General features: G+C 39.2%; 4 protein-coding genes and 1 long non-coding RNA gene across 6 annotated transcripts in view; all 5 read left to right on the top strand.

The window, feature by feature from the left end:
• Positions 1 to 35,122, top strand: part of LOC124169208 (chymotrypsin BII-like) — a 59,406-nt gene extending 24,284 nt beyond the window's left edge. Inside the window, exons 1-7 of one of the 2 annotated variants that reach the window (XM_046547725.1) lie at positions 9,924 to 9,996; positions 16,281 to 16,341; positions 18,595 to 18,751; positions 24,112 to 24,278; positions 25,184 to 25,273; positions 30,092 to 30,231; positions 34,878 to 35,122. In XM_046547725.1, coding sequence (XP_046403681.1) covers positions 9,946 to 9,996; positions 16,281 to 16,341; positions 18,595 to 18,751; positions 24,112 to 24,278; positions 25,184 to 25,273; positions 30,092 to 30,231; positions 34,878 to 35,051 — 840 coding nt within the window. In that variant the 5' untranslated portion in view covers positions 9,924 to 9,945 and the 3' untranslated portion in view covers positions 35,052 to 35,122. Of the gene's footprint in view, positions 1 to 9,923; positions 9,997 to 16,280; positions 16,342 to 18,594; positions 18,752 to 24,111; positions 24,279 to 25,183; positions 25,274 to 30,091; positions 30,232 to 34,877 lie in introns of those variants that run through there. The other variant, XM_046547726.1, reaches the window with a different exon arrangement.
• Positions 35,123 to 47,271: 12,149 nt separating this feature from the next.
• On the top strand, positions 47,272 to 52,881 carry LOC124169209. The gene is made up of 3 exons (XR_006867052.1): positions 47,272 to 47,357; positions 49,055 to 49,191; positions 51,939 to 52,881. It is a non-coding gene; the product is annotated as an uncharacterized LOC124169209 (long non-coding RNA).
• A 5,170-nt stretch (positions 52,882 to 58,051) lies between these two features.
• On the top strand, positions 58,052 to 79,833 carry LOC124168670 (chymotrypsin BII-like). The gene is made up of 7 exons (XM_046546935.1): positions 58,052 to 58,150; positions 61,338 to 61,410; positions 64,662 to 64,818; positions 66,513 to 66,679; positions 66,834 to 66,923; positions 73,269 to 73,408; positions 79,592 to 79,833. Exons 1-7 carry the CDS (start codon positions 58,052 to 58,054, stop codon positions 79,760 to 79,762), a joined length of 897 nt encoding a protein of 298 aa, XP_046402891.1. The 3' UTR covers positions 79,763 to 79,833.
• Positions 79,834 to 89,747: 9,914 nt separating this feature from the next.
• LOC124169201 (chymotrypsin BII-like) lies at positions 89,748 to 112,479 on the top strand. The gene is made up of 7 exons (XM_046547717.1): positions 89,748 to 89,813; positions 93,031 to 93,103; positions 95,470 to 95,626; positions 97,320 to 97,486; positions 97,641 to 97,730; positions 105,888 to 106,027; positions 112,238 to 112,479. Exons 1-7 carry the CDS (start codon positions 89,763 to 89,765, stop codon positions 112,406 to 112,408), a joined length of 849 nt encoding a protein of 282 aa, XP_046403673.1. The 5' UTR covers positions 89,748 to 89,762; the 3' UTR covers positions 112,409 to 112,479.
• An 11,545-nt stretch (positions 112,480 to 124,024) lies between these two features.
• Positions 124,025 to 139,407, top strand: LOC124169207 (brachyurin-like). The gene is made up of 7 exons (XM_046547723.1): positions 124,025 to 124,127; positions 128,819 to 128,891; positions 129,364 to 129,520; positions 131,171 to 131,337; positions 132,313 to 132,405; positions 137,447 to 137,586; positions 139,065 to 139,407. The coding sequence occupies exons 1-7, from the start codon at positions 124,077 to 124,079 to the stop codon at positions 139,224 to 139,226; spliced, it is 843 nt and encodes a 280-aa protein (XP_046403679.1). The 5' UTR covers positions 124,025 to 124,076; the 3' UTR covers positions 139,227 to 139,407.
• Positions 139,408 to 144,179: the final 4,772 nt, after the last annotated feature.

Here is a 144,179-nt window from a genome sequence, read left to right as displayed (position 1 = left end):
CAGAGAAGTGCCAGGGAAGTTGCTACGGTACTCGGACGGGAAGTCGTCCTTCGCTGGGCATTCAGCTGTCTCCAGCCAATAGAACGCCAACTTTTACCTAAATTATTACTCATGAACTTGCCTTTGCCGTGAATAGTGTAATAATTATATAGCCGTCCAGTTAATTGGCGTATTTGAATCACATAAAATAAATTACAAGAGTGAATCTTTAGCGATGGGAACTGAAACCAACTACTATCGGCGCAAAAAAGGTAGAACGTCGAACTTAAGCATTTTTATAAAATTCTGCCGAGGCTCCATAGTGTTGTGTCATATATACTATGTTATACTATGAGTCTCACTTGTCAGAGTTACTGAGCAAGGCATATCTTCTCAGGATATTTTGTTTCTCTCTACTAACACTCCGAAGTCATTTACCCATTTGGCTACACAAATTAGAAAAGAATTTGTTAGTTGTCTTCTCTTTAGGACAGACATATGTTTATGCTTTACCATCTACAGTATGTTTTGCGGAAGACGCACGCGATAGCATCAGTTCCTAACTTCACCTCGCACGAGTGGTTCCGTACTTTCCAGGGGGGGTTGAATTCAAATTAGCGAGTGTTTTCCGTGTGGGTTTAATAAAGCCAGGTTTCATTTTCATTGGTTTTACTTTTATCCGTCTTCGGACCAAGGCCCTTCCGAAGAAAAAAGTGAGTACTTTAAAAGATTGTCTGAAAATAATTTAATATGAAGAAAAGCATCTGGGAATGATGAGCGTGAATATTGGAGAACGTCTCGGGCTGTCAGCAAGCACATGACGGTAGGGGTGGCGTTAAAGCGAGCTACCTGGTGAAAACAATAAGTGGGATGAAGCCGAGGCTCAGGTGGGCGTGCCGCTGACGATTAACGCAACATTGTTCACGCTTTACACATTGCCTAGATTACATGAAAAATATATTATTAGACAGGAAAATTACAAATAATTGCCGATTTTAGGCCTATGTGATCCATCTCACAACCAATCACGGCGCCAGCAAAAGCGTTTGTTTTAGGCATTAAAGAACATTACTCTCGTGAATACGTGTACTGGAAATGGCGTTTCATGGATAAGAATTTATACATCAGAGAGAGATCAATAATAGCAGGGTGAATATCGAGTGGAGAGCAAACATTTTTAGCGAGGTTGCGTGTTCCTCTAGGATATTTAAAAGAGAATCAACAATATGATCTAAGTGCCTCGATGAAATACTAGTATTCCTGTAATTGGTTGAAATCTTGTTATGAATCCTATAACGAATATCACAATTACTCGCCAAATTCCTAGGTTTCCTGGGACAAAGGCAACCTAGCCAAACATTCCCGCATCGATCGTTTTCACGCATTCATCGTTTTTTTCGTCCATTCCCCTGAAAAACGATAGTTCGAGGTTCCACTGTATTTTATTTATCTAAATCACCATTGTGCTCAATATTCAAATCTTATCAATAAAAAAATCAGGGTAAATAAAAGAGGAAAAATATAAAACAAGAAAACATACAGTTGTCCTCAAGATTTCAAACAAGCAGAGCATTTACATTTATGTACATCATTCACAGTAGGAGCTAATTTTGATTGATGACTAAAAATATTTTATCGTGACACCACTTGAACACAATAACATTGTCGAATGTTTCACCATAGTAAACATTTTTTAAAAAGAGAGAGATTAAAGAGAAACCGATCTCAAGCAAATATAGGATATTAAAAAAATATATAAGGAAATTCAGGCATTATTTTTATAAAATTGTCACAACTAACTAGACAAAATAAACTTGCATTGGCTCTCGGAATTTTAAAGGAATTTTTGAGTAATCATTAATTTTTATTACATTCACTAACAAAAAGGGTAAAATAGTGTTTTATCAAAATAAAATTCCTCTGATTCTTTCGCTAGAAAAGTTAATGACGATGCACTTGAAATCAAAGCAAAGAATTCCTTTAAAACAATTCCCAAGTTGATGATTGAAAAACACAAGTACATTTAAAAGTATTTCCCGCATAACTTTCAATGCTTTTGGGAATCGTAAGAGCTATTTAGCACAAAATATTAAACTAACTGACCCGGCGTACTTCGTACAGCCTAACAATCAATGAACTTACAGTTCAGTTACACCATTTATAAACCAAGAGCGGCTGAGCTATTTTAATCATATTTGATTTATTACAATAAAAGAAGGATACAATTTCAACAAAACCACCTAAATGAGTATCAAAATTGCTTGTCAAAAAGACATTTTCTTTATTGAATCTACATAGGGTGAATCTGAGCACGTTTACGCGGATTATTTTCAATGAATTTCTAACGTTTTAATTGAAGAAATTTTGGGAATTGTGGTTTTATAAAGCAGTTAATGAAATAAAAATTACACGCATTTAGTTGTTAGCTATTTGTGTTATTAACCGTAAAAAATGTTTTTAGGCCTAAGTATGTTGCGTAAACTTGGCCCGTTCACGGGGCAGGTTAACTAAACGATAGACCGACGCTTTACTTATGCACAAAATCGTGTAAGAAAAGCCCCTAGGAAGCAGCATTCGTTTCAAATGACTTTAGGCGCGCCAGTTATTGTATCTCAGTTTGGAAAAAATGCACTGCGTAAACGTTTTGCATGCGTAAACGGACCACGGTGTGCCCTACACATTCGGGTTTAATGCCTTGCGTCAAGCATCTTCTGATAAACAACAGTTTTTGTTTTATTATCAGGCGTAAGATAAAACGGATAAAGCTAAAGAAATATAGCGAAGAAAAGCTGTGACGCAGCGAGGAGGGTTTTTGGGGATAAAACCTCCCCAAGAGCTCAGAGAACTTTTTATAAAACATTTTGTTACCAATATTAGGGGGACGGATGAGTGACAAAGGAAACATATTTAACTATTCACACGGCCGCAAAACGCACCATTTTGAACCATTTATCCTAAAAAATGCCTGAGGGAGGGCCCTCACACTTCTCTCTTACCTTGGCGGGTTTTCTGTACCCTACAGACCCCCAGTATTAGCTGCGCCTAAAACCCCCCTATCCTCAATTCCCAACTGCGCCCTTGAGGCGAAGGAAGAAATACAGCGGATGGTTTACCGACTCGTAAACATACCACATATAATTGACCATGAGAAAATCATGGGTTTTCATTAACACATGAGTACAAACATCATAAAAACTGAAAGACTGGCCTTGCGATTTGTAAATCGTTATCACGAATGCAACACGAATTGGAAATTGAATACGCTTAAGCTCAAAAGGGCATATAACTTAGGATTATGGAATCTTCGGAATGACAACTTCCTCATCTTTGAGTTTTCCTTTGAGCAAAGTCGCGTGAATCATATTCATTTTCAATTTTTCTAATCACCAAACGCGTTCCACTGGATAGTTTTTGTTGGTTTAGGTTTCGAAAGATCATTAACAAAGAACCTACATTTAGCTGTAAACCGTGCCTTGGTAAGCCAGGTACATCCAAGGGCTTTAAATATTTATGAGCTCACCTTCCGATGAGACTAATTTGCAAAAATTACGAGGAAGTGATATGAAACTGCTCGATTCCTAGTCAGGAACACGGACATTACCGATTGTCAACAATTGCTCGGATATTTGTTTACAAACACTTACGAAGTTCAGCTATTAAAATGGTAGAAACAAAACAAATAATTTAATTTGTACTTTTGACCGACTTATCAATTGTTGCTGTGAATTGAATGAATGATGAATTGATAAAATTCTTTAGCGAACTTTTCCTATTTTTAATGTTCTATATGTTATCCGGGACTGAGACGAGACCAAAGAACCTAATAGCATTAAAATCGGAGCAGCCGTTTTCGAGTTATAAGTGTTTTAACTAACACGATTTTTGACTTTCTATTGCATATATATAGATACTGAATGTAACGTCATAACTAGAAGTGGTGTAATTAAAACTTAGATTTAAAAAATCATTTTGTAATGTCCACTCGGAAATGAGATTTGCTCAGAAATAAGCCTAGTAATTATATTAATTACGGCAATTGAAGGTAAATATAGCAATACCGTCACAAAAATGATACCCATTAGGAATGACTTGTTAATGAGTCCATCCGTAGCTTTTCAGTGGAAAATATCATTCATAATTACGTTAGGAGAAAACTAGGAATAAATAATACACACCTTATTATTTTTGGTAGGTGTAAAATCCTTTCTTCTTATTGCATGCAGCCACTTTCTGTGTAGCTCAGAGTCTTTCGGAAAGCTGAACACTTGCACTTTTGGTCCACTCCGATAATTGCCCTTGCATCCAGGCACGACGCAAGCATTAGGCATTTTATCGTAGAATATTGGTTTATAAGATGAATAAAATAATCCACAAACCAATATCGTCACTATAATTATGCAAAAACTCCACCAACACAACCAAACACACACGTTTTCTGCCTGTGGGCGTCTCAACAAACCAAACAAACTCGCAATGGCGTGGTAGCAACGATAGCACTTCCGTACGTGACGTCATCACAATTTGAGAGGCTAGTGAACAGGCCTTGTATTCTAGGTGGCTATGGCTAAACTCAAGGTCGAAACAAAATCGGAGTCAAAACTAGTTCGGGTCGAAACTAAAATAAACCTCCGGGAAGAAACGGAACACAGATAATGCTTTTTATCACCGTAGGGACCACGTGCTCCACCTTCAAACAGTTAAGTTTCGACCGACACACCGAGTACGAAGTATGGTTAAATAAAGTGGAGTTTCGCCCGACCGCCTTTAGATGCATGGGGCACCTCTCCACTCCTGCTGCGCAGAACAGTATTCATTCGCAACATGAAGAAGCTAATTCTGTCTTGAAATTGGTCGAAACTATTTCCTCTTTTCCCCCACTAAACTTCTGGGATCGAAACTTAACTATTAGCAGAGGGGTTTCATTCCCGGAAGTAAGTTTCGGGAACTTTTGATTTTTTAAATGGCCGACAGATATATTTAAATTTCCGAGCTGTAGAAAAGTACGTGAATGTCAAAGTTAGGTATGCTATACGAAAAAAAATATTTCCAAACTTTGCATGTAAGAAAATGTTTATATTGCTTCCGTTACTTAAAGTAAACCACAACAACGAAAATTGCCATTTTGGTAGTGTGTATTGCCGCGGTGCAATAAAGTGTTAAATTTAAATATCCTATGGTACTTCGGACGGAATACCATCATGTTGCCCTTCGCCGATGACGCGGCAGTAGTACCAACATCACGGCAATCAATCTTTCGGATGGTTGACTCCATAATCATAGACTTCAAGGTGTTACGTAGCAGCTACCTTCATCGAAGTGCACAAGGCACTACTCGCCGGACTAAAGAGGCATATGGCATACATTCAGAAAACAAATTCCGATTCATCAATGTCCTCCAATTTACTGGTTTAGTCAGATTTGAATATAATTTACATCAGGTTCGAAGATTTTCGCGGCGTTTATCAGATGATCTCTGCATTCTCTTCGGGTTATCACCGCGTTCGTTGGGTTTTGGCGACAACAATAGTTTCGCTGGCATTGCAGTCAGTGACTTCAGGTCAACCTGCAATGTCAGCGAAACGGTTGTCGCTAAAACCCAACGGACGCGGGGAAAACCCGAAGAGAATGCAGAGGTCATAATTTACATCATACTGGGGTTCTCAGTAGAAATTGTTTCAATAATCCTTCACTAAAATTTGTGGACATAATAAAATTTTCCGAATTCAACCGGGTGTGTCAGCAAGAAACTAAAGAGGTTTCAATACCCTTTGTGGCAGCGAAGCGTTAAAAAAGAGAAATCTCGAGCCTCTAAATGTGTTGTCACCCACCGCGCAAGAAAAAGGGCTCCCAGAAATCGCCACTCGCGTTGCCTACAGACAAATTCATCCGATTTTCACGGGAAAATAAGGTATAATTAATAGGTGCCAACCAAAATTTATTTACATGATGATGTGATTTATTAAATTCGTTACTCTCCAATCAAGTTCCTTGAAATGACAAACATTAAAATGCAAAATATTGGAAAAAATTGGATCCAATTGCACTAATCTACGCGCCGTGGACGTTTTTGAAAACCGATTAAAATGCGACCGAAGTGGCAACAGGAAAAAACTTTCTCTGGAATGGAATGGGGGCTTCCTGTATACAGTCCCCCAGCATATAGCATAAGATCAGAAAATATTTCCGATTCATCAATGTCCTCCAATTTCCTGGGTTAGACAGATTTGAATATAATAATTTACATCATACGGGGATGTTGCGTAGAAATGGAGTCCTTCACTTAAATTTGTAAAAACAATAAAAATTTCCAAATAGCAGCTCCTGCAGACTTTATTTTAAAACCAACGAATATGAGAGTGAGTAAATAAGATAAGGTCAACAACTAAAAAAGAATTATCAAAGTAAATATCACCATCATCATCAGTGGTCGACAATTCTAGGATTGTAATGAAACACTGACTTGCTGTAATGAAACACTGACAATCCTAGGATTGGTTTGACGTATCTCCTCTCAATTTCTGTCGGCTAATCTTTTCACACCTGTGTATTTATTCTCTTTCACATCCTTCTTTACGTGTTTCGCGCAGCGTTCGCTTGAAGGCTGCGCGTTTCATCAAAAACCTGCAACGGGATACAGACAGCGCTAAGCAGATGTTAAGTGAATTACGCTGGGAGCCGCTGGAGACTCGGAGGCTGCGCGCTAGGCTTAGATTGCTTGAACAATTGAGAATGGATATCTTTAAGAGCAACACGGAGAACATGATGTTAGAGCCACACTATATTTCCAGGCCCGACAGAAGCGATAGATTAAGAGAGATGTTTTGCCGAACGGATAGATAAGCGAAATCGTTTTCCCCCCAAACCATAAAGGACTTCAGTAAATGCTAGTCATAATTTCCTAAGAGCACTTCCTTTTTATTTGTAAACGGCTGGTGTTCTGACACCCTCTGCCACTCGCCTTTTAGGCGGCTTGCAGGGTATTATGTAGATGTAGATATGTTACATTCGATGTCCTCCTTTTCCGTTCTTGCCATCCAATTGTTCCTCGACGATTGTATTCATCAGGCCATCATTTCTCGAGATGTGGCCTATGAGGTTGTTCCGTCCTCTTGTTAAGGCTTTCACGAGGCTTCTCTTCCCTCCTACTCTTCTTAGGACTTCCTCATTACTAACTCAGTCGATCCATTTGATCCTCTACATTCTTCTGTAGCACCACATTTCGAAGGCCTCTATCCTTGCTTTCTCCGCTGCGGTTATTGTCCATGCCTCACTTCCTTATAGGAGACTCCAGATGTAGGTTCTTATAAATTGTTTCTTTACTTCCAGATTTAAGTTTCCCGCTGTAAAGGCCGTATCACACTAGCGACTGCGACTGGCGATGCGACCGCGATTTCGGCTGCGGCTGCGACTGCACCCCATCACACATTGCAGACGACGCCACGATCGCGCATGCGCACGTATGAACGTTTCTGCTTGTGGCATGTTTGTTTGCGAAAGCCCAAAGAATAGATAGAGAGCAGCAATTGTTGAAAATGTTCCTAAAATATGTTAAAACGTACTTCATTTTCATTCACCTGTGTACTCGGGTGCAATATCCAATATACTGGGCTTCCATCTTCACTTTAAAAATCCGAAATTATCTCAGCGTTATCTTATAACCTTCTTTAACTTCCCTCGCTACGGTAACCAAAACAAGCAAACACGTCTGCCGCAAGCGCGAGATTGAATGGAGCTCTCTGATTGGCTGCGACTGCAGTCGCTAGTGTGTTACGGCCTTAAGAAGGTCTCTCTTTTGGTGGAATGATCTCTTCGCTTGGCCATTCTCCTTACGATCGTTATCCTCCAGTATCGCAAGTTTCTTTTACATCTCGATTTGCCGCCGACATATAGCAATAACTTGTCATAACAAATTCCATCAATCTTTGGTGTCCTGAAAAGGCTGGTGTCCTAACACCCCCCGCCACACGCCTTTTAGGCAGCTTACGGAGTATTATGTAGATGTAGATGAATTTCAGGTGTACTATTCGAACAAGCGGCAACGTTACCATCCATTTTTCTCGTAACTAAAACATACGAAGTGAAACGCTTGTACTTCATCATCCCGATGTCGCATTATTAATATCCCAAGTAATAATCGTGGCACAATAGCAATAGGAAAACTTGCCCAAGAATAACAAACAAAATAAAGTGATGATGAGGGGCTAAATACACCATCAAAACAAATTTTACAGCATGCGCTCAGCGTATTTCCCAACTCCCTACGGTTGTTTAGGCACCTATGACGTCACGCCTGGCCTCGGCAACGCTCGGGTGTCTTCGCGCAGTGGTCGGCTCAGAGAAATATTTCTCGGTTTTAAGGTCAATTTTATTATTTCTTTTGATGATGAATGGAGAAACTTTAGGCATTTTTGTGAGCTAATGTATCCATTTTACTTATTCAAAATATCTAATTTATTTCTTACTTCTCTCGTCGCTAGTGACCCTGCTTGCCAAATAATAGAATTCGTCCACCTCTACCAGTGTATGCTTCCCCATTTTAATGTTAGCCTTGGCTGTTCCTCTTCCGCTGCATGAAATGCATAACGAAACATAAAAATTAATTTTGTGGCGATTGGTTGCAGAGTTGGAAGTCTCTTCACTTCTAGAAGCAATAGGTCTTTGTGAGCTGCTAATTTATCTAAGAATTCTTTTAATAAAAGTAACCTTTATCTAAGTCCTCTTCATTTCATTATTATGTAGTGTCTGTATTTTTGGGCTGAAGATCTTCCGTAGCATTAATATTTTTGAATTATTTCTAAATATAAAAATGGGAAATAGCATATTAACTCGTTATAACTGCTTCTGGGAGAAATTAGACTTCAAGGCTTCTAATTTAAAGCTGTAAAATTTTATACGCTTTCATAGTTATTATGGTAGATAAATATTTCGCCACTTAACTTAAGAGCACGAAAGAACAACTTGTTTGAATATTTCCTGAATAGAGCTGGAAAAGTATACATTTTTGATGTTAATTAGATGCAACATTGGGTTATAATGGGTTCATCTACATCTACATAATACCATGCTATCCACCCCTGGGATGCTTTAGGGGGTGATCAATTTCCAGCATGCAGCATGCAAGAGAATATCCACATGCACACTACAGTGTCCAAAAAACATTACGCATACCAAAATATTATACTACCACTTTCATTCAAAAGGCAAAACTTGACCACTATCGATTAAGGTTTTCTTCCAATAAAGCTAGAACACAAAAAACATGGTTTTGGAAATAATAATAAAATTTAGAAACATGCATTAAGGTTAGAAGGCTACAATACAAGCCATCTAATCTTTTTGTGAGTTCTAACACTGCCGTTATAGTCCTTTATTGATCGTGGAAAAAAGGCATTCTGAATATGCCTGTTCTACAGTATATCTCTCTTTTTTTATTTATATGATCTGAAGCCTAGTAAGGGTTATGAACGTTTACTTTTCATTGGCAGAATGGAAGAAAGATTTGTGTCTTTTCCAGAATTGAGCTACTGGAATAAGCCTCACTGAATATTTATCATTACATGTCACACATTAATTCATTTGAAGATAATCTTGATTGAAATGATAATTATTTTTCACGCTGATGCCAATTGATAATCCCATAAACTAAGCCATATTGATAATAATATGAACCTTGGATAAGATTACGGACGAGGAAAAATCATCAATTGAGACAAGATTGGAACCACCTATTGAATCTTACGCAAGAATCTTTAATCTTCCCAATTTGACACCTTATTGTTCCCGTGCCACATGAAAATCGACTCTTTGGATTGGATATCAATTATTAACACCTGATAAGTTTTAGGCAATCACCAGATCCTTCGTAAATGATCTTCGTGGATTTTTTATCACCTCATTCCGCATATATAAGCGCTGCCTGAAGAATTTCGGATAGACTTTCCGAAGCCACTACAGAACATCGTTGACATGAAGCTATTGCTTGCATCTTTGGCCTTCGCAGCTTTTGTCTGCACGCAGGTAAAATATTAATTTTATTAAAAATATATATCAATAGTTATTGATAATTATAACATCTCTTGACTTAAAATCACCGGTGGTAAAAAAAATTCTAAGATCGGCTTGACGCAACTCTCTACGGAATACTCTCGTCAGCTAGTATTTTTTCTCCTACGTATTTCTTCTCTTTCACATCTCTATTTACCAGTTCCATATATATTATTCGCAGTTTACCTATTTCATTCTTGCAATCTACTTGTCCTTCGCGGGTAAAATATGGATTTAATTAAATAGATATTTGATGGTGCTAATAGTAAGATTATCACTAAACACCACCCGTATTGATTTGATACTCGTCACTGGTGAGCCTTCCTAAGATTGGTTTGAGGCAGCACTCCAATTAATTCACCTTTTAGCTTATCTTTTCAGATCTACGTATTAATTCTCTTGCACATCCTTCTTTGCCCGTTCCATGTATTTCATTCGAGGTCTTCCTTTTCCGTTCTTCCCCTCCACTTGTCCCTCGACGATTGTCTTCATCAGGCCATCTTGCCTCAACATATGACCTGTAAGGTTGTTCCGTCTTCTTATCAAGGTTTTCACGAGGCTTCTCTTCTACCCTACCCGTCTAAGGCCTTACTTATTATTTCTTTCTCGGTCAGCATGGATTAGATGACTGATTGTGAGTTAAAAAATTATTTTTTCCTAAATTTCAAAAATAAATATATCTTCTTAATTAGAATATAAGTTAACAACTACCGCGTTGATTTGATAATCTTCACTGGTTAACAAACCTAAGTTTGATTTGACGCAGTTCTTTGATCAATTCTCCTGTCAGCTAATCTTTTCACGCTACGTATTTCCTCTCCTTCACGTCTCCTTCTTTAAGAGTTCCATATTTGAGTATAATTCGCGGTTTTCATCTTCCATTCTTGCCATACGTATATCCTTCGACGATTTCCTTCATCAGAACATCGTGCATCAAGATATGGCCGTTATGGCTGTTTCATCGTCTTATCAAGATTTTCACGAGGCTTCCCTTCTCTCCAATTCTTCTAAGAACGCTGTTATAACTTGCTCAGACGATAATCTTTTTGGAAATTAGTATATTTTTCCTAGTTTGGTCTGTCTTATAATCACATATATTAACCATTATTTATTATTTTAACCTGGGATTAGATTACTGATTGATCATCATCATTCTTCTTTGGTATCATATTTCGAAAGCCTCTACCCTTAATTTTTCCAGTGCCGTCATTGCCCATGCCTCACTTCCATAGAGAAGCACATTTCGAATTTAAGTTCTGATAATTTATTTCCTTAATTTCACGCTATACGTGGAAATATATTGGACTGAATTTTACGCCAATTACAACCAACCACGCAACTTAAAACATTATTATCACGCAGCTTTTTCGCATTACTTCAGTTCTGGTCCTATCTGTTTCATCAAGACAATGATATATAGAAACGAAAAACTGAATCAGCAATAGTATTTTGCTGTTGTTTTCAGAAAATTTCTGAATGATTTTTTTCTCCTGTCATGTAATGATAACTGCTGTTAATCTTGACGAATCCAGAGATGGGGTAAACATACTATCCATATTGGATTTAGTTCTTCTCTTGCTCCATAAATAACTACTAGACACAATATAAAAGTATATAATGATCTAATTAATCTTTAATTATACACGTCGTTGTTTCTCTCTGACTGATCGTTTCCATCCGGTAACTAATCAACAACGGTTAACCCTTGAAAAGCATTTTGCTTTTTTCTTCTAATTTAAATTAGCAATCGAATAATTCATTAAATTCAACCATGCAGCAGACTCAGCGTCTGAGGTTGGGAATACCACATCGTATTACCACATAGTCCTGAAGAAATTAGGATTCGTCAAGTGTATTGTGGGAAGATTTTCGGGTATTTTGAGAAAGTAAAAGAAAGGTGCTATTTCGCTCTCGTCCGACCGCACCTTGAATATGTAGCGAGCGTATGGGATCCGGTGCAGAAGACTTAATCCGCGAACTGAATAAAATACAAAGGAAGGCTGCGCGTTTCGTCAAAAACTGCTACGGACGTACAGACAGCGTTACCCAGATGTAAAGCGAATTAGGCTGGGAGCCGTTGGATACTCGGAGGCTGCGCGCTAGGCTTAGATTGCTTGAACAATTGAGAATGGATATATTTAAGAGCGACACGGAGAACGCAATAATAGAGCCACACTATATTTCCAGGTCCGATAGAAGCGATAAATTAAGGGAGATGTTTTGCCGAACGGATAGATATGGGAATTCGTTTTTCCCCCGAACCATAAAGGACTTTAACAAACGCTAGTCCCAACCTCGTTAGAGCCCTTCATTTTTTTAAAAGTTGTAAACGGCTGGTATCCTAACACCCCCTGCCACACGCCTTTTAGGCGGCTTGCGGGGTATGATGTAGGTGTATTGTAGAGCATTAACCTCTTCCACTTCAACATATGTCCTTAATATCGTGCTCCCAAACTCTATTAATTTTTCTATGATTCTTTTTTAATAGGGTGATTTCCTACTATTTTTTTATTGCCTAAATCGAAATATTATTACTCCTGGAGTACGTATTTCACGCTTTCAGATTTTTAAAATACGATATCTATTTTTCGCCATTGAATGAAAAGTGAAAATTTTCAAGCGCGCGAAAACGCGACGCGTAAGTATGAATGCCGGGAAATCTCTCCGTGTGACGTATTTCTGGTTCCCGCTGCCACCCTTTGAGGTGACCTTGAGGCGAGTTGAGCGCTGATACGACGCAGGCTGCTAGCGGGTAGCTGAGTACCCTGCTGGCTGGTAGCGCTTGGCTGAAATAAGGATTATTAATACCTTATCAAATGAAGAAAACTTTCCGACCTTAGCCAGTTTTAATAAGTGATTATTAAGACATGTTTCCCTGAACTCTGCGCTTCATGCATGCATTGGTAACCTCAGACGATGTATAACTCCTATCTTCTCGTATAGAAACTTGGTCCCTGTGACGTCACGTGGAGTGGCATCGCATGGGCGCCAATGTGGCCCTTTTAAAATGAGGATAAAAATGGGCCATTGCCGTTCGTCTAAACCGGTATTTCTAAAACCATATAATTTGTGTATTATGAATACACTAATGGTGGGTAACGAATCGCAATCAATGCCTTTCGTTTTCTTTGATGAAGGAAACTACCCTATTGATAGGTAGATAAGGAAATTACATTTGTTATTTTATAATCAATGTAGAGTAGTGAAAGAAAAAGTTATTCTTATCCCATAGTTCAAGGTATCTAGTTAACTATATCGAGAACACAGCTATCGATACTGGTATTAAGCCTTTGAGTGCCAACAGATTTTCTAGGTACTAAGCTGAAAGTGCCGACGCATTTTTACTGATTTTGCAGTAGGTTAGGAAAAAAATTATGTCTCAAAAACAACTAAAGATATATATTAAAAAACTTTAAGAAATCTTTATTATATGTGATTTCACCTTTTTAATGTATTACCTGACGAATTTTTGGTAATATGAGTTAATTTTTATAATTAAAAGAAAGTAGTTCATGTTAAAATAAAATGAATATTAAAAATTGTATGATCAGTTAATTATCAGCTCTAAGGGTGACATTGTATGACATTGCGTGAAATTTATTATCCTGGAAAAAATTTGAATTTAGACGAATCGATGGTTCTTTGGAGATGACGCCTAATTTTGAGGCAATATATAAAAAGTAAAAGGCATAAGTATGTATTGAAGAAAGGGATAAGTATGGATGTTGACTGAACCTTCAGGATTAGTTTTAAACTTTTGTGTCTATACTGGGGCACAAGGCAAGATCATTGGTGGTCGTGGTCATTCAGAAAAAGTAGTTAAACTTTTGCTAGAAAAATATCTCAATTCCGGGCACACAGTCTATATGGACAATTTTTTTTACAATTCAGCAGGCTTGTGTAAAGAACTTTTACAAATGAAAATTTATGTCACAGGGACAATTAAAGGAAATAGGAAAAATAACCCTCTTGACGTGGTAAATAAACGCCGGCCTCGGTGGCGGCGGGGTAAAGTCCTCGCCTGCCAAACCGAAGGTCGCGGGTTCGAGTCTCGCCTGGGTAGGTTGCCCCTATCCAGGGCATGGTTGTGTGTGATAGTTGTTGTTTCATGTTATACCCTCCGATGTAAAAGGCCTTGTGAGATGTTTTCGGGGCGATGGAAATAAATAAATAAATAAATAAAATAAATAAAAAAAACTGAAGAAAGGAGAATAATTCTTCATGAATTCTGAAGAGGGCATATGCTTATCGAAATGGCGTGACCGTAGAGAAATATTACTAATATCTTCATAGCATAATGCAGATTTTGTGACTTTCAAAACAAGAAGAGGTAAATTATGCCAATAGCCAAATATTGTAGATTTTTATAATCAATTCATGGGAGGAATTGCATGACATTGCATGAGGAGCGCGATAGTGCTTCTGGCACTTTTTGCGTGAGATAGGAGGAGCGGGATAGGAGGGCACTCTTAAGGGTTAAATTGTTTTATTACTTCCAATTTAGAGTGACAGTGGGAGGAATGATGTATAAATCGGTCAGGTTCGCGGATGATCAGGCGCTGATTAGGCAGTCAGCGAGGGGACTGCAGGCTCTAGTGGATGCGTTAGGCGAGCGGCGCGAGGAGTATGGGATGAGGATTAATCACAAGAAGACCACGGTAATACGGTTTTATAAAGCATCGCGAATGTGAGACTCAAGATAAAAGTAGGTGGAGAAAAACTTGAGAAGGTAGGGCAATTTATCTGTTTGGACAGCACAATAGAGGAAAACGGACACAGTAGCAAGGACACGAGGAAGCGAATTGCACTAGCAAAGGAGGCGTTCATGAACAGGAAGGAGCTTCTGAGAGGATCGTTGTGTAAGAGTTTAAAGAAAAGGTTGGTGAAGAGTTTGATTTGGAGTGTAGCTCTCTACGGTGCGGAAACGTGGACACTGAGGAAAGAAGACGAGAGAAGATTGGAGGCATTCGAGATGTGGGTATGGAGAAGAATGGAGAGGGTGAAATGGACGGAGAGGAAAAGGAACGACGAAGTGCTGGATATGGTTGGCGAGGAGAGGCAGCTTTTAGATGAGATACGGAGGAGACAGAAGGTTTGGATGGAGTTAGTGCTTAGCGGTGAGGGGATGTTGAAAATGGTGTTGGAGGGTAGAATGTTGGGGAAACGAGGGAGGGGAAGGAAAAGAATAGGATTTTTAGATAGATTGAAAGAGAGTAGGCCTTACAGTGAATTAAAGAAGGCAGTGCTGGAAGGAAAGGGAGGCTCCCAGATCACCTCTTTAGTACTCAATGGAAACCTACCTTAATCGGTAGAATACTGTTATAATAAATGTAGAAATATTTCATGAAATATGAGTTATTTATGCATGTAATGGATTTTTTAATGTAGATAGGCTTTCAAATTATTTATACTGTTCCCTTAAATAGTGTTAAAATTATGAATATCCGACGAGGAGCTACATTCCCAATGCGCGATTTGGCATCAGAAGTTCATTACGAGCTAGACTCGTCATTTCAGGGCAAGGGGTTAAGTAATAGTCCATAAAATTGATGTTAGGTTTCCGGGTTAATTCCACGTCGACTCATTTTTGAAGGAAAAGATCGTCACCCATCTGATATTCATGAAGGAATTTACGAAGTATCGTGTTCCTATGGTCAATCATACATCGGGCACACATCTAGATCCATCAAATGCAGAATTAATTAACCTCGTAAGGGAACCGAAAAGAAAAATTTTCGCCTTTCTGCTTTTGCGGAGCATGCGTGGTCGTTATCTGGGCACGTCATACGATTCCAAGACTCAAAAATCATCGCCAGGGAAAATAAACATTTGGTTGGAATGAATTACTTTGCTTTTCTACACAACACACTTTATTGCCGACTAGTTTCGGTTACACTGTACCATTTTCAAGACTAGTGTTTGAAATTGGTACAGTGTAACCGAAAATAGTCGGCAATAAAGTGTGTGTTGTGTAGAAAAGCAAAGTAATTTCATTCCAACCATATAATGGAATTCTACAAAGTAAAGGCCTCAACAATTCAGTGCATCAAAATAAATATTTCCCTCGGCTGATAAGGGAGGCGAAAGAAATAGCGGATCATGAAGAGAACCTCAATAGGAAGGATGGCTATCCTTTAGTTTCATCATTCAAACGTAAACCAAATAATCACCACGAAGCCTCCGTAATAATTTTAGTCCACAAAATTAAATGATAGTTTGAATGAATATATTAACATGACGCTTCTTTCCTCTAACAGGCAAACGGCTTTCTAACTCCAACACTACACAATCTTGGCAAGATTAGGGGCTTGAAAAACGGTGAGTTGTACATAAATATTGTATGTATATTTGGAAATAATATCACTTTATGTATAAAAAAATTACTTATCATATATTATGCATCGGAAACTATCTTTGGAAAATATCAAAAACAAATCCCAAATTACCAAAATGAAGTGACTTAAGAAAATGATTGGCTAAATGTCGTTAGAGTCCTTTTAAACGGTGGTCAGCATTGGCGCACCTGCGTGGACTTTTAAAGCTCTTGAAATTGCGAAATGAATCGCATCGATACCTTTTATAATAATATTAATAAACAATATTAAAGCGATTGTTCAATTTAAAATGGCGACTTTATACGCAAAATAAAGGCGTCGTTAAGAAAATGACAGCAAAAGGACATATAAACGAATACCTTGACACTTTGACCCAATTTTAGGCGTTGCAACTATTTTTTTTTTTATCCTGAAGTAGGATTTTAAGAATATTTATGAATTTAATCATGGTAAAAAGCTTCTTTTCAGCCTTCTACGACTCCATCTGACAAAAAGCAGCACATTTTTGGAGACCTCTCAGCCAGCAGTTATGAAATTATCCCGTGCTGTAGATCATGTTCTGTAAATTACTTTAAAACTTTCCATTGCCATAAATCGTAAGTTAGTCAGTCATCTTCAACGTTTATATTAATATATATTTATTTTCGTCACATCTTTCCACGCTGTTTACCTTTCCATGATAGTTTTCAAATATATTTGCGACTGGTCCAGTCGTGCAAGTTCGGCTTTTTCAGTTTATGAAAACGAATAAAATTGCCAAAAATCTTCTTCCCACTTGGCAATACGGCTAACTTTTTCACGAAGCGTACACCATAGAGGTCTGAAAGCGACTGACAAGTGAGTTTCTTGGGAGTTTCCCGTAGGGACGGCTCCACCTATCGCATTTTCATTGGCTAACAAGAGGTCACGTCCCCCCCTCTCTCACCCAAAAAAAAAACCATGGCCTGCCTTATAGTCGAAAAGATATTTGAAATTAACTCTATTGACCCTTTTTATCCCAGAGATTTTTCCGTAGGAAATCAACTTGAGGATTTAGAAAACTTGAAAATTTTGGACTGGAACATAATTATCGTGGCAGCTAAATATTTCTTCATCACAATTTACACTACAAAATAATGCGTCGCACAGTGGTCGGAAATCGAAAAACGCCGGACAAAATCCGAAATGGACTTTTTTGAGGTAGACAATTGAAATTTGGGACAAATACGGAGAAATAGTTGCTGATTTTGAAAAAGCAAGTCATTTTTATTAATTCTCAGCCGTTACGGAGTTACGGAGTTACGGAGTCTTAAACATGACGAAATTTCGAAAAACACGCCATTTATCATTTTTCTTCGAAAATGTAAAAAGTTACGCAGATGGTAGAGCAGTGGATGGATTTTCATGAAATTTTTAACATGTTCATCTGTCATTATAGTTTCTTGCCTGTACTTTGCATAAGTTTCAGACATTTTAGTTGGTATTTGTGTGCTGTAATGTATCAAAATGGCGGAAGCTTTTTTCAAGAAAAATTTCACTTAAAGCAGTCATTATCTTTTTTATTAGAAATATGTATGTCGAGATATTTTGTAATAATACTAATAAAACATATTTTGAACGTTTTTCTGCAAAAGGTTTTGGAAAAAGTTTGCGGCCCTGAGGGAAAATTCGAATTTTCGACTGCGTGTGATGGTTGAAGTTGTTTGCACCTAAATTCCTCAAATTTGCCTTTTTCAAGCAAAAAAAACTTTTGTGGATTTCCTAAGGTTCTATATCGAAGATATTTTGAAAGCAGTATTGGTCATTAGGTCATCAAATGGCGGACATTTGGCTAGGCAAAAGTTAACATAAAGTAGTCATTATCTGTGGTTTTGGAAAACTGTATATCATGATTTTATGTCAGGGTATTAAGTAAACATAATGTTAAAGTACTCTGCAAAAATCTGCGGGAAAAATTTGCGAACCTGAGAAAAAATTCCAATTTTCGATCGCTTTTCGCGGCCCTGCTCGGCTCAGCTCTATTTCCTAAATAGAGCAGAAAATGTATACATTTTTGAGGCTGACTAGAAGCAGCATTGGGTTATAATGGGTTAATGTAATTTCCTTATAGGCGCTTCACCGATATTACGTAATCGTACTGAAAAATCGATCTTTAAAAGTTGTTGCGATTGAAATTACTTAATTATGCAAGAATTTCGGTTTCTTCATCCTTCTATTTCTCAATATTGTTCATATAATTTTTATTTTGTACCAATAGGGAGCAGAGTCATCAGACCGAAAATAAGTGGGGGCATAGAGGCTAAACCGGGAGAATACCCATTCCAGGCAGGGTTGGTCATGGATAATGCGTATTTCTGCGGAGCAACAATTATAAACGAATCTTTCGTAATAACTTCAGCAAGCTGTGCAAATCTGTGAGTAAACATTCTTTAAAATTTTAATTGCTCACTACAGAGGATAAATAGAACATAACTAAGTAGGAATGTAAATTATTGATGTTTAAAGCGGTTGAAAACGCACGATTTTAAAACTACATAAAACTTGAGCCAATCGCCCAGTTATCCCTGTTGACGGATGCTCTGGATAGCCCATGGCTTCGAATATCTTGCCTCCATTTGCCACTGCCCTTGTCCAGAACATCAGGCAACAGGGCACACTCGCGGCCAATGGAAGCGATTTTCTAAAAAGGAATTGATAAGTGGCAATCATTAAAATTCCGTCGGCATTTTTAACATATTTTATATTAAAACATTTAGCTGCATATTTCGTTTATATTGTCTTCTTCATCGTAAAATATTAATAAGAATCCTTTACCATACTGTTAGTAGCAGTGGTAGCAGCCTAAGCTATCTTCGCCGTATTCACAGTCGCAGTGATTTCAAGTGTTTGGTGATCTAGTCAGCGGCAGTGATCGATTGCTAGTCTTCACAGGTGTAAAAGATGAATTAGACTTCCTTTATAATACTTTTGGTTGTTGGTAGCAGTGGGGGCAGCCGAAGCCATCTCCACCGTATTCACAATCGCAGTGATTTCGAGTATTTAGTGATTTAGTCAGCGGCAATGATCGGCTACTCGTCTTCAATCACAGGTAGTGATATATCGCTAATCACTTGGTAGCAGCATGTGCTATCTTCACCGAATTCAGTGATCCAGACAAAGTGACCTCGAGAAGTAAGTCACCGACAGAGCCGGACATAACTTAATAATACATACTTATATTAAAACAATCACTAAGACAGTTGGTTAGTAGTTTAAGAACCTGTTTTCTATTAAGTGTATGTAAGGTGATTTGAAATAGACTTGCTGACATCAGAGTATCAGGAAAATATAGTGTTTTAAAATTTATACGCCTATGTCAATCAAATAAATTTCTGTGAACAGGTATCAGAGCTACTTTAGTTGCGGTGATTCAATCACAGTTAGCCATATATATGTCTCATCACTATTAATTTGTAATTTTGGTACCTATTGGCATGTTATCAAGGGTTAAAATTTCGTGACATAATGTTTCTCCACCCAGTAGAGGCATTAGGTATTTTTCTTTTCAACTGGATTGGATGGTCCCAAATATACGAATACCAAGTACGTGCAGGGTGCGCCAAAGAAACTTACTCATTTGAAAGGTCAAAAAAAAACATAAGTACTTCAGTTATTGTTTTAATTTTTTTTATTAGAGAAAACAATATCCCAATTTTTTTTCATGGAGTCTTGAAAATGACATCGGATAAATGGCGATCCCCATTGCGCATACACTGATGAAGTCGATTTTTAAAATTCGTATCCATTCTTTGCAGCATGTCAATCGGTATGTTGACAATGGCGTCGCGAAATTCGTTCTTGAGGTGCGCTATGGTCCGTGGTCGATCGACATAAACTAGGGATTTCAAATAACCCCATATCTCTCAGAGGCGATCTCCAATGGCCGGCACACTCTCCAGATTTGACTCCATGCGATTTCTTTTTATGAGGTTATTTGAAATACCTGGTTTATGTCGATCGACCACGAACCATAGCACACCTCAAGAACAACATTCGCGAGGCCATTGCCAACATACCGATTGATATGCTGCAAAGAGTGGATACGAATTTAGAAAAACGACTTCATCAGTGTATGCGCAATGGGGGTCGCCATTTATCCGATGTCATTTTCAAGACTGCACAAAAAAAAATTGGGATATAGTTTTCTCCAATTAAAAAAAAATTAAAACAATAACTAAAGTACTTTTTTTTTGAACTTTCAAATAATTAAGTTTCTCTGGCGCACCCTGTACATATTCTATTGAAATGATTCCAATCATCGACTCACTCTAACCTTCGAAAGACCAACCATAGAGCGTCATTACCCCCACCCCCCTTCGCTTCCTTCCTTGTGGCAAAGAAAGCGCTCATCGCTCATGTAATAGGGTAGTTTCCTTCATCAAAGAAAACGAAAGGCATTGATTGCGATTCGTTACCCACCATTAGTGTATTCATAATACACAAATTATTTGGTTTTTAAAATACCGGTTTAGACGAATGGCCAGGGTCAAATTTTATCCTCATTTGAAAGAGGCAAGATTGCCGCCCATGCGATGCCACTCCACGTGACGTCACAGGGACCTAGTTTCTACACGAGAGGATAGGAGTTATACATCGTCTGAGGTTACCAATGTATGCATATGGCACAGAGCTCAGGGAAACGTGTCTTAATAATCACCTATTAAAACTGGCTAAGGTCGGAAAGGTTTCTTCGTTTGATAAGGTATTAACCCATTAATCCCCAGCGTTGCGTAAACGCAACATTATAGAATCGTAATTATTAGAAAAAACCTTTGCGTCAGGATATTTTTTTCTCTGGTTTTCTGATTTCCTGAAATACCTTTTGTTCTTATTCAGTTATTTTTGGAAAAATTTTCATCAAAATAGTAATTTTTATTTTACTTCGAAATTTGCCTATTTCGAAGAGTTGAAGTACTACATATTGTAAATCATTTTTTACAAAGATTTATTGAGTAATATTACTATAGGTAATGTTTTCTCTAAGTTTGAAGTTTCTTTATTCATCATGTTTATATTTGTCACAAACTTCCGTCGTTACTGGCAAAAATATGGTTGTTGTAAATAATGTTGCGTTTACGCAACGATGGGAATTCTCTGGTAGACCAGAGGGCTTTTCTCAAAGCATAACGAAACTCGTCAGTATGTCTTTTAATCGACAACTTAGTCTTTTTGAGGCAGTTTAGCTGCATTTTTGGCAAAGGTTGTGAGTTTGCAAACCAAAAGGTGAATGGCATCTTGAATTCCAAAATGGCCATCGGTACGAATTTTACATTGAACACTGGTACTTCGTGGGGTCAAACTTGCGCGCACACGTGGAACCGATACAGGGCAATGTCACTCTCGTGTCGTTGAGTGTAAGGATATCTTAGTAGACGTTAAATTCAGCTTCAGATGCATTCAGTTTCAGAGATGGTAGAGAATGAGAGGGTGAGAAACGTATTAGTTGAAGCAGGATTGTTATGGAAGGTGGAGTGTTCCTCTATTCACTCATTCTAATTTTCTCCGTGCAATCCTGAGTTACCTAGTTTTTCTTTTATCGCTTAGGTGATGTAAGGCTAATAATCTAGCTTCAGTTGGATTCGTATCAGTTAGATAGTCCTCTGAAATGCATCTTTATCTCTCACCCGGTAATCATACCAATAATACCGCAGTAGTTTTTGCTCGGCGTTTTGCAAAATGATTCATCCAGGGGTTTCATTCAGATTTAAATGTGAAGAAAATTTTACCCGTTATTTCTACGCCTCAGACGTATAAATAGAAGAACCGTCAAGAAGGTACCTGAAGAATATAAATTAACAGGAGAGGTGATGTCTAATATTTTCTAAGCTTTGGAACTACAATGGGGATTACATCTTCGCAGTATTTCAAATATGGATGATTGCTGTAGGCAATTCACGGCAAATCACAGTTTACTCGAGTAGTATCTAAAGAAAAATCGTCCAGTTAACGCGCGCGCCCAGGCAAAAGATGCAGAGAACAAAAGGTTCATCTAAATGTGAAAAAATAGAATCTACATCCGTAGTAGTCCCGAATTTCTGCGTGAAAAAAGTAATAGAAACGCTTATTACTCAGTATGGAGGCCATTCACCAATCTGTCACTTATTTCTCAGTCGAAAATTACTTGAAATAATTTTGAGCTACTCAAATGACTACGATGAGGAGATAAATAACCATGCAGGTACTCAGAGTAAGGCAGATTAAAAAAATATAATTGGAATCCTAATGTTGTCAGGGTATCATATATTACTGCGCACTAAGTTGTACTGGACAAGCTAAGAGGAGATGTCTGTCGCAATTGTGTGGCAATGTATGACGCGGATTCGGTTTGATGAATTACCTAAATAAATATCGACAGCTCTCCGATAATTCTCAACTACACAAAGTGATAAATTTTTGGAAGTCGGATCTATTCTCAACAGACTAAACGAAAATTCCATTCAGTTAGGAATTTTCCAAACAAATGGTTCCATATTTCAGGTGGCACACAGCTAAAATGTTATTCGTTGGGAATAATTCAGAGTAGGTTATACATTGTAGTGTCTGGTCTCTTCTACAGGCTATTTTTATCAATATTTGCCAAATGGAGAGGCGGAACTTGAAAGTGTTATTTCGTGAAAGGTGTTCACGAAGATTCCCGAGGAAAATCGAAATGTCATCAACGATTACAATCAGGGAATGGGAGGGGTAGATTTACTCGATAATTATGTTGCATGTTACCATATCCAGATTTAGAGCAAAAAAATTCTATTTCGAAAAGGGGTTGATAGTCCAAAGATGATTCCGTGGTGATTTTACGCCAAAGTCACGGGCAAAGGAATTCCTTTGTTAGAATTTCGGTCTGAGATCGTACAATTTTACTGATGCAAGTAGTCGTTTCCAATACAATGCTGATTAATATGCTGACGTGGCATAAAAATCGGTGCCCGCTGGCGGGACACCTTAGGAAAAATGACATACCAAGAGATGCCCGTGAAGGGAGAATTGGGCATTTCATCCGCAAGCATACTTATAACTCCTGGCAAAGATGTCGAGTGTGCAAATCAAAGATAAGTTATGTTGTGAAAAGTGCTACGTTTAATTCCACGCTGAATATTATTGAGCATTACATCAGAAAAGACGATGAAAAATAAAATACGCAACCTAAGTTTTAAAAAGTGATTTTTTGTTTTTATTTACCGGGGATTTCCCAGCGTTGCGTAAACGCAACATTATGTAAATCATATATTATGATGAATATAATATTTTTTTCTGAAAATTAATCTTAATTAGGCCAAAATAAACCGTAAAATACGAAATAACTGGAGTTTAAAGCCCTATGTGCAGTCTGGGGAATAATGGGTTAATAATCCTTATTTAAGCAGAGCGCTACCCGACAGCAAGGTACTCAGCTACCCCGCAGCATCCTGCGTCCTATCAGCGCTCAGAGCCTCGCCCAAGGTCACCTCACAAGGCGGGAGGGGGAAGCAGAAATGCGTGCACGGACTTCTTCCCATCATTCCTACTTACGCGTCGCGTTTTCGCGCGCTTGAAAATTTTCACTTTTCATTTAATCGCGAAAAATAGATATCGTCACTAAAAAATCTAAAAGCGTGAAATATGTACTCCATGAGTAATAATCTTTCGATTTAGGCAATAAAAAAATAATAGGAAACCACCCTATTGCCTCTAATAATTTTAACAAGGCTTTTGTTTTGGCTTCCTCTCCTCTCATATGCTTATGCATTTTCTTTTCCAGCGGAAAAACATACCAGGTTTTCGTGGGTGACACTAGACTGGGGAAGGCTGCAAGCCCGAGGCAAAGTCTAATTTCAAATGACGCCATTATTCACGAGAACTTTGACCCGAAAACATATATCAATGACATTGCGCTGATTCGTCTTCCGTATCCCCTGACTTTTGACCGTAAGTTTGAATATACATAAATTGAAGCATAACTAATAATGAGTTAAGGCCGTTTTACACGGGGCACGGAATGGGGAACATGCACAATTTTTAAAAGTACTATAATAATAGGATCCCTACCTAAGATGTACTCGCCGAAAATCTGTTGGATGAATAATGTTTTTAGCTGAGTTATGAGTCTTTAAAATTTAATCTTCACCGGCTGCTTGAAAACACGATGTCATCGGAGCGTGACGTCACGGTACGGTATTCACTGATGACAGACTGAGGAAGTGGATAGAAAATCGGTCTCTGTTGGGACTCAAAAGTAAATTGGCGAAAATAATTGCTATTTTTACTTCGATATCTTTCAACCAAAGCTCTACCGCTCTACTCTCTCGGCGAAGTGAATGTTGTACCGTCCGATGACGTCAGAAGGCGTTTTGGGTCACATGACTTCAATCGATATTCGAGCACTTTTAATTAGCATTTAATGACGTTATTAGAATAATAGGAGAGTTTTGGCTTACATATTCGGACTTGTGAGAAAATTGTCTATTCAGTGAGACTTACTAGCATAATGAACAAATGTCATGCATGTTCCCCATTGCGCAGGTTAGAGCTGCATAAATTTCGAAAATGGCGTGGCATTGCGCGAATGCATGAACGAAATTAGAACAAGGACTATTTTGCCGTCTCGCATCCACGCATTCTCGCATGTGTTCTAGCAACTCACCGCTTTACACGACGCAATTTTGATTGCGCCTTCGCACGTACTTCAGATTGCGCAATTACGTGTACCGCGTAAAACGGCCTTTACTCCATATGCTTTCTAAATATTAAAAGGGCTGTTTATAATTATATTCATGTTGGTTTTTAATTCTAGAAAACTGTTCCAAAGCATCAAACTTTGTTTTAATTTTCAGATAATATTAAGAAAATGAGCCTTGCCCCAAATGATGATGGTTTTGCAAGTACTTCGGGAACTATAAGTGGTTGGGGTAGCACTTATGATGGTAAGTAGTACATGCCCCTCTAAAACTCTTGGAAATATAGTTGTTCAGAAGTAATATTAGAGTGCATTGATTTCTGTCTTGCATCGGCAGCATACCCGTGTAAGTTACTACAATAGATGTATTCCGGAAAAATATAGTTTTTAGGTGAACAAGTGGGCACTTACACAATCAGCGGTTGAAGGGAACGGTGGTTTGGATTGGAGAGGGCAGAGTTCATCTCCAACTGAGCCACAGGTGTGGCCATATCCTTTCTCTGGCCCACCAGCCGTTTTCATTTGGCAGTTTAGCTTCTTTTTCGCAGTATTACATACCATTTTTGGATGTAGTACGTCTGCGTGTTTAATATTTAACTCGACGTTTCGTATGCCATGGATATAATGATCCAGTTATCCCGTACGTACGGGATGATGAATATAATTTAAGCCATGTCTGGAAGAGATAACTTTCAAAAATTTTAACAACATTATTCCAATACTGTCTCCCGTTTTAATAGTTGACGTTGTAAAGATTTATTTTATTTTTATTTACTTTTTTTTTAAATTATTTACATCTTCAGTTTCTTGACGACGTTCCCAGCAGGAAGAATGAAATGCCGCGTCGAGTTAAATATTAAGCACGTGCACCCGAAATGGAATGTAAAAGCAAGGGGGCAACATACCCATAAGGATAATGAGTATAGGTTTTGATACATCAGTGCCATCTATGCCAGTGGTCCAAGGCTGCCGCGAAGTTTGAATGCACATCTCGGCGCCCGTTTCACTTTCTTTACGCGTCACGTTAGGGCGTGCTATTCAGGCTTAATAATGCTACTGCAATTGCGAGAAACTTAAAAGCAATGAATGTATGAAAATCTTCCTGCGGAACTTCCCCAGGTTACTAAAACAGTAACCATAATACAAGATTAATGTACAAAGTCAACTGGCGATCTGGTAGTTGGTAAGATTAATGATCTCGGAAACTTACTTCAGTGGACATTGGTATTTATTGATACAATAACTGGAAAAAGAAATACAGCAATAACAATTTAAATACGACAAACTAGAGATGAAATCTGTGGAAGTTAACAATTCTACTAGCATATGAGATGCACAAGCAACAAATATAAATAACAACAGTACATTGCAATGAGATATGAGCAGCATTTGCGTAATAGGAGACAGATTCCATTACTTAAGCAATAACTCCACTCTTATAGACAAAGAGCCCAATGTTCATTGAGGTAGATATATCTTGCAACAGCTCTGGGACAGGGTAAATAATCCTGGTCCTGAAACTATAGACATTAACACCACTTCAACAGAAATAAGCATGCAAGTTTGGATATCATTTCATGGAAGGTAATTATTTAATCATGAACGGAGAAGGACATCATTTTGTAGGAAGTAGTTCATGATGAGTACCCATTAAGATAACATATCTTGGCAGCGGAGTCTTACAATGATTGGTTCTTAGGTGTTAATATCGATCACTTATACGAAAGAAAGTATTCCAAAAGTATGCAACGAGAAAAGTGATGCATATTTATACCATCGTAGTTGAAATTAATTTCTTAATGCAAAATGAAAGAGATAGTTGTAAGAAATGTAAACACTGTAGAAACACTTTTTGAATTATGTTCAACTGATGGCAATAAAACAGTTGAAAGGATATAGTTGAAATGGCAAATTAAATACATAACCAACAAAATGGGTGCTTTCCATTCATGCGACAAACGCGTCGACTTGTGTCGACTCACGGAAACTGTTTATAACTTTCCAATGCCTGCACACAATCGTTTGTTGACTTGTGTCACAATAGAATGGAACACGAGAACCGCGACGCAGTCGACTTGTGTCGACGAATGGGAAACACCCAATGATTAGCGTTAAACAAACCAAAGCATAGCAGCAGTGATTAATTTGAACTCTAGAAAAACTGTAAATACAATGAAAAACATATCGAAATATGAGGAATACAGGGAACCATGAAATTTTGATAACATGAGAAAAGGTTAGCTAATCACAGGTTGAAAAACAAATGGAATAATGAAGGAAACAAAGAATTACTCACATTTTCACCACCAAATACATTTCATACCCATGCAATTTAGCAATAACCAAGATCAATGAGACTCATATCCTTCATCGAGCACATTCCAACATCGTAAGGGACACTGTAAGCAATAAAACAGTCTGAAGATAACACTAATAACTATCAGTAAGCCTCAATACCACCTTTGTTTACAGCGGGATTCAATATGGCAGCCCCCAGTTCATTACTGCCCAGAAAAACAGGCTACACCAGCGCCTCTATGTTGGGTTGGCCGTTGGACCACTGGTGCCAAAACAAAAGAGGTTTTCCATACGATATATCACAGTTTTGTCGCTCCCTTGGTAATAGTGCAACACTCTAATCGCTGCGGAAACCTTCAAACCAAAATTTCTTTTTGCAGATTTTATTTGGTAATGTACGATGGCTTTCCCTGGGATTTGAACCCTACACCCTTTGATCAGCAAGCAATCGCTATACCCACTAGACCACCACGCTAACGGATGAATGAATGAGTCGTAAAAATTGCACCCAGCAAATGAAATGGAGCTACAAAGCTTTCGCCAAATCAGTTTTGGCTCTTGTGCTGAGCAGCTTCAGCCATAGAAAGCGTATGCAAGACACCCACAATTTTGTGGTACCAATGAGGGACCGCGTACGACGTGGGATATGAGAAAGCTCTAGTATCAACTAGATCTTCTGCTGTAAGAATTTGCCGCAACCATTGTTCCTCAGTTCCTCAGAGAGAGAGAGAGACGCACAATATCAATAGATTTTTCAGCGTGTGATAACGATTTGCGGCCGGTGGTTTTATTATAAAGTCGCCAGTGGCGTTACTATGGGGTGGGGATAAGGGGATAGAGTCTCCTCCAAGGCTTCATAGAACTTTAAAAATTATTTTAAATTTTATCTATTTTTGTCATGCAATAACTGCATCTGCTTAAATTGAAATTTTTAGTGTCAAAATGATGCAAAATGTTTTTTCCAGGCATTTCATTTTTCAAAAATTTTCCCGGACCCCGTTGCCTGGGGGTGGAGGGTGGCCATCTCCGGCTTCACACCCCCCCACATCCCTAGTTACGTTACTGAAGGCCGCTAATTTCGTTGGCAAAACGATCGTCCAGGTTTCCCACGACGTAATCGCATTTAGTCTTGTCCGATGAGAAGTTTGCTAGAGAAAATTTTTTTCCGACCTCGGCAGATACTGCAGGTTGAGCTGGCCAAAAAGGGGGCAGTTTCGGAGTGACGCGGTAGATGGCAGCTGTGTTGACGTTGGAGGACAAGGTCCGTAAAGGACCGACCTTGTCGGGGGATAAGGGCAGCGGAGAGCCCTGCTGCGATGAGAGCGTTGTTTGATGTTGCATATTGGAGTTTAATAAATGCTAGTCCTAAATTCGCTAGAGATTTTCCTTTCTATGCGTGAATAGGTGGTGTGCTAACACCCCCTGCAACTTGCCCTTTAGGCGGCTGGCGAGGTTGTACGCAGATGCAGCGTTAGATATGGTGGATTAGCCCTAGAGTGGTGACGCCCGGTCTCACAGACCGAAGATTCTTCAACATAAAAATGAATAAAAGTTGAAAAAAAGTGTATGTAATGAAAATGTGAAATAAATATTCAAAATTAGCAATACAATTTCATGTTATGAAGCCAATTCAAGGTAATTTAACTCAATTAATCTTCCAAACAGCATAAGAGACCACATCGGTCCAGGAGACCGACGTCACCACTCGTGAACCAATAATTCACGTCACCACTCTAGGGTAAAAGACTTAAGTAGCTGCTGAAAGGAAAGTCTATTTCTACTTCTGAATACAGACTGAAATCGGTAGCAGACATGGGTGTCTTTAGCGTGGAGCTAAGTGAGGTCGGAATGGGGTTGCTTGGGTAAGACCAGCCTCGCGGGCATGAGATTTCGAGTAAGTCACCGAAAGTGACTGCAACTCTTCAGTAAAGGAGATTCAATGGCAGTTAGCGATATATACCTCACCACTAGTTCTCAAGTATCTATGGGATCCTCCGTAAGGAAGTGACCCGATATTTCAAAGAAAAGATATTTACGCAATATTGTTGCATTGTAATCGTTCACTAAATATATAGATCAATCACCACTGCCAAGATTTTTAAACGAACGTTGAGAACAAAAATCAATCGCAATTTTCCACCTTCATCACTATCATGTGAAGTACATAAAAAATTGCAATTTTACTTGCGTACACATCATCATGTCGTACTTGAGTGGTTACATATTATAACATTGTCTCATACATTCCCAAGGTATTATTTTCAGAATATTATTGGCTAATCAAGATACTGAGGGTTTTCTAAACACTTTCGGCTTTGATATGAGATGTTGCCTTCTTTAGTTAATTGCTAAATATATTGTAACCGGTTCCGTTTGCCCGATTACATTTGGACGTGGGAGATGGGAGTGCGATGGTAAAGGAAGGCCATTTTTTTGTTAGAGATATGTTCGTCTGTATGTGTGAGTGAGTGTAAGAGGGTTTGAGTGTGTGATATGAGTCATTTGCTTTAAAGTCCTTAACCCTCCTCGCCCGAGGTGCATGGGATATCCCCGCTACAAATCTGTCCTCCCCTTTTGCCCTCCAATTGCTCTTTCTCTGAATGTGCCCCGAAGGCTGGTCGCCGATCACCCGATTAATTAAGGGAAGACAGGCGACACGACATCACGAGGGGTTACATCATATAATCTATGATTTTCCATAAAAATGACCATTGTGTCGTTCTGGTTGGATTCTGTCCATTTAATTAGACACTCAATTTTTTTGTAGAAGGTGATTTGTCGCCCACACTTCGCCACACTGACGTTACAATCATATCAAATGAAGACTGCAGAGCTGTCTACGGGGATGGGATTGCCGACTCTATGATTTGCACTGTGCCACAAAATAATAAGGAGGGAGTTTGCGGAGTAAGTACTTAACTAGGTTGTAACTACCTAAGCTTTTAGGAAAAAGAAAATTTTGGAGACTGAATGAAATATCAAGTTTTTTTGTTTAGAAACAGGGCATCACTATTGAATAAGTAAATGGAATAAAGACATTAGAGAAACAATAAGGTTTTCCGGTGAAAAAATATACACTTCCTCCCTCATGATTCAACGCAACGATAGTTTGGAATGGAGAGGTCAGAGTTCACCTTTGAAAAGTTATAGTCTCATTTCAAAATGATGAAGGGATTTTCTAGAATTGGATTAGGGCATTAAATTCTAAGACTAGTATTAAACTGTGCCGCAAAAACTTAGGATTTATTTTTACTATGGAATTTTTATATGAATATATTTGTGCTACGGAGTATTTTCATTGTGCTATTATTAAAAACAACAGAGGTACTTATAGGTATTTATCAACTCAGCACTCTTGGGATTTTCGGATGATGATTCTCCTCGGGTTCCAAATAGCCAAGGTTCTTGTTCCCTTGAAAAACCTCCTTTGTTGAGGCAGCAAATCCCATTACGAGACCGTGTTCTTTATTTCCTTCGGAGGAAGATCTTCGGTGTGACCTGTTTCGGCGCAGGGTTGTCCGTATTTGTCCCAGGGTCGGACAGGGAATTCTGATATCCGTCGCAGCTCAGGAAACTTTGATTCCGTGACCCCATTGAAAACTTTCGGCGTACATCCGAGACAAAGGCAACCCGAAGCGATTTTTTCTCTGCTACTGCCAGGATATGATGAGCAGATTTGCTAGCTAAACCAATCCATGCTGGTGCAGCGTTTGAAATGATGGGCCCAATTATGGCCTTATGGAAATGCACTCTTCCGTGTTGCGGGAAATTCTCGTAGCCAAGCATTGATGATATCTAAAGCCTCCGTACTCCCACGATGGCTGCATTTCGGCGGGCGTGATGCTTCACGGTGAGTCTGCGAACCAGATGGACTCCAAGATATTCCACCGCTTCTTTCCAGAGGAATTCCGTACACCCAACGACGAGGTCGCCGGGTTCCTTCCGTTCTCTGGAGAAAACGATGGCCTGTGTCTTCTTCTCATTTACGCCAATGCGCCACTTGGCGTACCAGTCCACCAGTTGGTTGGTGGCTTGCTGGAGGTACGTAACTGCCATTTGTTGGTTCGCCGATCTTGCCAGGAGTGCCGCATCATCCGCGAACAAAGCTGCCACCATGTTGGTCCCGAGGTTTCCTTGGATATCTGCGGTGAAGATATTAAATAGCGTCGGGGAGAGTAAGCTGCCCTGGGGAACTCCTGCTCGGATCCGCCGTGATGTGGATGTCTCCGTTCTCCATGCAAGTCCTGATGAGGAAGCCGGCAAGCGAAGATTCGCAGGAGCCATCTCTGATGTCCGAAGCAGTGTAGCTTCCACAAAAGACCTTAGTGCCACACCTTGTCGAACGCCATGCTAATGTCGAAAAAGGCTCCAACCGTATAACAGTAACGATTAAAACATTCCACGACGAAATTCAGAATGCGAGCGACTTCGTGGGTCGTAGAGGGCTCGCTGCGAAAGCCAAGCTGTTGCGGCGGCAGGATGTTGAGCACGTCCGTTGTCTCCAATAGGCTCTCCAGGATAACGCGCTCGAAAGGCTTCTCCATTGTATTCAGCAGTGAGGTCGGCCGGAAGTTCTCTCGCATAGTCAGCGGTATCCCCGGTTTCGGCTTGCAGATGGACTGCGACAGATGGACTAAGCACGCGAGCTCTTGTCCGCAGAGCAGGGAAGTAACCAATTGACAGGCATGCCTTAACAATAAAAAAAATAATTGCCATTGATTTTCGCATTGTCTTTAGAGCAGCATTGGTTACTCCGTCTGGTCCGGATCTTTCCTGGCCTTTGTCCTTTTCACTACCCTGAGAAGGGAAGCGGTGGTGACTTTAGGCAAGGATCCATCTGATGGTGGAGTCGACTGTTCCCCGGGCTGCAACCATTGTTATTCCACCACGAGCTCCCTCAGTGGATTCGGGATCCCTACTGCTGGTGGTGAGGGTGAGAAGATGTCTTCCAGGTAGTCAGCCATCGCCTCCGCCTTGTCCACTGTAGAGCTGATGAGTCCCGTTGGCGTCCTTCTTCCGCGTTTTCGATTATCAGGGCCTTTGCCATCCTCCGGAATGAGCCATTTTCTAGGTCCAATGAGGCGATTTTTCTATCCCATGACTGCTGACGGAAGTCTGTGATGAGGCTTCAGACGAGGTGTTGAGCCAACGCCTTGTCCTCAGCATTTTTCGATCATTGATATCTTCGTCGAAGACGGTTTTTCTTCCTGATAGCAGCCGTGATCTCCGATGGGAGGGCGAGGTTCAAGCTTGGACCGTCTTCGAAGGCATCGACTTGTGGAAAGCCTCAGAGACGACGTTTTTTTTTTGTGGGAAACGGTGTTTTCGATCTCATCTGCGTTCTCAGTGCTGCGGGTCTGATGTTGTCCTGGATCCTACTATAAGCACACGATTTAATTCCACTCTCCGTTGTAGTATATGGAATGTCGATGAATTCCGTGAGTCAATGTCTAAGAGGTGCAGTAGTCGTCGTGATGAGTTAACAGGTTGAGCAGGGGGTAGATTGTGTAACTTTACGTAAGAACGTTAAGATCCGGTTCCCGTGGAGCTTTCATCAACTGCTCCATAACAGTTGAAGGAGCGATTGTGTAACGTTACGCTTGAATATTTTCCGGCTCTTGATCGAAAGTATCTCTGCGTCAACTAATCACTTGACGTTACGACCATCGCCAATCGTTCGCAGGTGAGGTTTGTGATTTAACTGAAATGTTTATAACATTTCATGGGCTCGCTTGTTGTCCCTTACTGGAGTAACGGGAATTTTGCACTCACTTTTATGTATTTATCGGAGAGTTATAGTTTTAATGACATGAATTAGCAGTGCAAAATGAAATTAATAAGTACAATTTGTTAGTGATGGTTTACTTTGATACAAAAATGAGGAAGTTTACATTTTCTTCGCTATGTTATGTGTGTGAAATTGAAATTATCCTTTTTGCAAGCTTGATTTAAACGTGTATAGCTGCGCTATATTATCTTTGCAAAATTATATTTTGCACAAGGTTTCATTTAATCCGGAAAGCCGGGTGGGTATTTACAAGTAAAATGATTTAATTACACACTCATTTAGAGTTTATTATAACTTCTCAATGATGTCGTAAATTAAGAAGAATTATATGTTTTTACGTTCTTCAATTAATGTCTCTGATTCGATATGGTTTCCTCAAAAAGGCAGAATGTCCGAACTGATATTCGGGTGTTTGAGACGAGAGGAGATATCAATGATGACTATTAATATTTGCATTTTCTTTCAAGTTATGGGTGAAAGGTTTGTGATGACGAGAATGTTTTTGATAGAGAATATTAAGGCACTCATTTCATAAGTTACATGGTTTGTTTTAACTGTTTACCTGACGACTATTATTAAAACATTTCTTACTAATTGACACTCGTGAGTTTTAATTCCTGGCAAACACTCAATGTGTGGCAGCACTGCTCCTTCTTGCGGACATACAAAGGCGAAGATGGGAGCCAATCAGTATCGAATATTCGTTCATAAATTTGATCAAAATAAATTTCCAAAATAAAAAATGATACAAGTTATCATTTAACGAAATGCAAAAGTAAGAAAACGGACAGTTACTGCGACATTTTAATATAATAAGCGTAATCTCTGTGAAAACTACTTATCCCAAATATCAGCTACGCTCCAACAGAAAGGAAAGTATTTAATATCGAATCGAAAAAGATTGCTTCGTAGGCAAACTTGAATACTTTCAATAATAAAAACTTATATTGGCCAATTGCCACTGAAACCAATATTATCAACTTAGTTTCGCTTTTCAAAACAAACACAGCCACTCTGTCTTATTGCGCATGCGCACAAGGAAAAAAATCGCGAAACGTATTCCCAATTCCAAATAACTATGACAACATCCTAAATTTCGATAGCTTGTTGACGATCTTCCATATAGAATCGCACCTACGGCTAACGTTTGCATATTCTTGGGAGCTCATTCGAGTGTGAACGGATCTCTAACTAGCTATCGAAAGGTAGACAAGGTACACAATCGGCCCCCAGGTAGGCAGAATTCGTACAGATACACTAGGGATTAGCCGAAGATCTCCAAATCCGGATTTATATCCGAAGATGAGTCTTCGCTATCCTTCTCCTCTAATTCCAGTGCTGATCAGAATTTCAGTGCTCAAGTCTGCTTTTATTATGGTAGTTTTTACGAGTTTTAATGCCCTTAAAACTTAGCACTTATTTTCACTATAGAATATTTAACATGTGTCTATTTGTGCTACGGAATATTTAAATTGTGCTACTTTAATGGCAGTTTAGGAACTTTAAAGATGAAAAACCACATAAATGGCATAGACAGAAGTTAACATGTTACCAATCGATTAATAGTGTATTGCTCCTCTTGAACAAATATTCTCAGTACTCTGGAATTCTTGTTTTTCTATATTATAGGCATTCTTATGGTACATCAGCGAAGTTTGCAGTGAAATTTGAAAGTATAGTCCCGTATATAGCCAACAAAGGCAAAAATTCGCCATCTACCGACTTTGAATTAATGATTTGATGATATGTCTCGTTTATTATTCAGGGCGACTATGGTGGACCACTTATAGCGATATACCAAGTTGACTCCTGTACGTGGTGGCAGTTTGCCCTGGCAGGAATATCCTCTTTCACGAGCAACAAAGGTTGCGGCATTGGACCTGATGGATATACTAGAGTGTACCACTTCGTTGATTGGATAAACTCTCACATAGAATAGAGCCATTGCGAAATTGAGAAGTGTGTGTATAATGTTAGCGCATAAAATAAACAAAAATATGTTCTTTTTAATGTTTTTATTACTTTTCTGAATAATCCACTCTCAAACTCAGGCACACCTAAACTCGAATTCAACATGAATCAAAGAAGAGCGTCATTACATAATGAGTTGTTCATATTCTCTATCAAGAGATCAAAACTATTGAAAAGTTAAATCCAATTTGGCGGGATAAAAACCAGGAATCCTTCTTCAAATTATTATATGTGTTACGCAGAATGAAAGGTTTTCATTGTTTAACATGTCATACTCGCTTGCTAATTGTCTAGGCACAGAGTAGGGATATGCAGAGAGTGTTGTGAATGTATTATGAACTTCACGTACTTTCGTTATTCTTTTGTATAGTGGTGTGGGCGTGTTACCGCCAAACATGTGCTTCCAGTCTGTCTCGTGATCTTGAATAAAACCCATCATGGAACAAGAAAAGTTTTCTCTGCTGCCCATTATTTAACAGGTTATGGGCCCAGACTATTCAAGATAACGCTAAAATTGTGTTTATAAAATATGGCGACATCAGGAATTTTGCAGTTTCCGCAATTGTCAGACGACAATTTTTCCAATTGGAAATTTAGAGTGGAAGTGCTGCTCGAAGAAAAAGGGGTCCAGGACGTATTAATTGACAGTGGTAAAAGCTATGAAGACCTATCGGAGACAGAGAAGAAAAGTTTTCAGACTAAAGACGCGAAGGCTAGGTCGACAATAATTCAGTGCTTGACAGATTGTCATTAGAATACGTGAAAGATTCGAAGTCGGCCAGAGAAATGATGACGTCTTTAAAAGGTATCTTTGAGAGGAAAAGTATATTTTCTAGACTATATGTTAGAAGGAAATTGTTATCGTTAAAGTGCGGCAATGAAAACTTGCAAGAACATTTTATGAAGTTTGATAGTTTGATACGTGAACTAGAGTCAACAGGAACTATCATGGAAGACAGCGACAAAGTGTGTCATTTGTTACTTACAATGCCCGGGAAATATGAGGCTGTTATAACAGCATTAGAGACAATCTCATCGTCAATTTCACTTGAGTTCGTCAAAGGAAGACTATTTGACGCAGAATTAAAATTTAAAAACTGTCAGTTGGAACCGGAAAACAAAGTGACTGTTCTTTTGGTGCATTCTCGTATCAAAACAGAGGATGTTTCGAGTGTGGAGATCCGCATCATCACAAATCCCGGTGTCCCAATTTGAGAATCCAGCAATCCAACTTCCGAAGAAGAAGACGCGGAGGTAGGCGGTACGTCGACAGAAACTCAGGAGGCTACTACCGCGGAGCTCATGGTTATAATCATCATGCGAGTGCTAATGTGACCACACAAGATGACGAAACAACATTCGTCGCCCATACTGTGGGTCTGTTAGCTGGTGAACATGACAATGATCTTAAGTTTGTTTTGGATTCAGGAGCGACAGAGCACCTTGTACGAGAGACATTGCTCCCACTTATGGCAAATATTGAAAATTTATCACGTCCCGTGCGAATTCAAATTGCAAACGGTGACAAACTTACAGCAGAAAAGCGAGGTAAACTACGTGTGAGGACCAGTGAGGGTTTTACAGTAAATTTAACAGCCTTAATAGTTAAAAACCTTTCTCTAAATATTCTATCAGTGAGAAAAATCAGTAACACAGGAAATGATGTTGTTTTTAAAAAGGACAGAGCAGTGATACATGATAAAACAGGGTTCAATATGGAATGTAATCTAATAGAAAATTTGTATCTGGCCAATTTCATCTAGTGCAAAGAGGAAAACTGTGAAATGTCAATTAAAGTGAAAGACTTATGGCATAAAAGACTAGGCCATATTAATAGAAGAGGCCTTAACATGATGAATCTACCATACAGTGAGGAAGTATGCAGTCCGTGTATGAGAGAAAAAGCAACTAGACTACCATTTAAGCCAGTACAGCATCCAAGATCTAGCAGAATTGGTGAACTGCTTCACAGCGATGTAGGAGGACCTGTGAATCCACCAACAGCCAATGGTGAGAGATTCTACCAGACAGTTATGGATGACTTTTCTCAATTTTGTGTAGTGTTTCTACTAAAATCCAAGTCAGAAGCTTCTCAAAATTTAATGAACTTTATACGGCAGCTGGAGACTGTACGAGGTAAATACGTGAACAAAATAAGATGTGATAATGGAGGCGAGTATACTTCAAATGAACTGAAAGATTTTTGCACGAAAAAAGGAATCAGGTTAGAGTACACTCTACATTACTCTCCTCAAATGAATGGCAAAGCTGAAAGGTTGAACCGCACCCTCCAAGACAAAGTAAGGACCCTTCTAGCAGAAACAAACCTTCCAAAAACACTATGGGGAGAAGCAATTAGGTATGCTGCATATCAACTTAACCGATCACCAACTAATGCACTTAATGGACAAATTCCAGCTAAAATATATCTTGGCAGACTAGATATTGAAAAATTGAGAATATTTGGGTCCAAGGCATGGGCATACAAGCTACCCAAATGTGATAAATTAGAAACTCGAGCAAGAGAAGTCAGAATGGTTGGGTATCATCCATGTGGCTATAGATTGTGGGATCCTGTGACAAATGAAATAGTCGTTTCTAGGGATGTGCGCTTTAATGAAAGCAATATATTTTTCAAAGGTCAAGAAAAGGAAAATGAGAGCACAATATGTGAAGACAAAAGTCATGAAAAGGAGCAATCTGTGAAATCTGAAATTGAAGATAAGGAAGAGGAAAATTTGTATCGAGAAAAGGAAAGAAGACAAATTCGTAAACCCAAGAGATTTGAAGATTATGAACTTTATACTACTTACTGCCTTTGTGCACATGATCCCAAGACTTATGACGAAGCAGTTGAAATGGGACAAGAATGGCGAGATGCCATTCACAACGAGTTGGACGCACATGAGAAATACAACACTTGGACACCAGCTGTATTACCAAAAGGGAAGACAATAATAGATACCAGATGGGTATTTAAAACTAAAGCTGATGGAGTAAAGAAAGCCAGACTAGTAGCCAGAGGTTTTCAGGAGGAAGAGTCATATAATGTGTATTCACCAGTTGCTAGGATGCCCACCATTAGAATGATGTTAGCAAAAGCTGTTCAAGAGAAGTGGAGCATCAAACAGCTTGATGTACCCACAGCATTTTTGAATGGGGAACTAAATGTAGAAGTTTACATAAAACCTCCACAGGGTGTGTCAACAAATGTAGAGGTTTTCAAATTAAACAAAGCTTTGTATGGTCTTCGTGAAGCTCCTAAGTGTTGGAACCAACGTTTTGATGACTTTGCTGTGTCTAATGGTTTAGATCGTTCCAGGAATGATTTCTGTCTGTACACAGGAAAAGACATTTGGCTTTTAATATTTGTAGATGATATTTTAGTAGCAGGAAAATATAAGAAAGTTGTTGAGAGACTGAAGAAAGAGTTTAATGCAAAAGACTTAGGGGTGCCCAGACATTTTTTGGGGACCGTGCTAGTATGTGAAGGTGACACTATTTCCATTTCTCAGGAGAGCTTTATAGAAAAGATACTGGGAAGATTTAGGATGGAGGATTGCAAAGGGGCCAATACTCCAATGGAACCTCATTTCCAAATAGATTCATCAGAAGAAATTGTAGATGTTCCCTATAGAGAGCTCATAGGTAGTCTTATGTATATCTCTATGATTAGTAGACCAGATATAACATATGCAACTTCATACTTGAGCAGATTTCTAGATAGACCTACTAACCAACTGTGGAAAGCAGGCAAGAGAGTTTTACGCTATCTCAAGATGACTAAGGAGCTAGCTTTAACATATACGAGAAACAGTGCTTTGGAAGAGATAAATGCCTACGCAGATGCAGATTGGGCAGCTGATAAGAGTGATCGCAAAAGTGTCAGTGGATCAGCTATATTCTACGGTGGTAAACTGATCCAGTGGACATCCAAAAAGCAGCAGACAGTCGCCCTCTCTACAGCTGAGGCAGAGTACATCGCAGCAGCCAGCACAGCCTCGGAGATGATATATGTACGAGGAGTAGCTTCAGATCTCAGTCGAGGAAGGGAAGTACCAGCCCACTTGCTTGTAGACAATCAGAGTGCTATTTCATTAATTGAAAGTTACGAGAACAGCAAACGTTCTAAACATGTAGACATTAAAGCACATTTTATTAAAGATCTTGTTTCAAAAAAGGTGATAAATATAAAATATATACCAACTGATGACAATGTTGCAGACATTTTTACTAAACCATTGTCATTAGGAAAATTAAGTATTCTAAGAAATTGTTTATGTTTATATTGAAAGGACTTAATCATTTTTGAGTGCATGTATGTCATTTTGAAGGATTAATGAGTGTATAATTATTTTTGAAAGAGACAATTGATTATAATTTTGTTTTGTGAAAGTGAACTTTAGTTAAATGACCAGTTACAATTTCAAGTCAAAGTGTTTAGAGTATTTTTCAATGTTTTATTTTGGTGACTTGAAATTGAGTGGGGGTGTTGTGAATGTATTATGAACTTCACGTACCTACTTTCGTTATTCTTTTGTATAGTGGTGTGGGCGTGTTACCGCCAAACATGTGCTTCCAGTCTGTCTCGTGATCTTGAATAAAACCCATCATGGAACAAGAAAAGTTTTCTCTGCTGCCCATTATTTAACAGAGAGAACAAAACGGCTGAAGGCGGTAATCAGCTCATTGCGCATTTCACCATATTCTAAATAAGGAAACGTGGCTTGAGTTGCTCTTTGGTTGCTATCGTTGCTATCATTCGCGCTTGGCTTGGAGTGTTGTCGTACAATTTTTTTTTCATATTCCTCCACTCTTCAATGCTTTCACGTAGTGTGCTAGTGTTTTTAAGAAACGTGAAAAATGAAAGAAGTGGTAAAAGTCGAGAAGAAAAGGTTTTGCGTGGTGTTCAGCGATTAACTGCATAAACAATGCGGGAATGACGGAAGCAAAGTTGAGTTTTTCAGTTTCCCTAAAGACCCTGTGAGGTAAGTAATTTCCTATTTTTTCTGAGTTACATTGCTGATCGAAGAAACTAAACTTATATTCGAGTATTATTTTGCATGCGAAATGAAACTTGCGAAAAAGTTTATTAAGAACTTGTGGTGTTGGCGCAGGTCCAAGGAATGGGTGATTCGATGTCGTCGGTCGGATCTAGAAAACAAGACTCAGTTATTTACATAATAACTGCCGGATTTGTGCGTGCGATTTGGCATTCCTTGCTCTACCTTTATTAGTAAAGAAATAATTAGGCTACTTTGGATTTTAAACATTATTTTTTCGGTTGATGGTAAGTCGTTAGCACTATTTGGTTTGAATTTACAGCATAATTTTACTCATTTTCAATATGGCCGCCGTGCGCATTTTTCATCACAGAGAAATCCTCGAGTCGAGAGTCTCGCACAGCTATACCGTCCGTTGACAGCTACCAATGCTTCGGAGCACCACCAAGCGGTCCGTTACGCTACGGAGCGCTACAGGTTAGGCAGTGACGTCACGGCAAACGTCATACACCCGTTTCCCGCCTCGCTCCAGACCAGCTCTAAACGCTCCCCTGAAAACTTGGGTCAGTGGAGGAGCGAGTCAATTTTTGGCGGAAATTCGAGAGGAATGCACTGAGGCAATGGAGAGTTTACTCACGTTGCAGATGTTGGACGCTGAATGTGAACGCCTTTCTCCTATAAAAGTGACTACGAAGTAACGGAGTAGACGCACTTAGTAAATAGATGTAAATTTAATTGTGATTTAAATAAATACATAGCAAGGACTATCTATCTGCAAACATTCTCGTATCTCCCCCAAAATGAACTCAAATGTCTCTGGAAGCAGCCTTTACATACAAAAGGCAACAAAAAATTATTAGAAGGGGCATGTAATATAAGAAAGGATTGTAAGAACATATATCGACAAATCAACTCATGCCATAAATTAAAATCTGAAGAAAAATAGGATATACATGAAATGGATTAATGTTTTTTAATAGTCGTTAGCCATTATAGGTTAATATTTTTCAACTGAGAAAACGGTAGAGTACCTACTTTTTCCTTTACTAGGGTAATGAGTTTCATTTAGGAGGGTTGGTGTGAGAAATATGGTCCAAAGTTTCTTCCTTTACTTTGTGGAACCTCGATATTGGAAAATAAAATTCATTTAAATGATATTCGAACATATTTATCAACATTCAATGATCATAATCACCTCAATTCGCAATTAAAACCATATCTTCGATTTCATAATCCCAGTTTGCCAGCCCTCGTTCATTTCCGCCATCTTGACTTCGCTCCTGACCGGTCCGAAAAGAAATTCTCGTAGCGAACGTAGCGCCTATGGACCGGTGCTCCGGAGCACTTCCGTCTGTAGCGTCTGGTAGCGAAAGTAGCATTCATAGGACCGCACCCCTAGTCGTGATACGTGCTCCGTATCACGGCTTGGATGGGACCACGTCAATTGAAGTGCTCCGCGCTGGATGTGTTAAATTTAGAGCACGGCAGAACGCCTTGTTTAAATATTTCCTGAAAAGAGCTGGAAAAATGTACATTTTTGATGTTAATTAGATGCAACATTGGGTTATAATGGGTTCATTTACATCTACATAATACCATGCTAGCCATCTATGGGGTGATTTAGGGGGGTGATCAATCATCAGCATACAGCATGCAAGAGAATATCCACATGCACACTACACAACCAAAAAACATTACGCATACCAAAATATTAAGGCAAAACTTGACCACTATTAATTAAGGTTTTCTGCCAATAAAGCTAGAATACACTAAACAGGGTGTAGGAAATGATAATAAAATTCAGAAACATCCATTAAGGTTAGAAGGCTACAGTACAAGTCATATAAACTATTTGTGAGTTCTAACACTGCCGTTATAGTCCTTTATTGATCGTGGAAAAAAGGCATTCTGAATCTGCCTGTTCTACAGTATATCTCTCTTTTTTATTTATATGATCTGAAGCCTAGTAAGGGTTATGAACGTTAACTTTTCATTGGCAGAATGGAAGAAAGATTTGTGTCTATTCCAGAATTGAGCTACTGAAATAAGCCTCACTGAATATTTATCATTACATGTCACACATTAATTCATTTGAAGATAATCTTGATTGAAATGATAATTATTTTTCACGCTGATGCCAATTGATTATCCCATAAATTAAGCCACACTGATAATAATTTGAATATTGGATAAGATTACGGATGAGGAAAAATCATCAATTGAGACAAAATTGGTACCAACTATTGAATCTTATGCAAGAATCTTAAATCTTCCCAATTTGACACCTTATTTTTCCCCTGCCACATGAAAATAGACTCTTCGGATTGGAGATCAATTACAAGTCCAACAATAAGAGTTTTGACTCCAGACAAGTTTTAGGCAGTCACCAGATCCTTCGTAAAAGATCTTCGTGGATTTTTTTATCACCTCATTCCGCATATATAGGCGCTGCCTGAGGAATTTCGGATAGACTTCCCGAAGCGACTACTGAGCATCGTTGACATGAAGCTATTGCTCGCTTCTTTGGTCCTCGCTGCTTTTGTCTGCACGCAGGTAAAATAAACATTTTATTACACGTATATTTAATTTAGCTCACAATTAGAAAATCACTTGACTTTATAATCACCGCTCTTTAGCAATCCTAAGATTGGTTTGACACAGCTGGCAAATGAATTCTCTCCTCAGCTAATCTTTTCACTCTTACGTATTTCTTCTCTTTCACATCTTTCTTTATCAATTACATGTATATTATTCGTAGTTTCCCTATTTCACTCTTGCCATCTAATTGTCCTTTGCAGGTATATGCCACATTTAAGTACATTACGTTGTACAAAGTTAATAAAGTTTTTCAAACAAAAATTAAGCATGAATAGCATTAATAAGCATTTAAATCTCAACTGATGTCGAAAAAAAGAGTAAACATATAATTTTCAGCTGCATGCGGCTAAGAAGATGTTGACTCCAACAGGAAGAGATGCTGGAAGAGACGGCGTGTTCTAGGCGTCCTTCTAGTGTTAAAGGAACCTAGTGCGGGCGAGTTTCAGATGTCGACAGGGAGCTCGTTCCGTAAATAAGCCGTAAAGACTTGGAAAGATTACTGACTGGTCTCAGGACGAAACTGAGGGGTGTTGATGCGTCATGTCACAATTCGCTGAGGGCGCTCAGTGTGATGAGTGCTGAAGTGATTGGCCAGATAGGGGTGTCCATCCCCTGCAAGAATCTTGTACAGCAGGCAGCAGCGCATGTATTCGCGACGACTCTGAGGAGTGAGCCAGTTCAGCCGTTCCCTGTAGGGCGACATTCTTTCATCGCGGCCCAGCACGAAAATATAGCGTACGCCCCAATTATGCAGGCGTTTTAGGCGCAGGTCTTGCTCATTTGAGAGGGATCAGAGAGGCAGGGAAGTGAAGAAGTGTCTGAATTTTCGTCAGGGTTAATGAACACTTTTGTTACCAGCCTTCCGGTTTTGGTGCAGTCTTAAGGTCAATGTGTCGTCATGACACACGGACCAATGATTGCGCTTCGGATATACGTATGCAGATAAATGCGTGGACAGTGCCTACGCTTGACTGACCTTTAAAACATGATAGACATATCGATTTTTCTTCAGTCTGTCAATCGTAGTTTTACAATCAAGTTTGAGAGATTTTTTGAGGTTTTTATGAAGAAATTCACGACTTTTTCCTGTTTTTTTTTCACGGTTGACGAAATGCACAACCTAAGCCGCGTTTACACTTGTGTTTGAAGCACGTGTTTGAAAAAAAATTGCAAACATCTAAAAAAAAAGCGCGCATTAGTAGACGAAACATTTCGCTGTTGTAAACAGTTTTCCAGTGTTTGGAACTAAAAATTGTGGTTCCACCTGAAATCGGTAAAGATCAAAGGGCGTTGCAAACTTTTGTTTGAAACGCTTGGTTCGGTAACTATGTCCCCCACTATCACTCCGCGCTTCCACCTCCATTATCACTCACGGGATCACTCGTCGCGCCATTTTGTTATCAGGGTGGTGATCAAGGTCGAAAGCGTTTCAAACATTTTCATGAAACATGGAAATAAAAACCAAGAAACAAAAATTTCAAACTTCTGTAAGAAACAACTGTTTCAAACGGTGGTTTCTTACAGAAGTTTGAAGCATTTTGTTCGAAACTCCGGTGTAAACGCGGATTTATTCACTGTTTTAAGATTTTAACGGTGGAGTGGTAGCCCTGTTCTATGCTTAAATTTCCCGCCGAAAGGAAATCTTTCTTTTGGTGGAATGCTCTCGCCGCCTGCCCTATTCTGCTGCTAATTTCTTTCTAGCTTCTTCCATCGCTAGTCATCCTGCTTCCCTTACAATATAACTCATCCACCTTCTAAATCCTCCTCTGACACTGCTATGATAGCTATGTCATCGCCAGATCGCACCAAGATAATTTTTTCTCCATGGATATTCACTCCTGACGCCTTGGTAAGTTGAGAAAATAATCAGTCGGAGTTAAAAAATCAATTACGATTGAGTGTCATTGTTTTTTTATTTGATAGAAGTCCTTAACATATTGATAATGTGGTATCTTATCTCGATAGATACTTCATTTAAATTATTCTTATGCATCTCGCTATCAATTACTAGTTTTGTGCTAACAATTCTTCTGAAATGCAGGCATGCCAAGTTTTTTATTTATTTTTAGGGAAAATTTAAGATTTTTTTACTTAAACTGAACGACAACATCTGTTCGTATTTCCCTTTTTGAGGTCGAATCCAGTCAGATTTCTAAAAGTAATTTCTTTAGTATGTTATAATGCTGGATTTTCGGATTATCTTATACAGTCTCAGGTTGTGAATACCACCTCGTGTCGTAGTGCTTTTAATAATAAGGTGCACAATGAAATAATAATTTACATGAAAATATTAACATCAAAACGCTACTTTCCTTCAACGGGCAAACAGCTTCCAAACTCCGGTGCATTTTACAACGCTACACAAACTTGCCAAAGTTGGGGGATTGAAAAACGGTGAGTAGTACATGAACGTTCTATATGCACTTGGAAAGAATTTCACTTAGAATTCGTAATTATCCCCAGATAAAATAACATTTAGCGACCTAGTTTTAACACTTGAAAATGGTATATTAATACATCGTAGGTCATTTTTATTGATTTATTCAGTGAAGAAACCTATTGAAGAATATTAGAGAAAAGGTGACTTTGAGAATTAATTATTTTGAATTCAAACATACGTGTTTATAATAATATTGTATAATAAACTATCTGTGGGAAATATCAAAAACAAATTATTCCCAAATGTGGTCGGGTTTTAACCTTATAGCGGTGCATACTTAGAATTCATACTCTAATGAAAATGGATAGTCACATTTTGAAGTTGGACTTAAAAATGATGTCCTTAATATTGTAACAGTCCTTTTTGCACTTTACTTAAATCACTTAACCTTCACGTCTCTAGGTTTTTCCATTTTTCTCTGATTATAATGTTTTTCTCTAATTTTTTAGTTTGTATCAACAGGGAACAGACTAATCAGGCCGAAAATATTTGGGGGCCAAGAGGCAAAACCGGGACAATTCCCATACATGGCAGGGTTGGTCATTGATGATTTTAATTTCTGCGGAGCAACAATTATACATGAATCTTACGTACTCACTGCAGCATCCTGGGCGTATGAGTGAGTAAACTTTCTTTAAAAAAATTTCATTCATGATGAAGTGGATATTTATCGCTAGAAAAACTTGACGGGGGATCGGGTTGGTGTGGTGGCTAGAGTGTTGGCTTCCCACACCGTGGGTTCGGGTTCAAATCCCGGTGGTAGAGAATTTTTAGATGCTTGAATGTTGAATGTTGCGTGGAGGACATTTCCAGCGCAACACTCCGTCCGTCGGATGGGACGTAAAGCCGTGGTCCCCTTGGTGCCTTTCGTTAAGAGCAGGCTAATGCCGACGCCGGGTTTCTATCCACCCTTCCTTACCTATCCTTCCCTCATACCGCTAATAACCTCAGCTGTCGGTCGCCTCTTCCAAATACCATACCATACCAAAACTTGACGTATTATTCTGCCCCATTCTTTCAAACCACAAATCCACCTCCCAAAGTTTCCCTTCTAGTCCACGGATCATTACAAGAGACCACCTAATATACTGTCTGTAAAAAAAGCAAGATACCCGAGTTTGAGGAGCTCTAGCGTCTAAACGAAGCAATCGATTTCAATGCGACAAAAATCATAAGAATGAGAATTTATTTCTACATTGTATCATGTACTTTTAAAAAATCATCGTCTCAATAGTTTTTCTTGTACTTCATTTTTTCTCAAAAAAGTACCCGTTTTTTGCGCGTAAAATGAAGTTGCCCAACTTGGAGCGCTTGGCATTCCCGTAGTTTTCGTTCCTTTAACTTGAAATTTTGATATACAGAAGCCGCATCTATTATTATTATTGGCAGTTTGTCGAAAACAAATTGTTTATATCATTAAAATTAACGGAGTTGTTGTAAACAACGCAAACCTCTGCTAACTTCGAAACCAGTGGGTCAATTGAAAATTGATTGGTACTCTTGCCTTCCGTAGAACACCATTTTCAAAGCAACCCGCCCCCTTCAAAAATCGCAGTCAGCTACCAACACCCCACCTTCACCGTGTAACCGTCCCTTATGTTAAACCTGTAAAATATTCTCTCCACCCCCAGCCACTTACCTCCCAAACTTAAATGCCTCCCGATATTTCCCGCCACCACCTGTATGGTTTTTAAATGCCTTTTAAAATGCAAAATACAATAGCATGACAACTAAGATATCTTTGAAAAACATAACCTGCCTTGCCACCTTATCGATAGTTGGAAGCATGAAGAAAATGATCATAACGAAAGCGAAGTAACCAGACGATTAATGCTGCAGAAGTTTATGAGAGCTACTCCAAAAGGATTATACAAATGTATTTTTTTTTAATAATGGTAAAATACCAAAAATATATATTTGAAATATAAAATACAAGATACATTAAGATCGTGTATGTAAAATACCGAATAAAAATGACAAATGTATTTCAAATACGTATTTTACAATACTTCTATTTGAAATACTGCCCATCAGCGTCCATATACTTTTCTCCGAATCAGTAAGCCAATTTATAATAATTTTCATGTTGTATGATATTTTTAGACCACATTTTAGTTTATCCCACTGCTATTTTTTTAATTTTCGGAAAATATTGGAAAAATCAACCTTCCTCCAGTTTTTGATGTTACCAGCAGCTTTGGAATGATAACGGGTTGAGGTAGTACGTATACTGGTAAGTACTACAATTCCATTGTTGTTTAAGTTTTGCTTACGATTATTTCATTAATTTGTATGTTAACGTCAGCCCTCTGTAATTGGATTTGTGCTGTTTCTGGACTGCATTGAATAAATGAATTTCCGCAAACATTATTGGGAATATAGCTTTTCAGAAGTTATTTTTTGTGTGAATTGATAATATGATTGCATTGGGATGATACCAAATATACTTGAGTATTCCAGAAACAAGGTATTTGTATAATGAACAAATAGGTATATACTCTCTAGTTCACTCAGTGATTTGACCCAAGATTGGTTTGAATAAGATAGTGTAAAGCTCATCTCTGACTAAGCCACAGGCGTGTAAATACCACACATTCATGATGGGGTTTTGTTTCCTGTCCCTGGAAACTGGTCCCAACAGGGACAGTTATTTCTCAGCATTATTATAATACTCGCTTTGCTCGCTCTGCCCCCCCAGGCCCTCCCGAAAAAGGCCTGCGGCCTGTTATGCTCACTGTGGAGGGTCTTACACTTTTTGTTTGCTACTTGTTACTTAAGGATCGTTTACTTTTAAACTGGCTAGCTTAGGTATAAGCATTAATTCAACTTTAACGTAAAACGAGCGCATGGTACGTAGGCTACAATATGAATAAAAATCTTTATATAGAGAAAAGTTTTTCTGAGGGGCTGAAAAAGTAAAATAAATTTCTACGTGTCTGACAGTCTCTCTAACTTATTCAATTCAAATAAAAAACGTTGAGACCATGTTCCACTGTAACACCCAATTCGTAATATCATAGCATAACGACTTTACGTATTACAATGAAAAACGCTTTATTAATTATTTTTCACAAAACTCAACCAAATTCTTGATATACGAATAAGATGTAACAGCTGTTCCCCTTCGTAAGCTTTAGAGAGATATGGTACACCTAATAGAATTACGTAGGAACTGAATATCAATATCTAGAGCAAATGCGCCTTAGCATGAATTGGGGCTAGTATGACGAATTTTATCGAAATATTATTTATCATGATCGCGAATGATTTCACTTCAGAATTACTTCTATTTAAAGTTTCAATGAATCGGGATACACAAATATCTCAGCTCACAAATAAACAGCTTTAATATCAAACGCAACGCGCAATAGATCTGGTGAGTAACAGATGACAGCCTGACTATAATGTAAGAATATGACTATAATGTATTGATTTCCTGAATATATTATAACCTATTTCCGAAATGACTGCGGGTGGGTCTTAGAGAGCTAGTAGCGAATCAAGAGCGCTGCCCCTTCCACCTCACCGTTCCCCTCCATCCCCCTCCGCTCCCCTCCATCGGGCTGACCAGCGTTGCCAGCCCGTGGAAATAACAGTACGTGAGGTAGTATCAGCGGAATCTCCACAGGTAAGGATTGGCAACACTGCGAGCTGGAGAACGGCGTTCACTGCACGGAATTCGGAGAAAGACTGCGGCCTCCTACACACTTTCTCCCGTCGCTCCTTTGTGATTGGCTATAGAGTGGGTGGATGTCGAGCGCTCTCAAGGTCACCCGGCGTCAGTTCGGAAAAAGGGTGTAGTAAATTAGAGCTACTACACTTCATAAACGCCAATCAAGTGCGGTGTATAAATATAATCAACGTTTTTCCATTAAAAAATAGATGACTATTTGGTCACATTAAAGGAGGTTCTCATTTTCCTTAAAATAGGTGGTGATTTGTCGCCCACTCTTCTCTACGCTGAAGTGACAATCATAACAAATGAAGACTGCAAAGCGATCTACTGGGATGTGATTACCGACTCTCACATTTGTACACTGCCCAAGGATAATGATGGTATTTGTAAAGTGAGTGCATAAATAGTTTGTAATTGCGAAAAGCTAATTTATTAAGTCTGGAATTTTGATTAAAAACTGGTATCGCCATGGATCTGTGGGAAGTTATTGTCCCACTGCAACCGGAATATATATTCTTCCAACTGAACAGAACTAGCTTTAAAGTAAAGATTTAAGAGCATAGTGTTGAACTATACGGATGACTCTAAAAATTTAGGCATTATTTTCCTATGGGCTATTTTATATGGACCTATTTTAGCTAGGTAACATTTTATCTTACTATTATCATCAGTGATGTCATGGTAAAAAATAGCAGTGCCGGAACGCACTTTCCTTAACTATTTTTATAAGTGAAATATTACTCTGTGCTTTTTCAATACAAGTTATTATTTACATTTTATTGCAAATTTTTTTGTTTTGGTAACGAGTATAGAAATAGAAATGTATAGAAATTTTTAGGCAACTTTGATAATAGTGTCATTTGACTATTGCGTCTTTTGTTATCCAGTGCCGGAACTGCGTTCCAGGGCATTCCGGCACTGTGACACCACTGATTATCATGGCTGTTTCCAAGAGCACAAATGATGAACTACCGCATAAACGATCGCCGAGGGCCCCGAGCTTAGTGGGCCCCAACAACGCTCGCGTCCAATGTGAAGCGTATATGAAAGGTGCAATAAAAATGACTCGGGTTACATGAACACAAGTTTTTTAGCCATCATAAAATTCTAAATTTACATTATTTTCTTTACACCCTAGGCATACCAAGTGTAAAAAGATAATATAAAAAATAAATAAAATAAAGGTAACAGATGATAAAAGAGATCCGAAAGGAACTCGTGCCAACACTTATAAACCTTTTTTTAGACCTATTCATTTTTCACCATTAGCTTCAACCAATTGGCGATTTATATCGATAGAAGCCACCTTTTCCGCGGTCAAAAATCATATGACAGACCGAACTTCACACCTATACGAGCCTTTACACCGGATTGGAAAAATCGATTTTTTTTCAAATCATCTGGCAAAAAGAAAGAAATTTAAAAGACCAATAAAAAAAAGGCCTACAAAATTTGAGTCAGTCTCCAAAGTTCGCACACCTTTCTAGCCACTCGAGTGGCCACTTCTTAGACCGTAGGTTCCTTCCCTACATTCTCGGATCTAAAAATATCGCGAGCAATACAAAATTATTTCATCACTTCTCTAAAAGTTGGTTGCATCGATTTGTTTAACACCGGCAAGACGCCAAGAAAGGGACAAGGAGCTTCACTACGTATTTTTTTTTTTTTAACCTCTACCATCTGCCGATTGATAATATCAAAGATGAGTACCCCCCCCCCCCCCCCCCCCCAGCAGCACGCGCAGGATGAATTTTGCAGTATCCGGTGCGTGGGTGGCGAAGAGGCGAGCGGGGAGGGGACACGAACGGCCTGCCGCTGTGCTATCCGCCGCGCTGCTTGGGTATTGACATATTTAATTCGCCGACGCGCATTCCAATTTGGCGTTTTGTGGCGTAGCGGTGGCAGTTGCGTCGAAATGCACGAAATATTTACCCTGTAAGAACAGTAACTAGGCGAAATCTATAAGATTATACCATAAAATATTAATTTTCTTGATTTTTTACACTACTCAATAAATGGCATTTGAGCAAGGGTCAGCGGTTCACCCAGTAATCTCAAAATTTTCAGACCTTATTTTTGGTCAGTCACGCAACTGTTTTTCATTGGGCCAATTGGATTTGGAAATTTCGATTTTGCCGATCCGATTTTTCTATACTTGACTTGAATGGAAGCTCCATGAGCATACATATGGACGCTCATCGAGCCAATGGCAAACGACCCCAAACTATCCGCATTTAGAGCACTCGAGATTGTAGCGCTACCACTTGGCAGAAAGCGGTACTACTAATCTATAACGCGGGTTTTCAAATATGGCTTACAGTCGGCCTGAGGGCGAAATAATTAATTACAGTTAAGGACGCTTTGAGGAAGCAGTGGAGTAAATGCCGGTAGTTATATATTTCGGCAGCAAACATATTTTCACCACAGAAAGCTCAAATAAATGTAACGCCACATCGAGTAACACTTTGACTCACTGTAAACAAACTGAATGAAATTTCCTTCGAGTAAGAGAGCTAGTTTAAAGTAAACCGGGACTAGCCGCGGTGATAGCTTTTATGGGAGTCACCCGCAATGCACAATCATGCGAAAGATCCACAGAGAAAAAATCATCCGCTTTGATTCCGGCTGTGGCGCTGTGCGCACGATTTGGACTGCTTGTGGCATCATATGCTCAGCAGTCCAGCAACACTTTGTCCGGTAGTGTCCACAAATATCGACAGGGAAGAATAACGCCTGGGCAGCTTAACTGGCTAAATCACTCGACCGGAAATCGGGGGATCCGGGTTCGAATCCCGGACAAGGCGGACGATTTTTTCTCTATGGATCTTTCGTAAGAGAGCTAAATATTTGAAACCGACAAGCCACAAATACAATAATACATCCTCTAGCATGTATGTTCATGGGAAGCTCTATCGAGACGGCTGCTATGAGCGGTTGGTAATGCTTCCCGGTCTTCGAGGGTTGTAGTGGAGGAACGAAGGAACACGGTGGTGCTGGCGGATTGCGCCAAGCGCTTCGTGCGGCGACGCAAAGACCGAGGAGACCTTATTATTAAGTTTGCTCTCGTTAAACTCGAATATATTGTTCCTCTTAAAGCCCTTATGAATTAATGAATTGATAAAATTTCTCTTTTTTTAGGGTGACTTCGGCGGACCTCTTATTTCAATTTACCGAGTTGGTGAATGTGAAATTGAGAAGGCCTTGGTAGGAATATCTTCTTTCATCAGCAGCGGCGGTTGCGGTGTTGGACCCGATGGATACACTAGAGTGTACAAATTCATTGATTGGATATACTATCATATGGAATAAGATCCACGGCTGAATTGAGATTTATGGAATTACAATTCAAACGATTTAAAATCGACGAAAAAAGTTCTTTTTTTATGTTTTTATCACTTTTAATAAGAAATCTACCCTTTGTAGCTTAACTCGAAAAGCGACATGAGTGGAATAAGAGTTAAACTATGGAATAAAGTGATGCTTACATACTTGACATTTAAAGCAAATTAAAAAAAATGCAAGATGATTTTTCGAAATAAAAAAAACGAGTTACGTGTAAAATTATAACATTTTTATCTATGCCTAAAGATTTTTCTATTCCTTGTGTAAAGTCTTCCGCGCAATTAAACTCAGAAAACAAAATAGCCCATTTTCGGAATAAACGGAGGCTTTCGTTGCGTACTTCATTATTATCAACGAAAAATGATAGTTGATGAAAAACAGGGACGTATCCAGATATTTGCTTCCAAGGGAGGTTGGCTGGAATTAATGTTGCCTATGCCGAAATATTAGGGATGCGCGATTACTCGAAAATTTGAATCGAGGATTTGGTACTCGAATCGAATGCTTCGACTGGCGTTGTCCTAACACGTTGGCGAGTGTCCTAACACCCTTGCCACACGTCTTTTAGGCGGCTTTCGAGGTATTATGTAGATGTAGATGTAGAAAAACAAAAAATTGACGCTGCGACATACCCCAAAAGTCTTTACTCAATAATCCTATCAAATGTTTGCCTTAAAATTCTCATTCTTACAAATTTCCACCTCACTGTAATCCTCTACTATTTTGAGTTACACGTTATTATCCCTCTCCGTCTCTTTCAATGCATTGAAACCTGCACCACATAATCAAGCCATTCCATTCCACAGTCTCAATTTATTCAATGTGTGCATCAGCGTAATTTATATTATTTCATAATTACTGTATATTAATAATTATTGTAATATGTCTGCATAATACCTAGGCGGTGATGGTGATCAGTCATCTTATATGCAGCATGCAAGAGGACCGTTATATGCACACCACACCGTCATAAATTATTACGCGTAATAACATAATATATGGGCACATTCATGAAAAGGCCAAACTTGCCGACGCTTAGTAACTCCTATACCATATCCACGACATATTATAACAATGGAAAAAATAAAGCCATGCAATAAGTTGACACCTTTGATTCTCTCGATCGAGGCTCAATTGTTATCCCTGATAGGCATGGTATGTGTATAGCACTGAATTACGTTGACATTTATTTTTTGAGTAACTTTATGTCATTGTGTGTATGAATGTAAGATTAACAACTTATCCGGAAGAGCGGAGATAAATGAAACTGCGTACATGATTCCCATAAAATGTGATAGGTTCTAAGACTTATAAGATGCCCAAAGCAAGGTAACCTTTTTGATAAAAATTCCCAAAATTAATCTCTAATTTAAAGATTAGCGCCCCATCCTAATCGAAGCAGGAAAATGTGTCGAAAACAGAAAAAAATTCTCTCGTTGGCAATATTCAAACCGTTCGAACACTTTTTTAACTATTCTGGTCGAAATCTTAACTACCATACGATTTCGCCACACCTAAAATTTCTTCAAGATTTAAATTATGTAGAGGATTATAAAGTGGTCCGCGCCAAAAAAACGTGCTCCTTGTAAGAAAGTATTGGAAATTGTTTTGTACGTAATTTTTCTAACACACATAAACTAACGCCAACATACCATAATAGGGGGACTTTATTGTGCATGAAATTAAAATGCCTCTAAGAAAGAGATATTTATACTTCACTAGCAGTTTTTTATAGTGCTGTTCATTCGGTATCTCTTTTATGCCCAGTCAGAGGCATTTCACTTCAATAACGCAAGTGAATGACCCTTTTTATCTCAACTATGGCCCATTTGGAGAACGAAAAATAAATGCTTATTAAATATCTTGTACGATATATAAACATTTTGTTTTCATTTTCCAATTGTAAAATAAGATGAACTTATTATTGGAGTGTTTTTGTTCACATATAATTATTTGTAACTGACATGCAATCTTTCAAACTCGTGTCGCTTTCCTCTTCAAACGGACAGACCTCTGCGAATAACATTAGCTTCCAAGGGTTCCGTAGGCGATAAGGCATGGGAATTGCCTACTCGGGGAATATAGTTTCGTAGATAGCACAAATTATACTCTGTGCCCTCATTCCACGATATTTCATTGCAACTCGAACGGATTCAACGTTAAGCCTACATCGCACATTGATTTTTTTCTGTCCCTCAGAATGATAGCTCCAGCCATAAATACTCTACACAGGATTCTCTACTCCCATGGCTCCATTGAATCCCACCGGTCGCAATAAATGGCGACACTCCAGTCGCTAGGATACTAGTCAACATATATCATTATTATTTTTTTCCTTTTCTTGGCCTTGTTTAATATATAATATAGTATTTCTTGCAGTTTAGGTCATTTATAAAATAAGTTTCAGCCAACGTTTCGATTTATTTTTTAAATCATATTTTATTTTTTTCGGGGTGTTCCACCACCTAAATGTTCCACCACCATTGCATTAGCCGAAAGATATTTAAATACTCCTTCGAAACACATGGTTCTCATACTCCCATGGTTCCACTGAATCCCACTGGTCGCAATAAATAGCGACACTCCAATCGCTAGGATACACGTCAACATATGTATTATACCTCGTTTAGATTAAGATTGTCCGTGCGATCTTCCTACTAGCAATGTGAATGCAGGTTCTTACAATAGTTCACGTAGTTCGGAACGTTGCCACTTTAAGATGGTTAGGCGCTGGGAGACCGGAAGTGGTAGCGACAAGAGAAGGACGAAAATGTCGAAAAGCTCCCTTCGCTCTATTTTTTCATGTATTTATCCAAGCAAGGTAGAACACGGGTGGAAGAAAAATTATTCGTTTAATACACGTTGAGCACAGCTATATCTTGAACCTGCATACCTCAACAGCTTTGCTAACCGTCAATTTCTCGTTCACTTTAGATGTCAGCACAAGAGGGCAGCACAGATTTTAACCATCGTTGTGAGAATTCACGATAGTTCCAAAGATAGCTGGAACAATCTTAATCTGAACGAGGCATTAGCCCGCAAGAGTTACGCTGCGCCATGAATGTAATCGTTTACTGCTTAAACTCAAGCTCAATTAATTATTTTAAGCTCAATGTCGTATACATTAGTAAAAAAAGGAATCTAACATTTACAAGTGAAATGTAGTCCCTTAGGATATATATATATATAAAAGTACATGGAATTGTGGTCTCATGTTACTAAATTCATTGAATTAAGATTCTCAGGCGGTTCGGTGGGACCTGGTCTTATAGCATACGCCCGCGAAAAGGACTTCACAGGAGCCCCACCGAACCTGCTGCCCTGGATTGTCAGCAAGCTGGAGGAGACAGCCGCTTAGAAGAACGGTTTTTATTATGAATTAAAATTGAACTTTATTTTTCCACGTAAATATTTATTCAATCACGACCGCGGTTTCGACGCACTGCGTCATCTTCAGGTGAGGAGTACATTGATAGATCGTCTTATATACCTGATCGTATAAACCAGAAGGAGTGGGGGGGGGGGAACTAAAGAGGTATTCTGTACAGGCTCTACTTAGTTGCGTAACAGGTGCTTAATGGAGTTGATAGTTTAAGGCGTTACTTTGGTCAATGGTTTATAGGTACACGTATTTAAGACGATCTATCAATGTACTGCTCGCCTGAGGATGACGCAGTGCGTCGAAACCGCGGTCGTGATCGAATAAATATTTATGTGGAAAAACAAAGTTCAATTTTAATTTATTATTAATAAATTCCACAAATTAATGCCTCAAACTACAACCTCCAAGGTTTTTATTGTTTACAGTACTATTTGTGAAAATTAAAACTCATTTCATTCATTCCATTCACTGCAAACAAGAGGGAGTTACTGAGAAATTGCAAGAAAAAATATGCATTAGAGACTTTCTTAAAAAGAGTAATAAAATTATATTAATCTATTGGTTACGGTGCAGGGATACCATTCTGAAATTCCATGTTCGATTTCCATTTGTGGTAATATTTTTTCTTAATTTCCTTCCACTTTTCCTTCCCAGAAACCAGCTATAAACAATGATATTTACGATTTTCACTGAAAATTTTATGTACGTGTGAGGAAAAGTTTCTGTATACTTGCGACATATAATATTTTCCCATTTTTGTAGAAGCTTCCTTTTAATTATTTCATTTTCGTGTCGCAACACGACGCATTATTAGAAGATACAAATGTATAAGGTTTACCTTTATGTTGCAATATGATATTGCGGACTCATTCTTACCATTGACGCCTATATTTCGAATCGGATTTCGTTATTAGCTGAACATTTAACATCCTGCGGAGTAGGAAAAAACAAAACCGGAAAAGCTATATCTCTGATAGTTAAAATTTATGATTTTCCTGCTGGAAAAAGCAAAACGCTTCTTCGACAAGATGCTTCTCTGGAGCCTCTTGTTGGATGGACGACAGCTCGCTGAGTGAAAAGATGGTAGACCGTCCCCAGCTCCCAGGAATAACCCATTCCCTAATTGGCTCGCTCTATTTGGCTTTCAACGGTTCCTTTTCAACGATTCGTAAACTAGGCTGGAATTGTTAGGGTGCGTTCACAGTTCGGCGTTGCGTCGACGCCACGGGATCTACCGCCTCGCCAGCAAATTTGGCTGCTCACAGATCAGCGTTGCGAAAACAAATGAAAGGCGAAAACCGTCGCGTCGGCTCCAAAACTTCGTCCCGAGAGCATATCATTTTATGCTTTCGAGCAAAACGCACAAATAAATTTGTTGTTTTTTGCATTTCCCCGCAATTTATTTCTTAAAATATTTGTCTTAACAATTAATAGCTTTGTAAGTTAATATGGCGACTACAGAGTCGCTAATCATGTATTTAGCGATGGCATTGCCAATGCATTATTATGACCTATAAGTTTTATTTCATAACTCAGAATGTACGAAAAATAACAAATTACATACACTCAGTGAGCATAAGTAACGTGAAAAGTTATCAGGAACATTTATTTATGATAACTCTTGTTCAAACAGATTGTCCCAGCCGTGTTATCTTAATAGCTTCACTGAGCAGATCATGAAGGCACACTTAAAAAATAAATTGGCCTGTAAATAACCGTAGTCACCAGCAAGAAACTCTCACTAAGTATACAGCTTGTGATACCACTGACAGGTACATGTTATACTCATCTATTCTCCTCAGTGATTGTAATCTTATCTAGGGTTAGCATTCATCTCATGTCTGGGAAAGATTTGAAATATCTATCCTTAAAACTTTGAAATAATAGTGATTAACGTAATTAATAGCATTCGTCACTCCCATTTGAGCTATTCCAGCATTTTTGTATACCTTAGCTCCCTTAGCTACCTTATTCAGAACTCCTTAGCTAGTATAGCTTAGGAGTTCTGAATAGAACTCAAAATCAAATGCATTGACAGCTATCCATCCTTGCACCGCTAGTGGCTAATCACCGCGCCGCAGAAATTTTTGAATGCCGATTAAAATGGGGTCGAAGCGACAACAGAAATTAGCTTTCTATGGGATGGAATTGGGCCTCCTCCATGTAAGACCCTTGTTATACACGCAAAAAGGTTACTGTGACATCATACCCATCCGTATTGACTACGACCCCTATCAACCGTCGATTTTCGCGCCGTGGGTATTTCGACAATTTTGAGAATATTTTCTTCGGAAAAGAAGCGCTATCTAGAGTCCAGGTTTTTGCGTTGTGAAATATTCGTCTGGCACTATCTCTGTTATTTTTTTACACAACATTTTGCAATTTCTCCATTGAAGATTTTACTTTTCCGCTTCGATAAGGGAATCGACGTTATTTGAGCCTGATAAGTTTGAACCATTATCTAATCCTTTGTCAAATATAATTGAATTTTATAATCGCTAACATTCCGCATATATAAGCTCTGCCCATGGAGTTTTGGATTGTATATCCAAAGCAGCAACTGAACGACGAAGACATGAAGATATTGCTGGCATCTATCGTCCTCATTGCTTTTGCCTTCACGCAGGTAAAACATGAATAATTTTTCTATTTTATTAATTATATTTAATATTAGGGCTTAGACACTTAAGCTTCCAATTTGTCGACCATTTATATTGAAAAAAAAACTATCATAAAATTTTTATTCCCCCGCCCCCAGATTTCAATGTTGCCACATTATTTTCAAGTTACAAAATTGGTACATATTTGTGAGTTGAAATGTACCTGTAGTAAATGGAATGGTAACTAGTGTTATTCTTGACGAAACCAGAGGTGGGTTAAACATGCTATCCATTTTGTATTTAGTGTTTCTCTTGCTCCGTAAATAACTATTAGACAAAGTATTAACGTAAAATAATGATCTAATTAATCTTTAATTATACACGTCGTTGTTGTCTCTTTGACTGATCGTTTTATTCGTTAACTAATCAACAACTGTTAACAAATGAAAACAGTTTAGCTTTTTCCCTTTTATTTAAATTAGCAATCGATTAATTCATTAACTTCAACAATTCAGCACACTCAGAGTCTGAGCTTGGGAATACCCACGGCCGTCTTTAAACAGGCCGGAGTGACCGATGTGGCAACGTCGCGCGCCCGTCATCTATGAGGCCTGCGCTATTGCTCTCACCTGCTACCAAGTCTATTGTTTCGGCGTAGAATATCGGCAAAAGAAATCGCTTTACGGCAAGGAAATCCACTATAAAAAATTGCTGTTTTACTTACCACGGGATAATCGTGCATCCAGTACTGATTGTGAAGCAGGAGCAGACAGGAATGACACAAATTAGTCATGTATAAAACAGATGATTTTATTGAAATAAAGTCACAGAGTATTTTCTCTTATTGGAGGTGTGTTTAGCGACATCCAACTTGTTATTCCTCACTTTAGTATAATTATTTAGAAATACATTTGTCAGAGTTTTAATGAATCTTGCAAAAAAATAACTGTTCGGTACATTGCACTGAAAACCTGTCTTCATAAATTCCTTTTAAAATGTAGCCTCATACTTGGGGTCTGTTAGAGTCATCATAATAGCAAATGCATGAAGACCAACACTTATTACAGAAATACAAGGAGAAATAAGTCCTCCATTGTCTAAGGTCGTTTTACACGGTACACGGAATTGCGCAGGTTAGAGCTGCATTAATTTCTAAAATGGCGTGGAATTGCACGTATGCATGAACGAAATTAGAACATGGGCTATTTTGCCGTCTCGCGTCCACGCATTCTCGCATGTGTTCTAGCAATTCACCGCTTACACGACGCAATTTTGATTGAGCCTTCGCACGTACGTCAGATTGCGCAATTCCGTATACCGTGTAAAACGGCCTATGCACATATATCACAGGTTAAGTGCTACAATGCCTTCCTGACAGCATACCCACAAACGTAATTGAGTCCCAAATATTCCTCGGCATTGATTAATATTGGTTTGCTCATAATTTCCAGGAAGTCGAACTGATTGAGTGTGATCTCATCATCTTACAACGCTCAACTTACGAATAAATAACTTACCTTCGGCTACCGCTAAGATGATAGGTTAAAAAATGAATCTTCTAACGTCATCTCCTGCAAAAATAGGGTTTAGAGGAAGAAAATTAACTTCAAACGAGTCACGTCGAGTATCTTCACCACGAGTCCACTGTTGTAGAATGATAAACAAATAATAAACAGGCCTCCTCCGCGTTGTTGCCAAATATCATCCCTCCGGCCTGTTTAAAGATGGCCGTGGAATACCACATCGTATTGTTGTGCATTTACCCATCAATCCCCAGCATTGCGTTAACATAACATTATTGAATCTTAATTCTCAGAACAAGTTTCTACTTCAGAATAATTATTTTCGTCGAGTTACTGACTTTTTAAAGTGTCTCCAGTTCTAATTTTGTCATTTCCACCAGCATTTTCATTTATATAATTGTATTTTTATGACTGATGGCGCTTGGCATAAAAATCGGTGCGCACATACGAGACACCTTAGGAAAAATGACATAACCCAGCATGTCCGTTAAGGCAGAATGGGGAATTTCCTCCAAAGGAATACTGATAACTCCCGGCGAAGATGTCGAGTGTACAAATCAAAATAAAAAGTAAAAGATGTAACTTAAGTTTTAAAAATTACTTTTTTGTGCTTATTTACCGGAGTTTTGCCAGCGTTGCGTATACGCAGCATTATAAAAATCATGTAATATGAAGAAAATATTTTTCTCCAAAAATTCATCTTAAGTAGGCAAAAATAAATCGGAAATGCGAAAAAAACGGATCCCTACATCCAGTCTGGGGAATAATGGATTCAGTAATAGTCTAGACACTATCGGAGGGCCTCGCTGAAGGGGGAGGGGCCTCGCTGAAGGGGAAGGCGTAGTACCGAGAGAGAGAGAGCAGGAGCGACCTTAACGTTGCCAAATGTACACAGGCGCCCAAGTGTCCCACTGAAAAGGTGTGACTCACACGTGGCCACAGATATTTTGGGCCCGGCGGCGAAACAATGCACACAATGTATATAAAGCTATGTAGCTACTTATTTAGAGGGGATTGAGGATAATCCCATCTCAGAAGAAGGATTGAAGTGGAAGAATAAGGAACAGTAAGTTATAAGTTGGATTTGAATGGAAGAATCGGAGAGCACCAAGAGAACGCGCGATATTTGGCAACAAAGCTAGCAGATTCGCGAAGTTGACGCGACGGGGGACTGAGAGCGACTGAAATTCCGAAGTGCTAGGCCACGCCTACTGTCTGCTGATTGGAAGAGGGAAAGTCACGTGTAGATAAACTTTCCCTCCTCTCACCCCAGCTCGTTTAAGCCACACCAGCTCACCCGCAAAGATAAACTGAACAGACCTTTAATTGATGTTGGTTTTCCGGGTGAATTCCGCGTCGACTCATTTTTGGAGGAAAGATCTTCACTTATCTGATATTTATGAAGGATTTTGTGAATTATCGTGTTCCTGAGGTCAATCATACATCGGGCACACATCTAGATCCCTCAAATTCATAATAAATGAACATAACAAGGTATCGGCTCATAAAGGAGGCGATAATCATGGAAATGCCTTCAATAGGGAGCACGGATATCCTCTATCTTCATTATTCTAACGTTAACCAATCATCAATTTAATCACCACGTAAGCCTCCGCAATATTTTAGTCCACAAAATTATATGATAATTTTCATGAATATATTAACCTCAGACGTATCTTTCCTCTAACAGGCAAACAGCTATCCAACTTCAGTGCATTTTACAAGGCTACGCAATCTTGGCAAAATTGGGGGCTTGAAAAACGGTGAGTTGTACATAAATATTGTATGTATATTTGGACATAATATCACTTATTAATTTTCCCCGGGAAAATATTATTTATCGACCTAGGTTTCGACACTTGAGAAGTCAAAATCCAGGCTCATAAAAACAGCATATTATAAATGCGATGGTGGTTGGCGCAACATGGTGAAACTCCTTCTTGATGCACAAAGGTTAAGAAAAGACTTCGCTGTTTCACAAAATAAAATATATTTTATTTTGTGAAACAGCGAAGTCTTTTCTTAACCTTTGAACAGCATATGATGATTTGGCAGGTATTTGATATTGATTTATAAAGCGATGAGATCTATTAAAGATAATGAACGAATGAAATTGATGGCTTTAATAATTATTTTTTATGAATTTAAACCTACCTCTATATATACAGACTGTCCCAATGGTCGTGTGTCATTTTTGACCTGTAATTTTAGTAACTTTCCGTTGAGCACTGTTCATGAAAATTGGCACACTTATGGGGAAAGGTTCTAAATTTTGTTGAGTGTATGCAAAATTTTACAATTTTGACATTTTGACCTCACAATTTGGGTCCAAACCAAAAATTTGAATTTGCCTTATGGGGTTTCAATGTTAAAAAAATCGAGATAGAAAAATGTCTTAATTTCATTGACCAAGGTGTCAATTCTTAGGGTTTCGGACCCTAGAAACCCGAAAATAACAATTTTATTTACGAAAATTCAACCATTGACCCAGTAAGGCCACCGTCCAGGTCATAAGGGTGGCAAAAAGACTAGCATACCGACAAAGGTGTCGATCTATGGGTTTTATAGGGTGCCCAAGTCATTGGTACTGTCCAAATACCCGTATTATTCACTAATTGACCTCCGAGGGTCACAATGGGGGTCAAAGGTCATAGCGTTAAACGTCGGGCCATCATGGCAACTAACGTGTCAAACCATAGGTTATGAAGGGTCCCAAAGTCGGTTAGGCAGTTCATAGATCAGTATTGTTAGTTTTTTGACCTCCGAGGGTCACAATGGTGGTCAAAGGTCATAGAGTTAAACGTCGGGCCAACATGACAACCAACGTGTCAAACCATAGGTTTTGAAGGGTGCCATTGTCGGTTAGGCAGTTCATAGATCCGTATTGTTGGTCTTTTGACCTGTACATTGGAAACTATATTTGGAAAATATAAAAAAAAAACAAATCCCTAATTACCAAGAGAAAGTGCCTTAAGAAAGTCATTGGCTAAATATCGTTAGAGTCCATTAAACGGTGGTCAGAATAGACGTACTTGTTGTGTTGACTTTTAAAGCTCTTAAAATTGCGGAAGATATCGTAAAAATACCTTTTATAATGATATTAATGTACAATAGTTAAGAAATGGTTCACTTTCAAATGGTGACTTTATATGGCAAAATAAAGGCGTCGTAAAGAAAATGACAGCAAAAGGACATATATACGAATACCTTGATACTTAGACCCAATTTTAGGCGTTGCAACTATTTTTTTTATCCTGAAGAAGTATTTAAAGAATATTTATGCATTTAACCATGATAAAAAGCTTCTCTTCAGCGTTCTACGACTCCGCCTCATAAAAAGCAACACATTTTTGGAGACCTCTCAGCCAGCAGTTATGAAATCATCCCGTGCTGTAGATCATGTTCTCTAAATTTTTTTAACACTTTCCATTTTCATATATCGTAAGTAAGTCAGTCATCTTCAAAGTTTATATTCATATATATTTATTTTCGTCAAATTTTTTCACGCTGTTTACCTTCCCATGATAGTTTTCAAATATATTTGCGACTGGTCCAGTCGTGCAAGTTCGGCTTTTTCAGTTTATGAAAACGAATAAAATTGTCGAAAACCTTCTTTTAACTAGGCAAATCGGCAAACGTTTTCACGAAGCGCACACCATAGAGGTCTGAAAGCGACTGCCAAGTGAGTTTCTTGTGAGTTTCCCGGGGAAGAGGCTCCTCCTATCGCATTTTCATTGGCTAAGAAGAAGTCACGTCCCCCCCCTCTCACCCAGAAAAAACTTGGGCCTGCCTTATAGTCGATAAGATATTTGAAAATAACTCTTTTGACCTTTTTTATCCCAGAACTGCTTCCGGGAGAAATCAACTTGAGGATTTAGAAAAATTGAAAATTTTGGACTCGAACATAATTGTCGTGGCAGCTAAATATTTCTTCATCACAATAGGGTAGTTTCCTTCATCAAAGAAAACGAAAGGCATTGATTGCGATTCGTTACCCACCATTAGTGTATTCATAACATACAAATTATTTATTTTTATCCTCATTTAAAAGGGCCAGATTGGCGCCCATGCGATGCCACTCCACGTGACGTCCCAGGGACCTAGTTTCTACACGAGAGGATAGGAGTTATACATCGTCTGAGGTTACCAATGCAAGCATGAGGCGCAGAGCTCAGGGAAACATGTCTTAATAATCACTTATTAAAACTGGCTAAGGTCGGAAAGTTTTCTTGGTTTGATAAAGTAATAATAATCTTTATTCCAGCCAATCGCTACCATCCAGCAGGGTACTCAGGTACCCGCTAGCAGCCTGCGTCGTATCAGCGCTAAGCCTCGCCTCAAGGTCACCTCACAGGGCGGCAACGGGAACCAGAAAAACACGCACGGAGAGATTTCCCGGCTTACGCGTCACGTTTTCGCGCGCTTGAAAATTTTCACTTTTCATTTAATTGCGAAAAATAGATATCGTCCTTTAAAAATCTAAAAGCGTGAAATACGTACTTCAAGAGTAATAATCTTTCGATGTAGGCAATAAAAAAAGAATAGGAAACCACCCTATTTACGCTTAAAAACCGGCCTCGGTGGCGGTGGGGTAACGGTCTCGCTTGCCAATCAAGAGGTCGCGGGTTCGAGTCCTGCCTGGGTAGGTTTCCCCGGCCCAGGGCATGGTTGTTTGTGTACGTTTACTTGTTACATATGTTGAACACCCCGGTGTAAAATGGCCAATATAAGCTGTATCCGCTGGTATGAGAATAAATAAATAATGCGTCGTTTAGATATTTCCTGAAGAGAGCAGAAAATATATGCATCTTTGATGTTGCATAGAAGCAGCATTGGGTTATAATGGGTTAAAGAAATTTCCTTATAGGCGCTTCACTGATATTACGTAATCGTACAGAAAAATAGATCTTTAAAAGTTGTTGCGATTGAAATGACTTAATTATGCAACAATTTCGGTTTCTTCATCCTTCTATTTCTCAACATTGTTCATATAATTTTTATTTTTTACCAATAGGGAGCAGAGTCATCAGGCCGAAAATAAGTGGGGGCCAAGAGGCATCTCCTGGACAATTCCCATACCAGGCAGGGTTGGTCATTGACAATAAGTATTTCTGCGGAGCAACAATTATACACGAATCTTACGTACTAACTTCAGCAGGCTGTGCAAATTTGTGAGTAAACATTCTTTAAAATTTTAAATGCTCACTCATCATCACTGGTCAACAATCCTAGGATTGGTTTGACGCAGCTCTCCACTCAGCTCTCCTATCAGCTAATCTTTTCACACCTACGTAATTCTTCTCTTTCACATCTCTCTTTACTTGTTCCATATATTTTGTCCGAGGTCTTCCTTTTCCATTCTTACCTTCCACTTGCCCTTCGACGATTGTCTTCATCAGGCCATCATGTCTCAAGATTCATTATATAAATTGAGTGGAGTAGCTGTGACTCCTCGGGATGATAATGTGGTGGTTTCCCCTTGCCTTCCACATCGCAGTACTACAGCCGTTAAAGTAAATGTTACCACGTCCGTAGTGGAATGTGTGTCGCTGTACCGACCAGTATGGTCTCCACCTTCGAACATGTGAAGAAGAGCTGCTTCCCTCTCCCCCTGGTGATGAGAGGCAAAATTGTTGGCGGCCCCCAGTCGACAAGTCACGGTATCTTCGCAGGTTTTGGTAACTTTTAAATGGTCTACCTTACCCAAGGGTAGCCCAATTACCCCTCAGAATACCGCCGCTTTTTGTCCACGACTGCTTATTCGACGAGAGAACTCGCTTATCTCGCAGCTAACCTCTATATCTCAAGGTCAACCCACCATCCGCAACCCGGTGGACGCACTCGGTGGCTTTAAGCTCAGCTGCGAGAAATGCTCACTACAGAGGATAAATAGAAACTAACTAAGTAGCAATGTAAATTAATGATGACGTTTAGGTTGAAAACGCACGATTTTAAAACTACATAAAATTTGAGCCAATGGCCCAGTTTTCCCTGTTGCCGGATGTTCTGGATAGCTCATGACTTCGAATACCTTGCCTTCATTTGCCACTGCCCTTGTCCAGAACATCAGGCAACAGGGCACACTCGCGGCCAATGGAAGCGATTTTCTAAAAAGGAATTGATAAGTGGCAATCATTAAAATCCCATCGGCATTTTTTAACATATTTTATATTTGAACATTTAGCTGCATATTTCGTGTATAATGTCTTCTTCATCATAAAAGATGAATAAGAATCCTTTATTATACTGTTGGTAGCAGTGGTAGCAGCCGAAGCTACCTTCACCGTATTCACAGTCGCAGTGATATCAAGTATTTAGTGATTTAGTCAGCGGCAGTGATCGACTACTCGTCTTCAATCACAGGTAGTGAGATATTGCTCATCACTTGGTAGCAGCATGCGCTATCTTCATCGAATTCATTGATCCAGACAAAGTGGCTTCGAGTATTAAGGCACCGACAGTGCCGGCTACTTTTCAGTCACGGTGATTCAATCACAGTTAGCCATGTATATGTCTCATCACTATTAATTAGTAATTTTGGTACCTATTTGCATGTTATTAAGGGCTTAAATTTCATGACATAATGTTTCTCCACTCCGTAAAGGCATTAGGTATTTTTCTTTTCAACTGGATTGGATGCTCCCAAAAATACGAATACCAAGTTCGGACATATTCGATTGAAATTATTCCAATCATCGACTCCATTCAAACTTCGAAAAACCACAGAGCGTCATAAACCCCATTTCGCTTCCTTCCTTGTGGCAAAGAAAACGCGCATCGCTCATCTAATCGTATTTAATAATTTTAACGAGGATTTGGTTATGGCTTTCTTTCCTCTCATATGCTTATGCACTTTCTTTTCCAGCGGAAAAACATATCAGGTTTACGTGGGTGACATTAGACTGGGGAAGGATGCAAGCCCGAGGCAAAGTATATCTTCAAATGAGGCCATCATTCACGAGAATTTTGACCCGAAAACATATATCAATGACATTGCGCTGATTCGTCTTCCGCATCCCCTGACTTTTGACGGTAATTTTGAATATAAATAAATTGGAGCATAAATAATAATGGGTTACTCCACATTATTTTCTAAATATTAATATGCATATTTATAATTATACTCATGTTGGTTTTTAATTCTAGAAAACTGTTCCAAAGCATCAAACTTTGTTTTCATTTTCAGATAATATTGGTAAAATGCCCCTTGCCCCAAATGATGATGGTTTTGCAAGTACTGCGGGAATTATAAGTGGTTGGGGTGCCACTCTTAATGGTAAGTAATACATGCCCACAAAAACTCTTGGAAATATAGCTGTTCGGAAGTAATATTTGAGTGCATTGATTTCTGCCTTGCAGCAGCAGGATACCCGTGTAAGTTAGTACAATCCCATACAGCACAAACGGTCGCAAGCTGGCATATAGCTCGTGTCTTTCACGTATTTTATCTCGTGTAAAAACCGTTATTACCCGAGTAAAAACGGAATAAATCTGGTGTATATATGGTCTTATGTCCACCACAAACCGGATAATACACGTGTATGCACAAGGAACACAATAACGGGACCGTTGTAGTTATTCCTTTCTCCACCAGGGTTAGGGTTTCTTGTTGATGACCGGAAAATGGCAGTGACCACGCAAACGGTGGCACTTTACTAATACTTAACAGGTAAAAGGACATAGTCAACATATTCGTTCGAATATTTTCATTTATTGTGTCAATAAAAGGTTCCTCTGTATAAAATAATTCATCAGGAAATACGTACAGGACAAAATACGAGTGGTGATGATGTGACAAAAAAAAATGGTGATGATGTGGGAAATAATGAAAATGACATAATGGATAGGATAATAGCGAATACGAGATGATGGATGGAACTTAAAAGTATCACAATTAAATCACACAAGTTATATCGTTACGTCATTGTTTTCCCAGCGTTCAATTCGCGTGGTGCGAGGCATTCATCATCATCATCATCATCATCACTGGTCAACAATCTTAGGATTGGTTTGACGCAGCTCTCCACTCAGTTCTCCTATCAGCTAATCTTTTCACACCTACGTATTTCTTCTCTTTCACATCTCTCTTTACTTGTTCCATATATTAACGGAAGTAATTCGAAATTACTGAGAATTTTAAATTAATAAGCATCATCCTAGTTGCAATTAATGGTTAACTCGTTTGTATCTCGACAGGAGCATTTATGTAATCTTAATAAAATAAACACCTATAAAATAGATGCCGAAATTGATTCGTAAAATGATTTAACTGGACTTCGTTGGGAAAATTATGCCAATACTAAGGTGGACTAAGGTGACTTCATTGAATCATCTATCTTGAAACTTTAATCATGTTCATATTACTGCTCATCTTAGCATCTGCATTAACACTTTTTGCTTCATATTTTATGCATATAAGGGTCAAGGGAGTTAAACCAAATTTACACAGCAATTACACGTGTAAAAATGGGCGAATTCTCGACTTATTCCTTACACCAAATTTCGACTCAATATACACGAGTAAATTTCTCCCTGTGCTGTATGGGAATAGATGTATTCCAGAAAAAATATAGATTTTAGGTGAACAAGTGGATACTTACACAATCAGCGGTTGAAGGGAACGGTGGTTTGGATTGTAGAGGGCAGAGTTTATCTCCAAATGAACCACAGGTGTGACCATATCCTTTCTCTGGGCTACAAGCCGTTTTCATTTGGCAGTTTAACTTCTTTTTCGCAGTATTACAATCCATTTTTGGGTGTACGTCTGCGTGTTTAATATTTAACTCAACGTTTCGTATGCCATGGATTTTGTGATCCAGTTATCCCGTAAGTACGGGATGATGAATATAATTTAAGCCATGTGTGGAAGAGATACCTTTCAAAAATTTGAACAACATTATTCCAATACTGTCTCCCGTTTTAATAGTTGACGTTGTAAAGATTTATTTTATTTTCATTTACTTATTTTTTAAGTTATCTACATCTTCAATTTCCTGACGACGTCCCCAGCAGGAAGAATGAAATGCCGCGTCGAGTTAAATACTAAGCACGTGCACCCGAAATGGAATGTAATAGTGCAACACTAATCGCTGCGGAAACCTTCAAACCAAAATTTCTTTTTGCAGATTTTATTTGGTAATGTACGATGGCTTTCCCTGGGATTTGAACCCTACACCCTTTGATCAGCAAGCAATCGCTATACCCACTAGACCACCACGCTAACGGATGAATGAATGAGTAGTAAAAATTGCACCCAGCAAATGAAATGGCGCTACAAAGCTTTCGCCAAAATAGTTTTGACTCTTGTGCTGAGCAGCTTCAGCCATAAAAAGCGTATGCAAGACACCCACAGTTTTGTGGTACCAATGAGGGACCGCGTACGACGTGGGATATGAGAAAGCTATAGTATCAACTAGATCTTCTGCTGTGAGAATTTGCCGCAACCGTTGTTCCTCAGTTCCTCAGAGAGAGAGAGAGAGAGGGAGAGAGAGAGAGAGAGAGAGACGCACTGTATCAATAGATTTTTCAGCGAGTGATAACGATTTGCGGCCGGTGGATTTATTATAAAGTCGCCAGTGGCGTTACTATGGGGGGATAAGGGGATAGATTCCCCTCCAAGGCCTCATAGAACTTTAAAAATTATTTTAAATTATTATCTAGTTTAGATTTGCCGATGACATAGCCGTCATAGCAGAAACAGAGACGGATTTGAAAAATATTCTGGTTAATATGGGTAGGGTAATGGGTAGATATCAACTGAAAATAAGCACGAAGAAAACCAAGATCTTAGTATGCAGCAGAAGAGGAGAAGTCAAGACCAACATTAAAAAAGGAGGCAAAAACTGATGGAGATGGATGAATTCTGTTATTTGGGAAGCAAGATAACTAGTGACGGGAGAAGCAAGAAATAAATTATCAGCAGAATAGCCCAGTCGAAGAGAGCATTCCACCAAAATAGAGACCTGCTTACAGCGGGAAACTTAAATATGGAAGTAAAGAAACAATTTATAAGAACGTACAACTGGAGTATGCTCCTTTACGGAAGTGAGGCATGAAGAATGACCGCAGCGGAGAAAGCAAGGATAGAGGCCTTTGAAATGTGGTGCTACAGAAGAATGATGAAAATCAAATGGATCGACCGAGTTAGTAACGAGGAAGTCCTAAGAAGGGTAGGAGAGAAGAGAAGCCTCATGAAAACCTTAATAAGAAGACGGAACAACCTTATAGGCCACATCTTGAGACATGATGGCCTGATAAAGACAATCGTCGAAGGGCAAGTGGAAGGCAAGAATGGAAAAGGAAGACCTCGAACAAAATATATGGAACCAGTAAAGAGAGATGTGAAAGAGAAGAAATACGTAGGTGTGATAGGAGAATAGAGTGGAGAGCTACGTCAAACCAATCCTAGGATTGTTGACCAATGATGATCTAGTTTTGTCATGAAATAACTGCATCTGCTTAAATTGAAATTTTTAGTGTCAAAATGATGCAAAATGTTTTTCCAGGCATGCCATTTTTCAAAAACTTTTCCGGACCCCGTTGCCTGGGGGTGGAGGGTGACCATCTCCAGCTTCACACCCCTCCCCCCCAGAGCCTATCCCTAGTTACGTTACCGAAGCTCGCTTATTTCATTGGCAAAACGATGGTCCAGGTTTCCCACGACGTAATCGCATTTGGTCTTATCTGAAGAGAAGTTTGCCAGCCAGGGGCGGATCCAGGATTTCTTTCTGGGGGGCACAAGCAAGACCGTATCCAGGATTTTGTTCAGGGGGGGCACAAGGATATCTCGTAATACAAAACGAACGCAATGACAATGGGACCGTATTGAAAATCTTGCATATTTTTGAGAGTCTGGGGGTGGGGGGGCGCATGCCCCCCCGTGGATCCGCCTATGTTGCCAGAGAAATTTTGCTCCAACCTCGGCAGATACTGAATGTTGCCAGAAAGGGGGCAGTTTCGTAGTGACGCAGTAGATGCCAGCAGTGTTGACGTCGGAGGACAAGGTCCGTCAAGTACCGACCTTTACCGACCTGGGGGTGTTTCAGAGTCTCATAGGATTGGCGGCGTCGGAAACGGATTCATTCCGAGTCGATCGGGAACCTATCCTACGCTCGTCTTCCGTGCGTGTCACACATACTATCGGAAAGCGTTCCGCTTTTGGTATGACGTCAACAGTCATCCTACGAGAAAACGTCACAATTTTCAAGAGACAAGTGAGCAGCGAAAATAACCTCCCGCAAGATTTGATTCTTGACAAGGGAGGCGAAAGGTATATACGGGCATTAGTAAGTGCTAATTGATACATCGACACATAATTGACGTTGTTGCCGGGTAAAATTATCTTAGAATTGTTCGTCTGTAGTTTATTTAACGTAATACCCTGTCGTTTTGAGCAAATTACGGGAATGAAGGAAAATTTTGAACGAGTTTGTTCTTTCATTCTCGTGAGAGCATAGTTGATTGTTCTTAAGAACTAAACTACAGGTAGTCGCGAAATCCATAATTTTTTCCAACAACATGTGGTTTACTTACTCTATTTTTTAACCAAATTGTCATATTTTCATTCAGTATCTCAATTAAATATGAATATTGACCATCATAAACGATGTTATGGCCTTCATGATATGCCGTTAACGTCTTATAAATATAGCGATTAGGAAATACAGCGATTAAAATAGGTCGAATAGTGTCCATTATTAGTAATGACTTGAGTTATGTACGTTTAAATAACGCAAAATAATTGGTAAGTTTGTTATCTGTTTTGAACGTTCTCGGTTATTTTTATAACACCATTTTATTTGGTACGAAAATGACAAACAGTTGCTATCGATGCACCTTTAAAGATATCTTCTAAATTATAATTCAGTGTGCGATACTTCAACAAAAAAAAATATTCGCCGCAAAAGGGGATCGACCTGCATCCTTTCTTAACCCACTGCGCCGCCGCCGCTTCTTCGCAGCCCGTCGAAATGTGTAAAATATAAACAAGAAGATGGTATGAGGGAGCTTCCGTATAGTTGTTACCGTGGCTATTCCCGTTATGCTTGATCTAAAATTTCATATTAAAATGAATATTTAGAATGTAAACCATGGAATCAACTGAATTAGGTACATAACCACGTCTAATTTCGATATAACTACGATGCCAAGTCACACACACAATCATTTCAAAGTAGACAAATTGTTATACTTCCAAACCCACGGACACGTATTCAATGCATTATGCTACCTGCATATTTGTAAGTCATTACGCCATGCATTCCAACTTGTTTCACGTTCTTTTTGCCAAATTACTCGTCCAAATAACAATGCAAACGAACTTGCACCGACAGTGCTACAGACTGCTCATTCATCGTCTAATTTACACGAGAATTAAAGTCACTTAAACCTATATTACTATATCAGAATATCCACATATATCAGCACTCATGAAACAAAGTGATATTATTTTATTAGAGCCAAATACTTAATAAAAAAACAGCATTATAACATATCACCATTCCCAACCGGAATGAGTTTCCGGCACCTCTAGCCCACTCGACTTCTATCCGATCGGAAAGCCGGCCTTGAGACGATAGGAAGCCAGTCTGAAACGCACGGATTGCCTGGCCGATAGTAAGTGACGTAGAATCCGCGTCAAGTCTCCCGATCCGCTCGGAAAGGGAGACTCTGAAACACCCTGCTGGTCGGGGGATAAGGGCAGCGGTGAGCCCTGCCGCGATGAGAGCGTTGTCTGATGTTGCATGTTGGAGTTTAATAAATGCTAGTCCTAAAGTCGCTAGAGATTTTCCTTTCTATGCGTGAAAAGGTGGTGTCCTAAAACCCCCTGCAACTTGCCCATTAGGCGGCTGGCGAGGTTGTACGCAGATGCAGCGTTAGATATGGTTAATAAAAGCCTTAAGTAGTTGCCGAAAGGAACGTCTATTTCCACTTCTGAATGCAGACTGAAATCGGTAGCAGACATGGGTATCTTTAGCGTGGAGCTAAGTGTGGTCGGAATGGGGGTGCTTGGGTAAGACCAGCCTCGCGGGCATGACATTTCGAGTATTAAGTCACCGACAGAGACTGCTACTCTTCAGTAAAGGAGATTTAATAACAGTTAGCGATATATACCTCACCACAAGTTCTCAAGTATCTATGAGTTCTCAAGTATGTGTGAGATCCTCAGTAAGGCAGTGACCCGATATTTCAAAGAAAAGATATTTACGCAATATTCTTGCATTGTAATCAGTCAGTAAATAAATAGAGCAATCACCACTGTCGATATTTTTAAAACGAACGTTTAGAAAACAATCAATCACAATTTTTTCACCTGCATCACTATCATGTGTGGTACATAAAAAATTGCAATTTTACTTGCGTACACATCTTCATGTCATACTTTAGTGGTTACATATTCTAAAACTGTGTCATACATTCCCAAGGTATTATTTTCAGAATACCATTGGCTAATCAAGATACTGAGGGTTTTCTAAACACTTTCGGCTTTGATATGAGATGTTGCCTTCTTTAGTTAATTGTTAAATATATAAAATCTATGATTTTCCAGAAAAAATGACCATTGTGTCGTTCCGGTTGGGTTCTGTCCATTTAATTAGACACTCATTTTCTTTTTTTATAGGGGGGGAATTGTCGCCCACACTTCGCCACTCTCTGGTGAGGATCATAACAAATGAAGACTGCAGAGCTGTCTACGGGGATGCAATTGCCGACTCTATGATTTGTACTGTGCCACAAGATAATAAGGGGGGAGTTTGCGGAGTAAGTACTTAGCTAGGTTGTAACTGCGCAACCTTATAGGAAAAAGAAAATTTTGGAGACTGAATGAAATATCAAGTTTTTTTGTTTGGAAACAGGGTATCACCATATAATAAGTTACTGGTATAAAGACATTAGAGAAACAATAAGGTTTTCCGGTGAAAAAATATACACTTCCTCTCTAAGTAATTCAACGCAACGATAGTTTGAAATGGAGAGGTTAGAGTTCACCTTTGAAAAGTTATAGTCGCATTTCAAAATGATAAAGGGTTTTTATGGAAATGGAATAGAATATGAATCCTAAAACTAGTATTAAACTGTGCCCTAAAAACTTAGGATTTATTTTTACTGTAGAATTTTTATATGGATATATTTGTGTTACGGAATATTTTCATTGTGCTATTATTAACAAAAACAGAGGTACTTATAGGTATTTATCAACTCAACACTCCTGGGCTTTTCGGATGATGATTCTCCTCGGGTTCCAAATCGCTAGGGTACTTGTTCCCTTGAAAAGCCTCCTTTTTTTTGAGGCAGCAAATCCCATTACGGGACCGTGTTCTTTCGTTCCTTCGGAGGAAGATCTTCGGTGTGACCGGTTCCGGCGCAGGGTCGTCTGTGTTTGTCCCAGGGTCGGACCGGGAATTCTGATATCCGTCGCAGCTCAAGAAACTTTGAATCCGTGACCTCCTGGAAAACTTTCGGTGTCCATCCGAGGTAAAGGCTACTCGAAGGGATTTTCTCTCTGCTACTGCCAGGATATGATGAACAGATTTGCTAGCTAAACCAATCCATGCTGGTGCAGCGTTTGAAATGATGGGCCTAATTATGGCCTTATGGAGATGCACTCTTCTGTGTTGCGGGAAATTCACGTAGCCAAGCATTGATGATATCTAATGCCTCCGTAATCCCACGATGGCTGCATTGCGGCGGGCGTGATGCTTCACGGTGAGTCTGCGATCCAGATGGACTCCAAGATATTCCACCGCTACTCTCCAGAGGAATTCCGTACACCCAACGACGAGTTCGCCGGATTCCTTCCGTTCTCTGGAGAAAACGATGGCCTGTGTCTTCTTCTCATTTACGCCAATGCGCCACTTGGCGTACCAGTCCACCAGTTGGTTAGTGGCTTGCTGGAGGTACGTAACTGCCATTTGTTGGTCCGCCGATCTTGCCAGGAGTGCCGCATCATCCGCGTACAAAGCTGCCACCATGTTGGTCCCGAGGTTTCCTTAGATATCTGCATTGAAGATATTAAATAGCGCCGGGGAGAGTAAGCTGCCCTGGGGAACTCCTGCTCGGATCCACCGTGATGTGGATGTCTCCGCTCTCCAGGCAATTCCAGATGAGGAAGCCAGGAAGCGAAGATTCGCAGAAGCCATCTCTGATGTCCGAAGCAGTGTAGCTTCCACAAAAGACCTTAGTGCCACACCTTGTCGAACGCCATGCTAATGTCGAAAAAGGCTCCAACCGTATGACAGTAACGACTGAAACATTCCACGACGAAATTCAGAATGCTAGCGACTTCATGGGTCGTACAGTGCTCGCTGCGAAAGCCAAACTGTTGCGGCGGCAGGATGTTGAGCGCGTCCGTTGTCTCCAGCAGGCTATCCAAGATAACGTGCATGAACAGCTTCTCTATTGTATTCAACAGGGAGGTCGGCCGGAAGTTCTCTCGCAGAGTCAGCGGTATCCCCGGTTTCGGCTGGCAGATCACGCGAGCTCTCGTCCGCAGACCAGTGAGGTAACCAATTGACAGGCATGCCTGAAAAATAATAAAAAAATAATTGCCATGGATTTTCGCATTGTCTTTAGAGCAGCATTGGTTACTCCGTCTGGTCCGGAGCTTTCCTTGCCTTTGTCCTTTTCACTACCCTGAGAAGGGAAGGTGGTGACTTTAGGCATGGATCCATCTGATGGTGGAGTCAACTGTTCCCCGGGCTGCTACCATTGTTATTCCACCACGAGCTCCCTCAGTGGATTAGGGATCCCTCCTGCTGTTGGTGAGGGTGAGAAGATGTCTTCCAGGTAGTAAGCCATCGCCTCCGCCTTGTCCACTGTAGAGCTGATGAGTCCCGTTGGCGTCCTCAGCGGGGCTTCTTCCGCGCTTTCGATTATCAGGGCCTTTGCCATCCTCCGGAATGAGCCATTTTATAGGTCCAATGAGGAGATTTTCCTATCCTATGACTGCTGACGGAAGTCTGTGATGAGGCTTCAGACGAGGTGTTGAGCCAACGCCTTATCCTCAGCATTTTTCGACCATTGATATCTTCGTCGTAGACGGTTTTTCTTCCTGATAGCAGCCGTGATCTCCGATGGGAGGGCGATGTGCAAGTTTTGACCGTCTTCGAAGGCATCGACTTGTGGAAAGCCTCAGAGACGATCGTTGTTAAGCAGGAAACGGTGTTTTCGATCTCATCTGCGTTTCTCAGTGCTGCGGGTTTGATGTTGTCCTGGATCCCGGCGGTAACCTCCAATCGGAAGACATCGCAATCTGCGTTGTTGTAGTCCTTAATTACTCTTTCAGGAAGCAACACCATGCGCCGGTTGTGATTAAATATGACCGGGAAATGGTCGCTCTCCAACGCGTTTATCGTCCTCACCGTGAGCACAGTCTGCATATTGTGGACTGCGATGTTCATAATATCGCCTTCGTTGCTGTAGCTGAAGTGAGTTGGAGAGCGCAGCTCTGAGACTCCGCATTGGTGCGCAGAAATCCATCGGAGCAGTTGGCGTCCTTTGGCGTTGGTCACGTTGGAGTTCCACAGGTGATGTTTTGCCTTGAAGTCTCCCGCTGCGATACTTTCGTTACCAGCGTTAAATAATAATACATCCAAGTCTGCCACTCGGATAGTTGCTTTCGGCAAGCAGTAGACACTGAAAAGTCTCAGCGGTCCATCGGTCTCCAGAGTGATGGCTGTCCCTTCCAGGGAAGAAGATCCGGCAGCAGGCATCGCTGGGTAGCAAGACTCTTCGATACTAAAAGATCGCTGTGCCGCCGCCACTGACTCTGATAGCCACTGAATCTGAGCTTGACACCGCCTTTTTCGGTGAAAAGCACCGAAACGACCCGGGGCGTACTCTTAGGGAAGATGTAAGGCATCTCTTCCGATTTAGAATTCGTGGCGGGTGACGCCGACGTCAACGCGGGGGAATCCCCGCAAGCCACATTGTGGGTTGGCACCCTTTTCAGGATAACGATGAATTCCGTGAGTCAATGTCCAAGAGATGCAGTAGTCGTCGTGATGAGTTAACAGGGTAAGCAGGGGGCCGATTGTGTAACTTTACGTAAGAACGTAAAGATCCGGTTTCCGTGGAGTTTTGATCAACTGCTCCATAAGGGCTACCATACACGTTCAGTTTGACATCAAAGCCTGAACTGTACAGTCCAGGCCTTGACGCAGAACTGACAGTGTGTGGCGATGCCTTGAGGCGGATTAGACCGGACGGCTGCCGGATGGGAAAACAATAAGGCCCGGCCTCAAGGTCGCTTGGCCTTGAGGTCGGGTCTCATTGGATTCCCATCCGGCCGTCCGGCCAACGATTCGTCAGTTCTGCCTTCAGTCCGGGACTGTACAGTCCAGGCCTAGAGGCCAAACTGAATGTGTATGGTGGGCCTAAAAGTTGAAGGAGCGATTGTGTAACGTTACGCTTGAATGTTTTCCGGCTCTTGATCGAAAGTATCTCGGCGTCAACTAATCACTTGACGTTACGACCATCGCCAATCGTTCGCAGGTGATGTTTGTGATTTAAATGAAATTATTATAACATTTCATGGGCTCGCTTGATGTCCCTTACTGGAGTAACGGGAATTTTGCACTCACTTTTATGTATTTATCGGAGAGTTATAGTTTTAATGACATGAATTAGCAGTGCAAAATGAAATTAATAAGTACAATTTGTTAGTGATGGTTTACTATGATACAAAAATGAGGAAGTTTACATTTTATTCGCTATGTTATGTTTGTGAAATTGAAATTATCCTTTTTGCAAGCTTGATTTAAACGTGTATAGCTGCACTATAATATCTTTGCAAAATTATATTTTGCACAAGGTTTCATTTAATCCGGAAAGCCGGGTGGGTATTTAAAAGTAAAATGATTTAATTATACACTCATTTAGAGTTTATTTTAACTTCTCAATGACGTCGTAAATTAAGAAGAATTGATATGTTTTTACGTTCTTCAATTAATGTCTATGATTCGATATGGTTTCCTCAAAAAGGCAGAATGTCCGAACTGATATTCGGGTGTTTGAGACGAGAGGAGATATCAATGAGGACCATTAATATTTGCCCTTTCTTTCAAATTATGGGTGAAAGGTTTGTGATAATGAGAATGTTTTTGATGGAGAATATTAAGGTACTCATTTCATGAGTTACATGGTTTGTTTTAACTATTTACCTAACGACTATTATTAAAACATTTCTTACTAATTGACACTCGTGAGTTTTAATTCCTGGCAAACACTCAATATGTGGCGGCACTGCTCCTTCTTGCGGACATACAAAGGTGAAGATGGGAGCCTATCAGTATCGAATGTACGTTCATAAATTTGATCTAAATAAATTTCCAAAATAAAAAATGATACAAGTTATCATTTAGCGAAATGCAAAAGTAAGAAAACGGACAGTTACTGCGGCATTTTAATATATTCAGCGTAATCTCTGTGAAAACTACTTATCCTAAATATCAGCTACGCTCCAACAGAAAGGAAAGTATTTAATATCGAATCGAAAAAGATTGCTTCGTAGGCAAACTTGAATACTTTCAATAATAAAAACTTATATTGGCCAATTGCCACTGAAACCAATATATTCAACATAGTTTCGCTTTTCAATACAAACACAGCCACTCTGTCTTATTGCGCATGCGCACAAGGAAAACAATCGCGAAACGTATTCCCAATTCCAAATAACTATGACAACATCCTAAATTTCGATAGCTTGTTGACGATCTTCCATATAGAATCGCACCTACGGCTAACGTTTGCATATTCTTGGGAGCTCATTCGAGAGTGAACGGATCTCTAACTATCTATCGAAAGGTAGACAAGTTACACAATCGGCCCCCAGGTAGGCAGCACTCGTACAGATAACTAGGGATTATTCAAAGATCTCCAAACCGAGATTTATATCCGATGATGAGTCTTCGCTATCCCTCTCCTCTAATTCCAGTGCTGATCACAATTCCAGGGCTCAAATCTGCTATTATTATGGCATTTTCCACAAGCTTTAATGCCCTTAAAATAAAGCACTTATTTTTACTATAGAATATTTAATATGGATCTATTTGTGCTGCGGAATGTTTTCATTGTGCTACTTTTATGGCAGTTTCCACGAGCTGTAAAGATGAAAAATCACATAAGTGTCATGGAATGAAGAAGTTAACATGTTACAAATCGATTAACACTGTATTGCTCCTCTTGAACAAATATTCTCAGTACTCTAGAATTCTTGTTGTTTTTCTATACGAGGTGCTTTCAAGTTCTAAGGTCGCCAATGTTTTTTCTCCAGACTGGAAACAAATACAAACGTGTCTATTGTTTTTCTAAGGAGTGCGCACTTTTTGTCAATACTTGAAAGAGATGGCTGAACTGTAAGACGGATAGAAGTCTTTCGGCAGCATCTAGAATTAAAACTGTATTTGATACTGGAAATGACGACGTTTTTCTCACACGAGCTGCGTGCAATCATTCTTTTCTGCACTCGGGTGGTGTGACATCAATTGAAGTTCATAGACAACTGAAGGAGATATGTGATAATACGGTAATGGATATGTCAAAATAGCATCAATGGGTGCTATAATTTAATGAAGGTAGAACATCGAGTGACAACAAACCAGAACAATGAAGGCAATTTTCCAGTGGTCAAAACAGACTCCTAAAGAAGCCTTCGCCTCGGCCATGGAACCTCGGTGTCGACATTGTAAAAACGTGTACATCTGCAGGAATATTACGTCGAGATTTAAAACCAGTTTCATAGTTTTCGGGTGATTAGCCAGATAGAAAAAAAATCGGAGGCCTTAGAACTTGAATGCCTCGTATTAAAGGCATTCTTATGGTACATCATTGAAGTTTGCAATGAAATTTGAAAGTATAGTCCCGTATACAGTCAACAAAGGCAAAAATTCGCCATCTGCCGACTTTGAATTAATGATTTGATGAAATGTCTCGTTTATTATTCAGGGCGACATTGGTGGACCACTTAAAGCGATATACCAAATCGACTGCTGTACGACGCAGATTTCCCTGGCAGGAATAGCCTCTTTCATCAACTCCGGAGGTTGCGGCGTTGGACCTGATGGATATACTAGAGTGTACCACTTCGTTGATTGGATAAACTCTCACATAGAATAGAGCCATGGCGAAATTGAGAATTGTGTGTAGAAAGTAAGCGCATAAAATAAACAAAAATATGTTCTTTTTAATGTTTTTATTATTTTTTCTGAAAAATCCACTCTCAAACTCAGACACACCTCAACTCGAATCCAGCATGAATCGAAGAAGAGCATCATTAAATAATGTGTTGTTCATTTTCTCTATCAAGAAATCAAAACTATCGAAAATTTTATCCAATTTGGCGAAAGAAAAACCAGGAATTCTGCTTTAAATTATTATATGTGTTACGCAGAATGAAAGTTCTTTTTTTGTTAAACATGTCATACTCTCTTGCTCATTGTCTCGGCATTAAGAGACTTTAAGAGAATGAACTACAATACTATAGTGATCTGAGTAACAACCGAGTTTCCCAGCATAAAAAAAGGTTGCAGAAATGTTTCTCGGGTTTTCCACCGGTTGATGTCGCCCATGTCTCCCGACGTTTCGATCCGCACCTTGCTGATCATCCTCAGGGGATCTCCCGAATGCCGTTCTTCGAAAATTTTCCAGTATATATACACTCCATCCGAGGTCAGGTGTAACCTGATTGGTGGACGATTGTTGAGGTTCGTTCATTCATGTTGAGGCATGTTCATTCGGAAGATCCTCTGAGGATGAGCAGCAAGTCGCAGATCGAAACGTTGGGAGACATGGACGACATCAACCGGTGGAAAACCCGAGAAACTTTTCTGCAACTGATACGCCGGGTAAACCTAAGATCATACCTTAAAAAAGGTTGCCTGTTTGTCTGTTCGCTATAAATTTCCATACGACTGCATGGATCGCGACCAGAGTTTGTACATGGAGGTATTACATGCTCCCGTAGCCAGTAGTCCTACTTTCGGTAACGTCCGACGAGTTCTCCAAATTACCGAACCCTGCAAATGCGCTCGGCGCCACCAAGCACCCATTTCACGCTCCCTGCTTACTCTCCCACCTTACGATAACATCCCTGCTCTATCATGTTTGTTTGTCTTTGTGCGAGGTGAAGGCCGATTTGGTGGTATCCAGCAGTGGCACAGCGAGGGGGGGGGGGTTTGGGGGTTAAACCCCGCCCCCCCGAGCTCAGAGAAATTTTTGAGTTTAATTTATTTTACTTAACTGGATTGATATTACTGATATAATAGTGTAAGGATTAATTAAATATCCCTCAGAAAGCCGTAAAACTCACCATTTTGAACCGTTTATCTTAAAATTCCGCAATTTATTAACCTCGCACCTACCGCTTATCCTGGTCGTTAGTCCATACCCCCACACACACCCGTATTAGTTGCACATAAACCCACCCCAGCCTTAAATCCTGGCTGCGCCCCTGGTATCCAGTTCCAATACTGCCTTTTCTTGCGACTTCACCGTTCGTAAGTAAATATCCCATGGATAAGCTTTCTGTCCTTTGAGCCGTGTACGGCATCACGTCGTCGAATCATAGAAATTCATAACGTAACCTCAAACACAGGGCACTCCTTTCGTCAGACACTGAGTAGGCGAGGGAAAAACTCCACAAAAATACAAGAGAAATAACCAAAAGAGAAACAATTGTGTCTAAATTACAAGTCACGTTACATTTAATAGCATTTGAAAGTGAAGATAATCAATGTAAGAACTATTTCAACAATCTAATTTATAAAATCATCGTGTCACGGGTTTTTGTAGACAAACTACTCCGAAACGACCGGACCGATTCCTATGAACTTGTGTATGTACGTTCGGATGGACTAAGAATACGTTTTTAACTATATATCATTCTTTTCCAGAGCCCATGAGGCCCTGGAATGGGCCCTGAATCATCTCCATAAGAAATACAAGTTCGTTTTTAATGCCTGCAGACCTTTTTTCTTTTGCATATTTAAATTAGCGATGATGGTCACACATAGTTAAAACGCATACCATTGGAAAGAAAAAGAAATGTACATTTCTATTCTAGCTATTGATTTCTTTGTAACTATTTCACGCTTTTAAATTACGATATCTATTTCTCGCGAAATCAAATGAAAAGTGAAAACTTTCAAGCGCGCGAAAACGCGACGGCTGAGCGTGAATGCGAGGAAAAGCCCGTGTGACGCCATTTTGGTTCCGCCTACAGCCGTATGAGGCCACCTTGGTGCGAGGATATGAACGCCGTTACGACGCAGGCTGATAGCAGGTAGCAGAGTACCCTGATAGCAGGTAGCGCTTGGCTTAAATAAGGATTATTAATACCCTGCCAAACGAAGTAAACTTTCCGACCATATGCAATTTTAATAGGTGATTATTGAGAGATGTTCCCCTGAGCTCTGTGCCACATGCATGCATTGGTAATCTCAGTCGATGTAAAACTCCTGACTACTCGTATAAAAACTAGGTCCCTATGACGTCACGTGGAGTGGCATCGCATGGGAACCAATCTGCCATTTTTCAAATATATTTAAAATTGACCATTAACATTCGTATAAACTGGGATTTCTAAAACCAAATAATTTGTATATTATGAATAAACTAAGGGTGGGTAACAAATCGCAATCAATGCCTTTCGTTTTCTTTGATGAATGAAACTACCCTATTACGAGAATAAATTTTTGATTCTAAAAAGTAATTGGTAAAATTGCAGCTACAATTACAATTTCCAGTGGGCTAGCCAGGAATTTCGTTTGGGGGGGATGCAAAACAAGGAGGGAAATATTTGAAAAACAGGCCACTAAGTAGAGGGTTTTAAACTAATTGTAACACTTTTCATAATAATAAAAAAACTTCATTTGTCAAAGAAATCTTTTCTAAATTCATCATTTTTCAACAATTTGTTTTCCTTCATAAAGGGAAGTAATTGTGTTTTTATTTATTTTGGGGGGGTCCGAACCCCCCCACCCCCAAGTATTGGCCACTCTAGAGACTGCCTGGCAACTGTCGAATATTGCAGTAAAAATGTGGAATAATTGAGTCATAAGCATTGGTAAAGTTGCAATTTTACTTGCGAGGCATAGCAATTTTAACTGTCGTGACAACTCAAGGGTGTTCATAATTTTCACCCTTGCACACTTATTCTTCTCTACCCTGGGAAAAATAGTGTTTTTTTTACCGGCGTCACATATTAACGGTCATTAGGAAAACATAAAGTACCTAATCACCGTTATCTCGAAACGGATGCTTCAGGCACAATTTTTCTAACAAATCCACCATTTGGTGCTTCTCTCGAATGCGATATGAATCGAAGAAGAGCTTCTCTATGTAATAATACGATGTTAAAATACTTGATCCTTGAAGCAAAACCATTGAAAAATGTAATCCAACTTCTTGAAATAAAAAAACAAATTCTGCTTTCAATATGATATTATTATTCATACATAACGATTTTTCTGTTACATGTTTAAAGTATTCCAGGAAATTTAACACAAAAAAGGACCAGTTTCACAATTAACTAAGCTGAGGAGCATATCAATGAGTACTTAATCATTATTAACGAAAAGTGATATAGAATGATACTCAGGCAAGTAGTCAGATATTGTTTCACTAAGAACTTGGGTATAATGCATGGCCCACTATGAAATTTTGTTATAACTTTAAAGCAAAAGTATACATTTCATTAAATCAGTAATCGCATTGGGAATAAAATCAAATTAATTCTTTGCTATAGGAGTACATAATTAAAAAAGAAAACACAAGAATTTGGACATGCTGCATGTGCGCTTTGTTTATCGATTGTAGCTAGGTAAGTAAAATGTCATGTTTACCACCAATTTGGATTGATTGAATAAAAATAAATTCTTCTGAGAGAAATAAACGGAGAAAAAATTGGACAACTTATTTTTTTTTATAAAATTGACAAATATCACTAAGTGATAAAAAACGGTGAGTTTTACGGCTTTCTGTGGGATATTTTATTCATCCTTACACTATTGTATTAGTAATATCAATCCCATTAAATGAAATGGATTAAATTTAAAAAATTCTCTGAGCTCTTGGGGGGGGTATCTCCAAACCCCCCCCCTCGCTGCGTCGCTGCTTCCACCTGCCCTTCAAGCTAGTCGTACTCCTGGCTCCTTTCGTCACGGAAGACTTTCGTTTACAAGTGAGGTGGGCGTTTCCCTTCTGAGCTTCACACTCGCCCCCCATCCTGAACGATACCCTTCTTCCTGTCATCGTACAACTCCCGGCGCCCGGACTTTAGGAACATTAGAAATTAGGTAAAGCAAGCAAAACGAGATCAACTAGATACTTACTAATGAATTTGATTTTTCACTCAATGTTAGCACAGAACCGAGACTCACTCGTATCCCTTGGCTACCGAGTTTTCACACGTATCAATTCCATCAATTTATTTACTTAACTCTGGAAAAAATTCACTCGTAGACCTTGGCTACTTACCGTCTCATATACATTGTGTGTTAATGGATAAAATTGCTCCGAGAAATAATAAAAAGTTGGGCCAAAATCACCCCAGCTGAAGGTAATGATTAGAACTCACTCAAGCGTTGCCTTTGTGTTCTGTAGCAAACTAAAACTCCAAGTCCTATGCTGGAGGAACTCCTGTATACATTCCCGTTGGATAAAGTGGGTTGAGAAACCAAATTTACGGTTCAGTAAAGGAATAGGTACATAGAACATGAGATGATTTGGACAATTCTATTAAATTCTTCGTTAACCCATTATTCCCAATACTGTATTTAGGGATTTAAACTTCGGTTGTTTAACATTTACCGATTTGTTTCGTTCTAATTAAGATGAATTTTCGGAATACAAATACATCCATTATATTATATGATTTTCATAATGCTGCGAATACGCAACGCTAGAAAAACTCCAGTAAATAAATACAAAAAAGTAATTTCTAAACCTTATGTTACATCTTTTATTTTTTCTCTTGATTTACACACTGGACATATTCGCCGGGAGTTATCAGTATTCCTTCGGAGGAAATTCCCCATTCCGCCTTTTAACGGACATGCTGGGGTATGCCATTTTTCCTAGGGCGTCTCGTGTGTGCGAATCGATTTTTATGCAAAGTGCCATCAGTTATAAAAATACAAATATATGTGTGAAAATGTTGGTGAAAATGACAAAAAATCGAACTAGATATATTTTTTAAAAAGTCGGTAAATCGAAGAAAAAAACATTCTGAAGCAGAAAATTGTTCTGAAAATTAGGATTCAATAATGTTGGGTTTACGCAACGCTGGGGATTAATGGGTTAAAACATTTACGGGTACTCGTCACGTTGAATAAAAACTTTTAGGCTATGTCGCCGCGTGAATTTTTGGGTGGTCCCAACGAGAATCCCTTGAGAAAGCGAAGAGAATCGGTCGGGAAACGTTGGGGCCGCCCAAAAACAAAAACTTGACGCTGCGACATACCCCAAACGTTTTTACTTAATAATCCCATCAAATTTTTTCCCTTAAAATTCTGATTCTTACAAACTTCCACTTCACTATAATCCTCTACTATTTTGAGTCATTCGTTATTATCCCTTTCCGTCTCTTTCAATGCATTGACACCTACAACACATAATCAAGCCATTCCATTCTACAATCACAATTTATTCAATTTGTGCATCAGTGTAATTTATATTGTTTCATAATTACTGTATATTAACAATTATTGTAAGATGTCTGCATAATACCTAGGCGGTGAAGGTGATCAATCATCAAAATGCAGCATGCAATAGGACCGCTTTATGCTCACCATACGGTCATAAATTATTACGCGTGATAACATAATATATGGGCACATTCATGAAAAGGCCTAACTTGCCAACGCTTAGTAACTCCTATACCATATCCACGACATATTATTATTATTATTAAAGTATTCTAACGATTAAGGTAGGTCTCCATGGAGTGCTTACAAAGAATTCCGGGAGCATCCCCTTACATCTTGCACTTCCCTCTTCAGTGCACAATATGACCTAATACCTTTCATTCTATTTAAAAATCCTATTCTTTTCCTTCCCCTCCCTCGTTTACCTAACATTCTTCCCTCCAACACTGTTTTCAACATCCCATCCCCGCAAAGTACTCGCTCCATCCATACTTTCTGCCTTCTCCGTATCTCATCTAAAAGCTGTCTATCCTCACCCACCATGTCCAGCACTTCGTCGTTCCTCTTCCTCTCCGTCCATTTCACCTTATCCATTCTTCGCCACACCCACATCTCGAAGGCCTTGAGTCTTCTCTCGTCCTCCTTCTTGGGTGTCCACGTTTCTGCGCCGTAAAGCGCTACACTCCAGATCAGGCTCTTCACTAACCTTTTCTTTAAATTCTTACACAGTGAACCTCCCAGAAGCTCCTTTCTGTTCATGAACGTCTCCTTTGCTAATGCAATTCTCTTCCAAATATCCTCACAACTGCATCCGTTTTCCTCTAATGTGCTGCCTAAATAGTTGAACTGCTCAACCTGCTCAAGTTTTTCAATTATAACAATGGAAAAAATAAAACCATACAATAAGTTGACACCTTTGATTACATTGATCGAGGCTCAACATTATCCCTGATAGACATGGTATGTGTATAAGCACTGAATTACAATGACATATTTTTTCTGTAACTTTATGCCATTGTGTGTATGAAAGTAAGATTTACAACTTATCTGGATGAGCGGAGATAAATAAAACTACGTACAAGATTCACACAAAATGTGACAGGTTCTAAGACTAATCAGATGACCAAATCAAGGTGACCTTTTAGATAAAATTCCCAAAATTAATCTCTAATTTAAAGATTAGCGTCTCATCCAAATCGAAGCAGGAAAAATTGTCGAAAACGAAAAAAAAATTCGCTCGTTGGCAATATTCATACCGTTCGAACACAATTCTGTCGATCTAATCTGGTCGAAATCTTTACTACCATACGATTTCGCCACATAAAATGTTGTAAAGATTAAAATTATGTAAGGGATTATAAAGTGGCCCGCGCCAAAAAAAAACTTGCTCGATGTAACAAAGTATTGGAAATTGTTTTGTATGTGATTTTTCTCACACATATAAACTAACGGCAACATACCATAATGGGGGGACTTTATTGTGCATGAAAGTAAAATGCCTTTTTAGAAAGAGATATTTATACTTCACTAGCAGGTTTTTATATTGCTGTTCATTCGGTATCTCTTTTATGCCCGGTCAGAGGCATTTCACTTCAATTACGCAAGTGAATGACCCTTTTTATCTCGACTATGGCCCATTTGGAGAACGAAAAATAAAAGCTCATTAAAATATCTTGTTATTGTTATTTGGGAAGCAAAATAACTAGTGACGGGAGAAGTAAGAAAGAAATTATCAGCAGAATAGCCCAGGCGAAGAGTGCATTCCACCAAAAGAGAGATCTGCTTACAGCGGGAAACTTAAATAATTTATAAGAACCTACATCTGGAGTATGCTCCTATACGGAAGTGAGGCATGGACAATGACCGCAGCGGAGAAGGCAAGGATGGATGCCTTCGAAATGTGGTGCTATAGAAGAATGATGAAAATCAAATGGATCGACCGAGTTAGTAACGAGGAAGTCCTGAGAAGAGTAGGAGAGAAGAGAAGCCTCATGAAAACCTTAATAAGAAGAAGGAACAACCTTATAGGCCACATCTTGAGACATGATGGCCTGATGAAGACAATCGTCGAAGGACAAGTGGAAGGCAAGAACGGAAAAGGAAGACCTCGAACAAAATATATGGAACAAGTGAAGAAGGATGTGAAAGAGAAGAAATACGTAGGTGTGAAAAGATTATCTGATAGGAGAATAGAGTGGAGAGCTGCGTCAAACCAATCCTAGGATTGTTGACCAGTGATGATGAAAATATGTTGTGCGATACTGAAATGCAATATTTCAAACTCTTATTGCTTTCCTTTTCAAATGGACAGACCTATGCGATAAACATTAGCTCGCAAGGGTTCCGTAGGCGATAAGGCATGGGAATTTGCTCCTCGGGGAATATATTTTCGTAGAAGGGAGTATTTATACAATGCGTCCTCATTCCACGATATTTAATTACAACTCCAACGGATTCAACGTTAAGCCTACAGCGCACATTGATTTTTTTCTGTCCCTCAGAATGATATAGCTCCAGCCATAAATACTCTACACAGGATTCTTTACTCCCATGGCTCCATTAAATCCCACCGGTCGCAATAAATGGCGACACTCCAGTCGCTAGGATACTAGTCAACATATATTATTATTATTTTTTTCCTTTTCTTGGACTTGTTTAATATATAATATAGTATTTCTTGGAGTTAAGGTCATTTATAAAATAAGTTTCAGCCAACGTTACGATTTATTTTTTAAATCATATTTTATTTTTTTCGGGGTGTTCCACTACCTAAATGTTCCACCACCATTGCATTAGCCGAAAGGTATTTAAATACTCCTTCGAAACACATTTTTTAATTGTGGCCCTCTCAAAAATATTTTATGAAAACTAGCGTTTGAAATTTTCAAATCGACGCCATTTCTCCTTACGCCCCTGAAAAGTTGTGAAAAAAATTAGGCATATGTTCCATTAAGAAAGCCATAAAATGGCGGAAATTGCATTGAAAAATATGTTTTCTATCTCGAGATATTTAAAAAAGGGTGGAAATCGAAATTTCGAGCTAGCTTGCCCTGGTGGGCCTCTAGCGGGCTGGAAGTGTGGGGAGATTAGTCCTATTTGATCCCAAATCCTATGCCCCAAGTCTGGGAAAAATCCGTGAGGGGGGACTTTTCAATCTCTTACTCGCCTATGCCCTTTGCGAGCTTATATATACCTTAGGGAGAGGGGGTTAAGACAGGGAGGAGGTGGTGATGGTGGGAGGGGAAAAGCTAACGAGGAATAGTTTCCTCAAGGTCAGTGGGTTTACTTGCCGAGTCCAGCAGAACTGATAAAAAAAGGAGGAATGGGAGGGGTACAAAAGATCGTTTACTACCCGTACATTTTTGTTGTGACATGCTCTTAAAATTTCTAACTGCTCAAGAAAATCCAACTTTTTACCTTTACATAGATTGTGGAGAACCTTGACATTGAAATCACTGGTATGGTTGCAGCCTAACAAATGTTTAGCAAAATTAGAGGTTAAATCGCCTCTTACCCAACACTTCATATGTTCATTTGCCCTTGTTTTATGGCACGTCCGGTCTGACCAATATACACAGAATTACAATCAGGAAATACAAAAGTGTATCTTCATTATGTTTCCTGTCAACAAGTTCCAACGAGTATTGCCTTCCAACCTTAAAGTGGTATCATGTCTTCCCTTGTTAATAAATTCATTGAATTAGGACTCTCAGAAGATTCAGTGGGACCCGGTCTTATAGCATACTCGCCTTCATCGCGGTCTGGAGCACCACCGACCGTGCGACCCTAGATGGTCAGCAAGCTGGACAGCCGCTTAGAAGAAAGGTTTTTATTGATTGCAGTATTATTATTATAATAATCTACCGATTAAGGTAGGTTTCCACGGAGTACTAAAGAAGTGATCTTGGAGCCTCCCTTCCATTCCTGCACTGCTTCTTCGATTCACTGTAAGGCCTACTCCCTTTCAATCCATCTAAAAATCCTATTCTCTTCCTTCCCCAGAAACAGCGGCAACAGAAATTGGCTTTCTATGGGATGGAATTGGGCCTACTCACCCGTATGTGGGGTCCTTGTTATACTCGAAAAAAGGTTACTTTGACGTCAGACCCACCCGCATTGACTACGACCCTATCAACCGTCGATTTTCGCGCCGTGGGCATTTCGACAATTTTGAGAATATTTTCTTCGGAAATGAAGCGCTATCTAGAGTCCAGGTTTTTGCGTTGTGAAATATTCGTATGGCACTATCTCTGCTATTTTTTTACACAACATTTTGCAATTTCTCCATTGGAGATTTTACTTTTCCGCTTCGATAAGGGAATCGTCACTACTTGGGCCTGATAAGTTTGATTCATTATCTAATCCTTTGTCAAATATAATTGAATTTTCTAATCGCTAACATTCCGCATATATAAGCTCTGCCCATGGAGTTTTGGATTGTCTATCCAAAGCAGCAACGGAACGAAGAAGACATGAAGATATTGCTGGCATCTATCGTCCTCATTGCTTTTGCCTTCACGCAGGTAAGACATGAATAATTTTTCTATTTTATTAATTTTATTGAATATTAGCGCTTAGACGCTTCAGCTTCCAATTTATCGTCCATCAATATTGAAAAAAAAAAACTATCATAAAGTTTTTATCCCCCCCTCCAGATTTCAATATTGCCACATTATTTTCAAGTTACAAAATGGGTACATATTTGTGAGTTTAAATGTACCTGTAGTAAATGAAATGGTAACTAGTGTTATTCTTGACGAAACTAGAGATGGGTGAAACATGCTATCCATTTTGTATTTAGTGTTTCTCTTGCTCCATAGATAACTATTAGACACAGTATTAACGTAAATAATGATCTAATTAATCTTTAATTGTACACGTCGTTGCTGTCTCTTCGACTGATCGTTTTATCCGTTAACTAATCAAAAACTGTTAACAAATGAAAACAGTTTAGCCTTTTCCTTAAATTTAAATTAGCAATCGATTAATTCATTAACTTCAACAATCCAGTACACTCAGAGTCTGAGCTTGGGAATATCCATGCGGTGTCTTTAAACAGGCCGGAGTGACCGATGTGACAACGTCGCGCGCCCGTCATCTAGGAGGCCTGCGGGATTGCTCTCACCTGCGACCAAGTCTATTGTTTCGGCGTAGAATATCGGCAAAAGAAATCGCTTTACGGCAAGGAAATCCACTAAAAAAACTGCTTTTTTACTTACCACGGGATAATCGTGCATCCATTACTGATTGTGAAGCAGGAGCAGACAGGAATGACACAAATTAGCCATGTATAAAACAAATGATTTTATTGAAATATAGTCACAGAATTGAAAGCGGTCACATAATTGTAGAGTATTTTCTCTTATTGGAAGTGTGTTTAGCGACATCCAACCTGTTATTCCTCACTTAAGTATAATTATTTAGAAATACATTTGTCAGAGTTTTAATGAATCTTGCAAAAAAATAACTGTTCGGTACATTGCACTGAAAACACCTGTCTTCATAAATTCCTTTTAAAATGTAGCCTCATACTTGGGTTCTGTTAGAGTCGTCATAATAGCAAATGCATGAAGACCAACACTTATTACAGAAATACAAGGAGAAATAAGTCCTCCATTGTCTAAGGTCATTTTACACGGTACACGGAATTCCGCAGGTTAGAGCTGCATTAATTTCTAAAATGGCGTGGAATTGCGCCTATGCATGATCGAAATTAGAACATGGGCTATTGTGCCGTCTCGCGTCCACGCATTCTCGCATGTTTTCTAGCAATTCACCGCTTAAACGACGCATTTTTGATTAAGCCTTCGCACGTACGTCAGATTGCGCAATTCCGTGTACCGTGTAAAACGGCCTATGCACATTTATCACAAGTTAAGTGCTACAATGCCTTCCTGACAGCATACCCACAAACGTAATTGAGTCCCGAATATTCCTCGCCAGTGATTAATATTGGTTTGCTCATAATTTCCTGGAGGTCTAACTGATTGAGTGTGAGCTCATCATCTTCCAACGCTTCAACTTACGAATAAATAACTTACCTTCGACTACAGCTAAGATGATAGGTTAAAAAATGAATCTTCTAACGTCATCTCCTGCAAAAATAGGGTTTAGAGGAATAAAATTAACTTCAAACGAGTCACGTCGAGTATCTTCACCACGAGTCCACTGTTGTAGAATGATAAACAAATAATAAACCGGCCTCCTCCGCGTTGTTGCCAAATATCATCCCTTCGGCCTGTTTAAAGACGGCCGAAGAATACCACATCGTATTGTTGTGCATTAACCAATCAATCCCCAGCATTGCGTTAACATATCATTATTGAATCTTAATTCTCAGAACAAGTTTCTACTTCAGAATAATTATTTTCGTCGAATTACTGGCTTTTTAAAGTGTCTCCAGTTCTAATTTTGTCATTTCCACCAGCATTTTCATTTATATAATTGTATTTTTATGACTGATGGCGCTTGGCATAAAAATCGGTGCGCACATACGAGACACCTTAGGAAAAATGACAGAACCCAGCATGTCCGTTAAGGCAGAATGAGGAATTTCCTTCAAAGGAATACTGATAACTCCCGGCGAAGATGTCGAGTGTACAAATCAAAATAAAAAGCAAAAGATGTAACTTAAGTTTTAAAAATTGCTTTTTTGTGTTTATTTACCGGAGTTTTGCCAGCGTTGCGTATACGCAGCATTATAAAAATCATATAATATGATGGAGATATTTTTCTCCAAAAATTCATCTTAAGTAGGCAAAAATAAATCGCAAAATGCGAAACAAACGGAGCCCCACATCCAGTCTGGGGAATAATGGATTAAGTAATAGTCTAGACACTATCGGAGGGCCTCGCTGAAGGGGGTGGGGCCTCGCTGAAGGGGAAGGCGTAGTACCGAGAGAGAGAGAGAGCAGGAGCGACCTTAACGTTGCCAAATGTACACAGGCACCCTAGTGTCCCACTGAAAAGGTGTGACTCATAAGTGGCCACAGATATTTTGGGCCCGGCGGCGAAACAATGCATACAATGTATATAAAGCTATGTAGCTACTTATTTAGAGGGGATTGAGGATAATCCCATCTCAGAAGAAGGATTGAAGTGGAAGAATAGGGAACAGTAAGTTATAAGTTGGATTTAAATGGAAGAATCGAAGAGCACCAAGACAACGCGCGAGATTTGGCAACACAGCTAGCAGATTCACGAAATTGACGCGAAGGAGGTCTGAGAGCGACTGAAATTCCGAATTGCTAGGCCACGCCTACTGTCTGCTGATTGGAAGAGGGAAAGTCACGTGTAGATAAACTTTCCCTCCTCTCACCCCAGCTCGTTTAAGCCACACCAGCTCACCCGCAAAGATAAACTGAACAGACCTTTAATTGATGTTGGTTTTCCGGGTGAATTCCGCGTCGACTCATTTTTGGAGGAAAGATCTTCACTTATCTGATATTTATGAAGGATTTTGTGAATTATCGTGTTCCTGTGGTCAATCATACATCGAGCACACATCTAGATCCCTCAAATTCATAATAAATGAACATAATAAGGCATCGGCTGATAAAGGAGGCGATAATCATGGAAATACCTTCAACAGGGAGCACGGATATCCTCTATCTTCATTATTCTAACGTTAACCAATCATCTATTTAATCACGACGTAAGCCTCCGTAATATTTTAGTCTACAAAATTATATGATAATTTCCATGAATATATTAACCTCAGACGCATCTTTCCTCTAACAGGCCAACAGCTATCCAACTTCAGTGCATTTTACAAGGCTACGCAATCTTGGCAAGATTGGGGGCTTGAAAAACGGTGAGTTGTACAAAAATATTGTATGTATATTTGGACATAATATCACTAATTAATTTTCTCCGGGAAAATATTATTTATCGACCTAGGTTTCGACACTTGAGAAGTCAAAATCCAGGCTCATGAAAACAGCATATTTGGCAGGTATTTGATATTGATTTATAAAGGGATGAGATCTATTAAAGATAATGAACGAATGAAATTGATGGCTTTAATAATTATGTATTATGAATTTAAACCTACATCTATGTATACATTGTACACTATATTGGAAAATATAATAAAAAAAAATCCCAAATTACCAAGAGGAAGTGGCTTAAGAAAGTGATTGGCTAAATATCGTTAGAGTCCTTTAAACGGTTGTAAGAATATTCGTACTCGCTGTGTTGACTTTTAAAGCTCTTAAAATTGCGGAAGATATCGTAAAAATACCTTTTATAATGATATTAATGAACAATACTTAAGAAATGGTTCAATTTCAAATGGCGACTTTATACGCAAAATAAAGGCGTCGTAAAGAAAATGACAGCAAAAGGACCTATATACGAATACCTTGACACTTTCACCCAATTTTAGGCGTTGCAACTATTTTTTTTATCCTGAAGAAGTATTTAAAGAATATTTATGCATTTAACCATGATAAAAAGCTTCTCTTCAGCGTTCTACGACTCCGCCTCATAAAAAGCAACACATTTTTGCGAGACCTCTCGGCCAGCAGTTATGAAATCATCCCGTGCTGTAGATCCTGTTCTGTAAATTTTTTTAACACTTTCCATTTTCATATATCGTAAGTAAGTCGGTCATCTTCAAAAGTTTATATTAATATATATTTATTTTCGTCAAATCTTTTCACGCTGTTTACCTTCCCATGATAGTTTTCAAATATATTTGCGACTGGTCCAGTCGTGCAAGATCGGCTTTTTAACTGTATTTAAACGAATAACATTGTCAGTAACCTTCTTCCCACTTGACAATACGGCTAACTTTTTCACGAAGCGTACACCATAGAGGTCTGAAAGCAACTGGCAAGTGAGTTTCTGGTGAGTTTCCCGGGGAAGAGGCTCCTCCTATCGCATTTTCATTGGCTAAGAAGAAGTCACGTCCCCCCCCTCTCACCCAGAAAAAACTTGGGCCTGCCTTATAGTCGATAAGATATTTGAAATTAACTCTATTGACCTTTTTTATCCCAGAGCTGCTTCCGGGAGAAATCAACTTGAGGATTTAGAAAACTTGAAAATTTTGGACTCGAACATAATTGTCGTGGCAGCTAAATATTTCTTCATCACAATAGGGTAGTTTCCTTCATCAAAGAAAACGAAAAGCATTGATTGCGATTCATTACCCACCATTAGTGTATTCAAAACATACAAATTATTTATTTTTATCCTCATTTAAAAGGGCCAGATTGGCGCCCATGCGATGCCACTCCACGTAACGTCCCATGGACCTAGTTTCTACACGAGAGGATAGGAGTTATACATCGTCTGAGGTTACCAATGCATGCATGAGGCGCAAAGCTCAGGGAAACATGTCTTAATAATCACTTATTAAAACTGGCTAAGGTCGGAAAGTTTTCTTGGTTTGATAAAGTATTAATAATCTTTATTCCAGCCAATCGCTACCAGCCAGCAGGGTACTCAGGTACCCGCTAGCAGCCTGCGTCGTATCAGCGCTAAGCCTCGCCTCAAGGTCACCTCACAGGGCGGCAACGGGAACCAGAAAAACACGCACGGAGAGATTTCCCGGCATTCATACTTACGCGTCACGTTTTCGCGCGCTTGAAAATTTTCACTTTTCATTTAATTGCGAAAAATAGATATCGTCCTTTAAAAATCTAAAAGCGTGAAATACGTACTTCAAGAGTAATAATCTTTCGATGTAGGCAATAAAAAAAGAATAGGAAACCACCCTATTTACGCTTAAAAACCGGCCTCGGTGGCGGTGGGGTAACGGTCTCGCTTGCCAATCAAGAGGTCGCGGGTTCGAGTCCTGCCTGGGTAGGTTTCCCCGGCCCAGGGCATGGTTGTTTGTGTACGTTTACTTGTTACATATGTTGAACACCCCGGTGTAAAATGGTCAATATAAGCTGTATCCGCTGGTATGAGTATAAATAAATAATGCGTCGTTTAGATATTTCCTGAAGAGAGCAGAAAATATATGCATCTTTGATGTTGCATAGAAGCAGCATTGGGTTATAATGGGTTAAAGAAATTTCCTTATAGGCGCTTCACTGATATTACGTAATCGTACAGAAAAATCGATCTTTAAAAGTTGTTGCGATTGAAATGACTTAATTATGCAACAATTTCGGTTTCTTCATCCTTCTATTTCTCAACATTGTTCATATAATTTTTATTTTTTACCAATAGGGAGCAGAGTCATCAGGCCGAAAATAAGTGGGGGCCAAGAGGCATCTCCTGGACAATTCCCATACCAGGCAGGGTTGGTCATTGACAATAAGTATTTCTGCGGAGCAACAATTATACACGAATCTTACGTACTAACTTCAGCAGGCTGTGCAAATTTGTGAGTAAACATTCTTTAAAATTTTAAATGCTCACTCATCATCACTGGTCAACAATCCTAGGATTGGTTTGACGCAGCTCTCCACTCAGCTCTCCTATCAGCTAATCTTTTCACACCTACGTAATTCTTCTCTTTCACATCTCTCTTTACTTGTTCCATATATTTTGTCCGAGGTCTTCCTTTTCCATTCTTACCTTCCACTTGCCCTTCAACGATTGTCTTCATCAGGCCATCATGTCTCAAGATTCATTATATAAATTGAATGGAGTAGCTGTGACTCCTCGGGATGATAATGTGGTGGTTTCCCCTTGCCTTCCACATCGCAGTACTACAGCCGTTAAAGTAAATGTTACCACGTCCGTAGTGGAATGTGTGTCGCTGTACCGACCAGTATGGTCTCCACCTTCGCACATGTGAAGAAGAGCTGCTGCCCTCTCCCCCTGGTGATGAGAGGCAAAATTGTTGGCGGCCCCCAGTCGCCAAGTCACGGTATCTTCGCAGGTTTTGGTATCTTTTAAATGGTCTACCTTACCCAAGGGTAGCCCAATTACCCCTCAGAATACCGCCGCTTTTTGTCCACGACTGCTTATTCGACGAGAGAACTCGCTTATCTCGCAGCTAACCTCTATATCTAAAGGTCAACCCACCATCCGCAACCCGGTGGACGCACTCGGTGGCTTTAAGCTCAGCTGCGAGAAATGCTCACTACAGAGGATAAATAGAAACTAACTAAGTAGCAATGTAAATTAATGATGACGTTAGGTTGAAAACGCACGATTTTAAAACTACATAAAATTTGAGCCATTGGCCCAGTTTTCCCTGTTGCCGGATGTTCTGGATAGCTCATGACTTCGAATACCTTGCCTTCATTTGCCACTGCCCTTGTCCAGAACATCAGGCAACAGGGCACACTCGCGGCCAATGGAAGCGATTTTCTAAAAAGGAATTGATAAGTGGCAATCATTAAAATCCCATCGGCATTTTTTAACATATTTTATATTTGAACATTTAGCTGCATATTTCGTGTATAATGTCTTCTTCATCATAAAAGATCAATAAGAATCCTTTATTATACTGTTGGTAGCAGTGGTAGCAGCCGAAGCTACCTTCACCGTATTCACAGTCGCAGTGATATCAAGTATTTAGTGATTTAGTCAGCGGCAGTGATCGACTACTCGTCTTCAATCACAGGTAGCGAGATATTGCTCATCACTTGGTAGCAGCATGCGCTATCTTCATCGAATTCATTGATCCAGACAAAGTGGCTTCGAGTATTAAGGCACCGACAGTACCGGCTACTTTTCTGTCACGGTGATTCAATCACAGTTAGCCATGTATATGTCTCATCACTATTAATTAGTAACTTTGGTACCTATTGGCATGTTATTAAGGGCTTAAATTTCATGACATAATGTTTCTCCACTCCGTAAAGGCATTAGGTATTTTTCTTTTCAACTGGATTGGATGCTCCCAAAAATACGAATACCAAGTTCGGACATATTCGATTGAAATTATTCCAATCATCGACTCCATTCAAACTTCGAAAAACCACAGAGCGTCATAAACCCCATTTCGCTTCCTTCCTTGTGGCAAAGAAAACGCGCATCGCTCATCTAATCGTATTTAATAATTTTAACAAGGATTTGGTTATGGCTTTCTTTCCTCTCATATGCTTATGCACTTTCTTTTCCAGCGGAAAAACATATCAGGTTTACGTGGGTGACATTAGACTGGGGAGGGATGCAAGCCCGAGGCAAAGTATATCTTCAAATGAGGCCATCATTCACGAGAATTTTGACCCGAAAACATATATCAATGACATTGCGCTGATTCGTCTTCCGCATCCCCTGACTTTTGACGGTAATTTTGAATATAAATAAATTGGAGCATAAATAATAATGGGTTACTCCACATTATTTTCTAAATATTAATATGCATATTTATAATTATACTCATGTTGGTTTTTAATTCTAGAAAACTGTTCCAAAGCATCAAACTTTGTTTTCATTTTCAGATAATATTGGTAAAATGCCCCTTGCCCCAAATGATGATGGTTTTGCAAGTACTGCGGGAATTATAAGTGGTTGGGGTGCCACTCTTAATGGTAAGTAATACATGCCCACAAAAACTCTTGGAAATATAGTTGTTCAGAAATAATATTTGAGTGCATTGATTTCTGCCTTGCAGCGGCAGGATACCCGTGTAAGTTAGTACAATCCCATACAGCACAAACGGTCGCAAGCTGGCATATAGCTCGTGTGTTTCACGTATTTTATCTCGTGTAAAAACCGTTATTACCCGAGTAAAAACGGAATAAATCTGGTGTATATATGGTCTTATGTCCACCACAAACCGGATAATACACGTGTATGCACAAGGAACACAATAACGGGACCGTTGTAGTTATTCCTTTCTCCACCAGGGTTAGGGTTTCTTGTTGATGACCGGAAAATGGCAGTGACCACGCAAACGGTGGCACTTTACTAATACTAAACAGGGAAAAGGACATAGTCAACATATTCGTTCGAATATTTTCATTTATTGTGTCAATAAAAGGTTCCTCTGTATAAAATAATTCATCAGGAAATACGTACAGGACAAAATACGAGTGGTGATGATGTGACAAAAAAAAATGGTGATGATGTGGGAAATAATGAAAATGACATAATGGATAGGATAATAGCGAATACGAGATGATGGATGGAACTTAAAAGTATCACAATTAACCCCTCAAGCGCGGCAGGCATTTAATTAAATCCCATCTCAGCGGCCGGATGAGATTTAAAAATCTTCGCCTTTTTGGTATACTATCATTCAATAATTTATATCTTTCATAATATACGGTCAGTATCGTTGAAAATTTTTGTAAACTTGCGTAATATAATGCGCTACAATATAATAATTTTTCGAGCGATTGGAAAAAAATATTTATTGTTTTATGTATCTCTTTTTATGAACTATTGAATAAAATTTCAATTTTGAAAGATTTTTATTTGGTTTCGAAGAAGCTACGAGATCTATAACATTCCATGCATTTAAAAAATACAATTACATGATGTAATTTAGTTATTTGGGGTTGAAAATTTCATAACAGATTGGATACTTTCGATAGGATTACCCGTTTCGCCTACTTGAAAATTTACCACTCCGCCCACTTCTCTGACTTTGTTCCAATATTACCGTGTCATTTCATATAGATAATCACATGCTAATGTTTCAAACGTCAATATGCAAATATTCAAATGATTTACCTTAGAAAATCTGCTCTGACATGATTTGAAGCAATCCAAACATAATCCCACTGCACATTTTTCACAACAGTACACGCAAACTCTTCATTTCCCATGTTACGCACAAACTGCACACCTCCTTTGAGACTTTGATTTCTTCCCAGCGGCAGGAATTGTCTTTAGGAAATCAATTTTTGTGAGTCTTGGTACTAAATTGTGTAATGAGTGACGGCCAAGTCCAAACAGTTCGCATGACGTTGGATATTTCAAAAATATTATTTCGCCCAATGGCACGCGAAATGATAAGTCAAATTTTTATACGTGTTTTTCCTGTGAACATCATATGAATTTAGGACTGCCTCATTCAATAGTCTCCTAAATAACTTCATACATCACTTGTAATGGCGTTTTCTTTCCATTACGTACAAATGCAATAACAGGTTCTTGAAATTCACCCCACCAATGATTTCACTATAGCCTAACACACAAACAGACTTCCGAGTCTCTTTTTTGCCTTTCAATTCTATTCCCATTTCGTAGGATCCCCAATTATAAAAAAATACCACACACTGGAAGTACACCCAATGATAATTTCAGCACACTGCCTGAACGAACACCACACAGCATGAATGATTCTGGTGGACTGGGTGGACTGAAGCTCGTGGTTTAGAAGCTCCCTCAAGAGACGAGAAAATATCTCGAAGGGGCCCTGGTATACGCTGACTGTTTAGATGGAATCTTATCTTCGTTGTTTACTGTCCAGGAAAAAAAAATAAAAAAAATAAATGCAGAGCGAAGCACATGGCCCCTTCGCTTAGGACGCTTAGGACTAACGAGGCGGACCAAACACACTTGGGGCTCGAGGTGACGACAAACGAGGAGAAGACGGAGAGATGGCATTGAGCTTAGAAGATACCGTATCTCAAGCTAAAGTAGCTGACCCTTCTAGACGTCTCTCAATTAGAATAGGCGGAAGTTTTCATGATAGAACAGCTGAAAGAAGGCGTTGAGTTTTTGGACCGAAGTCGTCAAGGCGCTGGTTTAAAACGGAATTTTATCGAAGCATTTTTTTTTTAATCTTGAAGGCATAAAACCGCTATGAATATTTTATTGGAAAGGAAAAACATTTCTTCAAAAGATAGAGTAATTAGTTTTAATTTAACATACAATATCGGGCGAAGAAAAAATATTATAAACAGTAGGTCAGGAAGCGTACTGGGTACGCATGACGGCGGCATACGAAATTTAAAGGGCGCGTACTGGGTACGCATGACGGCGTTGAGGGGTTAAATCACACAAGTTATATCGTTACGTCATTGTTTTCCCAGCGTTCAATTCGCGTGGTGCGAGGCATTCATCATCATCATCATCATCATCATCACTGGTCAACAATCTTAGGATTGGTTTGACGCAGCTCTCCACTCAGTTCTCCTGTCAGCTAATCTTTTCACACCTACGTATTTCTTCTCTTTCACATCTCTCTTTACTTGTTCTATATATTAACGGAAGTAATTCGAAATTACTGAGAATTTTAAATTAATAAGCATCATCCTAGTTGCAATTAATGGTTAACTCGTTTGTATCTCGACAGGAGCATTTATGTAATCTTAATAAAATAAACACCTATAAAATAGATGCCGAAATTGATTCGTAAAATGATTTAACTGGATTTCGTTGGGAAAATTTTGCCAATACTAAGGTGGACTAAGGTGACTTCATTGAATCATCTATCTTGAAACTTTAATCATGTTCATGTTACTGCTCATCTTAGCATCTGCATTAACACATTTTGCTTCATATTTTTTGCATATAAGGGTCAAGGGAGTTAAACCAAATTTACACAGCAATTACACGTGTAAAAATGGGCGAATTCTCGACTTATTCCTTACACCAAATTTCGACTCAATATACACGAGTAAATTTCTCCCTGTGCTGTATGGGGATAGATGTATTCCAGAAAAAATATAGATTTTAGGTGAACAAGTGGATACTTACACAATCAGCGGTTGAAGGGAACGGTGGTTTGGATTGTAGAGGGCAGAGTTTATCTCCAACTGAACCACAGGTGTGACCATATCCTTTCTCTGGTCTACAAGCCGTTTTCATTTGGCAGTTTAATTTCTTTTTCGCAGTATTACAATCCATTTTTGGGTGTACGTCTGCGTGTTTAATATTTAACTCAACGTTTCGTATGCCATGGATTTTGTGATCCAGTTATCCCGTACGTACGGGATGATGAATACAATTTAAGCCATGTGTGGAAGAGATACCTTTCAAAAATTTGAACAACATTATTCCAATACTGTCTCCGGTTTTAATAGTTGACGTTGTAAAGATTTATTTTATTTTCATTTACTTTTTTTTAAGTTATCTACATCTTCAATTTCATGACGACGTCCCCAGCAGGAAGAATGAAATGCCGCGTCGAGTTAAATATTAAGCACGTGCACCCGAAATGGAATGTAATAGTGCAACACTAATCGCTGCGGAAACCTTCAAACCAAAATTTCTTTTTGCAGATTTTATTTGGTAATGTACGATGGCTTTCCCTGGGATTTGAACCCTACACCCTTTGATCAGCAAGCAATCGCTATACCCACTAGACCACCACGCTAACGGATGAATGAATGAGTAGTAAAAATTGCACCCAGCAAATGAAATGGCGCTACAAAGCTTTCGCCAAAATAGTTTTGACTCTTGTGCTGAGCAGCTTCAGCCATAAAAAGCGTATGCAAGACACCCACAGTTTTGTGGTACCAATGAGGGACCGCGTACGACGTGGGATATGAGAAAGCTATAGTATCAACTAGATCTTCTACTGTGAGAATTTGCCGCAACCGCTGTTCCTCAGTTCCTCAGAGAGAGAGAGGGAGAGAGAGAGACTATCAATACCACTGCATTGTATAGATAGATTTTTCAGCGAGTGATAACGATTTGCGGCCGGTGGATTTATTATAAAGTCGCCAGTGGCGTTACTATGGGGGGATAAGGGGATAGATTCCCCTCCAAGGCCTCATAGAACTTTAAAAATTATTTTAAATTATTATCTAGTTTAGATTTGCCGATGACATAGCCGTCATAGCAGAAACAGAGACGGATTTGAAAAATATTCTGGTTAATATGGGTAGGGTAATGGGTAGACAACAACTGAAAATAAGCACGAAGAAAACCAAGATCTTAGTATGCAGCAGAAGAGGAGAAGTCAAGACCAACATTAAAATAGGGAGGCAAAAACTGATGGAGATGGATGAATTCTGTTATTTGGGAAGCAAGATAACTAGTGACGGGAGAAGCAAGAAATAAATTATCAGCAGAATAGCCCAGGCGAAGAGAGCATTCCACCAAAATAGAGACCTGCTTACAGCGGGAAACTTAAATATGGAAGTAAAGAAACAATTTATAAGAATGTACAACTGGAGTATGCTCCTTTACGGAAGTGAGGCATGGAGAATGACCGCAGCGGAGAAAGCAAGGATAGAGGCCTTTGAAATGTGGTGCTACAGAAGAATGATGAAAATCAAATGGATCGACCGAGTTAGTAACGAGGAAGTCCTAAGAAGGGTAGGAGAGAAGAGAAGCCTCATGAAAACCTTAATAAGAAGACGGAACAACCTTATAGGCCACATCTTGAGACATGATGGCCTGATAAAGACAATCGTCGAAGGGCAAGTGGAAGGCAAGAATGGAAAAGGAAGACCTCGAACAAAATATATGGAACCAGTAAAGAGGGATGTGAAAGAGAAGAAATACGTAGGTGTGATAGGAGAATAGAGTGGAGAGCTACGTCAAACCAATCCTAGGATTGTTGACCAATGATGATCTAGTTTTGTCATGAAATAACTGCATCTGCTTAAATTGAAATTTTTAGTGTCAAAATGATGTAAAATGTTTTTCCAGGCATGCCATTTTTCAAAAACTTTTCCGGACCCCGTTGCCTGGGGGTGGAGGGTGGCCATCTCCAGCTTCACACCCCTCCCCCCCAGAGCCTATCCCTAGTTACGTTACCGAAGCTCGCTTATTTCATTGGCAAAACGATGGTCCAGGTTTCCCACGACGTAATCGCATTTGGTCTTATCTGAAGAGAAGTTTGCCAGCCAGGGGCGGATCCAGGATTTCTTTCTGGGGGGCACAAGCAAGACCGTATCCAGGATTTTGTTCAGGGGGGGCACAAGGATATCTCGTAATACAAAACGAACGCAATGACAATGGCACCGTATTAAAAATCTTGCATATTTTTGAGAGTCTGGGGGGGGGGGGGGCACATGCCCCCCCGTGGATCCGCCTATGTTGCCATAGAAATTTTGCTCCAACCTCGGCTGATACTGAATGTTGCCAGAAAGGGGGCAGTTTCGTAGTGACGCAGTAGATGCCAGCAGTGTTGACGTCGGAGGACAAGGTCCGTCAAGTACCGACCTTTACCGACCTGGGGGTGTTTCAGAGTCTCATAGGATTGGCGGCGTCGGAAACGGATTCATTCCGAGTCGATCGGGAACCTATCCTACGCTCGTCTTCCGTGCGTGTCACACATACTATCGGAAAGCGTTCCGCTTTTGGTATGACGTCAACAGTCATCCTACGAGAAAACGTCACAATTTTCAAGAGACAAGTGAGCAGCGAAAATAACCTCCCGCAAGATTTGATTCTTGACAAGGGAGGCGAAAGGTATATACGGGCATTAGTAAGTGCTAATTGATACATCGACACATAATTGACGTTGTTGCCGGGTAAAATTATCTTAGAATTGTTCGTCTGTAGTTTATTTAACGTAATACCCTGTCGTTTTGAGCAAATTACGGGAATGAAGGAAAATTTTGAACGAGTTTGTTCTTTCATTCTCGTGAGAGCATAGTTGATTGTTCTTAAGAACTAAACTACAGGTAGTCGCGAAATCCATAATTTTTTCCAACAACATGTGGTTTACTTACTCTATTTTTTAACCAAATTGTCATATTTTCATTCAGTATCTCAATTAAATATGAATATTGACCATCATAAACGATGTTATGGCCTTCATGATATGCCGTTAACGTCTTATAAATATAGCGATTAGGAAATACAGCGATTAAAATAGGTCGAATAGTGTCCATTATTAGTAATGGCTTGAGTTATGTACGTTTAAATAACGCAAAATAATTGGTAAGTTTGTTATCTGTTTTGAACGTTCTCGGTTATTTTTATAACACCATTTTATTTGGTACGAAAATGACAAACAGTTGCTATCGATGCACCTTTAAAGATATCTTCTAAATTATAATTCAGTGTGCGATACTTCAACAAAAAAAAATATTCGCCGCAAAAGGGGATCGACCTCATAATCTCTGCCTCCCTGCATCCTTTCTTAACCCACTGCGCCGCCGCCGCTTCTTCGCAGCCCGTCGAAATGTGTAAAATATAAACAAGAAGATGGTATGAGGGAGCTTCCGTATAGTTGTTACCGTGGCTATTCCCGTTATGCTTGATCTAAAATTTCATATTAAAATGAATATTTAGAATGTACACCATGGAATCAACTGAATTAGGTACATAACCACGTCTAATTTCGATATAACTACGATGCCAAGTCACACACACAATCATTTCAAAGTAGACAAATTGTTATACTTCCAAACCCACGGACACGTATTCAATGCATTATGCTACCTGCATATTTGTAAGTCATTACGCCATGCATTCCAACTTGTTTCACGTTCTTTTTGCCAAATTACTCGTCCAAATAACAATGCAAACGAACTTGCACCGACAGTGCTACAGACTGCTCATTCATCGTCTAATTTACACGAGAATTAAAGTCACTTAAACCTATATTACTATATCAGAATATCCACATATATCAGCACTCATGAAATAAAGTGATATTATTTTATTAGAGCCAAATACTTAATAAAAAACAGCATTATAACATATCACCATTCCCAACCGGAATGAGTTTCCGGCACCTCTAGCCCACTCGACTTCTATCCGATCGGAAAGCCGGCCTTGAGACGATAGGAAGCCAGTCTGAAACGCACGGATTGCCTGGCCGATAGTAAGTGACGTAGAATCCGCGTCAAGTCTCCCGATCCGCTCGGAAAGGGAGACTCTGAAACACCCTGCTGGTCGGGGGATAAGGGCAGCGGTGAGCCCTGCCGCGATGAGAGCGTTGTCTGATGTTGCATGTTGGAGTTTAATAAATGCTAGTCCTAAAGTCGCTAGAGATTTTCCTTTCTATGCGTGAAAAGGTGGTGTCCTAAAACCCCCTGCAACTTGCCCATTAGGCGGCTGGCGAGGTTGTACGCAGATGCAGCGTTAGATATGGTTAATAAAAGCCTTAAGTAGTTGCCGAAGGGAACGTCTATTTCCACTTCTGAATGCAGACTGAAATCGGTAGCAGACATGGGTATCTTTTGCGTGGAGCTAAGTGTGGTCGGAATGGGGGTGCTTGGGTAAGACCAGCCTCGCGGGCATGACAGTTCGAGTATTAAGTCACCTACAGAGACTGCTACTCTTCAGTAAAGGAGATTTAATAACAGTTAGCGATATATACCTCACCACAAGTTCTCAAGTATCTATGAGTTCTCAAGTATCTGTGAGATCCTCAGTAAGGCAGTGACCCGATATTTCAAAGAAAAGATATTTACGCAATATTCTTGCATTGTAATCATTCAGTAAATAAATAGAGCAATCACCACTGTCGATATTTTTAAAACGAACGTTTAGAAAACAATCAATCACAATTTTTTCACCTGCATCACTATCATGTGTGGTACATAAAAAATTGCAATTTTACTTGCGTACACATCTTCATGTCATACTTTAGTGGTTACATATTCTAAAACTGTGTCATACATTCCCAAGGTATTATTTTCAGAATACCATTGGCTAATCAAGATACTGAGGGTTTTCTAAACACTTTCGGCTTTGATATGAGATGTTGCCTTCTTTAGTTAATTGTTAAATATATATAATCTATGATTTTCCAGAAAAAATGACCATTGTGTCGTTCCGGTTGGGTTCTGTCCATTTAATTAGACACTCATTTTCTTTTTTTATAGGGGGGGAATTGTCGCCCACACTTCGCCACTCTCTGGTGAGGATCATAACAAATGAAGACTGCAGAGCTGTCTACGGGGATGCAATTGCCGACTCTATGATTTGTACTGTGCCACAAGATAATAAGGGGGGAGTTTGCGGAGTAAGTACTTAGCTAGGTTGTAACTGCGCAACCTTATAGGAAAAAGAAAATTTTGGAGACTGAATGAAATATCAAGTTTTTTTGTTTGGAAACAGGGTATCACCATATAATAAGTTACTGGTATAAAGACATTAGAGAAACAATAAGGTTTTCCGGTGAAAAAATATACACTTCCTCTCTAAGTAATTCAACGCAACGATAGTTTGAAATGGAGAGGTTAGAGTTCACCTTTGAAAAGTTATAGTCGCATTTCAAAATGATAAAGGGTTTTTATGGAAATGAAATAGAATATGAATCCTAAAACTAGTATTAAACTGTGCCCTAAAAACTTAGGATTTAATTTTACTGTAGAATTTTTATATGGATATATTTGTGTTACGGAATATTTTCATTGTGCTATTATTAACAAAAACAGAGGTACTTATAGGTATTTATCAACTCAACACTCCTGGGCTTTTCGGATGATGATTCTCCTCGGGTTCCAAATCGCTAGGGTACTTGTTCCCTTGAAAAGCCTCCTTTTTTTGAGGCAGCAAATCCCATTACGGGACCGTGTTCTTTCGTTCCTTCGGAGGAAGATCTTCGGTGTGACCGGTTCCGGCGCAGGGTCGTCTGTGTTTGTCCCAGGGTCGGACCGGGAATTCTGATATCCGTCGGAGCTCAAGAAACTTTGATTCCGTGACCTCCTGGAAAACTTTCGGTGTCCATCCGAGGTAAAGGCTACTCGAAGGGATTTTCTCTCTGCTACTGCCAGGATATGATGAACAGATTTGCTAGCTAAACCAATCCATACTGGTGAAGCGTTTGAAATGATGGGCCCAATTATGGCCTTATGGAGATGCACTCTTCTGTGTTGCGGGAAATTCACGTAGCCAAGCATTGATGATATCTAATGCCTCCGTAATCCCACGATGGCTGCATTGCGGCGGGCGTGATGCTTCACGGTGAGTCTGCGATCCAGATGGACTCCAAGATATTCCACCGCTTCTTTCCAGAGGAATTTCGTACACCCAACGACGAGTTTGCCGGATTCCTTCCGTTCTCTGGAGAAAACGATGGCCTGTGTCTTCTTCTCATTTACGCCAATGCGCCACTTGGCGTACCAGTCCACCAGTTGGTAAGTGGCATGCTGGAGGTACGTAACTGCCATTTGTTGGTCCGCCGATCTTGCCAGGAATGCCGCATCATCCGCGTACAAAGCTGCCACCATGTTGGTCCCGAGGTTTCCTTAGATATCTGCATTGAAGATATTAAATAGCGCCGGGGAGAGTAAGCTGCCCTGGAGAACTCCTGCTCGGATCCACCGTGATGTGGATGTCTCCGCTCTCCAGGCAATTCCAGATGAGGAAGCCAGGAAGCGAAGATTCGCAGAAGCCATCTCTGATGTCCGAAGCAGTGTAGCTTCCACAAAAGACCTTAGTGCCACACCTTGTCGAACGCCATGCTAATGTCGAAAAAGGCTCCAACCGTATGACAGTAACGACTGAAACATTCCACGACGAAATTCAGAATGCTAGCGACTTCATGGGTCGTACATTGATCGCTGCGAAAGCCAAACTGTTGCGGCGGCAGGATGTTGAGCGCGTCCGTTGTCTCCAGCAGGCTATCCAAGATAACGTGCACGAACAGCTTCTCTATTGTATTCAACAGGGAGGTCGGCCGGAAGTTCTCTCGCAGAGTCAGCGGTATCCCCGGTTTCGGCTGGCAGATCACGCGAGCTCTCGTCCGCAGACCAGTGAGGTAACCAATTGACAGGCATGCCTGAAAAATAATAAAAAAATAATTGCCATGGATTTTCGCATTGTCTTTAGAGCAGCATTGGTTACTCCGTCTGGTCCGGAGCTTTCCTGGCCTTTGTCCTTTTCACTACCCTGAGAAGGGAAGGTGGTGACTTTAGGCATGGATCCATCTGATGGTGGAGTCAACTGTTCCCCGGGCTGCTACCATTGTTATTCCACCACGAGCTCCCTCAGTGGATTCGGGATCCCTACTGCTGTTGGTGAGGGTGAGAAGATGTCTTCCAGGTAGTAAGCCATCGCCTCCGCCTTGTCCACTGTACAGCTGATGAGTCCCGTTGGCGTCCTCAGCGGGTCCTCCTCTTCTTCCGCGTTTTCGATTATCAGGGCCTTTGCCATCCTCCGGAATGAGCCATTTTATAGGTCCAATGAGGAGATTTTCCTATCCCATGACTGCTGACGGAAGTCTGTGATGAGGCTTCAGACGAGGTGTTGAGCCAACGCCTTGTCCTCAGCATTTTTCGACCATTGATATCTTCGTCGTAGACGGTTTTTCTTCCTGAAAGCAGCCGTGATCTCCGATGGGAGGGCGATGTGCAAGTTTTGACCGTCTTCGAAGGCATCGACTTGTGGAAAGCCTCAGAGACGATCGTTGTTAAGCAGGAAACGGTGTTTTCGATCTCATCTGCGTTTCTCAGTGCTGCGGGTTTGATGTTGTCCTGGATCCCGGCGGTAACCTCCTATCGGAAGACATCGCAGTCTGCGTTGTTGTAGTCCTTAATTACTCTCTCAGGAAGCAACACCATGCGCCGGTTGTGATTAAATATGACCGGGAAATGGTCGCTCTCCAACGCGTTTATCGTCCTCACCGTGAGCACAGTCTGCATATTGTGGACTGCGATGTTCAAAATATCGCCTTCGTTGCTGTAGCTGAAGTGAGTTGGAGAGCGCAGCGCTAAGACTCTGCATTGGTGCGCAGAAATCCATCGGAGCAGTTGGCGTCCTTTGGCGTTGGTCACGTTGGAGTTCCACAGGTGATGTTTCGCCTTGAAGTCTCCCGCTGCGATACTTTCGTTACCAGCGTTAAATAATAATACATCCAAGTCTGCCACTCGGATAGTTGCTTTCGGCAAGCAGTAGACACTGAAAAGTCTCAGCGGTCCATCGGTCTCCAGAGTGATGGCTGTCCCTTCCAGGGAAGAAGATCCGGCAGCAGGCATCGCTGGGTAGCAAGACTCTTCGCTACTAAAAGATCGCTGTGCCGCCGCCACTGACTCTGATAGCCACTGAATCTGAGCTTGACACCGCCTTTTTCGGTGAAAATCACCGAAACGACCCGGGGCATACTCTTAGGGAAGATGTAAGGCATCTCTTCCGATTTCGAATTCGTGGCGGGTGACGCCGACGTCAACGCGGGGGAATCCTCGGAAGCTACATTGTGGGTTGGCACCCTTTTCAGGATGCCGATGAATTCCGTGAGTCAATGTCCAAGAGATGCAGTAGTCGTCGTGATGAGTTAACAGGGTGAGCAGGGGGCCGATTGTGTAACTTTACGTAAGAACGTAAAGATCCGGTTTCCAAGGAGTTTTGATCAACTGCTCCATAAGGGCTACCATACACGTTCAGTTTGACATCAAAGCCTGAACTGTACAGTCCAGGCCTTGACGCAGAACTGACAGTGTGGCGATGCCTTGAGGCGGATTAGACCGGACGGCTGTCGGATGAGAAAACAATAAGGCCCGGCCTCAAGGTCGCTTGGCCTTGAGGTCGGGTCTCATTGTATTCCCATCCGGCCGTTCGGCCAACGATCCGCCTTAAGGAATCGCCACATACTGTCAGTTCTGCCTTCAGTCCGGGACTGTACAGTCCAGGCCTAGAGGCCAAACTGAATGTGTATGGTGGGCCTAAAAGTTGAAGGAGCGATTGTGTAACGTTACGCTTGAATGTTTTCCGGCTCTTGATCGAAAGTATCTCGGCGTCAACTAATCACTTGACGTTACGACCATCGCCAATCGTTCGCAGGTGATGTTTGTGATTTAATTGAAATGTTTATAACATTTCATGGGCTCGCTTGTTGTCCCTTACTGGAGTAACGGGAATTTTGCACTCACTTTTATGTATTTATCGGAGAGTTATAGTTTTAATGACATGAACTAGCAGTGCAAAATGAAATTAATAAGTACAATTTGTTAGTGATGGTTTACTATGATACAAAAATGAGGAAGTTTACATTTTCTTCGCTATTTTATGTTTGTGAAATTGAAATTATCCTTTTTGCAAGCTTGATTTAAACGTGTATAACTGCACTATAATATCTTTGCAAAATTATATTTTGCACAAGGTTTCATTTAATCCGGAAAGCCGGGTGGGTATTTACAAGTAAAATTATTTAATTATACACTCATTTAGAGTTTATTTTAACTTCTCAATGACGTCGTAAATTAAGAAGAATTGATATGTTTTTACGTTCTTCAATTAATGTCTATGATTCGATATGGTTTCCTCAAAAAGGCAGAATGTCCGAACTGATATTCGGGTGTTTGAAACAAGAGGAGATATCAATGATGACTATTAATATTTGCCCTTTCTTTCAAATTATGGGTGAAAGGTTTGTGATAATGAGAATGTTTTTGATGGAGAATATTAAGGTACTCATTTCATGAGTTACATGGTTTGTTTTAACTATTTACCTAACGACTATTATTAAAACATTTCTTACTAATTGACACTCGTGAGTTTTAATTCCTGGCAAACACTCAATATGTGGCGGCACTGCTCCTTCTTGCGGACATACAAAGGTGAAGATGGGAGCCAATCAGTATCGAATATTCGTTCATAAATTTGATCTAAATAAATTTCCAAGATAAAAAATAATACAAGTTATCATTTAGCGAAATGCAAAAGTAAGAAAACGGACAGTTACAGCGGCATTTTAATATAATCGGCGTAATCTCTGTGAAAACTACTTATCCCAAATATCAGCTACGCTCCAACAGAAAGGAAAATATTTAAAATTGAATCGAAAAAGATTGCTTAGTAGGCAAACTTGAATACTTTCAATAATAAAAACTTATATTGGCCAATTGCCACTGAAACCAATATTATCAACTTAGTTTCGCTTTTCAAAACAAACACAGCCACTCTGTCTTATTGCGCATGCGCACAAGGAAAACAATCGCGAAACGTATTCCCAATTCCAAATAACTATGACAACATCCTAAATTTCGATAGCTTGTTGACGATCTTCCATATAGAATCGCACCTACGGCTAACGTTTGCATATTCTTGGGAGCTCATTCGAGTGTGAACGGATCTCTAACTAGCTATTGAAAGGTAGACAAGTTACACAATCGGCCCCCAGGTAGGCAGCACTCCTACAGATAACTAGGGATTATTCAAAGATCTCCAAACCGAGATTTATATCCGATGATGAGTCTTCGCTATCCCTCTCCTCTAATTCCAGTGCTGATCACAATTCCAGTGCTCAAGTCTGCTATTATTATGGCAATTTCCACGAGCTTTAATGCCCTTAAAATAAAGCACTTATTTTTACTATAGAATATTTAATATGGATCTATTTGTGCTGCGGAATATTTTCATTGTGCTACTTTTATGGCAGTTTCCACGAGCTGTAAAGATGAAAAATCACATAAGTGTCATGGAATGAAGAAGTTAACATGTAAAAAATCGATTAATACTGTATTGCTCCTCTTGAAAAAATATTCTCAGTTCTCTAGAATTCTTGTTGTTTTTCTATACGAGGTGCATTCAAGTTCTAAGGTCGCCAATTTTTTTTCTCCAGACTGGAAACAAATAGAAACGTGTCTATTGTTTTTCTAAGGAGTGCGCACTTTTTGTCAATACTTGAAAGAGATGGCTGAACTGTAAGACAGATAGAAGTCTTTCGGCAGCATCTAGAATGAAAACTGTTTTAGATACTGGAAATGACGACGTTTTTCTCACACGAACTGCGTGCAATCATTCTTTTCTGCACTCGGGTGGTGTGATATCAATTGAAGTTCATAGGCAACTGAAGGAGATATGTGATGATACGGTAATGGATATGTCAAAATAGCATCAATGGGTGCTTTAATTTAATGAAGGTAGAACATCGAGTGACAACAAACCAGAACAATGAAGTCAAATTTTCCAGTGGTCAAAACAGACTCCTAAAGAAGCCTTCGCCTCGGCCATGGAACCTCGGTGTCGACATTGTAAAAACGTGTACATCTGCAGGAATATTACGTCGAGATTTAAAACCAGTTTCATAGTTTTCGGGTGATTAGCCAGATAGAAAAAAAATCGGAGGCCTTAGAACTTGAATGCCTCGTATTATAGGCATTCTTATGGTACATCATTGAAGTTTGCAACGAAATTTGAAAGTATAGTCCCGTATACAGTGAACAAAGGCAAAAATTCGCCATCTGCCGACTTTGAATTAATGATTTGATGAAATGTCTCGTTTATTATTCAGGGCGACATTGGTGGACCACTTAAAGCGATATACCAAATCGACTGCTGTACGACGCAGATTTCCCTGGCAGGAATAGCCTCTTTCATCAACTCCGGAGGTTGCGGCGTTGGACCTGATGGATATACTAGAGTGTACCACTTCGTTGATTGGATAAACTCTCACATAGAATAGAGCCATGGCGAAATTGAGAATTGTGTGTAGAAAGTAAGCGCATAAAATAAACAAAAATATGTTCTTTTTAATGTTTTTATTATTTTTTCTGAAAAATCCACTCTCAAACTCAGACACACCTCAACTCGAATCCAGCATGAATCGAAGAAGAGCATCATTAAATAATGTGTTGTTCATTTTCTCTGTCAAGAAATCAAAACTATTGAAAATTTTATCCAATTTGGCGAAATAAAAACCAGGAATTCTGCTTTAAATTATTATATGTGTTACGCAGAATGAAAGTTCTTTTATTTTTAAACATGTCATACTCTCTTGCTCATTGTCTCGGCATTAAGAGACTTTAAGAGAATGAACTACAATACTATAGTGATCTGAGTAACAACCGAGTTTCCCAGCATAAAAAAAGGTTGCAGAAATGTTTCTCGGGTTTTCCACCGGTTGATGTCGTCCATGTCTCCCGACGTTTCGATCCGCACCTTGCTGATCATCCTCAGGGGATCTCCCGAATGCCGTTCTTCGAAAAATTTCCAGTATATATACACTCCATCCGAGGTCAGGTGTAACCTGATTGGTTGACGATTATTGAGGTTCGTTCATTCATGTTGAGGCATGTTCATTCGGAAGATCCCCTGAGGATGAGCAGCAAGTTGGGAGACATGGACGACATCAACCGGTGGAAAACCCGAGAAACTTTTCTGCAACTGATACGCCGGGTAAACCTAAGATCATACCTTAAAAAAGGTTGCCTGTTTGTCTGTTCGCTATAAATTTCCATACGACTGCATGGATCGCGACCAGAGTTTGTACATGGAGGTATTACATGCTCCCGTAGCCAGTAGTCCTACTTTCGGTAACGTCCGACGAGTTCTCCAAATTACCGAACCCTGCAAATGCGCTCGGCGCCACCAAGCACCCATTTCACGCTCCCTGCTTACTCTTCCACCTTACGATAACATCCCTGCTCTATCATGTTTGTTTATCTTTGTGCGAGGTGAAGGCCGATTTGGTGGTATCCAGCAGTGGCGCAGCGAGGGGGGGGTTTGGGGGTTAAACCCCCCCCCCCCCCGAGCTCAGAGAAATTTTTGAGTTTAATCTATTTTACTTAACTGGATTGATATTACTGATATAATAGTGTAAGGATTAATTAAATATCCCTCAGAAAGTCATAAAACTCACCATTTTGAACCGTTTATCTTAAAATTCCGCAATTTATTAAGCTCGCACCTACCGCTTATCCTGGTGGTTAGTCCATACCCCCACACACACCGGTATTAGTTGCACATAAACCCACCCCAGCCTTAAATCCTGGCTGCGCCCCTGGTATCCAGTTCCAATACTGCCTTTTCTTGCGACTTCACCGTTCGTAAGTAAATATCCCATGGATAAGCTTTCTGTCCTTTGAGACGTGTACGGCATCACGTCGTCGAATCATGGAAATTCATAACGTAACCTCAAACACAGGGCACTCCTTTCGTCAGACACTGAGTAGGCAAGGGAAAAACTCCACAAAAATACAAGAGAAATAATCAAAAGAGAAACAATTGTGTCTAAATTACAAGTCACGTTACATTTAATAGCATTTGAAAGTGAAGATAATCAATGTAAGAACTATTTCAACAATCTAATTTATAAAATCATCGTGTCACGGGTTTTTGTAGACAAACTACTCCGAAACGACCCGACCGATTCCTATGAACTTGTGTGTGTACGTTCGGATGGACTGAGAATACGTTTTTAACTATATATCATTCTTTTCCAGAGCCCATGAGGCCCTGGAATGGGCCCTGAATCATCTCCATAAGAAATACAAGTTCGTTTTTAATGCCTGCAGACCTTTTTTCTTTTGCATATTTAAATTAGTGATGATGGTCACACATAGTTAAAACGCATACCATTGGAAAGAAAAAGAAATGTACATTTCTATTCTAGCTATTGATTTCTTTGTACATATTTCACGCTTTTAAATTACGATATCTATTTCTCGCGAAATCAAATAAAAATTGAAAACTTTCAAGCGCGCGAAAACGCGACGGCTGAGCGTGAATGCGAGGAAAAGCCCGTGTGACGCCATTCTGGTTCCGCCTACAGCCGTATGAGGCCACCTTGGTGCGAGGATATGAACGCCGTTACGACGCAGGCTGATAGCAGGTAGCAGAGTACCCTGATAGCAGGTAGCGCTTGGCTTAAATAAGGATTATTAATACCCTGCCAAACGAAGTAAACTTTCCGACCATATGCAATTTTAATAGGTGATTATTGAGAGATGTTCCCCTGAGCTCTGTGCCACATGCATGCATTGGTAATCTCAGTCGATGTAAAACTCCTGACTACTCGTATAAAAACTAGGTCCCTATGACGTCACGTGGAGTGGCATCGCATGGGAACCAATCTGCCATTTTTCAAATATATTAGAAATTGACCATTAACATTCGTATAAACTGGGATTTCTAAAACCAAATAATTTGTATATTATGAATAAACTAAGGGTGGGTAACAAATCGCAATCAATGCCTTTCGTTTTCTTTGATGAATGAAACTACCCTATTACGAGAATAAATTTTTGATTCTAAAAAGTAATTGGTAAAATTGCAGCTACAATTACAATTTCCAGTGGGCTAGCCAGGAATTTCGTTTGGGGGGGATGCAAAACAAGGGGGGAAATATTTGAAAAACAGGCCACTAAGTAGAGGGTTTTAAACTAATTGTAACACTTTTCATAATAATAAAAAAACTTCATTTGTCAAAGAGATCTTTTCTAAATTCATCATTTTCCAACAATTTGTTTTCCTTCATAAAGGGAAGTAATTGTGATTTTATTTATTTTGGGGGGGTCCGAACCCCCTCATCCCCAAGTATTGGCCACTCTAGAGACTGCCTGGCAACTGTCGAATATTGCAGTAAAAATGTGGAATAATTGAGTCATAAGCATTGGTAAAGTTGCAATTTTACTTGCGCTGCATAGCAATTTTAATTGTCGTGACAACTCAAGGGTGTTCATAATTTTCACCCTTGCACACTTTTTCTTCTCTACCCTGGGAAAAATAGTGTTTTTTTTACCGGCGTCACATATTAACGGTCATTAGGAAAATATAAAGTACCTAATCACCGTTATCTCGAAACGGATGCTTCAGGCACAATTTTTCTAACAAATCCACCATTTTGTGCTTCTCTCGAATGCGATATGAATCGAAGAAGAGCTTCTCTATGTAATAATACGATGTTAAAATACTTGATCCTTGAAGCAAAACCATTGAAAAATGTAATCCAACTTCTTGAAATAAAAAAAACAAATTCTGCTTTCAATATGATATTATTATTCATACATAACGATTTTTCTGTTACATGTTTAAAGTATTCCAGGAAATTTAACACAAAAAAGGACCAGTTACACAATTACCTAAGCTAAGGAGCATATCAATGAGTACTTAATCATTATTAACGAAAAGTGATATAGAATGATACTCAGGCAAGTAGTCAGATATTGTTTCAGTAAGAACTTGGGTATAATGCATGGCTCACCATGAAATTTTGTTATAACTTTGAAGCAAAAGTATACATTTCATTAAATCAGTAATCGCATTGGGAATAAAATCAAATTAATTCTTTGCTATAGGAGTACATAATTAAAAAAGAAAACACAAGAATTTGGACATGCTGCATGTGCGCTTTGTTTATTGATTGTAGCTAGGTAAGTAAAATGTCATGTTTACCACCAATTTGGATTGATTAAATAAAAATAAATTCTTCTGAGAAAAATAAACGGAGAAAAAATTGGACAACTTATTTTTTTTTATAAAATTGACAAATATCACTAAGTGATAAAAAACGGTGAGTTTTACGGCTTTCTGTGGGATATTTTATTCATCCTTACACTATTGTATTAGTAATATCAATCCCATTAAGTATTATTATTATTATTTTTCTCCTTTTTCTTGACCTTATTTTAATATATAAAATGATGTTTCCTGGAGTTTAGGTCAATAAATTAAAACTTAGCAGCCGACGATTCGTTTTATTTTAAAAACATCTTCAGGGCTATGTTAGAAAAAAAAATTGTGAAACAATATAAAATGCAGAGAATTAGGCAATATACAATATATATACATAAAAAAGGAGCAATCGGGTTTTTTTATAAACAATATAATTTATAGAAAATTAAACGAAATTTAAATAAAACGAAACGTTGGCTGCTAAATTTTAATTTATTGACCTAAACTCCAGGAAACATCATTTTATATAATCCCATTAAGTGAAATGGATTAAAATTAAAAAATTTCTCTGAGCTCTGGGGGGGGGGGGGGGTTTATCTCCAAACCCCCCCCCCCCCTCGCTGCGTTGCTGCTTCCACTTACCCTTCAAGCTAGTCGTACTCCTGGCTCCTTTCGTCACGGAAGACTTTCGTTTACAAGTGAGGTGGGCGTTTTCCTTCTGAGCTTCACACTCGCCCCCCATCCTGAACGATACCCTTCTTCCTGTCATCGGACAACTCCCGGCGCCCGGACTTTAGGAACATTAGAAATTAGGTAAAGCAAACAAAACGAGATCAACTAGATACTTACTAATGAATTTGATTTTTCACTCAATGTTAGCACAGAACCGAGACTCACTCGTATCCCTTGGCTACCGAGTTTTCGCACGTATCAATTCCATCAATTTATTTACTTATCTCTGGAAAAAATTCACTCGTAGACATTGGCTACTTACCCTCTCATATACATTGTGTGTTAATGGATAAAATTGCTCCGAGAAATAATAAAAAGTTGGGCCAAAATCACCCCAGCTGAAGGTAATGATTAGAACTCACTCAAGCGTTGCCTTTGTGTTCTGTAGCAAACTAAAACTCCAAGTGCTATGCTGGAGGAGCTCCTGTTTACATTCCCGTTGGATAAAGTGGGTTGAGAAACCAAATTTACGGTTCAGTAAAGGAATAGGTACATAGAACATGAGATGATTTGGACAATTCTATTAAATTCTTCGTTAACCCATTATTCCCAAGACTGTATTTAGGGATTTAAACTTCGGTTGTTTAACATTTTCCGACTTGTTTTGTTCTAATTAAGATCAATTTTTGGAATACAAATACATCCATTATATTATATGATTTTCATAATGCTGCGAATACGCAACGCTAGAAAAACTCCAGTAAATAAATACAAAAAAGTAATTTCTAAACCTTATGTTACATCTTTTATTTTTTCTCTTGATTTACACACTGGACATATTCGCCGGGAGTTATCAGTATTCCTTCGGAGGAAATTCCCCATTCCGCCTTTTAACGGACATGCTGGGGTATGCCATTTTTCCTAGGGCGTCTCGTGTGTGCGAATCGATTTTTATGCAAAGTGCCATCAGTTATAAAAATACAAATATATGAATGAAAATGTTGGTGAAAATGACAAAAAATCGAACTAGATATACTTTTTAAAAAGTCGGTAAATCGAAGAAAAAAACATTCTGAAGCAGAAAATTGTTCTGAGAATTAGGATTCAATAATGTTGGGTTTACGCAACGCTGGGGATTAATGGGTTAAAACATTTGCGGGTACTCGTCACGTTGAATAAAAACTTCTAGGCTATGTCGCCGCGTGAATTTTTGGGTGGTCCCAACGAGAATCCCTTGAGAAAGCGAAGAGAATCGGTCGGGAAACGTTGGGGCCGCCCAAAAACAACAACTTGACGCTGCGACATACCCCAAACGTTTTTACTCAATAATCCCATCAAATTTTTTCCCTTAAAATTGTGATTCTTACAAATTTCCACTTCACTATAATCTTCTACTATTTTGAGTCATACGTTATTATCCCTTTCCGTCTCTTTCAATGCATTGACACCTACAACACATAATCAAGCCATTCCATTCTACAATCACAATTTATTCAATTTGTGCATCAGTGTTATTTATATTGTTTCATAATTACTGTATATTAACAATTATTGTAAGATGTCAGCATAATACCTAGGCGGTGAAGGTGATCAATCATCAAAATGCAGCATGCAATAGGACCGCTTTATGCTCACCACACGGTCATAAATTATTACGCGTGATAACATAATATATGGGCACATTCATGAAAAGGCCTAACTTGCCAACGCTTATTAACTCCTATACCATATCCACGACATATTATTATTATTAAAATATTCTAACGATTAAGGTAGGTCTCCATGGAGTGCTTACAAAGAATTCCGGGAGTATCCCCTTACATCTTGCACTTCCCTCTTCAGTGCACAATAAGACCTAATACCTTTCATTCCATCTAAAAATCCTATTCTTTTCCTTCCCCTCCCTCGTTTACCTATCATTCTTCCCTCTAACACTGTTTTCAACATCCCATCCCCGCTAAGTACTCGTTGCATCCATACCTTCTGTCTCCTCCGTATCTCATCTAAATGCTGCCTATGCTCACCCACCATGTCCAGCACTTCGTCGTTCCTCCTCCTCTCCGTCCACTTCACCTTCTCCATTCTTCGCCACACCCACATCTCGAAGGCCTCGAGTCTTCTCTCGTCCTCCTTCCTAAGTGTCCACGTTTCTGCGCCGTAAAGCGCTACACTCCAGATCAGGCTCTTCACTAACCTTTTCTTTAAATTCTTACACAGTGAACCTCCCAGAAGCTCCTTTCTGTTCATGAACGACTCCTTTGCTAATGCAATTCTCTTCCTAATATCCTTACAACTGTATCCGTTTTCCTCTAATATGCTGCCTAAATAGTTGAGCTCAACCTGCTCAAGTTTTTCAGTTATAACAATGGAAAAAATAAAACCATACAATAAGTTGACACCTTTGATTCAATTGATCGAGGCTCAACTGTTATCCCTGATAGACATGGTATGTGTATAAGCACTGAATTACAATGACATGTATTTTTTCTGTTACTTTATGCCACTGTGTAAAACGAAAAAAAATTCGATCGTTGGCATTTTTCAAACCGTTCGAACATTTTCGGACGATCTAATCTGGTTGAAATCTTTACCACCATACGATTTCTCCACATCTAAAATGTTCTAAAGATTAAAATTATCTAGGGGATTATAAAGTGGCCCGCGCCAAAAAAAAAACCGTGCTCCTTGCAAGAAGGTAATGGTAATTTTTTTGTATGTGATTTTTCTCACACATATAAACTAACGTCAACATACCATAATGGGGTGACTTTATTGTGCATGAAAGTAAAATGCCTCTTAAGAAAGAGATATTTATACTTCACTAGCAGTTTTTTTTTATATTGCTGTTCATTCGGTATCTTTTTTATGCCCAGTCAGAGGCATTTCACTTCAATTACGCAAGTGAATGACCCCTTTTATCTCAACTATGGCCCATTTGGAGAACGAAAAATAAAAGCTTATAAAAATATCTTGTACGATATGCAAAAATTTTGTTTTCATTTCCCAATCGTAAAATAAGATGAACTTATTATCGGAGTCTTTTTTTCACATATAATTATTTGTAACTGAAATGCAATCTTTCAAACTCTTATTGCTTTACTTTTCAAACGGACAGACCTCTGCGAGAAACATTAGCTTCCAAGGGTTCCGTAGGTGATAAGGCATGGGAATTGGCTCCTCGGGGAATATATTTTCGTAGAAGGGACTTATGCACTGCGTCCTCATTCCACGATATTTAATTACGACTCAAACGGATTCAACGTTAAGCCTACAGCGCACATTGATTTTGTTCTGTCCCTCAGAATGATAGCTCCAGCCATAAATACTCTACACAGGATTCTATACTCCCATGGCTCCATTGAATCCCACCGGTCGCAATAAATAGCGACACTCCAGTCGCTAGGATACTAGGCAACATATGTATTATACCTAGGGCTGTGCGAGACTCTCGATCACCCGAGAGTCTCGACAGTCGAGACGAGAATTTCATTTCTCGGCATTGTCGGGACGAGACTCTCGGCGCGGCGAGAGTCTCGCCTGGGTCGAGAGTCTTGACGAGAGTCGAGAAGTCTCGCCCCTTCGAGATTTCTCGACACCCGTCGAGACTCCCGGCTCCCCGAAAAAATAACACTATTTATATTTTAGACATTGAAAATAATTTAGCAAAAAGATTATTTTAAGACATCATATATATTTCCAAAACTAAAAATAGTTTTAATATAAGATCGAGATTGACAATTTAAGCATATTTTATTATTTAATCAAGCAAAATTGACTGGTAACCATGAACCTTAGTTACCATAAATAAACATTTCAAAAAAATATCTATTTCAATAAAGTTCTATAGTATTAAACTATGATCTATTCTATTTTATAATTATCAAGTGAATGTTTCTTTTCTATTATATTACTATAATATTTAACATTGATGTAACCCTTTAACATGCCTGTGTATCAAAATTATTTGCTCAATTTCATTATAAGCCCTGATAATGGATTGTAAATAAACGGAAACGTCGGCACAATTTACATTTTAATTTAAAGACCTACACTCCATGGTTCAAATTTTATATTCAATATTTCCAAAACTAAAAATAGTTGTAACATGAGATTGACATTGACGAAATAAGCATATTTCATTTTTTCTATAGAATTCAATAGAATTTTATACATCTTTTTGAAATGTTTATTTATGGTAACTAAGGTTCATGGTAACCAGTCAATTTTGGTTGATTAAGTAATAAAATATGCTTAAATTGTCAATGAAATAAAATATTTTTATAGTGTGAATAAATCCATAAAAGTAGTAAGGGATATCCCAGTAATCTCTATTAACGACTGATTGCGGTATTCATCGGAAATTCTCGCCTTGCCCGGGAGTCTCGACGGGTGTCGAGAAATCTCGAAGGGGCGAGACTTCTCGACTCTCGTCAAGACTCTCGACCCAGGCGAGAGTCTCGCCGCGCCGAGAGTCTCGTCCCGACAATGATGAGAAATGAAATTCTCGTCTCGACAGCCGAGACCAGACTCTCGCACAGCTCTAATTATACCTCTTTTAGATTACGATTGTCCGAGCGATCGTCCTAACGATAGTTGGCCGAACTATTAGTGTGAATCCATGTCCTGACAATAGTTACCGTAGTTCCGAACATTGCCAATTCACGATGGTTAGGCGCTGGGACACCGGAAGAGGAAGCGACAAGAGAAAGACGAAAAGTTCGTAAAGCTCCCTTCACTCCATTTTTTCATGGATTTGTCCAAGCAAGGAAGAATATGGGCGAAAGATAAATTATTCGTTAAATAAGCGTTGAATACAGTAACATCTTGATCCTGCATACCTCAACAGCTTTGCTAACCGTCAATTTCTCGTTCACTTTAGATGTTAGCACTAGTGAGAAGGGCAGGTTTTAACCACCATTGTGAGATAGTTCCAACGATTTCTGGAGCAATCTTAATCTGAACGAGTCATTAGCCCGCAAAGATACGCTACGCGTTGAATGTAATCGTTTATTGCGCAAACTCAAGCTCAATCCCTTGATATTAAGCTCAATTTCATATTTTACAGTAAAAAAAGGAATTAAACATTTACGAGTGAAATGAAGTCCCTTCAAATCTATATACAAGTACATGGAATTGTCGTATCATGTAAACATAATGAAGATACACTTTTGTATGTTCCACAAGAGTTTTTAATACCGACCCAGGTTTCGACAGTACACTTACGCCATTATCAAGGCGAATATACAAAAATTTGCGAGCTTATATATACCTCAGGGAGAGGGGGTTAAGACAGGGAGGAGGCGGTGATGGTGGGAGGGGAAAAGCTAACGAGGAATAGTCTCCTCAAGGTCAGTGGGTTTACTTGCCGAGTCCAGCAGAACTGATAATAAAGGAGAGGAGTGGGAGGGGTACAAAAGATCGTTTACCACCCGTACATTTTTGTTGTGACATGCTCTTAAAATTTCTAACTGCTCAAGAAAATCCAACTTTTTACCTTTACAAAGATTGTGGAGAACCTTGACATTGAAATCACTGCTATGGTTGGTGTCTAAAAAATGTTTAGCGAAATTAGAGGTTGAATCGCCTCTTACCCAACACTTCATATGTTCATTTGCCCTAGTTTTTATGGCACGTCCGGTCTGACCAATATACACAGAATTACAATCAGGAAATACAAAAGTGTATCTTCATTATGTTTCCTGTCAACAAGTTCCACCAAGTATCGCCTTCCAACCTTAAAGTGGTATCATGTCTTCCCTTGTTAATAAATTCATTGAATTAAGACTCTCAGGGGATTCAGTGGTACCCGGTCGTATCGCATACTCCCCTTCATCGCGGTCTGGAGCACCACCGACCGTGCGGCCCTGGATGGTCAGCAAGCTGGAAGTGACAGCCGCTTAGAAGAAAGGTTTTTATTGATTGCAGTATTATTATTATAGTAATCTCCCGATCAAGGTAGGTTTCCACGGAGTACTAAAGAAGTGATCTTGGAGCCTCCCTTCCATTCCTGCACTGCCTTATTCGATTCGCCTAATCCCAATAGAAGTACGAAAAAAATTGGCGAATACCTTCCTGGTTCCACATATTGACTATTGTTCCCTTGTATTCTCCGACCTAATCCGCTAATGAGGGTTCAACCTCCGTCGAGGTTGAACCCTCATTAGCGGGACTGACCGTCGGTTGTCCCCACGAGAGCGACATTAACCGGTGAATTATATCATAAGCTACAAACATTGTTAAATTCTGCGATTAGATATAAATATGATATAAATATCCGGGAGCATGTCACTCCTTACTACATAAAGCTGCAGTGGTTGAAACCCCAACAGAAAACTAAATTCCTGCTATCTGTTTTTGTTTGTAAAATATTGTCATCCAAAACACCTGACTATCTTTACAATATAATTATATGTAACCAGAGTGAAACCAGTAGAATTGTAAGAGCTAGAAGGCGTTTTAAAATACCAAATTGCCGAACTGCGGCGTATCAATTGTCCACTTTAAACTCTGCTATAAAATTATGGAATGAAATACCGGATGATATTGTTAGTTGTAAAACTGTTAATCAATTCAAAATGAAAATGTTTGTTTATTTACTCGAAAAATATGATTGTAATTAAAATACTGTAATATATTTGTCATTAATACTGTTAAATTGTATTTTCACTTTTTCTATGCTGTTCACTGCTGAGACTCAACTGTAAAATTTGATATGTTCCATAGGACAAGGTCCTAGAACAATAAATTTATTATTATTATTATTCACTGTAAGGCCTACTCCCTTTCAATCCATCTAAAAATCCTATTCTCTTCCTTCCCCAGAAACAGCGGCAACAGAAATTAGCTTTCTATGGGATGGAATTGGGCCTACTCACCCGTGTGTGGGATCCTTGTTGTACACGAAAAAAGGTTACTATGACGTCAGACCCACCCGCATTGACTACGACCCTATCAACCGTCGATTTTCGCGCCGTGGGTATTTCGACAATTTTGAGAATATTTTCTTCGGAAAAGAAGCGCTATCTAGAGTCCAGGTTTTTGCGTTGAGAAGTCTGGCACTATCTCTGCTATTTTTTTACACAACATTTTGCAATTTCTCCATTGGAGATTTTACTTTTCCGCTTCGATAAGGGAATCGTCACTACTTGGGCCTGATAAGTTTGAACCATTATCTAATCCTTTGTCGAATATAATTGAATTTTCTAATCGCTAACATTCCGCATATATAATCTCTGCCCATTGAGTTTTGGATTGTCTATCCAAAGCTGCAACTGAACGACGAAGACATGAAGATATTGCTGGCATCTATCGTCCTCACTGCTTTTGCCTTCACGCAGGTAAAACATGAATCCTTTCTCTATTTTATTAATTTTATTGAATATTAGCGCTTAGATGCTTAAGCTTACAATTTATCGACCATCTATATTGAAATAAAACTATCATAAAATTTTGATCCCTCCCCCCAGGCTTCAATGTTACAACAATATTTTCAAGTTACAAAATGGGTATACGAGGTGTGTTCAAAAAATATCGCGACTTTTGTGTTTTTTCAAAAATTATTTATTTATTCATAAATATCTATGAGTTCTTGCCACAGGGTAGAACGGTCAATAAGGAATATTACCTGCAAGTTATGCGCAATTTGCGCGAAGCAATCCGCCAGAAACGCCCGGATTTGTGGAAGAAGAAATATTGGCTTTTGCACCACGATAACGCCCCTGCTCACACATCGTTGCTTGTGCGCGACTTTTTGGCCAAAAACAACACACTAATGATGCCGCAGCCACCGTATTCCCCAGATCTGGCCCCCTGTGACTTTTTCTTGTTCCCTAAACTGAAGAGACCCATGAAAGAACGACGTTACGCTACGATTGACGAGATAAAGACGGCATCGAAGGAGGAGCTGAACAAGATAAAAAAAAAATGATTTTTTGAAGTGCTTCGAAGATTGGAAAAACCGTTGGCACAAGTGTATAATATCTCATGGGGATTACTTTGAAGGGGACAAAATAGATATTCATGAATAAATAAATAATTTTTGAAAAAACACAAAAGTCGCGATATTTTTTGAACACACTATAGTTGTGAGTTAAAAATGTTCTTTGCAACAGTTCTCCATTCCTCTCTCCTATTCGCTAGCCTTCCCGAGAAAACTTCACTTCAATTGTTCGCCGAGAAAAAACCAAATATTATATTTGCTGATACGTATACCTAAAAGCACCATTGTGGTCATTTTGACCGGTATTATAAATTTTCTGCGTATTATTTGCGTACTTAACCCTGCAGGACTCGCGCCCCTTTTTGGAACGCGAGTACTCGCGCTGATCCTGTCAGGCTCTATTTTCTTTTTGAGGTCCTCGCCGATGAGAGTGGATTATTTTTCCTCTCTTATTTGTTTAAATCAAACTAATAATGCTGAAATAGTCCATTTCATGAAAATCAAGTCCATTTAAGTCTGATAAAATATGTAATTATTGCTTCATATCGAGTGTGATATAAAATAGATAACCATTAGTTGTTATTGATTTATTGACTCGTAAAACCACTACACAGTGTTAGTATTAGGATAAAAGAAGGCAAAATTAGCTATGAACATTATCCTGCAAGCATGCGCGTAGAGCCTGAGGGGCTCAGACCGCGTGCATACGAAGCAAAGTATCATATTCCAACCTTATGATAGGTTGATCGGGATATTCTGCGCATGTAAAACGTAACCAAAAGAGTAAGGAAAAGGTGGAGAAAATCTGAGTGCATTATTGAGAATTGGTCAAGAACTATTAAGAAAATATAAACAATGTGAGCCTAGCAGGTTCAGCGCGAGTTCCGAAGGGTTAAGCATCAGAATAGTTGTAGGATTACGAGTCACTTTGCAGATTTCATGGATTCTAGACATTTTATTTTTTTAGGCAATAAATTGCTTAGACTACCTCAGAGTTTGCCTAGTAGAGAGATCTTACTACACGTATCTCAAAAAGGGCAACTTTTCAGGAGAGCAAGTAAACGATTAATTTCTTTTACTTGCACACTGAAATTAAAAACCTAAATTCCATAAAACTGAAAAAAAAGAATTCATTTGCAAACAAAGAGTTAGTCTTTGCGTGTATTTTATTTTTTTAATGTTATTACACTTTGTATAAGATACCTGTCTCAAACCGGCCGAATTTGAGATACGTGTAGTTAGAACTTAGCCATCGATATGTCATTGTAATGATGATTTCATTATTCAGTCTTTTTATGTATAAATACTTCACTGTTCACAGTTTGAGAAAATTGGGCTCTCCTTCCTAAATGTATTTGCTTTTTCTTAAGATCCGAGTGATAAGTTTATTTTTCTAGCATTAAACAATTTTTTATTTATTAGACGACTATCGCCTTAAGAGGCTGAATAAAAAATTAGATTTTCATGTATCAATTTTCGGATATTATAACACAAAAGGCCTGTTATTATATGGCTCTCTGTCGAAGAAATAGTGAGAGAGGAACCATCATTAGTCAGTAACCCTAGTATTGGCTTGACGCAGATGTCCATTCCTCTCTTTTATCCGCTAGCCTTCCCGTAGCCACGTCTTTCTTCTCTTTTACATCCTTTATAACCTGTCCAATGTATCTCATACGGGGCCGTCCCTTGCCCTTCTTCCCTTCCACCTGTCCTTGTCCTCATCAGGCCATCATGCCTCAAAATGTGGCATACTAATCTGTCCCGTCTTCTCCTAACGGTTTTTAGAAGACATGGCCAGCCCTAGCAGGTGCGGGGCTAGGGGCGAACCATCAGTGCGGGGCCCTTCACTTAAAATATTAAACTCTATATCCCATCTACAAACTCGAGCATTTTTAATCCCTACCACTCTCTGGCTAAGTATGTGTTGTTATCGCTAAGGTTATCACTATCGTTATGGCTAAGTCACTCGTAGTTATCACTCACACGACACAGTACTGTACTGACAAACGCAATCGCACAATAAAAATTACTGCATTATTATTCGTTTTTCATGATATTTTTTTTGTCTAGCACGTACTTAACAATACAGTAATAGTTGAAATTGCGTTTCATAACTATCGTTTATTTTAATTTTTTCACGAACGCGGGGCCCGGGGCGGTCGCCCCGGTCGCCCCGCCCTAAGGCCGGCCCTGTTAGAAGATTTCTCTTATCTCTCATCTTCATCTACATCTACATAATACCCCGCAAGCCGCCTAAAAGGCCTTTGGCGGGGGTGTTATGCCTTGTCTACACTACGGACTTAACTTATGTGACTTCACTTAAATCTAATCTTAAGCGTAGTGCTGTAGCTACACTTGAGATTTAAGTCGACTTCAGCGCCGTGATTGTCTATATCGGGAAACAGTTATGTAACAGATGAAAATCTAGGAGAGCAATTAGTGATTCTGTGATCCAAAGCCTCGGTTATTTGAAATGAACTTCCAAACTCCGTGAATTAACCATTTTGAATTTAGAAGGTTAAAAGGAAAGACCAATTTCAGTCCCTGAGCAAACGCTATTTGGGGAGAGGTAATGAAGTCAGAGGAATTTAGAATTACTAAGCTTGACTTCGTGGAATCAGTGGAATGGCATATTCATAATGTAAACGAAAACACGTTCCTCCTTTACTAAAATCATTGATGATAAATTTCAACCTTTAATTCCTCCCACGTCCAATGAAATCGCCATATCTTATCCCCCTCGGCATCCCCAGGACTAAAACTTAAGCCCTATGCAATGGTTTCCATAGCTGTGTGTGGGATGTTACTGGGTGCATTCGTTTACGTTATTTTCGATTATTACACCATGGAAAATTAACTGCTTCACCGGATCCTCTGCCGTCGTCTTATTGTCAGTCTTAAAATTCCTTAAAACATTGCTAAATTAATAAAAATCGGGTTTCACCATGAGTACTGGGATAGCAATTAGTTTTCACGGAAATAAAGCCAACATTAAGACGAGAAACTCCACAAAATAAATTCGTCGATTTAATTACCCCAAAACTAGAAATTAATTAACGAAATAGAACGCTCAATAACCACATCATGAAATACAGCACAACTTAAAACATAATCAACGGGATGATTCAGGGGTGGGATGGGTATTATTATGTTCCATTTACAACACTTGAAGAGCTTCAACCGTGCGGAAACAGTTGCCAACGCAATTTAAGTATGGGTCATTAGTGACTTAAGTGGAGGTGTACATAAAGGAAGCTGGTGACACCTACACTATCACTTTAAATAGAGAGCCAATTTAAGTGGTCACTTAAGTTACTAGTGCAGACCCGGCAAGAGGACACCAGCCGCTTATGCATGAAAATTGAATACTCAAACAAAATTACGCCTAGCATTTATTTAAGTCCTCAATGGTTCAGGGCAAAAGCGAAATCCAACATCTATATGTTCGGCAAAATATCTCCCTTAATTTATCGCTTCGGTCGGACTGGAAATAAAAAGGCGTGTGGCAGGGGGTGTTAGGACACCAGCCGTTTACTGCTAATAACATTGAAGTGCTCTAACGAGCTTGGGACTAGCGTTTATGACCCAGAATGACGTCACACGGGCTTTTCCCATCATTCCTACTTAGCCGTTGCGTTTTAGCGCGCTTGATAATATTCACTTTTCGTTTAATCGCGAAAAAAAGATATCGTCATTTTAAAACCTAAGAGCGTGAAATGCGTACTCCAGGAGTAATAATCTTTCGATTTAGGCAATAAAAAAATAATAGGAAACCACCCTATTCTGATTTAAATTATCGATGATTTCATTTACATGTCTTGCATAGTAATATTTCTATTCCTTGTATAAATTATTTCACGCAATGAGGCATCGGGAACAAAATAGTATATTCACAGATTAAACGCGGCCTTTAGAAGCGCAACACAACATTATTAACGAAAAATTATAAAAGATGATAATTTTTCAAGTACCCAGAAATTTGCTTCAGAGTTATGCCTGTTGCATACATAGTAATGTGTTTCGATGTACTAAAATTAAATCATATTTATAATTATATCATTAAAATCAGACGATAATTTACTCCTACAGGCAAACAGCTTCCAAACTCCAGTGCATTTGACCACACTGCATAGACTTGCCAAGGTCGGGGGCTTGAAAAACGGTGAGTTGCACATACAGCCAATAAAAGTTTCGTTTCACATATTCAAATTTATATTACGTGTGAATTCATTATTTAATTTAAGACATGGTATAAACACAGTGAAGAATTACTAATAATATAACCTTCAATATGCATGTAATATAAATCAAAATAATTGCGACGCTCCATGCGCGCAGGTATGATTTCATTGTTGCATCAGGATGTAGGAGCCGTGTTGATGTAGAATCACTAGCAAAGTCATTCTACTTTTGTTAATTTAAGTGACAATGTTATTTAAAATCAGTGTAAAAATGCATATTCAGCATTCAATATTCGAGTTGGTTATTCGGAAAATTAGAAATTCGTACTCGATATCTCTAATCTTAACACGTCGTAACGTCCGAAATGACTTAACCTTCAAGTCTCTCAGATTCTTCATTTATTTGTGTTTACCATGTTTTCAATGTTTTTTTTTTTTTTTTTGTCCCAATAGGGAACAGAGACATCAGGCCGAAAATTACTGGAGGCACAGTGGTAGGTAAAGGACTATTACCATTCCAGGCAGGTTTGCTCAGTGATAGTCAGATTTTCTGCGGAGCAACAATTATACACGAGTCTTACGTACTCACTGCAGCAACGTGTGTGGATGGGTGGGTAAAAATTCTTTTAAAAAAATACCTTTATGCGCAATAGAGAGGATAGTTAACGCTAGAAGGACGTGACGGACTATTTTGATTCACACGCCATGCTCAAAACCAAATTTACTGTGCCCATAATAGTTGTAATTAGTTGATTTATAATGACTCCTTCATTCATTCACACGACGCCTTAACCCTGAACTGCATTTTGTATCATGTATAAAGCTTACAGGATACATTAACACGTACGGGTTAATGTCTAAATGTATGAACACGAGAATGAACTCCAAAATGCACCGTGTAACCGCCCAACTTGTGCAAATGCATGCACAGAAAAAAGAACGTTTTCCAAATGCCTGTTTACACGATACATTAACACGTACGAGTTTATGTCCGTTTGCATGAATGATTTTTGTGGACCGGAACTAGAACATGTACGAATGCATGAACCAAATTAGAACAGGTTCTATTTCCTTTGCATGCATTTGCACAAGTTGGGCGGTTACACGGTGCATTTTGGCGTTCATTCTCGCATTCATACATTTAGACATTAACCCGTGTTAATGCACCGTGTAAACAGCCTTTAATTTGGTTCATGCATTCGTACATATTCCGTTCCGATCCACCAAAATCATTCACGCAAACGTACATTAACTTGTACGTGTTAATGTACCGTGTAACCAGGATTACACTACATTCATTGACGGTCATTTCTGATTGGAACAATTATTCCTCTCTGATGCATGGTGTATCAGATATAATACACCCCGTGGTTGTGCTATGTGGTTCTTGAAGTAATCAGTAGGTGCCAAAGGTGATCAGCTTCTAATTGTGATGAAAGAAGTCAGTCCTCGAATTGAGAAACGATAAGAGGATTTACCCGAGTGATATCTATATATGCATTTAGTAGGCATGAATGGATCGGATACCTAGGATCAAAATATCCGCGGATATGGCCCTTCATCGGATATATCGAATCCAAAGTCACTGAAGACACCGGATCTGGATCCGAAATTTTGAATAATAGCTTCAGTGAATGCAAATAAGGGTGGAAAGAGTTCCGATTCTTTCTTCGAATGCGCCGTCGCATGCGATTCTTGACCTACTCATGAACCGTTTTGTTTGAAAGCTCTCGCAGAGGTTACGTAGGAGAATTTCAGCCGTGGAAAATAAAAATAGCAAAACACGGCTGGCACATAGTGTGACTCTTCCCAAGAGATTGAACAATCATCGGGGGAATCTCAGCAACAGGAATTTGAAAATGCATTTAGATCCGAAAATATCCGATCCGAAAGATCCGGCTCCGAAAATTAAGGATCCGATCCCAATACGGATCCAAAAAAATTCCTGGATCCCTCCATCCCTAATTTTTTGGGTTAAAATAAGTTGTATTCCTTTTATTTTTGGCTAATCAAGGATAGGGATATCTTTCGGACACTGAAGTAGAGGTTGTTTCAGGAGGATTCTACAGTACTTCATAAAGTGGTTGTGGAGATAATTTTAAGCATTTTTTCGTCCATAAACCTAGATCCGAAAAAAAACCTGGATCCGTCCATCCCTAGTAATTAGAAAAGGCACGGGCGCCACAGATAAGTTTTCAATAAGTATGTGAAATGAAAGCCTTTTGTGGAAAATTCCCTAAATCCCGATATTCTTTTCCAGTGGACAATCATTCACTGTTTACGTCGGTGAAACTGACCTCAAGAAGGACGCAAGCTCGAGGCAAAGTGTGACTTCACATGAGGTCATTAGCCATGAGAAGTATGACCCGAATGGTTTCAGCTATGACATTGCCCTGATCCGTCTTCCCAATCCCTTGACTTTTAATGGTACGTTTTATCTCTCGTCGGTAAGTGTGAATGTGATTTCAATGAAACAGAAAGAACCATGAGTTATTCCACATGTTTTCCACAGAACAATAATCCATGATTCAAAACTACAAATGTTAATTTCACTACTTTATTACTAGAAGAGTTCAATTAGTAATGCAACATATTTTTTTTCACCGCCAATTTTGGTTGAAAACACTTGGCATTTTTTGTGGAACAATTTCAAATATTCCTGCTTCCTCTTGTAAAGTTGCATTGGCTTCCAATACGTGACCGTGCTATACGGAGCTGTTAAAGTCAGGGATGGGAAGTGGAACGAAACGATAATTTTTCGTTTCGACTTGGAGGGAAACGAGAATACGAGGCCTGTGTTTAGTTTTGTTTCCGCACGAAATTAATATCACCAAGGAGTTTAATTTTGATCTCCGATGAAACTTTACCCTCGGCAACGAAACTAAAGTAATCGATACTCCTCTGCTCATAGTTAAGTTTTGATCCCAGAAGTTCAGCAAGCAAACTTTTTTTTGAGTATCTGACTGTTATTTTTTTCTATTCTCAGAAAATATTAATTAAATCGGCCGAAAATCCAATTTTAAATTTACATACTTATTGGGTTGCCATACTCCAAAACTGTTTTATTTTATCCAACTGTTATTTTTTCAATTTTAGATAATATTAACAAATCAGACAAAAATCCAATTTGAATTTACATATATTGAGTTGTAAATATCCAAAACATTTTTGATGTGTCCAACTTTTTATTTTTTTATTTTCAGATAAAATTAATATATTCATCCAAAAAGTATATTTAAATACACACATAGGGTTTTAATAATCAAAAGCTGCTTTAGTGTATCCAACTGTTATTTTTTTCGATTTTCAGAAAATATTAATTAATCCAATTTAAATTTACAAACACATAGGGTTGTAAATCTCCAAAAATTTTTTGTGTATCCAACTTTTTTTTAATTTCAGTATATATTAATTACATCAGCCTTCCTCCAAGTGATAGTAACGGCAATTCGGGAGACATAAGTGGTTGGGGTTCTACTGGTAACTGGTCAATTGGTAAGTAGTGCATGTCAGTAAATATTCTTAACAATACAGCGGTGTAGATGTTATATGTATATAATAACTGGATTGAAGCGGGACCAAAATGATATATACTCGAGTAAAGGTATTCAAGTATCAATTCAGGTCTCGATTGAACATACGACAAATTGTGTGACGAAATTTTTACCATGAATATCTGAAGCCAGTAGGAATCAAAATTACTGTGCAACGCGACGTGACGCATAGAATAGCACCCTCTAACGTTTTTTTCAACATCGCCTCCCAGCTGAGTACTCGTTCCATCCATCTCTTGTGTCCGCTTCATAACTCATCCGTATCTCATCTGGAAGCTGCCTCTCCTCACCCACCATGTTTAGCACTTCGTCGTTCCTCATCATTCGTCCACTTCACCTTCTCCATTCTCCTCCAGACCCAATTATCGAAAGTATCCAGTTTTCTCTCGTCCCCATTCTTCAGTTATGTAAGTCATTATTCTCCTATAGTCATTATTATTTAAGTATTATAGGAGATAAGTTATATTACGGACCCGGGGCGCTCCACTCGCTTGCTAAGGCGGCTACGCCCCTTAGAAACCGCGGATCCGGCTTCGCCGTCCAATTTTGTGGGTGTTTGAAGAATTTTTATACGGATAATCTGACCGCAAAGCGCTAGTGCAGAGGGGAGGGAAGCGGACCCTTGGCTACGCTACGACCGCCTGCACCGATCTGAATTACGCTTCGCCGTTCCTCGAACTTCTGTCCACTGTGTCCCCGAGGACGGCTTCGCCGACCAGGGGGAAAGGGTAGCGCCCGCCGCAGCCACCTTCACCCAAACTTTACTCGGAAGCTACGTTCCTAAAATTATCGGGGCCGGTAAGGGGGGGAGGAAAAAGAACCCTCAGCTACGCCACGGTAGGCTTCGCCGGCACAGTCCTCGGAACGACTTGGTCGTTCCTCGTAGCTCTGTCCACTTGGTTCTAGGTAACGGCTTCGCCGACCAGGCGGGGTGGGTAGAGCCCACCACGTTGGGTGTCGCCGGCGCACTCCTCGTTACGGCTTCGCCGTTCCTCGCAGCTCCGCTCCCAAACTCCCCGGGGCCAGGGGGGAAGGGAGGCATCCAGCGGATAAAGTTTACTTTTACCGAACTGTAATGTAGTACTTCATGTAAGTGCTAACTTCTTAAAACGATCGCTTGGCAGAAAGTGCACGAAATATTGTGTGAATCTTTTAGAATTTGACTTTTATGTGCTTTTGGAATTGTTTAGTTCCTATCTCTTTAACCAAGGGCGATGATAACAATAAACTGAATAATAAACACACAAAACGTACTGGCACGAATGCTTTTCATTTGTTTATCCAATGACGTGTGGGTTTTACCAGTAATGATTTATCTTAGCCACAGTTCCGTACTTATGAAATTGAAATCCATTTTAGAGTTTAAACCCTATCTTACGAATCGTAATCTCCTACACTGGAGAGCAGTCTTACAAGTATCGAAAAGTTATATTGTTGTTTCAAATTCGCTTTCACTTCCACTCCATGGTAAAAATCGAAGGCTTGCCTGAGCGTAGAGGTAGCGTCAATGGACAGTTCCACACGTGCCGTGTGGCGTCATTGACTCCCGGTTCACTCTCCGAGATTCCTGAACCCCAAACACGCTTCCCTAACTCCACCGTGGGAGAGCAGGGAGGGTACCTCTCAGCTCCGTTGACCCTTCCTCTGTCTCCTATATTGGTCGTTTTGCATTGTTGCTATGAAGTTACGCTTAAAAAAAATAAACAGTGATTTGGGCCGAAACGACAAAAGAGAGTATATTGCATTGGACTCAGTGTGTTATTTAACTCTTTTATTTTAATTAAGTTGTTACAACTCCCCTAAGGACCCTTAAATATATATTAGAAGAGTGTATTCTTAACAGCACATAGTTGCATTTATATATTTCCTTGTACACTATAGCTTTCCATCTAATATTTCCTTTGCCGAGATTCGCTGTATTCATTAACCGCATGATTGGAGGTACACCTTGGCAGTGGTATACTTCACAAAATCTGAATACAATAGTATGCAAACTGCAGAAGAGGACAGGAATGGGGCTATTTCCCTCTTAGTAGGTGTCTTTGGGGAAGAAGACGCAAAAAAACGAGGGTGTACCCTAGAAAAGACAGGTTTATTCATTTCTCATTGACCTTCTTCACCATTGCCGAAGGTATTTATCCGTGAAATTAACCCGTCAGCGCCCAAAGTTTTCTTAAATTCACACATATTTCACTTAAAAAAAATATGATACATATGATCTCAACACAATGAACACAATTCAAACTGACTGAATAATAGAGGAAACCTTCTACTGCATATGTGCACCGAAATGTATGCTAAACTTCACACATTAAATGCAATGCAGGAGTATTAGCTCAGCACTGCATTGGGTGCCACATGGCACCCATGGGCGTTGACGGGTTACCTCAACTTCAACACGTGATAATGTCTTTAATTAGTTCTCAATATTGGCTATCGTGTTAAACTGCCAATGTAATGCATATGATGAAATTTAAAAGTGACAAGAAGCCGAATGAAAAAGAGAAGTCGGCTAAGGGATATCGGTAAGGCATCAGCGCGCTGCAGCGGGGGTAAAAAAAATCGTCTCGTAACTGATTTGCCACGTAATCGGCAGCACCACGCCCCCCCCCCTGTTTAAAAATATTGTGTCATATATCGAATTCCAGGATTTTCGATTTGATTTTTCTTGCATGAAAATAAATCAAGCGGAATGTCCATCACTGATAAATGTGACCTCTATGGTAAGGATTATATCCTTATATTTTTATAAATCTCGCAAAAGAGGAAACTGATATGAAACGATTGTAGTATATCCTCATTTACTTCACATTTCAAAATAATTTTCGGTTTTAAATAAAACTATGGTTGCCATGGAGCCATAAGGTTAACTGAAATTTTATATTACCAATCAGGTACTACCCTGAAAATTTCGGACAGTTACGGTCAATATCAAAAGGAGAAAATGAGACCTATCGATGTATCTTCATAAAGAATCATTACTCATCAAAATAATATAATTATGTATTGTACGTTGGTGTCTTAGCAAATTGTTAAAACTTTTATCCCTGTAACTGTGTAAATAAGTCTGAAGAAGGGCTCTTTCGAAAGCACACTTGGATCGATAATAACTTCTACTCTAATCATTCTATCCGATTGATTTAAACTTTTGTCTGATTCAGCACAATAGTAGCAGTATTATATTTGACTTTCGTATTCATATCTTGCTTAACAAAAAGTAATTAGCGAATGAAGCGTATCCAAGGAGATTGTTATCGATATAATTCTCACATGAATTGATCAAATGTAATAGCCATCATTGAAAAAGTTGGCCGTTTGGATAACAGTTTTACCCTGAAAATTTCATTCGTCTAGCTGGAATGGTTGCCAAGTAATGCAAATTGTGTGCTCCACAAAATAATGGCGTCAATGATTTTTCATGTGCAGGATATTTTTCGGAATTTTATGATGAATTAACCAAGAGGGTTACGGGAGAATCAGGGTAGATCGCGAGGGTACGAAGTACCATCAACGGTTTTTCCAGAAGATTCCAAATATTCATATGCCAAAGACTCAAGGCCGAGATCCGAAATTTAATATTCGTCATCTCAACAATGGAAAATCGAAAATCGTTTATTCCTCGGAATTCTTTCGACTCATGAATATTCCAAAGATAGCCAAAAAATCAAGCAAAAATTTAAGTATCTTGCGATTCAAGGAATTTGTCCTACGATTATTGCAAGTTGGTAAAAAAAAATCCAAAGATAGGCCGGTCAGAAAAGCATGCAAAATTTTCAAAAAAATCATAAAAAAACACTTTTTATCAAAATATCGCAATGACAACCACATCAAAAAATCAACCAAAATATATAGTTTTCGTCAGAGGAATTTAATTTTCCTCAGAAATTCATAAATACGCAATAAAAGGAAAAGAGTCTTAGTCCCATAAGTCTCTCATGTTAATTCAAGTCGATATATGTCGAAAACTAATCGACTTCTTCGAGTTTTCGAAATTTTCCTCCGGATCATTTCCGGTCCCCCACCTGTGTTAAATTTCAGCTCTCCAGCTCTTCTGGAAGTGGTCGGGAATTAGTATACATGAGTGAGTGAGTGGTTACACATGCGGTTGTATATATATAAGGAGAAGAAAAAGAAAAGGAGAAGAAGAAGATTATTGCCGTATAGTAGATATTTTTTTAGAATACAGTAGATTCCGGTTAATTGGGACATATCAGGGCTTGTGAATTTTGCCCCAATTAAGCGGCTGCCCCGAATAGGCGAACTCTCTTGTATATGGGCATAAACAAACGTTGAAATGATAGAAAGAAGACTAAAGAATGGTTATAATGCAACATAAGTTTACTAAAATATTAATTTGATTAATAAATCAACGAGTTTAGTCAATTTATTATCATTTTAAATAACTATAAAATTTTTGTTAAAAATATATTTCACAGCCTCGGGCGACGATGAATGAGTGTATTTTACGAAGTCCTATTAAGGAAAAGTCTTATCCTCTTGCGGATAGTGTAGCAACAAGAGCTTTCAAGATAGGGCAAAAATAGGAAATTTTGTGAAAAATAAGAGTAAATCAGAGGAGGAAAATATAAAAAATAGTATTCTGAAAACAAAAAAATTTAATTTCGTCGCGAGTATAGAGTCAATGTCGCCGACTCATGCCCCAATAAAGCGGCATGGTGTCCCAATTCAGCGGAGAATACTCTGGGATATTCCTCTATTGGGTTCTGTTCTTCAAGATCTGCCCCAATTAAGCGGCTGCCCCAAGTAACGGAATCTACTGTATTTAGAACGATTTGTAGATACTCCATCGCTTAGAATATGATGTGTTGCTTTCTTGAGCTCATTGGTAAATTAAAGCTTCATTGGCCTTCACACACGCTAATATAGTGCTGCACATAATTTTAATGAATGCTTTTCCAGAAAAATGAATAGCTACTTGTGTCCTGCCCATTCAATTTAGATAATAATTTTCTTTTTTATAGGTGGTGATTTGTCGCCCATACTTCGCTACGCTAGCGTGAACATCATATCAAATGAAGACTGCAAAATAGTCTATGGGGATATAATTACCGACTCTCTTATTTGTACGATGCCGAAAGATAATAAGGAAGGAGCTTGCTTTGTAAGTAAATAACTAGTTTGTATTTGCGCTGATTTATTTATTATGAGAAAGATGTCGCGAATTTTGTCTAAGATCACCAGACATCTGTGGAATGTTGTAGTCTTATTTCAACTAGATAATGGGTTATTCTTTATAATTATTATTATTATTGTTGTTGTTGTTCCTGCTAATTGTTGTTGTTGATGCTGCTGTTATTGTTGTTGCTGCTGTTTTTGTTGCTGTTTGTTGTTATTGAAGTGGTTTTTCTTTTTGTTCCTATTTTTGTTGTTGCTGCTGTTGTGCCTGTTGTTGTTGTTGCTGTAGTGGTTTTTCTGCTGTTGTTCTTTTTGTTGCTGTTGTTGTTGTTTCTGTTGTTATTTTTCCTAGTGCTGATGTTGCAGTTATTATTGTCATTAATATTATTGTTATTACTATCGTCATCTTTTTTATTAAGTTTTACTTCAGTTTTCACATATTGTGAGTTTTTATGTAGAGTAGGGGTTCTCCCCTGCGTAACTCTTTCATGTTCTATTGAGGTGAAACCTTTCCTCGTAATATGGCAAGTTGAAATTATTACCGCCTTTTGCAATTTAATGAATGTATTTGGATAAGGTTGAGTATTTTAAAACTGTTTTGTGTTTGTTTTGCGATGATACCAGTAACAGAGATGGCAGTAGAATCAATAAAAACCTCTTCCATATTCATTGTATTTCCACTGCCAATTCTTAGTGCTTGCTGATTTTTCCGGCTAATGTCTTTTCGATGCTGTTTGAGAGGTAGAGCAATATCAACTATGTTCTATTTTTCCTGTTAATCAACAATATATCTAGTCTATAAATGACAAGTTTTTAAAGCTGTTTGGCTTGGAAAATCTGATTATAGTTGAAATGAACTGTTTTCAAAGATACGAGGGTGGTTTGAAAAGTTCTCCGAATAAGCAAGAGTTGTTTCCGCTAGTGCAACAAACTTCAGGGATAAGTTAGGGATGAGTCGTTTCCACTTTTTTTGTTCCGATTCTTTAAAATCGATTCCCAATTCACGATTCTAACTATTCTTCTTCTTACTAACAGATAGGATATTGATTTTTCAGTAGCATTGGTGTCATTAAAATATAAGAATAGCATGGAATAAATTAAGAAAGGCATTTAAGTAGCCTAAAAATTATATTTATATTTAAAAAAAAACAAAAAATGGCAAATTAGCATTACAGTAACATATACTCGGCTTTAATAAAATAATAAACTGTTTCAGACATAAAATGTTAACATAATTATGTACTTTGTATTATCACTCAGGCATGTAGTGGCCTTCATGCCCCACGCCTATACTCCAATTTCAAAATATTTATCGTCCTGAAATCGATTGAATCGGAATCGACTTTAAGGGATCGATTATCGATTCCAATACTTTACTCGAGAAGCGTTAAAATCGAGAATCAAAATTTGGAATCGACTCATCCCTAGATTAATGAATTGATATAATTCCTCTTTTTCATTCAGGGCGACGCAGGCGGACCACTTGTTACGATGTTCGACAGCGGATCGAGGCTTGCATTGGCAGGAATAGGCACTTTCGCCAACAACCATGGTTGCGGCGTTGGACCCGATGGATACACTAGAGTTTCCACCTTCGTTGATTGGATAAAATCTCACATAGAATGAGAGCCACGGCTAAATCAAGATCCATGCGTACAATGTAACCGAATTAAAATGAACGAAAACCGTTGTTATAATTGCTTTTATTATTTTTCTATAAACAATACACCCTTTAAAAGCTTAGTTCGAATGAAATACGAATCAATATAGAGATATACCATGGTATAACGAGATTTTGCAAGATTTGATCGCTGAAGAGAAACCATAGAAAAATGTAATCCAATTTTGCGAAATAAAAACTACGAATTCTGCATCAAATTATGATATGCATAGAGATTTTTCTATTCAGTGCGTAAAGTATTGATCGCAATTAAGCACGGAAAACAAGAAAGTTCATTTGCAGATAAACGGAGTCTTCCGATTCGTACTTCGTCATTATCGAATAAAAATTATAAATGACGATAATTTGGATCACAGCCAGATTTTTGCTTCAGGGAGTTATGAATGTTGACTATACCTATTGTAATGTATTTCTCTAGCACAACTCTACTCAAATGCAGCACGAGTCGAAGAAGAATTTGACCATGGAATAATTTGATATTAAGTTTCTAGATCACTGAAGCATAACAATTGAAAAATGCTATCCAATTCAGCGTAATGAAAAAAACGAATTCTGTTTCAAATCACTATAGTTTTATCCATGTATCATAATTTATCTATTTCATGCATAAAATGTTCTACGCAATAGAACATACTAAAAGAAACATTACACCAACAGAATGAACTGAATTACGGATACTTTTAATCTGCACTTCATCATACTTATTATTATAGTATTCTACCGATTACAGTAGGTTTCCATGGAGTTCTTAAGCAGCATTCTAGGACCCTCCCTTTCCCTTAAGCACTAACCTCTTCCATTCACAATAAGATCTACTAAGAACTTGCCTCAGTGTAGATTTAGTTGAAGAACTTTGTTCTCTACATGATAACCATGAAACAATGAAGGAAATTATTAAAGAGTAAAATTGAAGTAATGTTCATATTTTTAACGTGCTGTGATAAATTTCATTTTTTAGTATTCTATCGATTAAAGTAGGTTTCCATGGAATTCTTAAGAAGCATTCTGGGAGCCAGTGGCGCAGCAAGGGGGGATAAAACCCCCCCTCCCAGAGCTCACGGTAAATTTTGAGTTAAATCTATTTTACCTGATTGGATTAATATTGCTTATAGAATAGTGCGAGGATTAATAAAATATCCCTCAGATGCCCGTAAAAATCACCATTTTCAACCATTTATCTTAACTTTTTTTTCCGGCGGAAGGCCTCCGCACCTCCCGCTAACCCTGGCGGGTATGCAATACCCCCAAGCACCCCAGTGTTAGTTGCGCCTGAAACCCCCTAAGCCTTAATTCCTAGCTGCGCCCCTGCTGGGAGCCTCCCTTATCTTCCAGCACTTCCCTCTGTAACATAACATAAACAAGCCACCATATTGTTTTTATATAATTTAAAACTGACAATGGTAGTGAGGGATTGTTGTGAAGGAAAAGGGGAGTTGTGTATAGAGAGTTGAAGGAGGCAGACGTGTTTAAAGGAAGGATCGGGATAAGGACTAAGAAAGGTGGCGGTGTAGCAGAGAAAGGAAGAGAAAGCACAGAAGGGGAGGCGCCTACGAGAGGAGAAGAGAGCGGGAGGAGGGGAATATAGCGGAACTCAGGATCCACGCTGATGCAGTTCATGGCGGTGGTTCAGAAGTGTGGTGGTGGTAGATATAAATGGAATTGTGATATCATGGTGGCTTTTGATGTTGGTTTTATGCTCTAAGTTTCAAAATATAGAGTTTGTTTCGAATTGTATTGGAATTATTTGTTTATAAAGCAGCGAAGATTTTAAAAAGTTACACCTCTTTCTTTCACAGTAAGGCCTACACCCTTTCATTCCATCTATAAATCCTATTCTCATACTTCCTAGAAAAACACGAAAAATGATAAATGATGACATGAAGGCATGAAGCTGAAAATTCGCTTCGGGGGGAGCTTGATTGCAATGCATGTTGCCAGGCAGTGAAAATTCTAGAATTCCTCCCTCTTTACGCTTGAAGTGTGCTTTTTATAAAATTGCATTGAGAAATGAATTATATGGCCCGCGGCTTGTCATTATCCCTCACTAGAGATGCGTGAAAATCGCAAATACGATAAATGATAAATGCAACAGCGATGTGCGAAAACAAATGCGAAATAGATGCGATGACTGGAATTTTATGATATTTTTTCGCAAATTTGCCTTTTCGACGGCAAAATTCGTACATTTTGTGCCGAGCGCAATTTAAATGCTCCGCCGACACTCATCGCTCAAGGCATGTGAGCGACTGGCCAGCTGCTAGTTGGCTGGGACTCTACGTGGCTGCGAACTACAAGTGGCCGCGGGCAAGCTACACCTCCGACATTATAAGTCTTATTCATTAATTTGTCATTGTTCTACAACATAATTATTTATAATATTCTTTATTTTGTCATATAACTGTATTTCACTACATTTTATCGTCATCGACCTCATTATGAAAATAAAAAATAGACGCTACAAAATACGATAAAATGTTATTGAAAGTCTGATAAATTAAAAATGAAAGTGCGATTTTCACGTAACTCCATCCCTCACTCTAGATTCACTCTGCCAGCATGTAAGGGGAGGGAGGGAAGATCCGCGGTACTGAGGAGTGTTTCGCGAACCAATAAACGCGAGGCGCTCCTGGCGGAGCTACAGGGCACTTTACACGATTTATATGGTTTTCTTACGCTTTTCTATTGAGTATCCATGCTGCAATACACTTGTTCCATTAACACTAGAACCGTTGAACTTTCCAACCCCACCAAAACCGCGGCATGGGACTTCTTTGTCCCAACATACTTTCATCCCGTCATGTTTAAGTTTAGTTGACGGTTCTTTTGTGGTTTTTGTGAACAAAACACGTGTTTAGGTAATGTTTAAAACGTTTTATTAAGTATAACTAGGAATACAGTAAACTTATTTTGACGTGTTGGTTGCAAGCTCAGACCTGTAGACCTGCAGTCAGAGGTGACGCGGCCAGCGCTGCATGAGTAGGCGGCCGGCGCACAGTAGGCCCAAACCCCACTTTAGACGGACAAAAGTCAAAAACTTTTACTAACAACCCTAAAATATTTATATGTGTTTTGGAGACCGCTTTAATGAAATCCAATATTAAGTTTTCAATGTTTTCGATTTTTTTATTTTTTTTTTTCAATTTTATTTCTTTTAGAATTTGAAAAGTAACTTGAATAGTTGTAAAAATAGATTATATTTAAAAATTTGAAATACTAAAAAAAAGTTCACGTTAATAATCCTAGTGGTCAGAAAAAAATCTGATATAAAATTTGCAGAATTATTTTAGCAATATCTTTGAAAAAACTTTCTTGCTTAATAGAAAAATAAAGATTTGCTCTTAAGTTTGCATGTACCATTTTCCAATACACAAAGAAAAAAAATACTGCATTGAAGAGGTAGTTTTAACTTTCAAAAATAAAATAAAATAGAATATGGTTTATTGCGCGTAGAGAGTGAAAAAGTACAAAATTGGCATTCCGGAATCGAATAAGTACACCTCAGTTGAACGGAAATAACCTTTTCGAGCACTTCATTCATGACAGGGTGGGAGGCTCGGGAATGGCCTCTCTACATTTCAAAAACCTCAGCTCTTGTGTAGAAAACTTCACCGCTTGTATCTATGAGAAGACAAAATATATAATGCATGCAAATTTCAGTTATTACAAAATAATAATATCTTAATGGACACTGTTTATATTATAGTTTACCCGTTGCTATGCGGCCATTACGGCCGCATGGATTCCCTTTCGGCTTGTCATGCATAGCTAATCTTTTATCATAAAACTCTTTTTACAACTCGATGGCAGTTGATTTCTTTTTCATTATTTAGCTCATTCTTCAATGAAAAAATATCTAAAAATCACGTTACGATTCCGTCCGATTATATAACTTTCCTCTAATTAAATAAAACATTTCATCGTGAAAAATCAACGGCGTTCCATTCATGATAATTAATTTCTCCAGGTTTATTTTCTCCAAAATATAAATAGTAAAAGCAAATTTATATTTTCAATGCTTATTCTAATTGATTGAAAGTTAGAAAAATAAAATCAAAGGGACCAGTGTACTGTAATCATAGTTTAAAATCGACCGTCCATTTAGGCGTCTGCGACTCCGAGACCAGTGCTTCGCTTTTCTCTCACTTTGACACTTATTTCTACGCGAAGGTGCACACATACCAACCCGTGAAATACACTGTTATGCAGTTCAAACATCCTATTACCCAACCTAACATTTAACCCTTTCACTGCTGTGGACGTACCTAGTACGTCCGCACGGCAGACTGCGGTGGACGTACTTTTTCTTCCTCCCTGTCATGCGGTCAGCACTTTCGCTGAAGCACTTCGAAGGGACCCACTAATCCGCGACCCTATCCTCGACGAACTCACCCTCGCAGGACCGTCTCATCGGCCCTACCGGCGGGGGCCCTACCTCCGGAAAAGTGACCGCTCTGACTGCAATTTGAAAATCAATCAATAAATCCGATCATCACAATATGATTGTTCTCATCGCTTTCCTGCCAATCAAGCAATCAAGTACGTCTTTGAACCGTGTCTCTGCGATAAAAAATAACGTTTTTGTTAACTTTGCAACAAAATGTGGCTGCGGACCACCGGAAAACGGCCATTATATCAAAGTTAATAAAATCGTTATTTTTTATCGCAGAGACACGGTTCAAAGACGTACTTGATTGCTTGATTGGCAGGAAAGCGATGAGAACAATCATATTGTGATGATCGGATTTATTGATTGATTTTCAAATTGCAGTCAGAGCGGTCACTTTTCCGGAGGTAGGGCCCCCGCTGGTAGGGCCGATGAGACGGTCCTGCGAGGGTGAATTCGTCGAGGATAGGGTCGCGGATTAGTGACCCTTCGGAGGGTGTACCACACCCATCCT

The sequence above is a fragment of the Ischnura elegans genome, chromosome 12 (assembly GCF_921293095.1).
Source record: "Ischnura elegans chromosome 12, ioIscEleg1.1, whole genome shotgun sequence".
In the NCBI taxonomy this organism is placed as follows: domain Eukaryota; kingdom Metazoa; phylum Arthropoda; class Insecta; order Odonata; family Coenagrionidae; genus Ischnura; species Ischnura elegans.
Note: the sequence above shows the minus strand (reverse complement) of the source record. Positions and strands in the feature narration are given on the sequence as shown.

Excerpts from the sequence above, each read along its gene's own strand:
- LOC124168670 (XM_046546935.1), top strand. The coding sequence starts at position 58,052 with ATGGAGTTTTGGATTGTATATCCAAAGCAGCAACTGAACGACGAAGAC. Across the intron at positions 61,411-64,661 it reads AATTGGGGGCTTGAAAAACG|GGAGCAGAGTCATCAGGCCG; the intron begins GTGAGTTGTACA and ends TTTTACCAATAG. Across the intron at positions 66,680-66,833 it reads GCATCCCCTGACTTTTGACG|ATAATATTGGTAAAATGCCC; the intron begins GTAATTTTGAAT and ends TTTCATTTTCAG.
- LOC124169201 (XM_046547717.1), top strand. The coding sequence starts at position 89,763 with ATGAAGATATTGCTGGCATCTATCGTCCTCATTGCTTTTGCCTTCACG. Across the intron at positions 89,814-93,030 it reads TTGCTTTTGCCTTCACGCAG|GCCAACAGCTATCCAACTTC; the intron begins GTAAGACATGAA and ends TTCCTCTAACAG. Across the intron at positions 93,104-95,469 it reads GATTGGGGGCTTGAAAAACG|GGAGCAGAGTCATCAGGCCG; the intron begins GTGAGTTGTACA and ends TTTTACCAATAG.
- LOC124169207 (XM_046547723.1), top strand. The coding sequence starts at position 124,077 with ATGAAGATATTGCTGGCATCTATCGTCCTCACTGCTTTTGCCTTCACG. Across the intron at positions 128,892-129,363 it reads GGTCGGGGGCTTGAAAAACG|GGAACAGAGACATCAGGCCG; the intron begins GTGAGTTGCACA and ends TTGTCCCAATAG. Across the intron at positions 132,406-137,446 it reads TACTGGTAACTGGTCAATTG|GTGGTGATTTGTCGCCCATA; the intron begins GTAAGTAGTGCA and ends TCTTTTTTATAG.